The sequence below is a fragment of the Dipteris shenzhenensis genome, chromosome 15 (assembly GCF_047967505.1).
Source record: "Dipteris shenzhenensis isolate YYH24624 ecotype China chromosome 15, Dip_SZ_1.0, whole genome shotgun sequence".
NCBI lineage: Eukaryota > Viridiplantae > Streptophyta > Polypodiopsida > Gleicheniales > Dipteridaceae > Dipteris > Dipteris shenzhenensis.
In genome coordinates, this window is record NC_141610.1 from 12,603,360 (window position 1) to 12,747,538 (window position 144,179).

At 43.5% G+C, this 144,179-nt stretch overlaps 2 protein-coding genes across 9 annotated transcripts; both read left to right on the top strand.

The window, feature by feature from the left end:
* Positions 1-7,251: 7,251 nt before the first annotated feature.
* SKOR (STELAR K+ outward rectifier) lies at positions 7,252-96,526 on the top strand. Of its 8 annotated transcripts, none has more exons than XM_087385617.1 (13): positions 7,256-8,247; positions 9,452-9,676; positions 10,000-10,063; positions 10,928-11,267; positions 16,727-17,022; positions 24,871-24,951; positions 25,099-25,197; positions 51,131-51,352; positions 72,221-72,409; positions 87,083-87,158; positions 87,289-87,583; positions 95,584-95,720; positions 95,911-96,526. In XM_087385617.1, exons 1-13 carry the CDS (start codon positions 7,997-7,999, stop codon positions 96,441-96,443), a joined length of 2,808 nt encoding a protein of 935 aa, XP_087241743.1. In that variant the 5' UTR covers positions 7,256-7,996; the 3' UTR covers positions 96,444-96,526. The 8 variants fall into 8 exon arrangements, with proteins under 8 accessions (XP_087241751.1, XP_087241743.1, XP_087241744.1 ...); XM_087385618.1 differs by having other exon boundaries at positions 96,040-96,526; XM_087385619.1 differs by lacking the exon at positions 7,256-8,247 and adding an exon at positions 8,994-9,116.
* Positions 96,527-127,279: 30,753 nt separating this feature from the next.
* Positions 127,280-131,490, top strand: LOC147893380 (pentatricopeptide repeat-containing protein At2g13600-like). Its single transcript, XM_087386561.1, has 2 exons — positions 127,280-127,706; positions 127,877-131,490. The coding sequence occupies exon 2, from the start codon at positions 127,968-127,970 to the stop codon at positions 129,762-129,764; it is 1,797 nt and encodes a 598-aa protein (XP_087242687.1). The 5' UTR covers positions 127,280-127,706; positions 127,877-127,967; the 3' UTR covers positions 129,765-131,490.
* Positions 131,491-144,179: the final 12,689 nt, after the last annotated feature.

Here is a 144,179-nt window from a genome sequence, read left to right on the forward strand (position 1 = left end):
ACTCTGAATAGCAGTTCCAAACGGATACAATTTGAGGGAGGAGATTGGTGAAGACGAACGCTTCCTATTTCCACCATCCCGGAATACTGAATCCATTAGCCACCGTTCCGAGATTTTGAACTTTCTTTCTTTGCTCGAGGAGCTCCCACTTAACACTACAAAAATGAAGAGAATAAGCACTTTCGGGACCTCGAGTTGCCATTGTCGGAAATTATTTTTTATCGCATAGAATTTGTTAGCACTCCCCCGTTAGGGACAACTCGAGTTGCCATTGTCGGAAATTATTTTTTATCGCATAGAATTTGTTAGCACTCCCCCGTTAGGGACAAGGCTCTAGCCACTAGGAACTTCCTACTTTTGTTGCCGTTGGAAATCCAAAGAAGAGGCAATATACAAAACAAGTAGTTATATTGTGCCTCTTATTGCGTGACCTTCATGCACTCGACTCCCTCTTATTGCGTACTCGTCGACTCTTTAGGCCGCAGCTCTTGTATTCCAGAGCCTTCAGGTCGCATTTGCATTATGAAGTGAAGCTTTGGATGCTGCACGAACCAAAGAAATTCAACTAGTAAACACTATGTTTCTTATATGGTTTGAAAATGATGACAATAATCTTTTCAAAAAAATATGCGTCCATTTTTATTTGTCGTGCTAGTAGCTTCAGCTTGTTAAAATTTTCTCATTGAGATATTTCCTCTCGTCATTCTTTGTGGCTCTATTGGGCATAGCCCTACAAACACTCTCAAAGCGATCTCCCTTTCTCTTCATGCTACTCTACCCCCTTCTCAAGCTCTCCCCACTCCTCTCTCGACTATTCTACCTCCCTTGTACTACTTGCCCAAAATCATCTTTTAGCATGGTGATTCTATCCATGACTAAAGTGCTAACGAAGCTATGCACTGGTAGTAGCTTGTTTTTTAATTGGTGGTAGACAAAGGGGCAGTGCTATCGGGCACGGACTGTGCCCTCTTGTTTTGTTCAAGAAATTTTGAAATTTGCTTTGTTCTCACACAGCTTCCAATTATGCACACTAATAAATCTAGGACCTTGAGCTGGGCATTACACAAATGTGCTCTTATTTCTACAAACTTATGATTTTAGTGGAGCTCATTTTGAGCATGGTACACTTTTGTGGAGAACAAGGTGGGAACAACCCTCCTCACGGTGTTTATAGAATATGTTTGCCTAGGCCCACCCATGGTGCATTGAATGCATTTAGTCCGTGGCTAGATAATCTTCAACCATTATCCATGGGCCTGCCCACGGTGGGCTCTAAGTCTATAAAAACTCTCAATAATAACATGTAACTTTTGAGTGTGCAAAGGAGAGTGTCTCAAGAATGGTAGCAAATAGAGAGATGTGAATGGCTCAATTTTCCACAACCTGTAGAAAGCAATGCAGAGAGGATGTATACACAAGAACCAGTTGGAGGCCTTGTAAAATCATGCTCGCCGACTAGAATTTACAAATATTCAAAAGATCGATGTTTTGCTAAGCAAAAATTCTAGAACGGATGATTTCAAAACATGGAAATGCACTTCTAATGGCTACTTGTGTACATGCGATGAGCATCTTAAACTTATAGGGAGCCTTCTGTTTTTTGGCATTCTCTAGGTTTTGATTGTAGAATTAATGTTTGTGGAATGCACCCTTAGAAACAGATGCAAGATGTTCACTCGCATGTGGATCTTTGCTTCTATGTGATGCTACAAGGTTGCCTAGAGAAATCTCACATGTAATAGATGATTTTCCAATTGTATTGAAGGCCTTGAACTGCCATAGGGCTTGTTACTACTGTGGAACCACAAGATACTAGAGATTATTGGTTTGTTGATTGTGGCTATGCACATTATTCAATGCTACAAAGTTGGGCCTAGCCCTCACATCTCATGCCCCCATGCATGCCCATTCACACCCTTCCCATTCACCACTAAACAAGGATGAGTTGCCTTCCAAGTTTCACAACACTCCCATAAAAGGGTTAAGGTCAACGTATAGGAATCCTCCTACTTTCAAACCCTCTAAAATTGCATGCATGGGCAAGTAACAACTTGAGTTACTCAAAAAAAGTGAAAATGGCAACACATTAAAAATAAATAAGGCAATGCTTTTTGAGTCAAAATGATTTATCTTAGTTTAGGTGATTTGAAGCGCACTTCCAATGTCAAAAGTTATAAACAATGTACCTCTTTTCCAAACAACATACCTCTTTTCCAAGCAACCAAATTTGTGTTCAAAGCATCCGATCAATTTTTTTTCCCCTAGACCTTTCAACAAACATAAACTATGAGCTACATCACTCCTTAAGCCAATTGGTTGGATCAGTTGTCTAAATTCCTTGTTGGACTAGACATTACAAGTCACTACATATATTCCACAATAAAAACAAGCATGCAGTGGAGCATGCATATGCAAGCAAGCATAGTAACAAGAATGTAGTTTCAATGCATGGAAACCCCAAAAGAAAAAGGCAATGTAAGGAAACCTACAACACGAGTATTCACTTCAACAACACTAAGGATTATGAAGAAGCAACTAGCACACATGCATATATATTGACGTGCAACTCACCTATTTTGATCACTATGAAAAACATGGCTTGCAAACCCAAAAGATTGGACGGGATTCTAGTAGCTAGTAGAATATATTGAGAAGAGTATCATGGCAATCAATTGGTGGGAAAGCATAAGCTCAGCTATCCCAAATGACCAAGTATACATAAGTGTGATAGGTTCCTAGGAGCATCCCCAAGGGTGGCAAGAGAAGCTACTAATTAACTAACTAATACACACTTGCGCGCGCACACACACATATATATAGAGAGAGAGGTGTATGCATGCCCATGTCCATACACACTCAGACATGCAGCTCTGCATGCACAATTCTCATTTTCTATGCTAATACACAAATACATGTACTTGTTTTATGAATGCAAACCAAGGAACTATGTATTTCCAATCTTACAAGAGAAGCCCCTAAATCCAATGGAGAAGAAGTTGAATCCTAACCAAAAGCAATTACAACCTTGGCATGTCCTTCCCCACAATTTTTTCTTACCAAACTTATGCTCACCTCTCTCATCAATCCCGTACTGTTGCTCAAATCTAGCTCTATAAAGCTGCCTATGAGATGATTCATCCATAGCATGCATTATATCACCCACCATCCAAATAGCCTACCTCTTCCAATCATTAAACACTATATCACCCACCATCCAAACAATCGACTCTTCCCAATAATAAACAGAACTTCAAAACCATGTGGAGCAAACTCAACAATAGAATCATGTCTTAAAGGACCTCTAGTTACACTGAAAACAACCTTAATAACAACCTCAACAACATCACCTAAACCTATAATATCATCCCAAGAACTTGTTTCCATGTACCTTTTACAAAGCATCGAACCTTAACTAAATGATAGAACCTATCATATTCATGAACATTAGACTCCATGGCGAGACAAATGATAGTAGAATCAAGACCACATTGAGCAACTCATATACATGGACCGACTTGTTGTGGAAGAAATGCACATAAAATAGAACACCTTGACAAAGATATAAGGCATGCATACAACACAAACTCAAACACACCTACAAACACATGAAAACAAGACAATCAACACACCACACTCCACAACAAAGAAAATTGACAATCCACACCTGCACTAAGCTAACAAAACCACAAATGAGAAAACTTGATTGGACATGCACTCCTAATTAGGATTTTAACAAAGTTTAGCATGTTGGGAGCATGCCATTTTAGCTTTAAATAATATATATATAAAATATGAGTGATGAATGTTGCGGTGCATAAAGTGATATTACATGGCATTTGACTAGAATGAAGTTGAAACAAAAGGAGATGTTCACATCATAAGCCACAATAGGCCATGAAAGCCATAAAGAAGGAGGTTATAGTGGGATTGTCATATTACATGGCATTTGTACTCATAACAGAAGGAGATCTATTCAACAGATAAGCCAAGACAAGTCACAAAACACATAAAGAGGGAGGAGGCTACAATGGGATTGTAATGCTCAACTTATTCTATTATGCTGCAATTGGCCTCAACCATATACAAGAATAGAGAAATCCTCATGTATCCAAGATGCTATTACCTACTAACTAGAGTGTTCTAGAGACTTGTAGAATCCTTAAAGGGTCACGACCGTTAACCTTGGATCCACACCCATGTCCTAGTTTGCCAACTTGTGCCAAGTGTTGGGTGCCATACTTGTGCCAAGTGTTGGCCAAGCTAGTATCTAATCCTCATGTAACTCACACCAAAGGGCTCACAATGTACAACGATTAACCATCAAGTTAGTCGAGAGTCAGCCCATACAACTCAATCAAATCACACAAGCTCATACATCAGAACCCATACACAATTAGATTTATGTACAGTCTTGAGTCTATGTCAAGCCACACTATGGATTCTCTAAAGATTCATTGTCAACAATCAATCCATCTGAGGTCATATTACACCACAAAATATGATCCATATTCTACATGAACTAAACCAACAATGTGCTGCAAGTAGTATCCAAAGCACTCATAACTAGTCCATTACATATCTTGAGGCCATATTACACCCTAATTGGCATGCAACATTCTTGCACACTTCAAGAATGTCCTTGATAATGAAAGGTAAGAATGCTCACCATATTGTAATTGTATGTCTCCGTCCAAATTTCTTACTACTCTATGCTATGCATTACCCCCTATCTTCTATTACATAACAATGATTGCATGTATAAGAGGTTTGAAACTTGCAATGATCACATCTTAAAACACATGCAATGATAATGAGTGCAATCAAGTTTTTTTTTTTCTAAAATCATACACTCGCAATGATCACATCTTAAGCTCATGCAATGACAATGAGTGGAGTTGAGTTTATTTTTGGTTTCCAAAAACACATTCATCCATTCATGATTTTTGAGGATGTGGTACATTGTTATATTTTATAATGACATATCACACTATGAAATTAGTATTACTTATTGTGTTTGCAATTGAATCCACGACACTTGGGGGAGGGGGAGTTGGAAAAAGAGAGAAAGGGACGGAAAGGGATGGGGTCTTCACATTTTCATGAGCATAACTATGTCTGTAAATTGATTATGTGCCTAGTGAGTGGAAATCCATCAAGGTGCCTCAAGTGGAAATACATCAAGTGTGTCACTACCACTTAATTTTCCTTTTAAAAATGAAAAACAAGCATTGAATATGTGGGAGGCCTACCCAAAAGCTTGTAAGTGAGGGCCACTTTGCACTAAGTTTGCATGCTACAACAAATGATCTGAACATTGATAGCTCAACATCTATATTAAATGTTGTCATGACATGCTTATGCTTTTTTATTATACCTCATAATGGGGAATTCACGTTATGTTCTTTTTGAAGGGTTGTGGTGCTAAGACAATCGGCTTATGTTTTAGACAATAGCTTTACAATGCATCCTGACAATCGCACCATTCTAGATGGGACTTGGATTCCAACACAGTTTCAAGAAAGCACTTGCAAAGTACCCATTCTAGTAAAGGGAAAACAAATGACTTAATATTGAAAATTTTGTCTCAAATGAATTGATAAGTTGGGGCAGAAGACTATAAGTTTGGGAAGGAATCCACAAATGATTTAGGGGGAGGGGAGAGAGGGGGGTTTGGGGGAGGGGAGGGGGGGGGGGAGATGGCTAAAGGAGTGTCCTACTCTCTCACAATAATAATGTCTGTCAATTAAGTGTGATCAAGGTGCTCAAAGCCCTTGCACACAATTTGGATTTTACCCAATTCCTTTGAACTCAAACAAAAAATAAGAGCCTCCCCTTAGAATAAATGAAAGAAATGCATTGCTTTGGTAAAATTAGGGGTTTCTAGAGGTTAATAATACGCCGTTAGCTAAGCTCTAGGGATCAAACCAATCATGAGATTAGGTGAGCTAGTAGGAGCCCACGTTAAGATAAGGTAGGAAAGAGCTTGCATAGAATGACTAAATGATCAAAGATATCAACCTCGACTTGTTCACTCTACTTGTATTCTTCTCCTCCCCCTTTTAATATCTTGAAAGGTAGTAGGAGCCCATCTAGGTAAGGTAGTAAAGAACTTGCACGGAATGACTAAATGATCAAAGAGATCAACCTCGTTCACTCTGCTTGTATTCTTCTCCTCCCCCATTCAACTATCTTCAAAACATATCCTCCATAAGCTCATATGTGTACTCATAGGTGGGGGGAGCATGAGTCACAACAGGTAAACTAAATGCAAGCTCTACAAAGTGGAACTTCGAAGGAAAAAAGGCACAAGGCAATGTAATGAATGATGATGTGATATACAAATATTAGAAAGACACACTCATACGGTAAGAGTAAGAGAGGGTGATAGGTTCATGCATGTGGTGTGAAGCTAGCTAGGTACGCATGTGACTGAAAGGTGGATAGAAAAGTTGGTTAAAAGAGCATGTAGGGACCCATTGACACATCACCCCCAATCCCTCCAACGCGTTTGCTCCTAGTATGAGGAAAGAGACCATACTTCAATGTTTTAAGTATTGATTATATTTACAAGTAGGATCTCCATTCAAGACCATTTTTGTGGTGAGTGTGATGGTATGTTTTCTTTCTTACAAAAGGGAAATTTGGATTAAAAAAGAAGTGTACAAAGCTTCTCAAGGTCAAACTAGAGGATAGTGCAAAATCCTCTGATTGCTACTAAATGCCCTAAGAGGGCTTTCCCGCGATGGCTTGATAAGGCATTTTGTAGCATATATGCCAAATTCTACAAGCCACAACGGAAATGCCTGAAAATGTCTGCCAAAGGTTGAAAATGCCTGCAAATTGAGTGCTTTGATAAGCTCTCATTGGTCCAGCCCCATAATGCCCGCTCGAAGACAGGAATTTCCCATCTCCAACGTGGAGCATATACCCGTGTGAAAATATATGTTGTGTGTGTGATGGTGAGATTGATTCCCTTCAAGTTTGACACAATGCCACCTCATACGCATGGGAGGCAAGACACGTGGCATAAGGAGGAAAACGGCAGGAAAAAAGTTAAGTACGTGGGGAGCCAAAAAGGTGGGAGGACAAGTGTGAGGGGGGAGTAGAGGAGAATTAGGGTCATCGCCCTAAAATAAGCAAGAAACGCCAGACCTGGGGGGTTTTGAGCAAAAGCCGTGGCTACGGCTTCTGCTCCGCTACTTTTATCTTGCCTTTGTCATTGCTTTTATTCCTCTCTTCCGTCGCATTTCATGCAGCACGGGCGACGCCTCGCATGCATTGCTCCAACAAGCAATCCAAAACATCAGAAAATTCTATTCAGAACTCTTGCTCAATGCCTCACTGAGCTTTTCAATATGTTCACGCAAACTTCTGTCGCCTCCTCTCCTGCTTGTTAGCCGCCGATCCCGTCTTCTTTTCCCTCTTCGTCATCCAGCTTCCCGTCGCTCTACGCGATTCCTGCCTTTCACCGTTTCTTCTCGCACATCATATCCCTACAGCGCAAACTGAATCCATGCTTCGTCAATTCGCGCCACAACAACCCCATCACACGTCGACTATTTTGATTACGGCCTGTTGAGTTTGCAGTCGACTCTTAACACTGCGATTCCTGGCCAGGTGCCTCTACGCAATCACTGATTTTCATTCTCTGCAAATGAGAATCAATCCTCGTTTAGCTTCTAAGATATCAGCTCCTCAACTCCTTCCGTGCTTGAAATTCTCTGCATTCACGCAATTCAAGTCCCGGAAAAAGTGTTGATTGCGGAGCATATCAAACGGAAGCATGTCTCGTACAGACGTTACCGCTATGCCCCTGGTTGTTGTAGAACTTGTTTCCATAAGTAACACCACAACAGCTCTTGCTTACTTGCATAACAATCTGGCTGGACAATTTGAACACAAAGGCAGACTTGACGTCCATATCTTGTACTATCGACTTTGAAGCCTTGCAAAGGGATCGTGCCAGTTGTTCTCGGCGCCCTGGATCGTGCATCTTATGACGGCTGCCGTCAACTCGACCAGTCGATCAAGAAACTCGCGTTCTTCTGTTAACACCGTAATGGCAAACGGAAAAAATGAGTATGAACTCCCGGAGCTGGCCGATAATTTGGAATCGTCTGTAGGCAGTCGATTCTCGCTTTTCGCCAGAGAGTTTGGCCTTGATCGGAATCGATTGCTGAGAAGCCAAGAGAATGGCCTCGTCTTTCCTCATTTCTGGAACTCCGTCATTAATCCAGATAAGAGCAGGTCTCTCTCTCTCTCTGTCTCTCTCTCTCTCACTCATTTCCGCCGCGCGTGTTTAGAGCTTGCAGATTTGAGCATCTTAGTTTCAAGAAGCCATCTGGATAGTGCTGTTACGCCTCCGGCTTAGTTTGATATTCGTATACTTGAATTGAGGGAAGAGACAAGGAAAAGGCTGAAGAGACTTCCAAGGTTGAGAGTGTCTTTCATTCGCTCATAAAAACGAGTTTCTTGCTCGTCTTGTTTTACGCCAGAGCTTAGTGTAAATGATTGATAAAAGTTGTTATCGTGAGTGGATAAGCTTTGAAAGTTCTCACATACACGAACATTACTTTTCCGTTTCTTCATTTTCTGTGACGGATGGGGATGAGGCGAGGGATAATTTCAAGGAACGATCAAAAGTCACAGATCCTAGGCCCTCCTGTGGACAAGGGAATAAAGAAGACATTGTTTCCCAAAAGGAGAGAATATTGCCAACGTAGACTGGAGACCTCTAAGACAAATGAAAAAGAGATCAGTGAACAAGGAGAGAGGGGACTGGATCAAAAGAAAAGGTCAATGAGCCCAAAAGATACAAACCAGAAACATGTGCTTTTTTGTCCAACTCTTGTGAGGTAGTGTCGTATAGGATAAAACTCATCGATGATGTGTACGGCTAAGTCCCTCTTTAATGATGTGACAATCTAGGAGTAGTCACTCAAGTTCACTGCAAGGATCACAAAACTCTGGTGGTACGTGTTAGGCGTGTTACCGTTATTGTTCCCATTCAATTGACGGTGCGCTGGGTACCTTTATGCATGATGTCAGTAATTTGGAGTCATCTTGTCAGTCTTGCACAGGCTATCTCTAGAATAGTCAACGCTTTGCTATGAACGGTATCTAAGATATAGGATCTTTGTCTTGTGTTTGAGTAGTTCATTGCTGTTTTGCTTCTGTCAGTTCTCTATATCGTTTTACATATCTCTGTTAGTATTGGCTTGTACATGTACTCTGCGTGCCACTTATATTTGTTAGTGCTTTAGTTATTTCTTGTCATCAGGCTGATCTTGATATGGGTCGAGTTAGTAACAGTAACTCATACAAATGCGTGAAAAAAGTATAGAGTTTTTTTGTCACAAACATGGCATCGGTCAACCCTTGGGGAGGAGGTTTTGTTCTTTGCAGGGAAGGGGGAGCGAATTCTGAGAATTTTTTGGCTTTAATCTTGCAGGAAGTATCAGCTTTGGGTATATTTTATACTGATATGGGCCATCTATTCGTCTTTTTTCACACCATTTGAGTTTGGGTTCTTTAGAGGATTGCCAAAGAATCTATGGTGGGTTGATCAAGTGGGACAGGTCATGTTCATGGCTGACATTGTCATAAATTTTTTTATTGCATATAAAGACCGCGAAACATACAAGTGGGTGCTTGATCATCACAGTATTGCCCTTAGGTGAGTGCTCTGGGATAAATTATTCCTTATTCTCTTGTATCACACACTTGTATCTATATCACAGCAGGTACATAAAGCTAAGAACTTCAAGTAACTATCAAAGAGGCATAAATACTGTCAAAAGATTGGACGTCATTGCCGGATGGATTCCGTCTACTGACAAGGTGCCAATTAGACCATGAAAAAATGGTTTTCGCACCTCAGAATCCTACAAATCTACAGCTTTAGAGCACAGACAGACACAAACCTGCAACACTGTTGTAAGTTAAGGCAGCCAAATGATGACTACTTTACGTATGTGATGTTACATTTTTATTTTGTAGGTATGCAAAGTCCAACTTCATACCAGACATTCTCGGTTGCCTGCCATGGGATGTAATATATAAGGTAAACTCATATAATCTTTCCAGTTCATTAATTCACGAGGGGGGAAGATTTGCAATTCCAAGAGCTTGTTCCTGAAAGGCACTAAGGTTAAAAAAATGCATCTCCTGATAATTGTATTCCTGCTGATTTGGTTATGCACAGCTTTAGGACATTCATTGTGAATGATTTTTCTTCAGAGATCCCAGTAGGCTTATTCGAGTGTCAATGTGGGGCACTGATACTAATCTAATCGTCTATTTTCCATGAGAGTCCTTTGATATTTAACACTGCAACTGTTTGATGTAACTTGGTCACATTCAATACTCAGTGTCTCAGTCCGCATATTGCTACATTTATTACAAGATAAACGTTTGCATGCCTCAATTCTATATGTCAGTCCCCTGCATGATATGAATTTGTGTAGTATTTTGATCTCACTGGTGCTGATTGGAATAGCTTCGTTTGCCTGAATTCCGTCTGTTATTCCTCTGATGAATGATATGAATCTGTGTGGTCTTTTCCATCAGACTGGTGCTGATTGGAAAAGCTTTGCATGCCTGAATTCAATATGATCTGAGTTACATAGTCTTCCCATCACTGGTGTTGATAGGAATAATTTCTGTAGTTTTCTTGTCATAACTTTCATCTGCTTGGTCAGATGCCAATAGCTTGCATTGTTTGTATTGTCTGATGTTGAAGCAAGTCTGTAGTGGATTCATTAGAGCGCTGCTATGACAATCAAAATCAAATCTGAATTCAAGGCATTATGGTTCATGATCAACTTCCCAATTTCGTTTTGAAAGTTTTCGTTTTGTTTCCATCTGTATTCTTTCTCTTTTTGACTTAAATATGTTTGTTGACTGTGCTGTGGCTACAAATTTGCAGGGCACAGGTAGAAGAGAGATTATTAGATATCTTCTTTGGATTCGACTGTATCGTGTTCGTAAGGTTACATCATTCTTCCATAATCGGGAACGAGATATACGCATCAACTACTTGTTCACGAGGATATTGAAACTAATAACTGTGGAAATTTATTGCACCCATACGGCAGCCTGCATCTTTTACTATCTGGCAACTACTTTGCCTCCCTCGAGGGAAAAATTCACATGGATTGGAAGCTTACAACTTGGGGATTATGCATTTGACGATTTTCGACATATTGACCTGGGCAGACGTTATGTTTTGTCCCTCTATTTTGCAATTGTCACAATGGCTACAGTCGGTAAGAACTTTTCATGCAAAACTTTTCATCTTTGTTATTATCCAACAAAAATGCATATGATCCCCTTGTCATCAACAAGATTTGACCTTTGCTTTTATGAACCAAAGCATATGGTACTGATACAAAAACTCTAAAGTGAATGGCCTATTGGAAAACATGATATGCTCCTATACGTTGTACGATATGAGGTAGGCTCCCTCAAACGAAGCACAACGGAAATTCGTTATCTTGCAGGAACAAGTCAGAGCAAGAAAGCTTCTTGTATCACAGTCCTTCTTTGATTGGTTACCGAATACAACAGAAGAAAAATATTTATGCACATGAATTTGCAAATGCAGGTCACACAAAAAATGCTGCTTGATTACAGCCAGTTATCAAGGAGCTTCAATCCTGCTCAACCATTATTGAACTGTTGCAGCCCATTTCAGTTGCGACAGTGAAGAGATGGTGTATATCTTGCTGCTTGCATGCCTAGAATGAGGGCTTCAGTGGGATCCTTGTGCTTGCTCCAACTCACCTGCGACGGCTTCTACACTCGTGGTTTGCGACTCCTTGAGTTTGTTTCTCTACTCACTCCATGAGTGACTTCTCTCTTGACTTCATTATCGTCCGAGTGCTTGAACTCCCAAAGTTCTGACTCGCAGCTTGCAACTCCCTGAGTTCACTATGCAATGCACTGTTTGAGCAACTCCCTGAGTTCACTGTGCGACATTTGTCCTAGACTAAGTTTTTCAATGCTTGAGTGTGCAAATGTCTGTGCAAATCATTGTGTATGGATTGTCAAACGTCCATGACTACACATAGAGAGAGCTCTCTTCCTTGCCATCCTTGAAGCATTGTGGTAGTTTTTACTGGAGCTGCAATTTCTTGTGGAGATCAAGGGGACTCTCAGCCGAAATAGTCAATCTTCAATGGCTCTTGCCTCATCGCCATGAATGCCTACAGATCAGCCTATCTTTTGGACCTAATTCGGGACTATTACCTTCTGGAACAAATCCGCTCAACCTTTGTTCATAGAGGCTCATGGATGCGCCATTGGTTCATAACCTAATTACCGAACATGCCGAATTGATGATGTGGCAACTTTCCCAATTGAAGCTTGATGACATGTCAAAAGTTGTCGATAGAACCCTCTTTCGATGATATGGAAACTTTTCGGCAATCGTGCCATTCGATGATGTGACAATGTTTGACAGCTGAGTTCGATTCAATGACTTGTCCATCACCACTCGATGATTTCGTGATCGAAATCATCTGTGGGGCCTTCACTGCCACAATGTGGGCCTACGCCCAAGTGTCGAGTAAGATGCTCTGTTTATTCTTGAGACAGAGCCGTGGTGAAAATGTCTACAACATTTTCCTTCATTAGACAGTAGATCAACTTGATCAGCCTATTCTCGATCAACTCTCTGATGACGTGCAGTGTGGTTCATCTCGGCATCGACGAACAATAGGTTCTTCCCAATCGCTAGGTAACTCTGGTTGTTGCACTAAATCTCCATTCTTTCATCAGTTTGGAAGACTTTCATGGTTTCCAGAATCCAACTGAGCCATAAAGACTTGCATGATGCCACATATGTTGCTCGGTATTTTGCTTCTGTTCAAAGATAGAGCCACAATACGGTTGCTTCTTGCTCAGCCAAGAGATAATTCCAGCTCCTAGCATGAAGCAGTATATAAATCTCAACCGGTGTGGCCGTCTGTCTTTATCTCTGGTCCAAATTGAATCTCAACACTTTTGAAAGTCGATTCCACTCTTGTCAGTGATTCCATATCCTTATCTCTGGTCCATATTGAATCTTAACACTTGTGAAAGTCGATTCCACTCTTGTCAGTGATTCCATATCCCATGGTACCCTTCAAGTACCGGAGCACATGAAGGCACGCCTTGCAGTGTTTGGTGCAGATGCAAATTGATAAAGCAACTTGACGACTGAGAAGGTGATGTTGGACCAAGTGTTGTTGGGTGTTGGCCAAATACAATAGACTTCCGACCAAATTGTTGATCATAGGTGCTCAACTTCACCCCGATAACGGGTCAAGTCTATCAGCTCAGTAACATCTTCAATGCTCAACTTCGCCCCAATTTTCATGAGTGATTGCTACCTTGGATTCCTCCATTTAGTATCTCTTTAAGATGAACGTCCGATTCTTCTCCCTTTCAAATGTTGATGCCGGGAAAATAGTGAAGCAGACCGAGGTCAATCATGCCAAACTCCATCTTCAACCATGTCTGCACCTCTTTGCTTTTCTCCTCATGAGATCCCTTGTTATGGTCAAGTCTACTATCAATTTCTTGTCCCTCTTTAAGTAGGAATCAGCCATATTCTTCCGAAGCAATCGTTGATTTGTTGGTACCACACTCCAGGGGCCTGTCTCAGCATGTACAATGCCTTTCGGAGTTTGCACACTTTATCATCCTGGATCGAGAATCCGAAGCTGGCTAATGAATAGCAGGTTCTTACATAGATTCGGGACATAAAGTACCTCCTTAGACTTTCCCTTCTCCGATGGTCATCTTGAATGGTAGTATTCTGATGCCTTTGTGGGACACCTTTGGTTGTCACCCATATTGACATTGATTGCATACAAATCTTCACCACATGAGGTTACCACGAGCATGAACACCTTCACATTTAGTGTTTTATCTTCGCATTGGCCAGCTTTCTCCGATTTGGATTTAATCTCTCGGAAACCGTCTTGGTTTGCCACAATTGAAAGCGTTTTGTGCTTCTTTGTTGGTTCCATCCTTTTCCATTCCCTTATAACCAGAAAGGCCTTGTCTCTTGGTCTGCCAAAATTCTTCTCCCGAGCCTTCTCGTGCGAGAGCAATGGGACCAATCTTTTGAACGATACTAGAGCTGATTGCGGTCCTATGATCATGGTCATCACAAGCTGTTTGTAGATTTGGGAAAGCATGCCCAATACCAATCGAGAAATCCGAGATGATTCCATTTTTTGACTAACTCCCTCCAGTTGATCTCTAACTACTTCAACTTTCATGATCTAGTCCTGCACTGAATCTATCTTCCTATTGTAAAGATCGGTCTCGAGGTCAAGTATTCAGGCTTAGGCTTTGATGCCATGTTTGGAAAACATGATATGCTCCAATTATATGTTGTAGGATACGCAGTTTGTTCCGGAACCCGCAACCAACTCAGCGGAAACTCATTATCACTTTAAGACGACCCACAGGACGAAAGATTTTCTCCTAGTTTGATCAGCTACCTAATAGAAGAACGACACGATGCATGCCAAGTCGCAAATGCAGATCACACCATATATGCTTCTTGATTAGACACAGCTATCAAGGAGCTTCAATCCTGTTCAACCATTGTTGAACTGTTATAGCAGCACTTCGGCTACGACAATGAAGAAATGGTGTGGATCCTGCGTGCCTCGAATGAGGGCTTCAATGAGATCCTTGTACTCGCTCGTCTTGTAGCTCATGGCTGCTCCAACTTGCCTGGCAACTTGCAATTGCTTTGACTCACTTTTAGCTTGTGATTCCATGAGTTCGCTTCGCCACTCACTCCTTGAGTGACTTTGCTTAACAAAATTCCAGACTTCGTTGTGTAATGGAGTGCTTTAACCCCCAGAGTTTCGACTTGCAGCTTGCGACCATTGAATTCACGATGTAACACACTGTGTGAGTGACTCTCTGAGTTCACTCCACGCATTATTCCCAGATTACGTCCTTCAGTGCTTGAATGTGTCCAAGTGTCTATAGGTAGGTGCAGAACACGCAGCAGGTGTCGGACGAGTAGGAGGTGCCAAAGGAACACTCTATTGGGGACGAGAAGGGGCCACAACAAAAGTTTTCTTGGGCCTTTTCTTCTTCTTTGGGAAATCTCTAGCAAAACACCTACATATCCGACATTAATCGTACCTGCCCGTAATCTTGACTCTCTACCGAAAAAGAGAGCCATCAGGTTTTGTTTTGTTTAAAGTGCCGGTTTTTGTTGTGTGAGGCACTGACACCCACCAGACAACTCATGGATAATTCTTTCCCCATCAGGATGCTAGAGCATATTAGGGTCCGACACAATGACTCTAGCTCTAAGCACCCCATCCGGTCTAGTTGCCTCTACTGCAAAGGAGGGTAACAGGGAGGCGGGAGATCTCAGTGACCAGCGCAAAGGTAGCTCCAACCGTGGTTCAGAGTCAATGGTACATCTGAGGCAAACCTGGATATCTCATGGAAATTGAGTTCATCTACTTTTCCTTCTCTATAGGATTCAATCCTAATGAGAAGGGCTTGAAGATGATCTTACTGAACCAAGCGCCAAGGGGCCAGCCTTGAGCATTGTGCTCGCAGCTTCAAGAGAGTCAAAGGCCAATTGAAAGAAACCTCGTCCCAACAATCAAACATCGGAAAGGCGTGGCTCGAGGTCCGAAGGTAAAGCTGCAAGCATGTAGTACCTAGGTTGTGATTTGGAAGGGTGGACCCATAAATGCGTGCGAAGAGGGTGGTGGAGCTCTCAAACTCCACATCCTTTTGCAGCTTGAACAACTTGTCTTTTGAAAAAATACATGCCGATGAAAGTGGACGAGGATTGACTGAATGGGTCGCCGTTCGTTAATCGAGTGAATTAACAGTTGAGAAATACGTCCGTCACTTGGAAAAGTTGAAGGAAGTGGCTAGAGCAGGAGAACCTAAGGGAAGGCTAAGGAGGAGGGGAAGGGAAGGGAGAGACTAGAGCTGTATCTTCTAAAGGAAGGCTAAGGAAGAGGGGAGGGGAAGGGCTGATAGGGGCTGAGAAGGGGACAGGGGCTGAGGAGGGAAGAGGAGGGGCTGAGAAGGAGAGCGCTGAGAGGGAGGGAGGGGGATGAGGGCTAGTTGCAAGGTGAAGGGAGGGGGCTGGAGTAGCTGCAGGAGAGGAGAGGCAGCTGTGGGTGGTGAAACTGCAGCTACCAAGGGAGGAATGGGTGGCATAATGGCTGCAGGAGGTGAAGGACAGCTGCAGGTGAAGCAAGGCAGCCGCGGGAGAGGAGAGCAGCTGCGGATAGTAGAGCAGCAGCCACAGTAGGGGAGGCTGTACAAAAGCAGGATGGGAGTAGGGGAAGCTGTGCAAGGCAGCGAGGACGATGGGGAAGGCAGCAAGGAGGAGCTGAGCACGATGGGCAGTCGCTGCACCATGTCTGTATCTATTTTGTTTTGGCTGCCAATGTGAGTTCTCTTTCAGATCTGAGTTGCCCCACAGCCCAAGCGTTGGTAAACATCCCTTAACATAATTCAAAGTCTTTACCATAGTCCTTCCCAAAAGCTTTAAGAATTTTTTTGGCAAGTCTTTTAAGTTGTAAGAGTTCTCTGACAAGTCCTCTTTTAAGTTTTTAAGTACAATAAATACCAATTTGTTTTTGGCCTTTGACATGTCACATAGAATTTCTTCTTTTAATTCTTGACTTGATAGTCATTGATCATGAAACGATTTTAATCTAATGAATTTGTGTTTCAGGCTATGGTGACATCCATGCTGTGAATACAAGGGAGATGGTTTTTGTCATGATCTTCGTATCATTCGATATGATCTTGGGTGCTTATCTAATCGGTAATATGACAGCATTGATAGTAAAAGGGTCAAACACAGAGAGGTTTCGGGACAGAACTGCAGCTGTAATCAAATATATGAACAGAAATAGACTGGGAAGGGATCTTAGACAACAAATGAAGAGCCATTTACAGCTGCAATATGAATGTCAATTTATAGAAGATGGCGTTGTGGAGGATTTTCCATTATCTATTCGTGCCAAGGTCGGTCAGAAAATATTATTCTTGAATTTTCCTCTTTTCTAAGACCCATTGTATATTGTAGAAATAATCTATTTTTGCGCCAATATTTTTTTCCAAAGAGGAACAGGTCATGAAGGTCACCCAATTTGAACAATGTATGAAGTGAGTCTTTTATGAACAGGGTCGTATCATCTGCAAACTTATTAGAGTCCAACTTATCGAATCAAAAGGTGTTTACCCACCAGGGCAGACACTAGAGAGCAAAGGAAATACCCTAGCACCTCTGCTGCAAAAAGGAAGAGTAGCCTTTTCACACTAAGTGGGAGAGGGAGAAGGCCTCCCTTGTGCACCCTCGTATGAGAATCTAGCTGAAGCTCCTTGCATAAAGGGTGGAGATCCCCTACTTCCATTGGTATGAGAAGCCCAACCTCTGCTTGGTGTCCTCGAGGAAAGCGCAGTCCACCCTGTTGTATGCCTTCTTGAATCTAGTAGGAGGTGTTGTGGATGATGTCGGGAAGGTGCGGACAAGCCCTCAAGCTCAAGGACTTGGCTAAGATCTTATAGGCTATGTGCAAGTGTGATTGGGTCAAACTAGCTGATGTTGGCTCGTTTCCCCACTTTCAAGATCAAGCAAATCTAGCCTCTGCTAGCTACAAGGGGAGCATCCCCAAAGAGACTCCTTTTGATAACAAGCAAATCCAACCTCCGGCTAGTGACTTGGGGAGAAACCTTGAACCACAGATCCCTGGAAAAGCTGGACATAGGGGAGTGCTTCCCATAAGTAGTAGCGAAAGAACATTCCTCGGTCATTTCTATGACAGGACCACCTTGAGGGCTTCCGAGGGCTCCTCATCCATGAAGGGAGCCTCTAATTATGCCATGATGCTCGAGGTGACCATAGAGGCATTGTGGGCCTAGACCTCCTCTTGGGATGCCTACACCTTTGGGTTCTCCTCCTCTGCTTGAAATAGCTATCAGTACCAGGAGGTAGTCATCTCCAAGGTATCCTAGTGCATCTGGCCTCCCTCATCTCTCAACTGTTGGAGCTGGGACCCTTCTGATCTAGGACCTATGGTCTAGAGATGGACTGCCATGTCTCTCGTCTCCGTGTTGCATCCGCCTTGCCCTAGAGGAGTGATACGAGTACTCCACGTGTCGGATGTCCATTACCTGCAAGTTTAGTTTGGCATTCTCGTAACTATTCGCTAGCCACCGAGAAGGCCAGCTCGTTCTCCTTGAGTCGCTCAATGGAGGCTAGGTCTCTGGTGAGTGAATGTCCTCTCTCTCTCTCTCTCGTGAAGGGTCTACCTGTTGAGATATGGTGCCATGTGCACATGAATTAGAGGCCAAGGTATGTGATAAGGAATGTATTAAAGTAGTCACCCTAGGATGTGGACTACATGATGTGAGGATGTTAATCAAGGATATCCACAAGGAGAGATGTGGATCAAAGGATACCACAAATGTTGACTATTCAAAGGGCACTCTTTATATAAGAGGCCTATCATGTATTGTCGAGTACAAGAGGAGAAATGCACATTCACTCAAGATTCTGTTTATGAGTCCAAGCTAATCTATCTTGAAACCTAATTAACCTGAGGTACATGTCATGAGCATTCTCTTCATCATGTCTCCACATAGGTTTCATCCACCTTTTTCTCATGGTATCAGAGCTTAGGTCTAGTCTTCTAGATTAGTTGTAGGCATGACTTAGGAGATCATGTTTTTTCCAATTTAGCTTTATATTGAGAGTTCTCTTCTACTTAGAGAAATTTTCTTTAGTCTCATTTCCATCTACTCTTCTTTATTTTGTGTGAGAAAGAGAGAATCAAGTTGCGAGAGAGTAGTGCTTCTCTTAGCTAGGAGAGAGGATGAACATTGTGAATTGAAGGAGACAATAGTGACTCTCTTGAGCAGTAGAGATACTCAGCTAAATCCCTAGTGCCTACTTCCTAGCCTCGACTACAAAATTCAGCAACCAAGAGAGCTACCTGAATAGCTCACAATTGATGTAGAAGAAAGCTAAAGTAGATGCACAAATAGTAGGACTCATTGAAAGTTGGAGCGACTGACCACTTGTGAAAACAGCCCGAACTGGCTGTAGTAGAAGTCTCCAACAAGTAGAAGCTTGAAGAGAAGATCATGAAAGGGAGCCAGAAGTCAAGCAAGCTTCGACGCTCTTCAGTATAGCTAATACCAGTGACTACCAAGCAGCAACATACATAGTAGTAGCGAGCTCCTCGAGGAGTGGCTCAGTGGCCTCTACAACAGAAGTGACGCAACCTCTCCCACATCAAGCAAAGGCTCCAACAGCGCTGGACCAGAGTCACCAGGACCTCCAACACCAACAACGTGCTCAGCCTCAACTCCAACAATGTACAATCAGGTGAGACGCTACAACAACCTCATGCTCGCACCGCCTTAGCCATCGACAGCTTCAACAAGCTCAACTCCAAAGCTACGCCGACACAGTCAGTTGACCAACAACGAGTAGAAGCCTTAAAGCATACAAAGCAACCACAAAGCCTTCAACCACCTACAGCCTGCTCCAACGACAAGTAGAACAGCACGGGATTGCCAACGTCTTGCCATCGAACAACAACTTTTTCACGACGCCCGCTCACAGACGCCAGACGGCTCCTTCAACGTCAACGACCTTCAACTTTGCGATCTCAGCTACAACGCAGTCCAAGCTTCACCCGGGTAGTCGAGCTTCCAAGCCTTGCCAATAACAGCCCTGTATCACCAGCAAGCTCCTACGAGGCTACATCTCCAGCTGCCTGCAGTCATTGGCCAACCTCACATAAGCCTTCGCCGACACGCCTCACAGAAGCCTCCATCGACTCCCAAGGCGCGATCTCAGAACTCCGCCATCCTCACGCTATTGCCGCATCATCGTCAGATCTTCTCTGCTTCTCCAAGGTCTCAGACCTTAGGAAAAGCCACGTGGCAGACCGTGGTTAATTCTAGGTTAGGTTTAATTATCTTTGGGCAAAGTTTTGCCACGTGGCACAGATAAGGCTCAATCTTGGTCTGGTTAAGTTAACCCACCATGGTTAGAGTTAGGGTTAGTTATGCCACATCAACATGCATAGTCAGCAGTGCCACCCAAGCACAGCCCCTTAAACAGCCTCTGCCACATCATCATCAAAAGCCTCTTCTCGATCAAAACTTCGACAAGCCGTAACTTGCAATCCAAGAGGAATTTGCACACGCTCCAAAAAGGAAAAGTCATCGTTTTCAAGCTCTATGCGCCTGTCAGATCAAAATCATTGTTAGCAATTAGACACTGCCATTGAAGCAAAACGAAGCTCATGGTAAGACCTTTGCAACAAGTGCTAAAGCAACCCATGAATGCAAAAAGCATGCCAGAAGCACAAGTACATGAGATGACCATAGCACAGAACATGGCATCCACACATAAAGCGTTAAGGCACATGGAAGAACAAAGCATTATGCCTCATCAAGCAAAGAAGAGAATGCCATCGGCTTCATGCCACCTTCAGCCCATATGTTTTGTAAATTAAACCTAACCACCTCAGAGTAGCCATGTAAGCACCGAAGGGAGGTATTGACATGTAAAAACCACACTTGACCACCTTAAGTATTATGGAAGAACAAAGCATTATGCATCATCAAGCAAAGAAGAGAATGCCATCGACTTCAAGCATTGAGAAGCAACAACCTTGCCACCTTCAGCCATATGTTTTGTAAATTAAACCGGACCATCTCAAAGTAGCCATGTAAGCACCCAAGGGACGTATTGACATGTAAAAACAACACTTGACCACCTTAAGTAGCAATGTATGCACTAAGGGGAGGTGATGGAATGTAAACTCTCATCTGACCACCTTGCAGTAGCCAAAGGATCGTGGCACCAAGAGGAGGTGTTAAGATATGGTGCCATGTGCACATGATTAGAGGCCAAGGTATGTGATAAGGAATGTAAATAAGTAGACACCCTAGGACGTGGACTACATGATGTGAGGATGTTAATTGTTGAGTAGTGAGAAATGCACATTTACTCAAGATTCTGTTTATGTGTCCAAGCTAATCTATCTTGGAACCTAATTGACTTGAGGTACATGTCATGAGCATTCTCTTCATCATGTCTCCACATAGGTTCCATCCACCTTAGAGCGCTCCACGGATCCTAAGGCACACATGTTTTCTCACTACCTATAGAGGTGACCTCCATCTGCCATACTATAAATGGCACAACATCTCAAACACCATGGTCAGAGAAGATCAACACAAGGAAATCATCATCCATAAGCCATTGATGCTCTGAGAGAAAAAATTTGCTCCATCCTCCTACTGCATCGGAAAGCACTAGAGGGGCCTTCAAAAATCATACATGCTCCTAACATAGGAACATACACCCTAAAACATTGAGCGTGACATTGACAAGTTTGCGGTGCTGTGTAGCATCATGACTGGGTAAATCCAATAACTCCTCGTGGGTCTTTCAGCTCTCACTGGTTTTCTCATGAACTCTCAACCTCCATCATATCTATCCCAACCATAATAGTGATCATGGTCACCATATTAAGAATTGGAAGCCCTTTCTCGGGTACATTTTGCATCATGTTGGAGAAAGTCTGACTCATGGTATCTGAAGGGCTCGGGATGTTGGTACTTAGAGCAGACTTTGTCAAAGAAAAACCGTGCATTTTTTGCACACCATTGGATTTACAAGCATCTCCATACCGTTGCAAGGACCCTTAACATGCGATGGCGAGTGGAACCTCCTCCTTGTGGAGATGCACATCCACAATCCTCACCCTTTTCTGAGAATTTTCTACCAGAGCGGTTCTAGATGTAATACATAGGGAGAGTGGTCCAACGTGTCAGGAAGAATACTAACAAAACCTCCCTATGCATGGCCCAATTGCCGAAGTAAATTCCATCCAATCTCTCTACCAAGGGATAAAGAAAACAAGGCATGAGTGGTGTCCAAGAACTAGAGTAGAAAAATCCATTCCCATAGATGGTGACGTCCTAGATGTCTCATCTTCTAGGGCTAACATTGCCTAGACCCAATCTCGAACCTGTCATCCCATAGGGCTAAGACCAACAATGCAGCCAACCACTCCTCAATATTGAAGGGAGAGAATAGCCTAGACCTGTCATATATCCTTTGGGAAAGTGAGATCCGGATGGCTGAGGGTGTCATGGGGCCTGCCATGTGAGCCCCTCTGGCTAAACCAAAAGGTAACCTTCTGGATCACTACCCTTATGTCAAACAAAACCACCACCTTCTAGCTAGAGAAAAAAGAGGTGGATAATGAAATGGAAGGGGGGGTATATTTATTTGTATAATATAAATAAGTCACCAGCTTGTGGAGACTGTTTGCGCATTCAGTGGGTGTAGGGAAATGATGAAAGGTGACATCAAAGGCCCTAATGTGTGCAAAAAGCAGGCTGGCAGCAGCCCTAAAAACAGCCCTTACCTAGCTGCCGAAAATCCCACAGAGGGGCTGGGGGCAGCAAGACCAGGGGCAGATGGAGCGGAAGGGGGCAAGAGCCCTTTGTGATAAAGAAGGAGCAGTAAGGAGGAGGACCAGCCCATACCAGGTTGGCGCAGACCCAAAAACCAGCTGGGGCAGCAAGAACAGGGCAGATGGAGCGGAAGGGGGCAAGAACCCCTTGTGATAAAGCGGGGCGGTAACACAGGAGCACCAGCCAATAAACAGGCTGGCGCAGGCTCAAACCCGGCTGAGGAACGGCCCCAAGCAGGCTGGAAGAGGAAGGGGGCAAGCACGAAGAGAGGGGAGGAGAAGAGAGGTGGGAAGGGGGGGAACAGAACTAGCAGGGAGGCAGATCAGGCAGCATGAACACGCTGCGGTTAGTTGCTAACGCCAAATATTTCTCCAGGACATGTAAATGTACCAGCTCTTTGTCCTCTTCTTCAAATCTTAAAGATGAATGTTCAATCCAAGAGCATGGTAAATCTATGCTCGAGAGAGGGCTCCTCTTTTTCAGAATTCATAGAGACTATTTGCTTTTGAAATCTCAAGAAGTTTGAACATTCATCAAAAATGATTTTAAGTAAGAATACATAGAGAAATGCGAAGAGAATGTATCATTTGACAATGAGAGGATTCATGATACCGCTTTGGATCCCCATCAGAGGAAATTTATGAGCCCACAGAATTATAGGGTTCCATTTAATTAAAAATACAAAGCTAACCTGGGGTTTTGCATAGATTGTGGGACTTGGCTGCTCAACTGCAACACAGCTTGCGGCACATAGGTCTGAGTTAAGCAAAATGATAATAATAATAGTAATATGTTTAAAATCTCAGCTTATTGCTCAAACTTTTGCATCACTAGTTGTGGCACATAGGTCTGCATTAAATAATATGTAAACAATATCTCAGCCTAATGTTCAAACTTTTGCATGACTAGTTGTGCCTTTTGGGTGGTAAATCCTGCTCTATCATAGTGTGGCAATTAGTCTTTAATTCATACTATACTCCGCCTCAATACCCACGTTACTTAGACAAAAGACTTCTCTTGCATGATAGTCATGGTCCACCAGCATGCTGCTGTTCAGAAGCTTTTAGCTAGAGAAATGAAAATGTCCCTTACACTTGGAACCTCATCTCGACTCTTCCAAGCATATGCGCACTACACTACTCTAGACTGCAGATTGCTGCTGCCACAGTCCCATATGTACAGCCTTATCAGAGCTTATGTGGAATAAGACACTGTGGTAGACTTAGCAAAAGGATATGTCTTGCAACAACCTGTCAAAGGCTGCAATCATGAGAAGTATCATAGATGGATGGAGGTGGACGAAATTTGTGTTGGCCAAGAAACTTATGTACACCTCCAGCAGATGACACACCCTCTTGAAGCTTCCTCATAATATTCCTTTTGAACTTTCCTACGTTTGAAAGTTGAAACTCTTTAGCCTCAAAGAAGTAACTCTCCAAAAAAACGTCCAAAGAGAGGATACAGATATCTCTTTTCTAGTTCATCTCAAAAACTTTGATAAGATTTTTATTTCTCAAATGTATCAAGACTTTACCCTTTCTCACCAAGGTCTAATTATCCTGCTCTCTTGTACATATGAAAAAACTCATTCACTCTTTTTCTTTATCTCATTCAGAAGAATATGACCACAACTCTTTTCGCAACATCAAATTGGATTTTTTTGTCATGATTGCATAAAATAAAAATAAAAAATAACCCAAGGAGTCAATGCTTCCCCGGATCTTTCTAAAGTCTTCTTCAAGTACATTGGCAAAGAGTGTCCCTTGACCTTGGGTTTGACCCCAACTGCACCACTATCTATAATTACCGAGCTCCTCAACCTCACTGATTCACACAGAGGTCACAAGTAATAGCCTACCATGCCTATGGTAAATATTGTAGTGATCAATGAATGCAATCCATTCCTATAAATAGATAGCCTGAAACCACAGGTTAACTAATATCATGAATGCTGTTTACCCCTTAGACTTCTATCCTAGATGGTATCCTGTATCCCCACCCTAGGTGCTTCCATCCTAGGCTGGTAATGCATCCCTCGAGATTCTCCTTTGGCTCTTAGAAAGTCTATGGCTAGCCAAGGATGTATTTTGTAGGACTTTATGAGATCTTTGTAAAGATGGAAGCTAGTGAAGTAGAGTACTGCCAATTATGGTGCCATGCCAGGGAGAGAGTGCTTTTGATTAAATTTGTGTTAAGGCATTTAAGGTAAAATACCTTCATCCTTCCCTGTATAGTAAAAATCTTAATGCCTGCAAAGAAATCAGTAGTAACCCAGTCAGCAGGGCAACTGATTCAAGTATAATAAAGGAATACTCCTTATTTTTATTCTATTTTTTATTACTTATTCGTGGTTTTGTGTGGGAACAGGTCACTCAATCTTTGTACCTGTCCACTGTCGAGCGAGTTCTCTTATTCAGGAATTGCTCTTCTGAGTTCATTAATCAAATTGTGAGTCTTATTACTTGTGATTTTATTCATAATAATAGTCCTACTTTATTCTATTGGAATTTCATGGTTTCTCTTTACATTAACTTCTAGAGTATTCGAGAAAGCCACATTCTACTCACGTTTAATTTTTTAATACCCAACTTGCAGGCCACAAGGGTTCACGAAGAATATTTTCTTCCCGGAGAGGTTATCATGGAACAGGGAAGTGCAATTGATCAGATCTATCTAGTGGCACATGGAATTTTGGTGAGTTTATGGATTGTTCAATTTTGAAGTTTTCTTTGACATGGCACATGATTATAAATGATCACAAGATTTTATTTACAGCTGTTTCATTATACTTTATTGCTATGGCATTTGTAAGAACAAACAAAGGCCTCTGATCAGAAATAAGAGAAGTACTAAAAAAAAGAGGAATATAAGACTATGCATTTACTAGTCCCTTCATCAGCTGTCTATATAGGTTGAAAAGGCTCTTGATCAAAGTCATTGAATGGTCTTCAAGTATAACCTCATTTAGTTCTAATGAAAACGAGGAGTTAATGTATTCATTCTTGTACACGAAAACCTAATATACCGTGTCTCATGTAAAGAAACAAGATCTGCATGTCTGCACTTAGTTCAACTAGATTTAAGTGCCCATAGTATCCCAAATGCTTCCCTACATTCCTCTTCGCCATAGAGGGAGTTGCTGCCACCACCTGGTCGGGGAGGCTGCTCCAAGCTTTTTACCGTCAATAAGGATTGTTGGCTGGAGCATTTAGAGCCTTGGTGGTGTTCCTAATCGCCATTGAAGGTAGTTGATATAATCAGCTTCATCCAATTGTTACTAGAGGTCCTATTGACATTCTCTCTATCCAGGAACACAACTTGGATGATGGAGACTGTAGAAAGTCAACTAATTTCCTTCAGGTCACACCTTTTGGTCTCCTGATTTTGGCACTAGGTGAGGAACTTGTATTTCAGTTTCACTCTTTTCTCCGATTAGTGGCTGTGCACGGTATCACACTCCCTATAGAGCCCAATGGATTTTACTTTTGATTGGTGGACATAAGGTTGGTCACCTTAATCTAAGGGCCATCTCCTGCAGCCACTGAATGTGGCCATAAGTAACCCTAGTATAACTGCGGTGGGATGGAGAAATGGAATAATCTATCACCAAAGAAGTGTTGGAAAAAGGGATGAACTAAGCAAGAGAAGTTTTCCAACTCAATAACGTGAAGCCTAATTCATTGTTCATCATGGGGGTGTGTTGGATAATGTGATGAACAAACGACTTGTCACGATCTGTGACGTATTCCTTTCTCTATATCTTAGACTTATGAATGGTTTGATGAATGGACACTTGTGGAAGGGTATGCCCTTTCGACGGGACACTTCCTATGAGGCACAACCCTTCACAAGAGACATTCTATTGAAGAGACACTCCCATTATAATGTACCCTCTCATCAAGGGTCACACCCTTCACAAGGGGTACACACCTTTTCATGCACATACACTTTGGAGTACACACCTTTTCATGTGTGACTCTTCACTCTCTATATAAAAGAGGCCCAACTGTATGGATGACACACTACAAACACTCAAGCAATACAAATATTCCTTGTTCTCTGCTATTTCAGTCTCCTTTCTGTTCCTTAGCACATTTCTAAATATAGTAAATCTAGGATTTCTTACAGTGGTATCAGAGCAAATTTCGCTTCTGCCTAGCATGACCAAACATTCATAGTGTCCATACTTTGTTCGAAAAGCTGTCTTGTACTCATCGCCTTCTCGTATGCGAATTTGATGATAACCTGAACGAAGATCAATCTTTGAGAATTGTGTTGCGTGTAGAAGTTGATCGAAGAGATCATCGATGCGAGGCAATGGATACTTGTTTTTTATAGTGAGCTTGTTGAGGGCTCGGTAGTCGCTGCAGAGGTGAATTGACTTATTCTTTTTTCCCACAAGTAGTATAGGAGATCCGAAAGGGCTGCAACTGGGCTGAATATGACCTTTTTCGAGTAGTTCGGTCACTTGTCTTTGGATTTCTTCATTTTGAGTGTAAGAAACCCGATAAGGAGGTTTCGACGGTGGATTACTGCCGGGAATAAGTTCGATTGGGTGATCCACTGGTCGTCGAGGTGGTAACTGCTTTGGCAATTCCTGTGGAAAAATATCTAGGTAGGGCTAGCAAAAAGGTTGGTTGAGGTATTCAGGAGGATCCTTTGTTGGTGTCTCCTCTACTGCCGTAACCAACAAAAGTGAAGTCTTTACTTGACATTTACGAACCCACTCCTTTACTTGTAGGGCAAAGGCAACTGGGGTTGAAGGAGAGTCCCTAGAACTAGTTAGCTCAATAAGTTTTCCCTGGTGGACAAACTGGATAGTATGGCTGTGAAAACTGATTGATGGATCATAGTCGTAGAGCCACTGTTGTCCAAGTATGACATCGTACCGAGAAAGAGGCATGATGTCGAAGTTCAACTTGTCTGTATAATGTTGGATGCGAAAAGACAGGTTTTTGATCTTGGTGTTGCACAAGAAGGTAGTTCCATTTGCGAGTTCAATCTGATAGTCCATGGGACTAGGACTGGTGGTCAACCGAAGTTTGTGACCATAGAACTAGCTAGGAAGTTATGAGAGCAGCCACTGTCGATGAGGATAGTGACTGTTGTTCCACGAATCGATCCTTGGACACAGAGTACTTGAGTGACCAGGGAAGGTTTGGGCTTGCTGGCAAGGCCCATGTGGATGGTATTTGCCATTCGAATAGCTTTGCCTTTCTTGTCTTGTGCTAGGGTAGCATCTTCTGTTTGGGAAGTGCTAGGTTCCATATTGGAATTTTGCTTTGGTCGCTTGGGACAATCGAACCATCTATGGTCGCCTGTACAGATGGTACAAAGTCCTTTTGTACTGGAGTTGTTCTTCTTGTCAATGGCCGCACCTTTATGTTGGGGATGACGGTGATGACTTTATGAAGAAGAAGAGGCGCGATCCTTGGAGGAGTGCTACTGTTGGAATCCAGCATACGATTTCTGAGACTTGTGGGGATCTTGAGACTATCGCTGACCTTGATTACCGAAGTTTTTTAAAACTTGGGGGTATCTTGAGGGCGAGCACCTTTGGCCATAGTAGAGTTCTGTGTTCTATTAGCACTCTACTTCCCTGTGTTTTGGAAATCGGTAATGCGCTCTGCGTAAGCAATAGCGCCAGCTGTGGTGGTAATGTTTGCTTTGAGGACATCAATGCGTAACGAGGGATTTAGGCCTGAGATGAAAGCATGAAGGCAATCATCATCAGTTAAACCATCAATCTCCAGCACCAATGTGATGAACTGAGAGATGTAGGAAGACAGGGAGCCTGTTTACTCCAACTGTCTGAGTTTTGAACATGCTTGGAAGTCCGCATTGGCAGGTATGAACTGTTTACAGAGCACGTGTTCAAAACGTTCCCAAGTTAACACACTTTTGCCTTCCTTTAAGCGTCGTTGCCACCATAGGAAAGCTATATCCTTGAGGAGGGAGGCCGCCAAGGCAATCTTTTTGCCTTCAGTGAGGTCAACAGTATCAAAGTACATGCGCAGTTTTGCGATCCATTGGTCAACTGTTCGGTGATTTCGTTAACCAGTATAGGCTTCCAAAAGTTTAATGTCAAGTCTTTTAGGTTTGGAAGCTTGGAGTAAGCGGTAGAGGGCATGGAGTTCAGTGTTTTCTACCTCAGGTGGAAACGAGTCCACATAGTCATGCGGTGGTGTCACGTCATCCTCTGTATGTGTGGTACTGCGAGAATCTTGGAGTTGTTGGACTTTCTGGACCAAGTTGGAGATGCTGTCCTGAAGCTGGGAAATTTGAAGTTGAAGTAGTGCTTCGCCTTGTAAGTTGACTTCAGGGGTCTTTTTTGTACTTGAGTCGCTGATCTCCGGAGAGGTTGCACACGAGCGTTGCGACATATCTGAGGTCCTTGTGAGAAGAGCACGAAGTTGCGCTCTAGTTTGTACCATTCCTGGAAGAAGATCCGGGCTGCTCCCTGAGGTTGCTCATGTTGGAGGGGGCAGGCGAGGCAGGATGGAACCACCCGTGGAAATCTGGTAAAGGAGGTCTTGTCTGAGGTAACACTAGTGATGCCGAAATGGGTGTTACTGCTCGTGAGAGTACAGGGGTAGGTTGCAGAGTCCACGGATCTGAGAAGGGATAAGGAGCTGCTGTCGAGAGTGGAGGATATCCAGGAGAAGGAGTATCTTCAGAGTGTAAATACTGTCTTGGGGAAGGTAAAACCTGTGCAGGAGGATATCTGGGAGCTGAAAGAGGTGGAGAGTACCCTGGAGATCCTGAAGCTGAGGGGTAAAAGTCTCTCCAAAGATGGACAGCAAACTCGTGAGGAATATCGGGTTCTGGGTATCTACGTGTCTCATGGAACACAACCTGGACTGTGCTGAGGAAGTAATGTAATTGAGGTGCCTCACGCAAAAGGTATAGGATGTGGTCCAAGTCACTAGAAGGGCACGTGACACAAAAGACCCACGATGCAAAAGCTCCGAAATGGGCTGGTTGTGCAATCTGAACACGATATTGTGTGGTAGATGATGCCTGAGGTGTCCTTGAAGGGACTGGGGAATTACCAGGGGTTTCCATGCTTTAAGGAGGAGGCTTTCATTTGCTGTAATTTGATAATGAGTGTCAAATAACAATATGAAAGAGAATGGAAAGAATCCACCTGGCATAGATTAGATCTACCAATTAGTTGCATAGCAAGGCTTGACAATCTCTTGTCTGGAGGTCTATCGATTAAGAGGCGCCTGGCGAGACTTTCAAGGCTGATTTAGGCGATTAACAGAAGAGGGCAGATTGCATGGAACCTGGCGCTGTCTTCTACGTCGAAGCTGTGCTATTTGCTGCGTACCATGGGAGAGCAGGGCTTGGCCTGTTTGAGTGTGATTGGAAAGGCAGCAAAAAGGCCGCAGTTCAATGGCGAGGGTGGCGAGATGAGCAGCAAGAGGCAGGCTGGTATGAATCATGATCAAAAGGGCAGCAAGGGCTGCTGGTCACAGATAATCATGGTGATGAACCAACAAGAACTGGCTGCTGCAAAACGATCTAGCATATGCCAGATGGAAGCCTGAACGAAAGTGCAGCCTGCTTGAAAAGGAGAAGGCAGAAATCACGTACGGCTGTTTTGGAGCGGAATAGGCAGACGTGAAATCGCGATTGAATTTCACCCTTTTTCCTTGCTGGTTGGTAGTTGCCAAAAAATTAAAACGTGGGTTTAATGAACCCTTGGGTAGTCTAGGGTTAGGCCTTGGGTGTAGGGCTGGTTGCCCTTTTTAGGCCCTCTAGGTACCCTTTTGTAAGTTGGTGCTTGGTGCCAAAGGGTGTGCCTATTCTAAGGGGTGTGACCCTTGGAATAGGTGTACCTTTTTATGAAGAAGTGTGACCTTATTTTAAAAAGGGGTGTCCCCACACGAAAAGGTGTGTACTCCAAAGTGTATGTGCATGAAGAGGTGTGTACCCCTTGTGAAGGGTGTGACCCTTGATGAGAGGGTACATTACAATGGGAGTGTCTCTTTAATAGAATGTCTCTTGTGAAGGGTTGTGCCTCATAGGAAGTGTCCTGTCGAAAGGGCATACCCTTCCACAAGTGTCCATTCATCAAACCATCCATAAGTCTAAGATATAGAGAAAGGAATATGTCATAGATCGTGACATCCCCTCCCACTCAAAATAAGACCCTGGTGGAGATAATGAACTAATGTAGAAAATATCACGGAATTACTTGTTCTTTGGCAAGATCTGGACGACTCCGACGCCACTTGGCAATCTGATAAAGACTTACAGTAGTACCCTGACATTTTACAGCAGTATTTTCAGAATTTACCATGATATTTTCTACATCAGTTCATTATCTCCACCAGGGTCTTATTTTGAGTGGGAGGGGATGTCACGATCTGTGACGTATTCCTTTCTCTATATCTTAGACTTATGGATGGTTTGATGAATGGACACTTGTGGAAGGGTATGCCCTTTTGACGGGACACTTCCTATGAGGCACAACCCTTCACAAGAGACATTCTAATGAAGAGACACTCTCATTGTAATGTACCCTCTCATCAAGGGTCACACCCTTCACAAGGGGTACACACCTCTTCATGCACATACACTTTGGAGTACACACCTTTTCATATATGACTCTTCACTCTCTATATAAGAGAGGCCCAACTGTATGGATGACACACTACATACATACATTCAAGCAATACAAATATTCCTTGTTCTCTGCTATTTCAATCTCCTTTCTGTTCCTTAGCACATTTCTAAATATAGTAAATCTAGGATTTCTTACACGACTTAATTCACTAAGTTCAACTCGGGGTAATTTTGGGTCTGGATTAATAAAAGGTAAAAAAAAGTGGTAGGTAGACCTTAGCTCCTAGGGTAGGACATCCATAACATTATGTCATGGACAAGGGTTAGAGAGTTTTAAGGGCCACATGATGTGGCAAGCCCCCACATACAACGATCATGGATGAAGTGGCTGGTTGCCACATGGTACCATTCTATAGGTTTAACTCAATTGGCCTTGCCACGTGTCACACAAACGTTCACTCACCATCTCACTCATTGTAGGGCAGCCAATCATATGCAAGTATTGCATCTAGTGCATGTGTTTGATTCATTCTGATTGGGTATACTATGTCAGTGTGCCACATAGGTTGGGGCTGAAGCTTCTGTGAGAAGCCACCGAGAGCTTCTCAGGATGGTTCCCTCCCCCTCCCTCTTCACCTCCACACTTTCATTCTAGCCAGTGTTGGCATTTCAATTCGTAGCAATTCCATTGTGTGTGCGTGTATCTATTCCTACCTGTGTGTGGAGGACATTGCAGTCTTCTAGGCCTCCCATTTTGTATTTTCTTTCAAGTTCTCCCTCTCCATCTGACCTGCCATCATCCTCACGTCGTGGAAGCTAGGAGTCTGATCTAAGTCCCTCTTGCCTTCTGGCCTCTCATCACATCACTCCTCATCATCACACCCCTTCTTACGAGCATGCTGATAAGAGGGGTCCCCATAAAAAAATTCTAGCTGAGCCGAGGAAGAAACCTCGTCTTGAATCTGTACCTCACTCCCTGAAGTGCCCTGGGGCTCACTCCTAAGTCTGAGCCTCTCTCCTGTTGGTCTAGCTGCCCAACCACATCTTGCACGTGTGCCTCAGAGTCTGCTAGATGAGGCGCCACTTCATCCGAACACTCATGACTCTCTCTATGACCTCCTGTGTGAGTTTTTCCAATCCCCTTCTTCATCACCAGGCCTCTACTGCTGTCTCTCTAGTCCCTAGCCTGTCGCTGCTGCTGGATCCTCTACTGTTGTTGTTCTCCTCCTTGTCTCTCCTGCTATAAGATTAAATCTGTCTACTCTTGGCTCAAACTATTGCAAAATGCCCCACTTGTCTACAAGAAAAACATTGGCCTAGAAGACCAAGATACTCTACACACTTCATCGAAACTCTCATTGACCTGAACCATGGATGTTCAGAAGCAAAATACTCTGGTAAGTTGTAACATGTGTGGCTACTTGGATGGAAGGAACAAAGGGATGATCCACTCTAACCACATGTGCAAAAGATCCATCTCTCTTGACCACATAACCGAATCTCTGCCCTATCTCATGGGTGCCGTAAATACTCTGCATGAAGCCCAAAAAAGGATATGTTGGCCACCAGGTGAATCTCGTCTCTGTACCCACTTGGCGAAAAAGCCAATCATTGTGCGTAGGTCAATAGGGCTCCATGTAAGAATCTCCTCTAAATGCTCTAGTATGTCAAATTGAATGCAATAGCATCCTCTCCCAGGGGGAAAACTCTACATAATGTGGGAAGTGGAGCTTGCCAAAGCTACCTCTTCAAAAGTCTCGGAACCGACCTTCGATTACCAATACACCGATCCATGGCAAATAACATGTCCCAAATTGATATAATGGTTGAGGAACAAGTTGAACGATATATCTATCATCCATTAGGCCTTCCTGTGCGTGAGTGAAATGCCCAGAGAGAGCTTGCTCCAGGGTGAAAAGGAAGGAGATTAAGAGTGTGCAAAGAGGAGTAAATGCGAATGGCCCAAAAGTCATAAAGGGGACCCCAAATCATCACAATACTCTACAAGTGCACCAATCACAAATTAACAAGTAACAAACCATAAATTATAACAATTATTTTATTTTTCCCATCTCAAAACCACAACCTTCACTAAGGCCTTAGGCCTACCCATGGCAGGCCAAAAAAGAAGAATATCAAGAACCGAACCCCTTGGGTGGGGTTGAGCCACTACGACGGAGTCCTCGTGCTAGTGCAGACCTAGGTCAGTCTGGTTCTCTCTCCCGCTGGGCTGTAGTGAAGAAGAGAAAAAAGATGACATGACGATGTAAAAAAATCCTTCCAAAGACACCTGGAAGGAGTCCTCTAACAACCAACTTTACCAAGGTAGGAGCAAAGCATTGTCTCTCTTGGTGAGCTAGAGTACGAATGGCCAAGCGTACCTCCTTGATCGGTGTTCGTACATGGCTTAATGTGGTCGAAGCAAAAGGCCAATCTGTTGGAAAGGTCACCTCCCCATCTGTAAGCCCCCATATGAGGAGAGCATGCGGGAGGGAGACCTAGGGCAGTACCCAACAGAAAAAGAGAGAAAGGGGCTGCCACATAGACAGCATCATGGCTGGCATGTGGGCAGCACATCTAGAACTGTTATGGGCAGGACAGAGGGCCAGGAAAGTGTGGAAGGATGGCATATCTGTACGGATTACAGATGCCTGCTGTACAGCTGGTTTCAGGGTCACGTACGGAGCTCAGGCAGGAGCCCTAGAGCTGGAACAAGCCCGGGGCAGAGGCAAGACAGTCTGGGACAGATTGCGATGGATCTAGACAGGAGGCGCACTGGCTGCAGTAGGTTTTGGGGGGGGCTGGACCCTGTATTTATAGGGCATCTACCCTTGAAAGGTGGGCCAAGGGCCCTTGTAATGAGTGCCCCAAAAGGGCAGCCCACAGTCCCATAAATAGGGAGCTGTGGGTCGGTTTTGGTCGGCCAGGGGCAGGTGGTTGAACCGACCAGCAGTCGGCTCTTTCTAGGGCTGCTGGGTCGGTTGGCTGGCCAGGCCCTTGAGGGCTATATAAGGGGGCCATTCAGGCCTCATTTCATATCACTTGCAGCAGCAGATCCAGAGCAAAAAGGAGCAGCAGGTAGCCACCCTCTGGACCTACATTCAGGAGGATAGAGAGGTGCTAGCAGGGCTGCAGACTTAGCCAGGAAGCTGCCCACCTAGACTGGTTTCCAGACAGCAAGGTGGAGAGGATCATCCTAGACGGAAAGTCTCCTCACGCTCGAGGTGGAGCACGCGGACTCTAGTCTAGAGATAGCCAACAGATAGGAGAAGGACTTTGTGGTAAGATCAGAGGACCACACCATTGGTGGGACTCTGGATCCGTCTCTCTTGTATTGTGTCCATAGTTGTGGACGGAAATATATTATTTGGTGGTTTCTCTATCTAGTTTGGTTCATTGTCTATTGATGAGTTTGTACACCTATTGAATGCACATAAGTAAAGAAGTTTGTGATTCCACACCCACACCGCACACTGTGTGAGCTCCTGGGCATTATTTCCGCTGCGTGTACCCTCTGTTGGGTCTTTTCTAACATGGTATCAGAGCCCAAGTAGGAGGCTCACAGGTGTGGGAGCCTGAAGGCAGGGACCTTGCTGAAGGACGACCCTGATTCAGAAGCTCTTGGGAATCGACTTCCACGACTGGAGGATTGTGCCCTTGCGAGAAGGAGGGTGACTCAGGTTCAGTCAGGTGCGTTCAGAGCTCTGGTTTACTGAATTTGAGTTTGGTTGACTTTGTTGTGTGGTATATACAGCAGAGATGTCGCCATCTACAGCCTCTTCAGCCCCTGCTATCCCTTCCTCCTCCTCCAGTTTTCTCTCTTTCACTATCCCTAACTGTAGAGAGTCTGGGAACCTGGACGGGACTAATTACCCGATCTAGAAAGTGAAGATCCGGAGTCATTTAGTGTCTCGGAAGTTGTGAAAGCTGACCACGGGAGAGGAGTCGAAGCCGGAAGACATGGTGGACAGTAAAGGGAGAAGGTACTCATGGCATTGCCTCAGAGTTTCAAGAGCTTTGTTACGGCTGTGACAGCAGGACAGAGGACCAAACCTCTGACATTTGAGGAGTTGTGTCCCTTACTGCTACAGGAGGAAGCTCGGGAGAAGCTCTACAACGAGGACAAAGACGACAAGGCGATGCTGGTGAAGGATTCCGCAGGTAAGGGAAAGGGCAAGCCTAACAGTGGCAAGTCCAATAAAGATGACTCTGACGACGAGGGGACTTCGAAGAGGAAGCACAAAAAGAAGTGTTTCTATTGTGATACGCTCGGACATTTTGCAAAGGACTGCAAAAAGAAAAAGGCGGATCTGAACAACAAACAGGAGTCTGACCCCGATTCAGAGGGAAAGGCCAAAGCTAATGTGGTAATCGAAGAATTGTTCCTGGTGACATCACCGAGTGTTACCGAGGTCCGATATGTTGATCCAGAAGTCACAGTAAGGATGTTTGACATAAAGATGTGGGTCGACGAGGAGTCAGATGCCTTTGTGAAGGTGAAGGACAGTATGGAGCACTTGGTACCTTCCAGGTGTGTAGCTGTTGACACTGACACGAGGGTGGATTCCATGGAAAGCCCTGGGGTCTCATGGTCAGATGGATGATGGACTTCAGAAGGGGACAGTACAGGATTACACAGGATCTTGGCAAGTGCCTCATTGAGGTACAGGGTTTGCTTTCAAAGCGAACATTCAGGCAGTACAACAGTCTGGTATGTATTTGATATTCTGCATTTGAGCCTTTATAGCATGCTGTGGAGAGATTCTGCTCTTCATTTGTCTCAGGTGATAAGAGATTGGAAGGAATTGGCCTTCTTCGAAGGCAGAAGGGGAAGTATTGGTGCTTCTTCAAATCTCAGATGCAGATTGCTAGAAGGTGGTGGACAAAGAGTACTGAAGCCAGAAGAGTACCTGCTTGAGAACTCAGCGAGAGTTCATGGTCCAGGTTATCTGGAAATATTCATTGGTTGCAGACCTTGCCAACGGAAGGACGGGTTGAAACAGACCCTCAGAGCATGGTGCCTGGAAGACTCCAGGTTGTTCACTCATTATGAGGGGGACGACTGGAAGATCGTGACGGCTGGGTTGCTCAAGTTCAGAGGTGGGAATGCGATTGAAGGAGGTGGTACTAGGAGGTGCTACCAGAGATGGACCTGTATACCAGGATGGTGTGCAGAAGCGGAACCGGACCTGGTGGAGCAGGAGCCATTGGATGCAAAGCCAGGAAAAGATTTCGACACCGAAAGGTTCAAGAGGACTACGACCAGGGAGTTACTGGAGCATCTTCATCGACGTGTTGGCATTGGGCTGAGATGTGTCGGTGAGAGGGGGTGTTGGAAAGGTCACCTCCCCATCTGTAAGCCCCCATATGAGGAGAGCATGCAGGAGGGAGACCTAGGGCAGTACCCAACAAAAAAAGAGAGAAAGGGGCTGCCACATAGACAGCATCATGGCTGGCATGTGGGCAGCACATCTAGAACTGTTATGGGCAGGACAGAGGGCCAGGAAAGTGTGGAAGGATGGCAGATCTGTACGGATTACAGATGCCTGCTGTACGGCTGGTTTCAGGGTCACGTATGGAGCTCAGGCAGGAGCCCTAGAGCTGGAACAAGCCCGGGGCAGAGGCAAGACAGTCCGGGACAGATTGCGATGGATCTAGACAGGAGGCGCACTGGCTGCAGTAGGTTTTGGGGGGGGCTGGACCCTGTATTTATAGGGCATCTACCCTTGAAAGGTGGGCCAAGGGCCCTTGTAATGAGTGCCCCAAAAGGGCAGCCCACAGTCCCATAAATAGGGAGCTGTGGGTCGGTTTTGGTCGGCCAGGGGAAGGTGGCTGAACCGACCAGCAGTCGGCTCTTTCTAGGGCTGCTGGGTCGGTTGGCTGGCCAGGCCCTTGAGGGCTATATAAGGGGGCCATTCAGGCCTCATTTCATATCACTTGCAGCAGCAGATCCAGAGCAGAAAGGAGCAGCAGGTAGCCACCCTCTGGACCTACATTCAGGAGGATAGAGAGGTGCTAGCAGGGCTGCAGACTTAGCCAAGAAGCTGCCCACCTAGACTGGTTTCCAGACAGCAAAGTGGAGAGGATCATCCTAGACGGAAAGTCTACTCACGCTCGAGGTGGAGCACGTGGACTCTAGTCTAGAGATAGCCAATAGATAGGAGAAGGACTTTGTGGTAAGATCAGAGGACCACACCATTGGTGGGACTCTGGATCTGTCTCTCTTGTATTGTGTCCATAGTTGTGGACGGAAATATATTATTTGGTGGTTTCTCTATCTAGTTTGGTTCATTGTCTATTGATGAGTTTGTACACCTATTGAATGCACATAAGTAAAGAAGTTTGTGATTCCACACCCACACCGCACACTGTGTGAGCTCCTGGGCATTATTTCCGCTGCGTGTACCCTCTGTTGGGTCTTTTCTAACACAGTCATGTTGGCTATAGGCATCGTAGCAGAGGGCAGGGCATTAGCAAAAGGCCCCCCGCAAAAGTAGGTCGTTGAGGCTTGCTCGCCAACTGTATGACCCATGAAAACGAGTGCTTATGCACAGCTGCACATTTGTGTATGATCGACTCTACGACACTTGGCAATTCATAAGACATCATACTAGCCCACAAGTGTGGGTTTAGTTTGACGCTTGAGGTTCTAGCTTGGCGCAAGTCCTCGTCAAGCAAGTCCTCTGCCAGCCATCGTAATATATCCCCCTTTGTTGAAATCCCCCATCGCTCAGAGTCTGTGCACAAGAGCAGCTAATGCGGAATTGGTGCCTGTATGATGATTTTGTTCACATGCTACAATAGGTGAAAGAGCTTAAAGCATTTACTACATCCCTGAATATTTGCAGGGAGCTCTATAGGTGAGAGCTAATTTGAATTGGTTTACCCATAAGCTCTGTGCTTCTCTGGGTGCATTGAAGGCTCTTGAAACCACCCTAAGTGCCATTGGCTTGAGCGGAATTACAGGCTAATGGCCAATGCACACGAGAAGAAAATGCACAATCCAGAAGGAGAGATGATGGGATCAATTAATCAACCTCTGACTTGATTGGAATGGACGTCTGAGTACTTGCATGGTGAAGAGCTAGGCCTTGTTGATTGGCCTACACATCTTCATCTGTACCAAAACCAGAGCCTTGAAGGGACTAGAACCCAATACAACTCCAGATGGCAGAATACGATTGGCTGGAGAAGTAATGGCGCTTTGGTGCACAAATCCGCACCCTCAAAATCCGAGTTGCAAAAACTAGCACCAAGGGCGCTTCACCTTGTCTCGAAATTCGAGCTATTCGACACCAGCTTGGAGCGTGTGCACTGGCTCTAAAAAATGCAACCTCCAAAAGTGAAGTGCCAATTTTGCAAGTAGAGGCGCTTCATTTTGCCTCATTTTTCGTACAACTTGTCACCAGTGCCGCTCTATCATGTGCGTGTGCACTAAGCCAGTTGCGCATCAACTACTACTGCTCCATTGACGCTACAAGTTATGGACCGGGCTGAGATAGATGGAAAGATGGCAAACCTACAACGGCCTATGATGGACGGGCAGATAGATGACATGCCTAGAATGGACGGGTACAGACGATGAATGATCTATGATGGGTACAGTGGACGGACATACAAAGGAACTATGATGGGCTATCCATAGTTCCAATGTGGCTGAGGGAAGCGCGATTAAAGAATGGAGTTGGATGGAAGATGGTGGATTTTCTTGTAAACTGCTGAAATCTCAGGAGGACCTTGCCCCATGAAGGTTTGAAGGTCTTCTTCAATGCTGCTTAGACGGTCACAACCAATCCCATAGCCATCAGACTATTTGGGCCAATGAGGAGCTTTGGGCATTGCAAGGGTGAGCGAGAGTCTTGAAATTTCAGGATGTTGGGCTAGAGCTGCAATGCCAGACCAGCATTCTCAGCCAGCCCTAGCCCTCCATGGGGCTGTGAGACTTGCTTGCTATGGTCATTTGTAATGCTACTCTTTTTTCTTTTTCTTTTTAAAAAATCACGCACACCCACACACGCACCTGTTTTTGAGCCTCTCGAGAGACACCCTGTCCTAGCTCTACCCTAGAAACAGGAATCAATCGCGGCGTGCTGCTCAGGTAGGCAAGCAGCCCTACCACTGGGGTCAGGACTTCGGCAAGGACTACTATTTCTCTCATTGCTAGGAGGACTATTTTTCTCAAGGAATGGAGAGACTCTTCTTCTTCTCAAAGGTTGCTACAGGTTTGAGGTGGTACTTTCAACATCAGCCTTGGATATTTGCAGGGTTTTTTTTGTTGAGTAGGGCTTGACCCTCCTAGGTTTTCTCATGCTACTCATGGTGTACTCTTGCCTCCAATACTTTGCTCTTGTGGGTGTTTTCATACTTATAGAAATCGCCTTCATGACAAGAAAAAAGCTTCCCTTTAAATGTACCGAACATAGTAAAATGTCGAGCATACCCACACATAAGGAAGAACCATGACAACAATAGTTGTAATCTGAAGAATCTATTGGAACAGCCAGCCCACAAGTTTGGAAGCTACTTAAAAGAAATCTTGGAACCATGGCAACAATAGTTGTAATCCGAAGAATCTATTGGAACAGCCAGCCCTTAAGTTTGGAAGCTACTTCAAAGAAATCTTGGAACATCGCAGCAAAATTCTCAGACTAGCACAGAAAATAGTCCAGCAAATACTCACAGTGTAGAAAGATTTGGGAGATTTTTACTTCAATGGTTGTAATGGACCACTATGTAATTTAATAGTGGTCACTAGTCCCATAGATCCTCAGGGTCTCAAAAGAACTTTAATACAATCATATCATCTCATCTCTCTCTCTCTCTCTCTCTCTTCTTCTTGTTCTTCTTCTCTCTCAGCTTTCATTTCGCCCCCTTTTTCGAGCACCATCTCACATGAATGAGATTCATCTTGTTTGGCTATTCTCACGTCTTGATTCCGTCAACTTCAAGCTCTTCCTCTATCTTGGTCATCACTGCCAAAATCTGCCCGCCATTTTTTTGGCTATTGGATGTCTCAGATCTAGAGATTCACTCATCAATTTGTGCCTTGGCCAAATTTGCATAGGCATAAGCTGGCTAATACAGTTGCAATCATCATCATTTTGGGGAGTTGTAGTTGCTTTCATGGACGCTGACATGAATCAGTTTTTTGTGTTTGGTGACATCTAGCTGGCTCGAAATCTATTAATTAATTTGTTCACGCTCCCTTCCGCTGTGTCGATTGCCTTTCAATAGCCCTTACCTAAAAAATTTTATGGATAGTCAAGGGCTTGCTTCTCAGTCGATAAGTATTGGGTTTTGATTTTTCGTGTTTGATTTTGACGTTCCGTGTTGTTCTGCATAAAGCACACTAACTCTAATCTATTCATCGATTATTTGTTCGCCCTCCCCTCCGCTGTGTGGATTAACCTATCACTATTCCTGCTCCTCTAACTCCCTCTCTGCCCCCTCCCTGTTGCTCTCCCCACTTCCTGCCCCTCTCCTCTCCCTGCACTCAGCCATGCACTCTACCGTCCCCCTCCTTCCTCCTTTTATATGTGGAAGCTTCTGGAAGAAGTAGCGACAGCGCTCCTCTGACCCTCCCTAGACTAGCTATAGAACCGTCGACATAGAGCCCAGCCCCCAGTTGGTGAAAACTCCTATTAATTAATTAGTTGGTGAGGGGGGAGTGCTATATGATGCAAAATATTTAGGGACAAAGAGGGGGTAATAGTTAGTCTCACGTGGGGGGAGGGGAGCGCTTGAATTAAAAAAAGAGGGGAGGGGAGGGGCATCAGAGAGATAGGGACGTGTGAGATTGGGGAGAGGGGGGACCACTTATGAAGGCATTAAAGAGAAAAGGACATTCTAAAGGGGGAGGGGGGTGAGGGAGGATATTACTATTATAAGGAAAACTAGGAATTGGCCACCATTGAAGAATATTCATGAAGTACACAGCTTTCTGGGTTTATGCTCGTACTACAGGCATTTCATCCACTAATTTGCAGAGATAGCTTCACCCCTCCATGTTTTACAGAAGAAAGAAGTGCCTTTCAGGTGGGGTACCAAGGAAATTGCAGCCTTTGAAGAGCTTAAGGAAAAGCTATGCTCCGATCCCGTCATTATCTTGCCAGATCTATGCAATTCGTTTGCTGTCCTATGTGATGCCTGAGGAAACAGCATAGGAGGAGTGCTTATGCGGGATGCAAGAGTGGTTGCATATCAGAGTAGGGTGCTTACAGATTTATGAGAAAGAGATGTTGGCTCTTTCCACTTGGAAACACCATCTTTTAGGTGCTGATTTTCACGTCCAAACAGATCATCAACCCCTAAGGTACTTTCTCACTTAGAGAAAGCTGTCAGAAAAGCACATGCGGTGGGCAAACTGTGAGAAGTGCAGCGAAAATGAATGGAAGAGAGAGAGAGAGCACGCCTCACGCACACACACTGAGAAAGGAGAGAAAAAGGCGCAAGATAACTTCAAGAGATATATGGAGAAAACCCCGCTATATCTGGGGGAAAACCTCGGAAACTACAGGCTTCTCAAGAGCTCGGAACACACAGCTCAACAACCAAGTGAAGGGAGCACTAGGGAGTGGATGAACTGCTCCACTACCCTGCTCCTCTGGTGCACAACAGGGCTGGATCTGCTCCTCTGCTAGGCCCTCCAAAAGATGTGATCTGCTGCTCCAGAAGAGGGAAACAAATGAGGGGAGGTGGCCCTATAAATAGGGTCAGCCCCTGCCTCATACAACTGACCAGCAAGGGGGTTCATGGCCGACCCCATGCCCTAGGCCACCTACCAAAGGTGCCTCCCAAGCTAGCCACCATGGCATACATACGGGCCGTACTAGGCTGCATCTGAGCTGCCCTGGTCTGCTCCTACTCTATCCTGATGGAGGGCGGGTACACCCACAACAAGGCCCTGTCTCTGAACTAGCCTAGCCTCACAGGGGGTGGGCACACCTACAAGCATTGGCCCTCTCTCACTAAGGTGACATAAGGAGATGTTGACCTCCAACACACCCTCTCAGCTTCTGGATGGAATAGAGATGTGAGGGAGTTGGGTGTGCCGCTAGAACAACTAGAGGAATTCGTCGTGTGATACTCCACTGCTGAAAACCGCCACAAGTACTATCGAAGAAGCCCCCTCATGGCACGAACCGCCTCAACACGATCATTGAAAACCTGGAACTATTGCTCCTAGGCCACTGGTGCTAGGTACACTCCTCTGGTCTTGTAATGGTACAATGGGTCATATGGTACAACAATCCAACTGTTGGTACTGGTACACGACTCCAATAGAGGATCCTGGAACAAAACAAAATCCAACTGGTACTGCCTCCAGTGCAAGGTCTGCTTCCTTGCATTGGCACATGTATCTAAGAGCTAGATAGCCCCGTCTAAAGTCCCTTTGAAGTCCAAACTGGTACATTGTTGCCAAATCGATGAACTGCAGTTCTCCAATGGCAACGGGCATATAACAAATCACAAGGATTAATCAACTATGTCTGGGCTCCCGCCCTCGCAATCTACTGACCCATCCGGATCTCCAACAACATCAGACAATAGCTGCAGCAAAATACTAGGAGACCCCCTCTGGATCTGCCAGGTCATAACGTCCAAACAAAATAGAAATAGGTAACATACTGCCACCTGAGTCAACGGGAACAACTCTTCATGGCTCGAGGTCTTGCTTGAATGCCTTGCTCGATAAATGACTCCCTACTCGGTGCACCTGATCGGCAAGTCCTGCTGCAACAAACAAGCAAGCAATCCTCCATTTGGATCTGAAAAGGCTGCTGACAGCGCCTGCCCCGTGCTACTAGAAGGCTGGAGTATACGTGGTCGCAGCAGTTACACTATTGGCCACCTCGTTATTGGACCCCTCTCCGTTCCATTGGGGACACTGACGCCAATAATGACCTTTCTGGCCACATCAGTTACACGTACGGGACGCCTCGAGAGCTTCTCGTTCCTCAGCTGTCAAGTTCTTTCTGCCTTTTTGATCAGCTATCAAAGCCTCAAGCTGACTATCGTAGGTACAATTGACGAAGCGCTTCTCCTGGTCAAGTACCATGGGGACCAATTCCTCCCCAGGTCAGCTCATTCACCCTACCACTGGTGATCAGGGATGAATAGAAGGCCCCGTACTAAGAGGATAACTGGGATAGAAGAGTAATGGCCATGTCCTCAAATGATAACTAGCATCCATTGTCGTGTCATCTACTAGCTCATTGTCTAGCAGTTCCTCATCCTATCTCAGCTCAAAGATCTAAGTCTAGAATCCCACAAACAAATATATAGGAGCGAGTGGACATTCTTGATGACAAACAAATTTGGAAATCTAATATGGGTCTCCCGTGGCACCTCAAATAAGAACTATGGGATGACCTGTAAAGTGATAAAACTTCTCTAATCCAAAAAACCCCAACCCCAATCTACTCAGTCATAATCTTTCTTGAAATCCAAAAGCGTGATAGCAATTTCTTGACTAGAATGCGTGCCTTACTTAGAGGCCTCCCACATGCAAAAGATATTTTAAAACATACTACATATGCATGCGAAATCAACTCTCAAAGTAAGGGCTGCAATCTAAGGCTGATTGCCTTGTCCAAGATTTTATATGCTATGCCCAATAATGTAATCGCCCTCCATTGTGCAATGAAAGTTTTATTCCCTCATTTAGGGATAAGATGAATAAGACCCTCAAAAAGTGAAGAAGGCTTAAATCCAAATGCCCTAAAGGGCTGATGTGACATGATCAATAATATCATTCTAAAAGAAATGAAGAAAGAGGGAGTAAATCTATCCAAACCAAGGCACTTTCCCTTGTGCAATTCAAGTTGGTGAAAGGTGCATCAAGTGAAATCCTCATCTCATGAGTCGCCCAAAAAGGACTATCTCCCAAACCCTCAGTATGGGTCTATGCCGATCAGGGATAGATTCCTCTATTGTTGAGAAGGGAGACATAAAAGTCAGTAGCTATCTCCATCATTAGGGGAGATTTGGGTCATAAAGGGCCTTTTAAGGTTTTGATTAAGGATTGAGGATTTTCCTAATCTTCGGGCAAAATGGGAGTGCAGGGGCTGAATTTCCTATTTATTTGCCTTCTTTTCTATGGATAATGGACAGCTTGGATGTTAATAGAATAGTTCAATTACTTTCTATTTGGATCTATTGGATCCTATAACCTCTAATGGTCAGGCGAAATGGGATTTTCCTAATCTTCGGGCAAAATGGGAGTGCAGGGGCTGAATTTCCTATTTATTTGCCTTCTTTTTTATGGATAATGGACAGCTTGGATGTTAATAGAATAGTTCAATTACTTTCTATTTGGATCTTGCTGATCCTATAACCTCTAATGGTCCATGAGGCATGCCTAATACTCATCCTTGGATCTCTCTGCGAGTGACGCCTCATCTATGCCTTTGGTTTGACATCCAATCCAATGGACCGAAATTGATGCTTTATCTCTATCTTTGGATTGAGTTCCAATCTAATGATTCAAATAAAGCTCATTATGAGCTTTTTCACAATTGGTGGGCACATTGAATAGTGTGGGCATGCTCAATGGCCAGTGCAACACATGGTCTTGTCATAGGACTATCTATTTGATAGCCTTTTATGGCCATTAGATCTATCAATGATACAATGGCCCTTGCTCATCAAACCTAAGGGGAATCGATGAGGCACCCCTCTTTATGACTCCATCGACACAATCCAATGGCCTCAAACTTATGAGACTCACATGCCATTCATCAAGTGTGTAGATGTTGGCAAGACCCATGGTTTTTTCTTCAACATAGGGGTAGAAGGGGGGATTTTCTCCACCAATGAGAAGGGATGATGTGCTAACATGGATTCATACGCTTAAATTCCTAATCCTAGAGGCCATTTTTGATCCCAAATCTTTCGTAATGCGACTCTCCATGGATCTAACTGCAAAGTGCCATCAGATTCAAAAAGCAATCTAACACTTTCTCTGCCATGTTCAGGACCAAAGGGAAGAAAAAGTGTTTATTATCTCTTCCCCCTGTCTAATTCTGGAAAGATTCTCCTGCATGGTAAGTGAACTCATCCATTTGCTCCAAAAGTACCTTCTGATGAACCATTACTATGGCATAAAAAATCCATAGCAAACAAGTTCAGATGCAAGCCATGGCCATCCTAGCAGATTATAATGATGCACTACTGCATAAATGGGTCAAAATTCATGAGAATCCAATATTGATGGCTCTTCTAGAGATAGACAATACAAACTTTCGTTGCGCTATGAGATAGGTTGGATTGGTGCAAATGGGAAGTGGAGAATTTTCGGCGGTTCCCAAAGAGAACAAGGGAGCCTTACATTAAACAAAGGCCAAGCATCCTTTGCATAGTGTCCAGCTGACTAGAATCTGGGAGTGTCTCAATTTCTAACGATTATCTTTAGGTTATAAAAGTGGGTTCAACACTTCAGCCAATGGACCTGGCATGAAGCATGTGTTGAAAGTAAGCTTTTTGAGAAGTACGTTGTGCTCTTGCTTGCAACGTTACATGCTATATTATTTGACTAGGTTACTTGGAATTGCTCTCTGTAAGACAATGGATTTTATAAAATCAGGTAGAAATCGGAGCACCATTTCATCAATTGGTTTTGCATAAAGATGATCTCTTAGCATAACCCTTTTGTTTTGATACTTTTGTGTGTAGGCCAATAGGCACTTCTATACTTGAAAGTCTGATGGTCTCTTTTGTTCTTTCCTTTGCAAGGTTGCCAAATGCTAATGAATGGCAGCCGACCGTCTGACCTCTTGGCCCTAGTAACAAAAGGACAAAAAATCACTAGTGTGCGAGGTTCCTACTTGTAGAGTAAAGAGAGATCAAGGACCATCCTACTAATAAGAGTCCAAATCTAGACAACCACCTCGATAAGGTCCTCCTCAGCATGAAAGGTCTCTAGAATTTTGACACCAGTCAAGTAATAAGAAATATGAGGCTCAAACAAAGTGATAATAACAAAATATGGTCGGAAGTGGAGAACCCTAGGGTATTAGAAATTGTGCTATCTCTATCGAAGACCCAATCATCAAGAGAAAATCTGTCAATATGAGCATGAATGGGCCTCTTACGTCTTGTATTCGACCAGAATAGGATCAAGGAGTGTAGGACATAAAGGAATTATCAAGCTAGCTATCTCGCCCTCTAGCATGAAAACGAAATACATCCTAGGAAGCTCTCTCCAGAGGTTCAATACTCTTCCCCTCTAGGCATCTCTACCATGTTGAAGTCACCTTCACTGATCTATGAGTCCAACATTGGAATCCGAGAGAGTAATTCTTTACAAAATCGAATCTTCTATTGCTAGCTGAGTATAAAATAAGAAATCCAATCTTGCGCCCATCAAGCAAATGAATAATCTAATGAGCTTTATAGGGGATAATAACACCATGTATAGCAACTATAGGGAGAATAGGAGCCAAAACAGAAATGCATGTCCCTCTTTAGTGTCAACCGCACAAAAGCAAAGCATGCAATGAGAAAGAAGTTTGCTTGATTTCTTGCAAATGATATCATCCAATTTATGCTTTTTATATAAAAGTCTGGCAAAAGTAATTAGCTTACGATTGCAGCCCTATCTTTTGGACCTCATCCATGACATGCGACGAGCTTTGTGCATGGCACGAGCATATTTGATAATATTCTTTCTTTTTTAGAAGCTTCGGATTGGGCTATGCAAAGTGGACAGAATTTAGCCATTCTACTCTTGGATTCCGAGAAATGACATAGTATAGTGGGATTTCCTAAAGGGCACCCTTCATGGTTTTGGATTCTCAGATGCATGGATTAGGGTCTCCTTGTTACGCTCTAGCCGAGGTAGCATGACCTCGGAAGAATCAGTCGACATTTCCCTTAAAGGATCTATCTCTGTAATATATGTGTTTGCGCTTCATGTAAATGATCAAGAGGGATTTAATGTCAAGGTCCTAGGTGAGGGCTGATAGCACCAGACTAGATAGATCTAAGACCAAGGGCCTAGTGCTAAGATTGTGCCTAGGGGCAAGGAATTAAATGCATCCCAAGAGAGGGGTGAAATGTTGCATTAGGAAGGCCCTATATGGATGACATGTGGCATCTAGATCTATCTAGGGAATCGGGGCTTGCTAAGGCTAGAGAGAGAAGAGAAGAAATTGATTCATGTGATTTCAACGTAGATCTCTGTTTCACTCGTTAGCCTTAGCAAGAATTGGCTGGGAGGTGAATCATGGTGCTGCTCCCGTGATCTGCAGTAGAGGCTAGAATAGGAGAGAGCGTTACAATTGGTATCAGAGCAGTTAACGAAATTGAAAGGACGTAGAGAGTGGAGCTGTCGTGACGACAGACGATAGGTGGGAGCGTACGTGACGGGTCGACAGCCGACGATCTGCGAGGTGTTCCACAAACGAAAAAGAGGACTGTTGACGAACCATAGTTGGAACTCGGAATTAGGAGGTCTTTCGACGTGGGCAGTCCGTGATTGACCGCGGATCAACGGAAAGCCTGACACGGAAATGTGACGTGCGTGGAACGGGACACGCAGGTGTATGTGCTGTTGCTGGAGCGGAGGGGTCTCGGAAGGTGACTCGACGAAACGAGGGATGAAGAGCGCAGGAGGGTCCTGCTACTTATGACCTCCATGCGATGGACGTAGTGGACTACGACGACGTGATGACGACGTGTCTGAGCGTAGCCCTCCCGCACTGATCATAGTAAATGATCGGGCCTGACAGAGGTTCGTGTGACGAAGGTCTTCGACAGCTGTTTGTTGTTCGTTGGTCGTTGGTAGAAGGTGTCGTTGCTGTGTCGAGGTGACCTTGGTGAAGGCTATTCGGTGCATAGAGAAGCCCGTGGAGAGCTGTTGGTAACAGCTGTCGACTGCTTCCCTGGCGCATGTACAGTCAGAGATTATGGATGACTTGTGAGACTATGAGGCTAGGCGACAGGTTGACGATCAAGATCTGAGTGCAGGGCTGCAAGCTGCGGGGACTCGAATTGCGGGGAGTTTCCAGGGAGCACTTTATCTATTTTCCCTTTTGGTTTTCGTTATTCCTGTTTTGTCAGAAGCAGTTAGACTTTTGTGGTTTTAGCAGCATCAGAATCACCAAAGAGGAAATCATTCCAACCAAGGAAGATTTCAAGTGCGAGGGAATGCATCGACAAATAAAAGTGGACGAATTTGTCCAGAGCTTATGGCCTAAGGCTCATGTGTTAAAACCCGGGGAAAATGAAAAGGATGACCTGGCATCCAGAAAAGGCCAAACTTATGCAAGATATACCATAAGGGATGGTATGCTAGTTAGAAATGGCAAGGTTGTAGTACCTGGTCAGAATGATCTCAGGCAGAGAGTCATTCGACAATGCCATGATAGCCCGTGTGCGGGACATCCAGGAGTCGAGAAGACACATGATCTCGTGAAGCGAGATTTCTTTTGGCCAAGGATGAAAAAGCATATTCATGAGTATGTGACACGGTGTTTCTCGTGTCAGCAGGTAAGTAAGGCCGAGCGGGTGAAGCCACCCGGACTTTTACAGCCCTTGGAAATACCACTAAGTAAGTGGGAGAGCATTTCCATGGACTTTATTGTAGGGCTACCTACAACACAAGGAGGATATAATTCTATCCTTGTGGTGGTTGATCGTCTAACCAAGATGGCTCACTTCATTCCGACTAGAGAGTCTGTTAGTGCCCCGCAAGTGGCGGATTTGTTCATTAGACATATATTTCGTCTGCATGGATTACCTAGATCCATAGTGTCAGACCGAGATGTCAGATTTACCGGTCATTTCTGGACAGCGGTATTTGAGACACTGAGGACTGAGTTAGGAATGAGTAGTGGGGATCATCCTGAGACGGATGGTCAGACGGAGAGAGTCAACCAAACTTTAGAAGATATGCTGAGGGCATATGTGTCATTGAGGCAACATACATGGGACAAGTGGTTGCCATTGTTGGAGTTTGCCTACAATGATAGGAAGCATTCATCTACTGGGTTCAGTCTGTTTGAGCTGAACTATGGTTATAGACCAGCCAATCCGACTATAGTTGGAGTACCTCAGAAAGTGCCTAGTGCCGCAAACTTTGTAGTTCAGATGCGGGAGATGCTAGCACTTGCGAGAGCTAATATCCGCCAGGCTATGGATAGAGCCAAGGTGTATGCGGATGAAAATCGGTCTATAAGAGTATTTGAAGAAGGAGAAAAAGTTTTTCTCAGAATTTCTTCGCACTCGAAGTCGTTGACTTCAGGAGAGTGTGCTAAGTTATCACCTCGATACTGTGGGCCGTGGTTAATTCTAAAGAGAATAGGCAGTGTAGCCTATAAATTAGAATTGCCACAGGGGTGTAAGGTGCACCCGGTTTTTCATGTTTCACGCTTAAAGAAATTTTTACATACAGGTGACTCACTAATCGAAGGTGTGGTTTTGTTTCAGGAGATAGAGGATATTACAAGGCGAAAACCAACAAGAATTTTGGACCGAGGAACAATGCAAATACGAAATCGAAAGATACCCACGGTGTTGGTTGCATGGCATGGTCAGCCTCTATCCGAAGCTACCTGGGAATCCGTATATCAGTTGCGGAGAGTGTTCCCAGACTTTATCATCGAGGACGCTGATGTCTGAAGAGGGAAGGAATGTTACGCTCTAGCTGAGGTAGCATGACCTCGGAAGAATCAGTCGACATTTCCCTTACAGGATCTATCTCTGTAATATATGTGTTTGCGCTTCATGTAAATGATCGAGAGGGATTTAATGTCAAGGTCCTAGGTGAGGGCTGATAGCACCAGACTAGATAGATCTAAGACCAAGGGCCTAGTGCTAAGATTGTGCCTAGGGGCAAGGAATTAAATGCATCCCAAGAGAGGGGTGAAATGTTGCATTAGGAAGGCCCTATATGGATGACATGTGGCATCTAGATCTATCTAGGGAATTGGGGCTTGCTAAGGCTAGAGAGAGAAGAGAAGAAATTGATTCATGTGATTTCAACGTAGATCTCTGTTTCACTCGTTAGCCTTAGCAAGAATTGGCTGGGAGGTGAATCATGGTGCTGCTCCCGTGATCTGCAGTAGAGGCTAGAATAGGAGAGAGCGTTACACTCCTCTTTCTACAGATAAGCCCACAGCCAGGTACACTTATTAGAGGAATCAGGGGGGAGAGATTTCAGATTTCCAGATCAGTCCATCAGGATGCCCTCTTGCCCCTTTTCTTTTTCTCTTTGTGGCTGAAGCTATGAGCGTTTTTCTCATATCACAAGCTGATATTTTTGGGCTGAAGCAAAGTCTATCCTTTCTAGAATGCTGACTATTTGTTTAGATATTACTTTTAAGCTAAAGAGATGACCCTTTCAAGTATAGGCCACAGAACTCCAGCTTTCATCAAAAGAAGAATTGGAAATTTGACATTGGATTGATAATTATTTTAACGATTTAATTTTGTGGTTTTCTTTTCCCTTCTCTAAAAGCTTTAATGAATACTAGTGATATTTTTTTATTGAGTTTGTGTTGAGTTTCACATACAAAAGGTGATGATTCCTTGTCATCCCTCTTAAATCTCATTTGAATTCAATGCAGCTTCTACAGTTTTACAGTTGAAGATAGGGATTTTCCCTCACTCATATGTAATCTAGGGTTTGGGACTAGCTTTTGTTGTCGCATTCCTTTTTCATTTTTGAGTTCTAATACATTACATTTCAGCAGAAGTGGTGGTGTTAAATTTGAACTCCATCGTCATTGCTAGAGTGGTAATAGAATGACGAAAAAAAGACTAGCATTACTTTGAAGAGAAAAGTTTTTTTTGCAAAGTAGCTTCTTCAAGAAGAACTTGTAAGCAAACTACTAGTCATTCATATTGAGATAGGATAACATTTTCGGTTTGAAAATTTGTAATTTTCTTAGCGTGATACGTAATTAAGATGTGAATTTTTTTGCTCTGTATGTGTTCAAGAATACCTTCAAAATATGTGTGTGCTGTTCTAATTATATAAAGCACATCGGCATCATAGCCTTGTCGTTTTATTCATGTATCTCCAAATGGTGAAACTCTTTCTATTGTTCAGGAGGAAGTCGCAATAAACTTGGATGGCTCTGAAGAAATTATTGCACAGCTTGATCCAGAAAGCATCTTTGGAGAAGTTTCGGTTTTATGCAACATTCCTCAGCCTTGCACTGTTCGAGTGTGTGAGTTCTGCAAAGTTCTGCGGATAGATAAGCAGACATTTATCAATATCATGCAAATTTATTTTTTGGATGGACGGCAAGTGCTGAATAATCTCTTGAAGGTGCAGTCCTATGTTTTAAACACTTGTACTATTCCTTGCAATAAGAAACTCGTTGTTTTCTTTCCTCCCCATATAAAAGACTTCTATGAACGAACTGATACATGAATATAAGGACTCAAGGTGTCAATATACTATGCGAAGCATGAAAAATGCAAGAAGGTGGCTGAAAATGTCAAACAAACTTGAGGGGACCCAGAGAAGAAAAGGTTGTATCTCTGAGGGAATTCCTCCTGTTGCCATTGCTGATCTAGAAGAGCCCTGGATCCTCAAGCATGTAGCCATCCGTGTATGCCCAATATCCATCCATATGCAATTAAAGCTCTGAAAAGGATAACCTGTATGCTGTCTAATGCCTCTGTGCATATAGCTCTCCAGGTGTGCTTAATGGGATATCTCAAGGTGTATGCCTCAGGCACACCTTGGGTTCTATGTGTGTGTGCTAGAGGCACAGTTAGGTGCCCATAAGCATTGTTAGGTGGTGGTAGATGCCACATAGTATGATTGAGAGATTCTAGGAGCTGATTGAGGAGATGATTGTGGAGCTTGGTGGCTCATGTAGAGGTGCCTACATATGGACCTCACCTTTCTTCATTCCATAAGCAAGCATTCTCTTGTTTCATGTTCAGCTTCATGCTTTCCTTTCACTTCTTCAACATGGTATCAGAGCACTATGATCCTCCTTGAGCCCATTTATGCCATGTCATCTTCTTCTTCTTCTTCTTCTTCACCTTCCTCTCCATTTTGCCCCTTTCTGCCCAACCACTTGGAGGGCTGAGTTCTCTACCTACAAGCAACCATTCCCAGAGTCCTTCTGGCTGGAGAGACCCTTCATATGGGCGACCTTCCACGTCAGAGCAATTAGGCAATGGTGCCCACAGACCGCGCAACAGCCGCCTTCTTCCTGACGCCATTTCGTGCAATACGACTTGCTGGAGCAACCATTTCGAAATTCCTCTGAGCCACGCTTGCACAACATCATGAGCTAGCCCCTGTCTAGAATTGAAGTGAAATGGTCCACCAGAGAGGGAGAAACAGACGAAAAACCAGTCGACAATCAAGCTCATGGCTATGGCGACGTGACGCGGCATTTCGCCTTTCCTCTTCAATGGCTCTTCTCTGGTATACCAGCTTTATTTCTACCTAGAAAGCCCTCTTTTCTTTGCTTTGAAGAGTGAGATACAAGCCCTCCAAGATCAGGCCTCTGTTTTGGGCAGTTTTGACAATGTTGTGAGTTTGGTGCTACATTAGATGCTACTTTGGCATTTTTGATGTTTTAAAGTGTTGAATAGCATCAATACAATTGTGGCTACAACTTTCCTTTAGGTTGCTATACCTGAATTTTCTTGGAATACTCTCATTTAGCCACCTCTATGAAACATGCAAGTTGAAGTATCATTTTCATTATGATTTTTATGGAATTTGGTTACAAGTCTTTGCTACACCAAATGCTTGTACTTTGAAGCTTTTCAACTTTTTCTAGCCTTGTAAGAGAGTACACACTGCCCATTTTGGGTTAGACCCTCTCATGGCTACCTTCTTGAATATTAATAAGTTCAATGGTAACGGCTTTCACACATGGCAGATGAAAGTTAAGTTTGCATTGATGAGGGAAAACCTCTGGGGACTTGTCAAACCTGCTTCAACTTCTTCTTCAACAGCCTCTAATGCTGGAGAATCCTCAGCTCCTACACGCCCGGCACGAGATCCTGCTAGAGAGGAGAAAGCCTATGGCATTATTGCTCTTGGCTTAGGAGATGACTATATTCATCTCATTTCTGATTTGGAGTCTCCTTCTGAAGCTTGGCAGAAGCTTGATATTATTTTTGGTACTAGCTCTCACATCTCAAAATTGTCACTTAGGATTGCTTTCTTTGAATTGAAGATGGCTAGTGGCACTCCCTTGGCTGCCCATGTCAATCACATGCGGAGTCTCATGACTCAACTTGCTTCTATCAACTCTCCAATCACTACAGATGATGCAATGGCAGTATTGCTCAAAAGTATGCCTGAAGATTATGATCATGTTGTTACCACATTGAAAAATCTTCCTAATCCTACTCTTGAAGGTCTTATTACTGCTCTTCAAGAAGAAGAAAGGCACAAGGAACTCCGGAGAGGCAATGACACAGCCTCTGCCATAAAAACTCAAATGGGCAAGTTTCAACCTTGCAAACATTGTGGGAAGACTAATCACCTCTCAAAAGATTGCTTCAAGATCAATCCTTGCAAATATTGTGGCAAAAACAATCACCATTTTGTAAGGCAAAAAAGGAAGCAACTACAAAACCAAAAACTGCCAATTTACTTTCAATTGATGTGCCTCCACAAGATGAGGCCTCCTATGATGATTATGCTTTTTGAACCAGCTCCACATATGCTCCAGATCTCTCTTTTATGTTGAGTCAAGGTACTCTGCCTGGATAGTCCTCCAAAATGAATGAAATAAACTATTGTGTTCTTTGTAAACACCTCTGGTCACCATATGATGTAGGCCATGTGTATGTGTTTTGCTCCATGGTACCTGCTGCAGACATTGTGTGCATGTACATGCAGGGGAGATAACCATTGGAGGGTCTTATGTATCCCTTTGTTTGACTTCATACCCTTGGGAACCCTTGCTAGCATCAGATCCTAGCCATAGATTTATCCTTGACCACCATGAGATGGCTTGAGACACTATGTGACTAGATGTATCCTTGACATAGCCTGAGGCATTCCCTTGAGGGGAGGTTTAATGGGATATCTCAAGGTGTATGCCTCAGGCACACCTTGGGTTCTATGTGTGTGTGCTAGAGGCACAGTTAGGTGCCCATAAGCACTGCTAGGTGGTGGTAGATGCCACATAGGATGATTGAGAGATTCTAGGAGCTGATTGAGGAGATGATTGTGGAGCTTGGCGGCTCATGTAAAGGTGCCTACATATGGACCTCACCTTTCTTCATTCTATAAGCAAGCATTCTCTTGTTTCATGTTCAGCTTCATGCTTTCCTTTCACTTCTTCAACAGTGCTAGGCAGTGATACTGGCAATGATGTCCTAGATAGTACAAGTAGTGCTCAGGAATCTAAATTGAGAAACTGGAACAGTATCCATAAGACAGAAATGAATAATATGATGGTGATAAGCCTCTGATAAGTCCAGATTCTCACAAATTAAAACTTGTATGTTTGAGTTTCACATTTAATTGAAATAAAGATTTGGTGAAAAACACATGGGTGTCATGGACTTTTCTGTATCATTCGCATAAAAGCACAAGTCACTAGATTCACATTCTTCTTCTTGCATCTCATCTATGCTTTTTTTAAATATGTGAGTAAAACAATAAATGTTTTCTAAAATAAAGACAAGACTTTTTACCCGGAACACGTCACCAAAAAGGAGACTCCTTCCTTGTTCTCATTGCCAGCCCTCTCGCTTTTCCTCTTTTGTCTGCTCCTCACCTTCCCTTCCAATTCATTCTCGCCTCGTCTGCTTAAATCATGAGCTAATAATAGCTCATAGTTTTCGGAGCTGTTGCTCCCCCATTCCAGCTCGTCCTTTACCAATGCACTGTCCTTTCCCACAGCTTATTCACAAGCCTTGAATCTGTCTTTCCAGCCTGTTTTGGACTTATTTCTCTTGCTGGTGCCCTCGTAACCTGTATGCTCCCTAGCTAGTGCTGGTTATTTCACCCAAGCCTGACAGCCTGTTCTTGGGAGACCTTCCTATCTCCTCTTTCTCCCTTCCCTTAGTGCTTCTTTGCCCTGTTCCCTCTTCTCTTGACTCAACCTTCTCTCTCTTCCTTCCCCCCTTCCTTTATATAGCCAGCAGTGTGCACCTAAGAGGATTCAGATTTGACAGGTGGAGGGAGCTCGAATGGAAGCATCCTCAATCCCCTCTACCTATTGCATCTTGCTTTCCCTTGAGCACAACCAGCAAGTTCAGTCAGCAGTGCAAGAACTTAATGACAAAGCCATCGTTGGGCATCTTGTGAGTCGTATTCACACTCAACAATAGTTTCAAGATTAGGTACAAGCAAGGCTTGCATTAGATAGAAAGCACATTGTAGACATGACAATTATGGACGGGGAGTCTTCATGATTCAACTATCCACCATCAAGATGGCCCAGACATTGCTACATAGATGCCCTAATCATTTGGGGCCACACTTTATCTTATTAATTCCATGGTACCCTGATTTTACTGTTGCAGATGTGGAGATGGATCCTACATGTTGGGTGGGGTCTAAAGCAGGGCATAAGTCTTAAGTAGAGAGATCCGCCTCTCATAGGGAAGAACCATAGGTGATTGGCCTTGTACCGCTGTAGGCAGCTCCCCAACCTCTTGATGTACTGAAGCAGCCGTAGGCTAGTCACTTTTGATTGGTATTCACAGTTGGAGCAGAGGGGGTGAGGTCTTTACTTCTCTTGGAGACTCCTTCGACCTACCAGCTGGCCCAACACCATTACCCCCCCCCCCCCCACTCACCCTGCCCCCAAAAGAAAAAAACACACACCGAGTCTTCCTGCTCCACCCCATCCGGTTAACCCTTCTCTTTAGAGGGAGGGTCTACTAGGCATGTATTTTGGGCCTCCCTAGTCCCTTGTCTTCGGCTACCACACTTATTTACCTCTTAGTGAAACCACTTAATTATGTATGAAAAACATACATGAAGTGATGATAAAACCCTACGAGAACCTCATACAAAATTATGGAGAAAAGAAATAAGTTGTCGTTGTTGAGAAAGTGAAAGGAAAGCATGAAGCTGAACACGAAACAAGAGAATGAATATAGAATGAAGAAGGATGAGGTCCATATGTAGGCACCTCTACATGAGCCACCAAGCTCCTCAATCATCTCCTCAATCAGCTCCTAGAATCTCTCAATCATCCTATGTGGCATCTACCACCACCTAACAGTGCTTATGGGCACCTAACTGTGCCTCTAGCACACACACATAGAAACCAAGGTGTGCCTGGGGCATACACCTTAAGATATCCCATCAAACCCCCCCTCAAGGGAATGCCTCAGGCTATGTCAAGGATACATCTAGTCACATAGTGTCTCAAGCCATCTCATGGTGGTCAAGGATAAATCTATGGCTAGGATCTCATGCTAGCAAGGGTTCCCAAGGGTGTGAAGTCAAACAAAGGGATGCATAAGACCCTCCAATGGTTATCTCCCCTGCATGTACATGCACACAATGTCTGCAGGAGGTACCATGGAGCTAAACACATACACATGGCCTACATCATATGGTGACCAGAGGTGTTTACAAAGAACACAATAGTATATTCCATTCATTTTGGAGGACTATCCAGGCAGAGTACCTTGACTCAACATAAAAGAGAGATCTGGAGCATATGTGGAGCTGGTTCAAAAAGCATAATCATCGTAGGAGGCCTCATCTTGTGGAGGCAGATCAATTGAAAGTAAATTAGCAGTTTCTGATTTTGTAGTTGCTTCCTTTTTGGCCTTACAAAACTTTTCATGGTGATTGTTTTTGCCACAATATTTGCAAGGATTAATCTTGAAGCAATCTTTTGAGAGGTGATTAGTCTTCCCACAATGTTTGCAAGATGAAAACTTGCCCATTTGAGTTTTTATGGCATAGGCTGTGTCATTGCCTCTCCGGAGTTCCTTGTGCCTTTCTTCTTCTTAAAGAGCAGTAATAAGACCTTCAAGATTAGGATTAGGAAGATTTTTCAATGTGGTGACAATATGATCATAATCTTCAGGCATACTTTTGAGCAATACTGCCATTGCATCATCTGTAGTGATTGGAGAGTTGATAGAAGCAAGTTGAGTCATGAGACTCCGCATGTGATTGACATGGGCAGCCAAGGGAGTGCCACTAGCCATCTTCAATTCAAAGAAAGCAATCTTAAGTGACAATTTTGAGATGTGAGAGCTAGCACCAAAAAGAATATCAAGCTTTTGCCAAGCTTCAGAAGGAGACTCCATATCAGAAATGTGATGAATATAGTCATCTCCTAAGCCAAGAGCAATAATGCCATAGGCTTTCTCCTCTCTAGCAGGATCTCATGCCGGGCGTGTAGGAGCTGAGGATTCTCCAGCATTAAAGGCTGTTGAAGAAGAAGTTGAAGCAGGTTTGACAAGCCCCAAGAGGTTTTCCCTCATCAATGCAAACTTAACTTTCATTTGCCATGTGTGAAAGCCCTCACCATTGAACTTATCAATATTCAAGAAGGTAGCCATGAGAGGGTCTAACCCAAAATGGGCAGTGTCTACTCTCTTACAAGGCTAGAAAAAGCTGAAAAGCTTCAGAGTACAAGCATTTGGTGTAGCAAAGACTTCCATAATAAAAATCATAATGGAAATGATACTTTAACTTGCATGCTTCATAGAGGTGGCTAAATGAAAGTATTCCAAGCAAATCCAGGTATAGCAACCTAAAGGAAAGTTGTAGCCACAATTGTACTAATGCTATTCAACACCTTAAAGTATCAGAAATGCCAAAGTAGCATCTAATGTAGCACCAAATTCACAACACGATCAAAACTGTCCAAAACAGAGGCTTGATCTTGGAGGGCTTGTATCTCACTCTTCAAGGCAAAGAAAAGAGGGCTTTCTAGGCAGAAATAAAGATGGTATACGAGAGAAGAGCCACTGAGGAGGAAAGGCGAAATGCCGCGTCACATTGCCATAGCCAGGAGCTTGATTGTCGACGACTGGTTTTTCGTCTGTTTCTCCTCAAATGCATAACTAAATGAGCTCAAACTTCATCAGCAGCTTGCTTGTAGTGTCGCCCAACTTGTGCTCAGAGGAATTTGGAAATGAGTGACCACAGAGGCGGCATTACACGATACATCGGCGGACTGTTTTCTTGTTGGCACAGGCGATGGAGGCACAATTTCGCGACAAGCTTCGAGCTGAAGGTGCACCCTACAGAGATTGTTCTACAGCACAAAGGGCTTGGAGAATGGTGAAACGACGAGGGAGAACAAGCTCTCACAAATTTGGGGAAGAAATGGTGAAGATGAAGAAGAAGAAGATGATGATGAAGAAGAAGAAGATGATGACATGGCATAAATGGGCTCAAGGAGGATCATAGTGCTCTGATACTATGTTGAAGAAGTGAAAGGAAAGCATGAAGCTAAACACGAAACAAGAGAATGAATATAGAATAAAGAAGGATGAGGTCCATATGTAGGCACCTCTACATGAGCCACCAAGCTCCACAATCATCTCCTCAATCAGCTCCCAGAATCTCTCAATCATCCTATGTGGCATCTACCACCACCTAATAGTGCTTATGGACACCTAACTGTGCCTCTAGCACACACACATAGAACCCAAGGTGTGCCTGGGACATACACCTTGAGATATCCCATCAGTCGTAACCAATATGGAGAGTGGAAGTGACATGAGCGCCTTGTAGGTGTGTACGTGAAGAATAAACCATGATCCCACTCTCCCCTTCAAGTAGCTCTCCTAGCCACTACGCATCCTGCGTCTCCAAGAACACAAGCTCATTGACAAATAGTATCTCATGGATATTACCCAAACTCAATAATTTTCTCTAATCTCGAAAAACATCTGAAGGAAGATACTCTATCGGAGCTCTGTCACTTTAGATTTGCACTCCAGATCCCTGTTGATAAACTAGGTTTTATTACCTTTTGCTTCATACATCATAATTGCTATGGGACTCTCTCTTAGGAATTTCTCTCCCTCCCTCCCCCCCCCCCCCCCCCCCCTCCCCCCCTCCCTCCCTCCCCCACCCCGCATACCTTCTTGTAAGTTTCATTATTCCACCCTCTTCTTCCATTTCATTGACAGGAAAGCCATCTCCTTAGGTTATCATCATCAAGATTCTCCCTTTGGCATGTTTTCAGGGCATGGACAACAGCATACAACTCTAATTCATGAGTTGGCCAATTTCGTTGAGAGGGAGAAAGCTTCTTGCTTTCAAAGCCTACTGGCCTTCCCTCTTGGAGGAGAACTGCTCCTATCGCAATGCCACTTGCATCGGTTTCAAGGAAAAACGGTTTCTGGGGATCAACTATTTTTAACACCGATCCTAAGACCACAGCTTGTTTTATGGTGTTAAAACTCTCTTGTTGATTCTGTCCCCATTTAAAAGGTACTTTATTTGAGGTCAGATCAGTTAATGGCGATACTATTTCGGAATATCCTTTGATATGCCTTCGATAAAATTGGACAAATCCCAAGAATGATCGCAAAAGCAGTCAAACTCTGAGGGATTGGCCAAGTCAGTATCGCAGCCACTTTCTTTGGATCCATTTCTACTCCCTCAGGAGTAATAATGAATCCTAAATATTCAAGTCTTACATAAAGACTGGCTTTTCTCAAAGTACTGAACACTATTCTTAAGTGTTCGTAATGCTCAGTAATACTTTTACTGAATACCAAAATATCGTTAATAAAATGTACTACAAACTTCCCGATATACGGATGTAGTAAATCGTTCATAACTATGACGAATGTAGCTGGAGCATTGGTAAGTCCAAACAGCATTACTAAAAACTCATAATGTCCAAACCTGCTTCTAAAAGCGGTTTTATGCACATCCTCGGCTCTAATACGGATCTGATGGTAGCCACATTTAAGATCTATCTTACTGAAAATTACGGCCCCATGTAACGCATCTAGCAAATCATCGATCCGAGCCATCGGATACCTGTGCTTAATAGTGATATTATTCAATGCTCTGTAATCTATACAGAGACGAAAAGTATCATCTTTCTTCTTTTTTAATATCACTGGCGAAGCAAAAGGTGAGAAACTGGGTTGAATCTGCCCCAGCTTCAGGTATTCTTCCAGTTGTCTTCGTACCTCCGCTTCTTCGGTAAAACTTAACCTATAGGGAGGTCTATTTATAGATTCTGCCCTTGGGATTAGTTCAATCTTATGCTGAACATTCCGCTTTGGAGATAACCCATAAGGTAACTCATCCCTAAAACAATCAGAGAACTCCTCTGCTATTTGATCAACCAGCTTGGCCATCTCTCCATTTTGGATAACATCAGTGCTAGCCGAAGAACCATCAATCGGCTCTACCGATGCTGTACAAAGAAACAAAAACTCTTCTTGAGCTTTTCGAATTTCCATTACGGAAACCAACGGTCCTTGAGGTATATATTTTTCACCTCGTAAGACATACAACACATCATTCATCTTGAATTGATAAATGTGCTTTTTCAATCTATGGCTGGATTCTTCCTAGAATGCCAAGCCTTATCCAGGGCTATGTCTGCATGAGCAAGCTTTGTCATTTCAAAATCAAGCTTCTTTGCATAGTCCTGAATTCGAAGCTCCAATTGGGTAACCCTTTCGTCCCATACTTCAGTTAAACTTCCATCTGCCATTCTGACTGTATATGCATAGTCAGATGGGCTAGTCTTTAATTTCAGCCTCTTTACAAGCTTGGAGTTAATCACATTGTGCGTTGACGCTGAGTCAAACAACACAATGACATCATGATTGGCTACTTGTCCTTTCATCTTAATTAACTCCGTATCGTTAAAGACTGTATACCTAGTTGCTGCGGGCTTTGATAGGACATTATCAGTGCACTAGTTACTAGCTTAGCAACAGACACACATAACAAAACAGGTACTGACCTTTGAGAAGATCCCACTAGCTGAATCTACAGCTGAATCTACATCTGTTCTGCTCTGGGACTTCCCTTCATTTCCACGTCGCATTCTGAGATTACCATCTCAGCCATCCGACGATCCTTATTTCGTGGACAATCTTTCCACTGATGAGGCTGAAGGAATCCAAAACACAAGCCTTCTCTTCTCACTTTTTCTCTTTGCTCTGGGTTCAAAGAAGACTTCGACCAAGCCCGGGCTGCCATTGGTGTTACTTTTCTTTTCATTCCAATGGTGGTACTTGATTTAGGAGTCTCAACTGGCTTCGCCTGCTTGGGTTGACCACTAAGCTGTGAGGCACTCCCTTTGCTAATCCACTTCTTCTTAAACCCAGTTTTCTTTGGGTACTCATACTGAGTCCCAACCTGCACAAACCCACTTAGTCTGTTTCCTTTGGCATCCTCATAGTTCAGGGCTATGGCAATTGCTTCATCTAGCGTTTTCGCATACTTAGCTCGAACTTCCATCTTGATCCGATCATTCAATCCAAAGATAAAATCTTTTACCTGGATTGACTGAGGTAGAGGTTCATAAACTTTCATTACACTTTCTCTGAACTTATCAGTGTATTCCGCTACTGATAAATTTCTCTGACGAAGGTTTCGATATTCCCAAGCTCGGGATGCTTCATCAGGAGGTAAGAAGTGTTTTCTAAATTCTTTTTTAAACCCCTCCCAAGTAGTGGATGCCACTCCATCTTTCTGCTGTTTTATCCACCACCGATCCGCTACCTCATTAAACATATGGGTGGCCTCGCGAATTTTCTTCATATCATTCTTGATTTCACAAATGGCAAAAGCCTCTTCCCATTTGTGTAACCAGGTCTCTATGATATCAGAACTACGGTCAGACATCCGACCAAGAATACTTTTCTGGCCTATAATTGGCAATATTAGGCACCTTAGCCCTCCTAGGCTCGGTTGTATGAACATTGGTTTCAGGCTCCATTGGAGATTTACCTTTCTCTTCTCGAGATGGTCTAGTAGACATACTATGAACCATTTTCTTAAGCTCGGATTGCCCTACATTTGCTTGTAATTGTTGCGCTAAAATTTGTTGCAAGGCATCCTCCAATAATGCAATTCTGTTAGATAGTGTATGGCCTGCTTGCGGGGTCGGCCGGACTCCCGACTCTACGGGATCCACCCTAGAAGCTTCTTCTTCTACTTCCATTTAGGCCGATGGGTGTGTTTTTTTTTTAATTAAATAAAATAAATCAAACACCGCCTAAAACTGTATTTACAGACTGCTTTCCAATCTCATAACCACAAAAGGTGTCTAAACAGGCATAACCATCAAGTGAAAATAACTGAGAACCAAGATGAATATCTTTTCCCTATACTAGGGACATATCTGCAATCTCAAATAACTCAAACACCGAGGGCAAATAAACTAGCATATACTCCAACAAAACTTAAAAGGCATAGAGAGCTCCCTAGTCATATTTCTGCTGCATGAAGAGACCAACTTGTCCCTACAAACCACTCCAAATCTGCAATTATAATCTGTCCTGGATGGATGATGTGGCTCCCTTTTTTTTTTTTCTTCTTCAACCTTAAATGACGTGTCCTCTGTCAATACAACCGTTCAAATGATTACCTTGCTCCCGGGATCTTCTTCACCAAATCTCTGTGAGTGTCTGATTTGGACGCTACATCATTGCAAAGTAACCACTTCGTAAACAGTAAACATCACACCCAACTCTACGCACTCAAACGACCCATCACTTCTTAAAATCCACCGGATACTATTGTGACCTTAGCCCCAAGCCGTAACTGTTTCACGCTCCAAAATTGCTCCGCGATAAACGTAATTAAAAGCAATACCAGAGTAGTCAATCCGATGACAAAGAAGACTAATCTATGTGACTATTATAACTCACGGACTTCGCACAGCAAATCAACCCACGATTCGAACGCCCCCAACTATATAATGTTCCTCACATGCGATGCCAAAGAGCCCTGAAGGTACCAAATTATGAACCTGCGACTGTACGCGATCCTAATATCTTTCAATTGCGATGACGTCCGTGAACTAATACCAAAATACGATATGTGCTCCGTATTATTCATCGTCAAATTTGGGCGTCACACAGCCCTTTGATTAACAAATTGCCCGCAATATACTACATACTCACAAATAACGTGTAACATGACATCATCTTATCTCCTCAACTCATTAGCTTAGTCGTACGCCCAGCCAGTCTATCGACCCCTTAGCCTTAGATCCACCAAATAAATACAAGAAGGGGGCAAGAGGGCATCCTTCCCGAACTGATTTAAAAATCTGAAATATCTCCCCTTTCTCCTCTGATAAGCACCTAGCTGTGGGCTGATCTATATAAGGAAGAAACACCACTAATCCATGCATTAGAAAATCCAAATCGTGCAAGGGTACCTTCTTTAAAAATCCAGTCTCATGTGCCTTTTCAAAATCCAAGAGTAGAATGGCAAGGCATTGTTCACTATCCCAATTTGAAGCTTCCCAAAATGAGAAAATATTATTAAAAATGCTTTTGCCATGCATGAAGCCCGTCTACATTTTGTGAATAAGATATGGAAGAATGGGATGTAAACACAGACTGGTTGCTTTGGCAAAAAAAAGATTCCCAACAAAGTGATGGGTCTCCATTGGGAGATGAAATTTTTGGAAACTTTACTTGGGATAAGATGAATGAGACCCTCTGTAAGTGAATCGGGCATAGTTCCAAAGTTCCAATCACCTTGCAGGGCTGAGGTAACATGGTCCCCAATCATGTCTAAAATAGCAACAAAAAAGGAAAGTGTGAGCCCGGGCATTTGCCCTTGTGAAGGGCTAGAAGTGCAGCCCTAGTTTTTGGATTGGTGAAAGGGATATCAAGGAAATCAGTCGTATGTGGTTTCACCAATCTTGGAATACTCTGCCAAACCCTACGTCTAGCATCATCTCTAGTAGATGAGTCAGGATCTGCTCAAAGAACAGAGGCATAAAAGTCCATAGCAATCTGCATGCTGGCATCAAGAACTATCAGCGAAACCCCATCAGAGTCAATAAGGTGAGATATACTCTCTCTTGCATGTCTCGGGCCACAAGAGTAGAGAAAATGTATTTATGGACCCCCTCCCATCTGAATCCAAAAGGATTCCTGTGCATGAAAGGCATATTTTGCTCTCTGATCTAGCAAAATCTACATACGAGCCCTTGCTGGCAGCAATGCGCTCCTGAATCCAAGCATCTTTAGGCCTTTTTAACTCTTCCCTCTGTAGGGTTGCTAACTATCAATGGAGGCCCCTCTGCTGCATGAGAATCTCCTGTCTCTTGGTGTTAGCAATAGTATGGTAAAAATCACTAACACTAGAGAAAGATGCTGCAACATGTGAGGAAGATGACACTCCACCCTACAGATGAGAAACCCATATTTGCAAAACATCCTCTGTGAGGCCCTCCTCTGCATACAATGAACCTAGAGTCTAGATACTAGTAGAGCAAAGCCTCTCATGATGTTTAGAAATCATAAGAACCATCGGAAAATGATTCAAGGTGGTAAACCCTGGTGCAATGCATAGTGAGCCTTGCCAAGTGCCCAATCAGCAACATAGAATCTATCTCTCCGTGTATGAATGGGCATCTACAACATCCTATTTGTCAACAGAACTAGAATGAATGCGGCAAAAGTGTAAAAGGCATCATCTGTCCATAGCAACTTTGCCACTTCATTCAAAATTTTAGGGTCTAACTAATTCTAGGTACCTCATCCGATCTGATCGCCTCTACCACTGAAGAGGGAAAATTTGGGAAGGGGGATCTCAGTGACCACTCCAAATGCCGCTCCGATCGTGGCAAGGAGTCATGGTGCACCTGAAGGAGACCTAGAAATTTGATGAAAAGAGATGAAGGGCTTAAGGAAAATCTTCTTGGAATCGAGTGCTAAGAGATTAGCCCTGAGAACTGTGCCCGTAGTTGCAGGGGTATCAAATGCCATGTGAAAGAAACCTCAACTCAAAAGTCGAATATCAGTGAGGTGTTGAGAGAGGTCCGAAGGCTGAGGGGAGAAGCAGGGAGACGGATAGGGGCTGAGAAGTTGCAGCAGATAAACAGAGAAATGAGCCTTGCTGCGAATTAAAAATCTGAGCAAAAAATGAATTGAGGGCAGCTTGAAGTTGCAGCAAAAGCTGAGGCGTGAATCTTGAGCAAGAGCATTTTGAAAATGGAACTGTTAAGCTGGAACTTGCTGCAAGTAATCAAACCGTTTTTGGAGCTGTGGAGGGTGTTTTTATTCGAGCAGAAAACGCCCTTATTCTCACACCATCCGCACTCGGAAACAGTTACAATTGGATGCCTAGTGTTGAAGACCTTTTGAAGAGCATTACTTCCTAGAGCAATAGGTGTTACAGCAGGTCACAACTAAAGTTGTCCCGCCTTTGGACTAGCCTTCACCCTGGAAAGATATTGTAGTTCTCCCAGCTGGGAGCCTGCAGAAGCCTATCCATTGTTCCATGGTGGGTGCCGATGAGGAGAGATGGGACATTGTAGTAGAGGACCTAGAGATGAGTGCCCGTGGAGTTGTCCTATGGCCTAGGGAATCTAGCAGTGCTCCTTGATTCCGTGTTTATGTTGGTGTCATTCACGAGGTTGCATTGCACAGCTAACAAAAAAATTTATTTGGAGTCGGCTGGATCACCAGATACCAGAGGCAAAGTTGCTTGGGAGATGTTGATTGTCCCAACGCATGATGGTGGATTAAATATCATTGATCAATATTTTCAGTGCAAAGCTTTGCTTTGCAAATTGATTGTCAGGAGATTTATGCTTGGGCAAGAACCATGGAAGGATTTCTTTTTAGAAGCGTTATTTCTTGTACTCCTTTGTTGAGTGGGGATTGGCACAACAACATTAGTGGATATTCTCTTTGGCAAATATTAGGACATTGATAGCAGTGATCGTTAGGGCAGCGTAGTTTCAGAGGTTCATTGATACAACCCCATCCAGCCACACAGGATGAGATTCTTAGGCAGCCCATTATATTGAATACTTTTATTTGGGATGATCAAGGCATGGCTTTGGGAGCTTCAGACTATATGTTGTGGGTCTAGGTGGGAGAGAGGTCCCACTTCCCTAGTGGGTTCTTCTAAGGCTTTCAAGAACCTTCTTGATGGCCAGAGAGCCGAGAGAGTACTTCACCTCATGGGAAGTGAAAGAAAAATTACTGATTGTATCAACAATCCCCTTGGAGTGTTCCACAGGGACATTGGTATTCCCCTCCGATTGGTTGAATTTTTGGGAGATCCAGAGGGAACTATTGTCTTAGTGCTGTCTGGTAGGAGATTGGTGAGGTCAAATGATGCTATTCTCCAGGATGCACAGCTTCTTCCAGTGAGTGGTGTGCGGCTTGGTTTTTATTTTTGGCTGGTATGTTGACCCCAGTCCATAGATGGCGTCTGTGTGGAACTTGATGTTATAACTTTACAGGGGTGTCCCAATAAATTTCCTGACCTAGAATCCTGCCGAGTAGAGCTGGTTGATAGCCTTTTTTAAGATCGCAGTTAGTGCATAAAATTTCAGATTCAGGCTAGTGGCGAAAGGCCATCTACAGCACCCATTGGGAGAGTTTCCAGATGAGTTTGGATTTATGGAGATGTTTTTGGAGGAGGCTTTCGAAAGCTCTCAGAAATAGGAAGGTCACTCTTTTCTATTAGCTTTCTTTACATGGAGGGATTGCAGTAAACAAATAGAGGGAGAAACTTGGAACTGATCCTTCTTGCATACAGTGTGTGCATGCTATTGAGTCTATTCAGCATTGCCTTTGGGAGTGGAATCAGGCGAGGTTTATATGGGCAGGAATGGATGAAATAATTTTCTCCTCCTTTTCTGTTTATTACTTGGGATTCAATTGCTTAGCTTGCTTTGACTAGACCTCATGTTTTCTGTGAAAAGCCTGTTTTCATTTTGGGCTTTTAGGGAGCAGCCTCACCTTCTCTAGGTATGCATTGTGGATGTTGTTCCTCTCTCTCAATTCAGGCCGGCACATGCTTCAATTGACACAAGTTGGGGGACCATTGCTAGTATTACAGCCTGACACATTTAGAGTGCCAAATGTAGAAGGCAATTGACAAGAAGCAGTTCATCGAGTTCAAACTATGGCCAGCATATGCGTGCATACCTTAATGGCTATATGATCTAGGTTGCAAGGGTCTTCTAGAATGTTCTCAATGAGGAGGAGGTTGTTTATTAGGAGATTTGGCATTGCCAGTATTATAGTCTAGCACATTTGGAGGTCCAGCCTCCAAATGTAGGGAGGCAATTGACAGGAAGCACGTTCATCTAGCCAAAAGTCTGGCCAGCATAATGTTTTCATACCATGATCTAGTTTGTAGGGGCCTTCTAAAATGGTCTCAATGAGGAGGAGGTTCTTTTTAAGGGAGCATCCCTTTCTTTTTGGAGTCTCCCTCTAGTATGATTTGGCATTTCTGGCCACAATCTTGGCTCTTTCTGACTTTGTATGGGTTTTAGTGCCGTATGTTTTTCATGCTTTGCGTAATGTATTTCAACCTAGGGTTTTCAGTCTGGGTGGTTTCTTTCATACTTGGATGAAATTTATTTCTCGTTGGGGTGGGGGGGGTTTCCATGTCTAGTTCTGAGGTTTCAGTTTTAAAGGCACATGATGCCCTCACGTTCTCATCAACAACAGGATTCTTTGGCCCTCGGATCTTGCAAACAGGTTGCTCTAGAGGTTCCTGCAGCCCCTAGATCCCAGAGATAGGTTGCTCCAAAATTTCTTGCTGCCCTTTGTTATAAGTGGGTCTTTGTAAACAATGGTTTGCCACTACAATCCGGGTCTTGAAAATCAGGAGGCTCCCCTTCGGTTCTTGCCCTTTCATGCACGGAGCAGGCCCTCTTTCCATTAGCTCAAGAAGTCCCCCTCTAGATCTTCCCCCCCTTCATGCATGGAGTAGCCCCTCTCCCTTCAACTCACCAGGTTCTCTCTCTTGGTTAGCAAGATTGGTGGAGGACCTTGGGTCACCCCTCGTAGTAGCCTCTCCGAGTCCCTTTTTGTAGATAGTGATTTTGCTGATTTCACAGATCTAATATAGATACTCGTAGCTTCAGCCACAAACAAAAAAAGAAAGGGGGCGAAAGGGCATCCATGACGGACTGATTTAGAGATCCGGAACCTATCTCCCCTGACTCCTCCAATAAGTACCTGGCTATGGGCTGATCTATAGAGAGCGGAGACCCCTCTAATCCAAGCATTTGTGAATCCGAAACGAAGGAGGGTTTTCTCTCGAAAGCCCCAATCTACCCTGTCGTAGGCTTTCTCAAAGTCCAGGAGTAGAATGGCCATCCTTTTGCCACTTTGCAAGGCCCACTCAGAAGCCTCCCAAAATGAGAAGATGTTATCAAATATGCTTCTGCCATGTACAAAGCCCGTCTATGAATCGTGAATGAGATCTGGAAGTATGGGCTGCAAACGTAGGCTGATTTCTTTCACCAAAATCTTGTACAGAGTGCCCAACAGAGTGATACGTCTCCATTGAGACACTAGGTTCGTGCAACCCCCTTTTGGAATAAGATGAATGAGACTCTTTGTAAGTGAGTGAGGCATCTCACCGGAGTTCCAAATGCCCTGTAGGGATGAGGCAATGTGATCCCCAATCTGATCCCAAAAAGCAATGAAAAAAGAGGGAGTAAGTCCATCTGAACTTGGACATTTTTCCTTGTGGAGGGTAGTAAGAGCAATCCTGAATTCTATGTTGATGAAAGGTGCATCATGTGAGACTCTCATCTCAAGTTTCACCAACACAGGTATACACTGCCAAATAGCGTCCCTAGCATCATCTCTGGCCTGCGTGTCTAGATCTGCTGTAAGAAGGGAGGTATAAAAATCTGTAGTAATATGCATGACAGCATCATGATCTGTCTCTAGAATGCCGTCTGAGTCAATAAGCTATGAAAGACTTTATCTACTATGTCTGGGGCCAAGAGTAGAAAAGAAATGTTTATTGACGCTACCTCCGATCCGAGTCCAGAATGACTCTCTGGCATGAAGGCATACTCCTCTCTAATCTAACAATATCTAGTGATGAGCCCTTGCTACAGCAAGCGTTCCTGAATCCAAGTATCTGTAGGCCGTTTTGGCTATTCCCTCAAAAGGGCTACCAACTATTGGCGAATACTAACCTCTCGCCTGAGAATCTCACATCTCCTCTATAGAGTTATAACCCAAGGTGTAAGATAAATCCTCCTAAAACCAAGCGCCAAAGAGCTAGCCTTGAGCACTGTGCTCGTGGCTCTAGGAGAATCGAAAGCCACAGGAAAGAAACCTTGTCTCAATAATCGAACATCAAAAAGGTGGGAGGTGAGGTTTGAAGGTAAGGTAGTAAGCATCCAGTCCCTAGGCTATGATCTGAAATGGTGGGACCCATGGATACAAGCAAAGAGGGTGGTGAAGCTATCGAACTCCACATCCTTTTTGAGTTGTGGCAATGGTTTTCTAAAATGTGGAGGTTCTCATAGTATCAAGGATTTGTTTGAATGGGTGTCCATTCATCAATCAAATATGGGAGGCTGAACACAATGAAGTTCCATCCGTCAAAGCGGAAGAGGTTGAGAGGGGGAGAGGAAGTAGAAGAGAGGCTAAAAGGCTAAAAAGGCTAAGGGGAGGGACTGAGAGGGAAAAGGATGAGAAGGAAGGGGACGAGAAAAGTTCAAGGGTGAGAGGAGGGGCTGAGGAAGGTTGAGGGAAGGAGGATGAGAAGGGAGGAGGAGGGAAGGCAGGGGTTTGGGAAGTGGGAACAGGGTAGTGAGAGAAGGGAGGGGGGCAGACAAGGGGCAGAAGGGCTGTGTAAGAAGTGGCAGGAGGTAGGGAAGGACAACTGGGATAGAGAGGGGGCAGTGGGGCAGGGGAAGGAGGTGAGAAAACAAGATGAGGATACGGGGCAGGGGGAGGGAAGTGAAGCGGCAAGGGGAGGCAGGCGGGGGGGTGTGGGAGAGAGGCGGAGCAGCAAGGGGAGGGATGCGAGGCAGGATGGAGAGAGGGAAGGAGCAGCAAGAGGTGACGGGGAGGAGCTCACCCAAGCTCAGGAACCCAAGTGATATCTAGTCTTTTTCTTTTCATTAAGTTTTGGGACATGATTGGTGGCCATATTACGTCAGCTTTGCAGAGCATTTGGGACTTTGGGATTATGCCCGATTCAGTTATAGAGGGTCTCATTCATCTTATCCCAAAGATTATTTTTTTTCCGGGGGGGGGGGGCAAAAATTTGGTATCCCAATGGAGAACCATTGCCCTATTGGACAATCAGCTTGCAGTTGCAGTTGCAGTTAAAGCCTCTTGTGCCAAATTTTATTCACGATATGCCGACTGGATTTGTGTATGTTGGAGCATTTTTTTATAACATGTTTGGGAAATAGAAGAGTGGGCTGCACATAGCAATTAGGGTTTGGCTGTTCTACTTTGAATTTCATGAAAAGCTATGACCGAGTGGATTTGGATTTCTTGGAGGGTATTCTACTACAGTTTGGTTTCTCATATTCTTGGATTAGGGGGGTTTCTTCTTTATATAGATCAGCCCACAGCCAAGTGCTTATCAAATGGGTTAGAGGAGAGGGATCTCAAATATCTAGATCAGGCAGGCAGGCAGGGATGCCCTCTAGGCCCTTGTTTGTATTTATTCATGGCTGAAGCCATGAGCGTTTTCTTGAGATTTGAGTCAGAGTATTGGCCTAAGAATTCCCCTCGGGCAGGGGAATTCTTTTGTGGATGCCACTCCACAGACTGTTACCTTGTTCAGCTGGAATAAATGGGAAGGCTTCTGAATCAAGAATGATGGCACCCAAGATTGGGAGACTATGGCTCCCAATCTTTTGGCTTTCTATTCATGGAGGAAGTGTAGTAAACCATTGGTGGTCCAGGTTTGGGACTCCCTCCTCGTGCCCGTGATGCTCCTCAGATGTGGAATCGATTTAGCATTGCTGTTGGGATTGCAGAAAGGCCAGGGTTGTTTGGAAGGGAATCACGGGTCTTGTGGGTAGTTTTGTTCCCTCCCCTTTTCATCACTTGGGGGCTCTAGTGGCTTGTCTCTCTCTAATTAGACCTTAAGTATTTCACAAGAGGCATATCTCCTCATAGGCTCTCTCAGTTTGTTGTCATTTGGTTGGAGGTATGCTCTTTGAATGATGTTCCATTATCTCACCCTGGGAGATCATATTGAACATATCAGCTTCGCATATGTAGAGATCCAGATGCATGAAGGCACTTGATGGATCCTAGATCCACCTGTCTCATACCTTGCCAGTATATGGACGGACATTGTACATACCTTGATGGCCAGCTGGCTGAGTATGCAAGGATCTTTTAGGGCTGCTACTGCTAGGAAGAATATTTTCATTGGGCCATCCTTTCTTCTTTAAGGTCCCCGTTCAGGTTTGAGATTGCATTTTCAGCCTCAATTCCGCCTTTTTCATTTGAGCAGGGCTTGATTATCTCAGGCTTTCTGATGCGATGCATGGTTTTTTGATGCATTGAGTACTTTTCTCTTTGGGGGTTTTTTCATACTTAAAAGACTCATGTGGAAAAGAAAAATACTATTTGGGGAGCTTTTTCATACATAATAGAAGCCTTTGTCATGTGGAAAAGAAAAATACAGCATTCAAAAATCATGTAATAGAAGCCTTCAAAATCATGCAAAGCTATACTATGTCCAATACTAAACAAAATCTAGCATTATCTTACTTGGTCTTCTAAATCTTGTGTTTCACCGTATTTAATTGAAGATCCCTTTGGAGTCCATTTGTTCCCAGTGCCTCAAAAGATGTTCATCTTTTACCTCTCACTGTGTATGTGATCCAAGGCTCCCTGGTTCATCCTATTTCGTATAATATTATAGTTAAAGACTCACTTCCTCCACTCACAGAGGTTTCCTTCAGTATTTCTTCGCCTTACCACTGTGTATGTGATCCAAGGCCCCTGATTCATCCTATTTCGTATAATACTATAGTTAAAGACTCGCTTCCTCCCTCACAGAGGTTTCCTTCAGTAGCTCTTTGCCTTGCCCCATTTTCTCAGCCTGTTGACGGATAGCCAAGCTGAAACAGATGAAAGCACAAACATAGAAGCTAATCTCATCTTTCACTTGGCTCTTGCACAGTATTTAGCACCAATTGATAAATTTCCTATCGTGTTGGTAAATATAAAGGCCTGTAGAATTACTCTCAATTGGCTCGGACAGATCAAGCCTGACTTGTGTGGCTTTGTTTCTTTGCATGGACAGTACAAAGGTTCGGAAAGCAGAATAAGGCAATTAGGGGCAGACATCACTTTCTTAATTGCTGAGCAAGAGGAGGATTTATCACTCAAGGTTAATAATGCTGCTTATCATGGGAAGTTTTCCCACTTGAAGACTCTTGTCAAGGCTGGAGCAGATCCGAAAAGGCCAGATTATGATGGAAGGACACCTCTGGTAAAATGTTTTACTTCTATGTCATGGACTTAACAACATGCTGGATAAAAGTACCCATTGAATTCCACTTGGTCTTGACATATTGGAATGTCACACGGATCCAACATGCATATATGTGTGTGTTTGGTATTGGCATTTTATGAGCTAATGAAGGTAAACGTCTGCCTTTCAGCTGGATCGTTAGGATGCGTATTTTATGCAAGCGAGTTGATACATGAATATTAATTTTTTTCTATGGTTGGGTGTTGCATCGCCAAAGGATGGGTCTATAGATAAATATCAGCTTGAGATCTATGGAAGATGCTCATAGCTTCCGTCACAAACAGAAAAAGAAAAGGGGCAGGAGGGAATCCCTGATGGATTGATCTAGAAACATGAAATATATTTCCCTGGTAAGCACCTAGTTGTCGGTTGATCTGTACAAAGAGGACACCCCTTTAATCCATGCATTTGAGAATCTAAAACGAAGAAGAGTGCCCTCTAGAAATTCCCAATCTATCATGTCCTAAGCTTTTTCAAAAGCAGAGATAGCTTCTAGCCACTATGCATAGCCCAATCTAAAGCCTCCCAAAAGGAGAATATATTATGAAAAATGCTCCTGCCATGCACAAAGCTTTTCTGTATGTCATGAAGAGATCCGGGAGAAAGGGCTGCAAATGTAGACTAATTGCTTTTGCCAAAATTTTATATAAGGTGCCCAAATGAGCGATAGGCCTCCATTGTGACACCGAATTTCTGCAAACCCCCCTTGGAATGAGATGGATGAAAGTGAGTCAAACATAGAACCAGAGTCCCAAGCACCCTGCAAGGCTGTGGTGATATGATCCCCAATCTCATCCTAATGGGAAATTAAAAAGGGTATGAAAGCCCATGCTGCCCTTATGAAGAGCAAGAAGTGCAGTCTTGAATTCCACACTGGTGAAAGGCGCATCTAGCAAGACACTCATATCTGGTTTTACCAAAAGTGAAATGTGTTGCCAAATACGAAACCTAGCATCATCTTTGGCAGGTGTACCTTGATATGTTGCTGTCAAAAGGGAGGCATAAAAATCAGTAGCTATACGCATGATGGCATTATGATTTGTCTGTAATACCCCATCTGAGTCAATAAGCTATGAGACACTTTCTCAACTATGAGTAGAGAAGAAATACTTATTGACTCTACAACCTATCGGAATCCAAAGAACTTTCGTGCATGAAAGGATACTCTGCTCTCTATTCTAACAATGTCTGCCGATAAGCCCTTGCTTTAGCAAGGCACTCTTGTACCCAAGCATCTATAGGCCATTTTTGCTCTTCCCTCTGTAGTGCTGCCAAATGCTAGCGAAGACCTACCTCCTTTTTGAGAATCTCACGCCTTCTGGTACTAAGAAACTGATTGATAGAAATCACTATACCATAAACCGATGCTGCCACTTGTGAAGGGGATGGCACCCCGTCTTGCATGTCAGAGACCCAAATCTATACAACTGACTCAGTGAGGTCCTTCCCTGCATAGAAGGTGTACGGAATCCTAATATTGGCAAAGCGACCTCTCCTATGAGGCTCAAGAATCATAAAAACCAGTGGAAAGTAGGCTAAAGTAGAAACCCCAGGAAAATAAAATCTATCAATGTGTGCATGAATGGACATCTAAGGTCTCGTATTTGACGTGTGAATTGGTGACTGTGATGGAGTCGGAAGGCATCATCCAACCAAACATCTCTGCCACTAAACTGAAACATTAAGGCATCCTAGGCTGCTCTCTCCAAAGAGTGAATACCACCATGTTGAGCCACCATGTGGAAGTCACCTCCAATAACCCATGAATCTGCAATGGGGCCCAAGAGAAAAGAACATGGTCTCCTTGATTATTAGGGGCATAGAGATTGAGAAGACCAACCTTACATCCCCCAAATCAAGAGAATGACCCACTGAGCTTTGGAGGAAAAAAGTGATATTTGTGCAACAACCAAGGGAAGAATAGAATCTGAAACTACAATGCAAGTCCCACCCCTAGTGCCCAAAGTAGGTGACCAAAACATATGACTTGAGAGCAATTTACCTAACTTTGCGTAGTCCTTGGCATCCATCTTCTGTTCTTGAATAAAGAGAATATCAATGGCACCCCCTGTAACACATGGATGAAGATGAATACAAATAATTTGTCTATGGTGGCAATGTCACACACAACCAAGGCCCTATATGTTCCAACTAACAATCCTCATCTACGGAAGGAATTAGCATGGATCACCATACCCAACCTAGTGGCGGAAACAAACCCATCCATGGGGATTGACCTCTTGCTCGAAGAGCGAAGGAGAGAACTATGGAGGAAAACCCACGGGGCAAAGAACTCGTCCACCTGAGGAGGAAGACACCCTATCAAAAGAAATACCAATCAATGCCTCACCGAAGGTGTAGGATACAAACTCTTTCTCAGGATAGTCCACTGGATCTACCAAGGTAGAAAAAGAGTTCATGAAGATCAGACCTAACGTCCGGTACGTAAAATCCCATTGAAGCTGGGGAGATGGTATGCACAATCCCCTTTCCTCGATTCAATAGGGGAGACACGAATAAAGAGTGGGGCTGCTCAGAAGAACCATGACCACAAAGAACCAAGATAGAATCATCAACAAAAACATTTTGGTAAGGTGAGGGGTCCATGGCGGAGCTGCAATCGGATCAATGGGAGGATTTGGAATCGGGGCAACATCTATAGCAATAGTATCCTGAGCTAGGCAGGGGGTATCCTCAGGTACAATTATGGTTGCAACTTGAAGAGGATCAAGAGAGTCTATAATCGCAACTAGAACAGGAATGTCCAAAGCCCCGAGGTCCGAGATGAGTGGGGGCCCTTCTTGATCTGTAGGTGGTGAAGGAACATGAACATTAACGGAGACCTAGCGGGAGATGACGGGTGCAATGGATGGCGGTCGTTGCTTACAATCTTGCTCTTCTTCCTTGGGTGGGAATTGTACCAAGTGTATCTTACTTTGACGCATCTCAAAGTTCTTTCCTCCCTTCTTATGGCTTGCCATCTTGACAGCTTGGGCAGTTTCAGGAATAATATTCTGAAAATCCCTGTCTCTTCTCTAGAACAGATTGATAGGCAGCTTGTCATGTGGAATGACAACATACTTAATAGTCATGGTAGATCTCTTAGTTCAGGTGGTAGAGAGGACCCGCTTCCTCTGTGGGTTCTTAGAAGGATTTCAAAAGCCTTCAAATGATCATAAGCTTCACTTCGTAAGTCATCTCAAAGCAAGTGAAAGAAGAATCGAGTAGATAGATGAAACCCGCCCTTGGATTGGGTTTTCACATATGTCAGGCCTTACCATCACTCTGCATGTCTTGGGGCATCAGGTATTCCCCTTCATGTCATAGGGCTTTGACAAGGTTCAGACAGGATGCCATGGTTTTTTATATTCACTCTGGGGCAGGTAATTCAAGTTCATGGATGATGATATCCTTGTCGATGTTGTTTTCGAGCCTATCAAGGTGTTGGGTCATGGGGAGCAGTGTTTCTTGACTGTAGATTGTTATCTAGACCCTAAATTGTATCACATTCCCTTGGGTTCATGGACATTTTGGCTCTAAGAAGATGAGTCATGCTGTTTGCCACTCTCCTGCACATGCCTCATGATCAATATTTGGGAGCTTTTACCAAGCATTTCAGTGTGGCATATTTGGAGATCTAGATGCACAAAGGTTCTTGATGGCTCCTAGATCCATCCTTCACACACTTTGCTAGTATTTGGATAGATACTGTAAACTGTCTGATGGCCATAATTGTGAGCATGCCGAGGCCTTCCCGGGCAACATCTATCAGGATGATTATGGCTCCTTGTTTTTGTTTGAGTTCACGACAAGTTTGAGGTCTCACAACCTTGATAGGGGTTGTTTGCCCATTCAGGGTTCTTTGTTTCTCATGCACGTACCATCGGACGTACACCTAATATTTTTTAGTTCGTTTAGTACCGCACTAATATCGAACGGCACACATCGAACGTGATCGTACGTGTCAACCACGCCCTCGAAAGACACCTGAGGGCCTGTAAGAGATAACCATGCCACTGATCCCCAAGTCATGAAGGGTGCTCTATGAAATATGCTAAAAATCCTAGCAACACCCTTCCAAATCGTCCTCTCTTGTCTGCACTCCCAGAGGCAATGCTGAACTGACTCAATTGCTGTGTGGTATCAAGGACAAGTAGGGTCAGCCCCGAACCTGGATCTCCACAGCTTCACTGCAATCCCTCCATGCATAGAAAGCCAAAAGAAGAGAGTGATCTTTCTATTCCTGAGGGATTTCCAGAGCCTCCTCCAAAAGTTTTTTTGCACCTCCAAAGAAATCTAAAACTATCCCAACGAGGAGCTTTGGAGGGCCTCTGACCTCTACTGCTAAGCTGAAATCTCCTGGCATTTTGACTATGTAATGAAAGAAGGGGATGCTCTTCTCTTGGTGCCCTTCATCAATCCATTTCCACTCCCCTGGGTTCCATTGCAAGAACCTAATGGGGGAACCACCATATAACTAGAGTCTCCAAGACTCAAGTTCCAGGAGAACAAGATTAGGTTCAAGATACCACTGTGAGTTCTTGCCCCACTCCATGTAACCTGCAATCCTAACAGGCTGGAAGGCAACCTCCAAAAGAATATCATCTGAAGATCTAAGTAGTCTGCCTCCCAACTGAACATCAAAGACAAGGGTCTCCTCAAGTGCATCCCGCAAGGCAATAACATGTAAAGGAATATCCGTCCCCGTGAAAGCTCCCAATCAAGTAGACTCTATTTTCGGCATGTCATCCGTATTTATCCAGTTTGCTGGTATGGCTGTATCTATCTGCTGCATTGTGACTGCACTCCCTCTGAGATGGCGAACTGATAAGAGTCTCTGATCATCTGGAAGCTTCCTAAGAGCCCTCGAGGCACCTACTGTGGAAGCAAGTCCCCTCTCCCATCTAGACGACTGCATATAATGTGATACTCCTAGTGATCTGCCATCCTCATCCAATATAGAGTCATTCCACATGATTGGCTACCTATCTATTTCTTCGCGAGAGGAGGGTGGAACTCTCCGAAGAGTGCCTCGAAATCTACCCCAAGCTTTCAGAATGGCAGCAATGAGAGGGAAAGATGGAGATCTAAGATGGGCCGAAGTAAAGATCCACCTCGAGCTGTTCATCCAATCTCCCCCATGAGATGGTGTACAAGACTTAATGCTGTGTAAGAAAAAATCTTTCTAAGGCTCCTGTCCAGGCATCAATCCTCTCACTACAAACTTGTAGACCAAGGCCATACACTACAAGTTTGGATTAATAATATTGAGACCTCCTTCCCGTGTGGGGAGGATGAGGGTCTCTCAAGCCACCTTGTCTACAACATCTGAGGTGCCATCTAACCGGCTCCATAGGAAGTTTTCGATAGGTCTCATGAGCTGAGAGATACAACCTCTAGACCTGCGCCAACATGAGCAAACGAACCAGGCAGTAGCTAATAATACCTGGTTCTAAACCACTACTCTGGATACAAGGTCAAGTCTGGCAGAACTCCAAAAAATGAGTTTCCTCCTGATACTCTCCAATACGGGAGAAAACTGTTGCGATGGAGAGATGCCCACCCCAACCTAGCATCCTAGGTATCTGATGGAAACACCCCTCCGAATGCAAGTAAATCCTATGTCATTCCCCCAGTCTGGAGTGTCCTCATCACTAATCCAAAAGCCATTGGATTTGTTTACTTTGTCACTAATCCAAAAGTCTACTCTGTCATAAGCTTTCTCAAAGTCCAGAAGTAGAATGGTGAGCCTATGGCCATTATGCATGGCCCAGTCAGAAGCCTCCCAAAATGAGAAGATGTTATCGACGATGCTTTTGCCATGCACAAAGCCCGTCTGCGTATCATGTATAAGATCTGGAAGAAAGGGCTGCAAACATAGGCTGATTGCTTTTACTAAGATTTTGTACAAAGTACCCCACAGAGTGATCGGTCTCCACTGAGACACTAAATTCCTGCAACCCCCTTTTGGGATAAGATAAATGAGGCCCTCCGTAACTAAGTATGGCATCTCACCCAAGTCCCAAACCCCCTACAGGGCTGAGATAATGTGGTTCCCAATCTAATCCCAAATGAAATAAAAAAATAGGGGTAAGCCCATCTAAGCCAGGGCACTTCCCCTTGTGAAGGGCAGATAGACTAGTCTTGAACTCTATGTTGGTGAAGGGTGCATCAAGTGAGACTATCATATCTCCAGTCACAACATAGGTAATAGCTGCCAAATAACAACTCGAGCATCATCTCCTGGGTGTCAAGATCTGCTGTAAAAATGGAGGCATAAAAATCTGTGGTTACTTGCAAGACGGCATCTAGATGTGTCTGTAAAACTCCGTCTAAGTTAACAAGCTGTGAAACACTCTCCTTACTATGTCTAGGGCCAAGAGTAGAGAAGAACTGCTTGTTGACCCTACCTCCTGTCTAAGTCCAAAATGACTCTTTGGCATGGAAGCATACTCTGCTCTCTGATCTAACAGTGACTGCTGCTGAGCACTTGTTGCAGCAAGGCGCTCCTGAACCCAAGCATCTGTAGGCCTCTTTTGCTCTTCCCTTTAAAGAGCAGCGAACTGCTGGCGGATACCTATCTCTCGCCTGAGAATCTCACCTCTTCTAATACGAGCAACTGAATGATAAAAGTCGATAATATCTGAGAGAGCTGTAGCTACATCTGACAAGGAAAGCTGCCCATTGTGCATGTGAGATACCCAAGTCCGCAACACTGCCTCTGTGAGGCGCTCCTCTACGTAGAAGGCATATGGAATCCCGATACTGGTAGAGCGACTCCTCACATGAGGATCTGAAATCATCAAAACAACAGGAAAATGATCTGAAGTGGACACCCCATGTGTAATGCATACTGTCCCACCTCTGTCCAGAGCCCAATCATCCACATAAAATATGTCAATCTGTGCATGGATAGGCATTTGCAATCTCATGTTCGACCAAAATAACAGGAGTGATTGTTGAGTGTGGAAAGCATTATCATGCCAAGCATCTGTGCCACTGTATTGAAAAAGGAAGGCATCCTAAGCTGCTCTCTCTAGGGAAGGGATACCACCTTTCCTACCTCCTCTTTTGTCTGTGTGCATTTCAACCATGTTGAAATCACCCCCAATGATCCAAGGCTCTACAATGTAAGACTACGAAAGCAGCTTCTTCCATAGAAGGACACGATCCCCTCTTGAATTGCGGGCATAGAGGTTTAAGAAACCAACCTTACGCCCACCAATCAAAAGAATGATCCACTAAGCTCTAGTCTAGAGGGAACTATGATCCCATGTCCAATCACCAAGGGGAGCATCGAAGAAGAAACAGAAATGCAAGTACCTCTCCTGGTGCAGGCAGGTGACCAAAAAGTATGGCCTGAGAGAAGCTTACCCGACTTGGCACAATCCGTGACATCATCCAGTTTGTGTTCCTAAATCATGAGATTATCAATAGGGTCCCCAGTAACATCTGGATGAAGTTGGTTACGAATCAGCTCCCTACAACGGCAGTGAGGTACACCTCCGAGGCCCTGAACGTTCCAACTAACAATCCTCATCGGCGAGAGAAAGAGACCAGATGAAAAACCTTACCCGACCTAGTAGCGGAGATATCCTTCTCCTGGGAAAATTTGTTCCTATCAAGAGGAGGGAAGTCGATTGGGGAAAGCACTCCCACACCTGTAGAAGGGGAAGCTCTATCCATGGTGATCTGAAAAACCTGCTCCCCAAAGGTAGAGGGTACAAACTCCTCTAACTCAAACTCTGCCATGTCTGCTGGAATTGCAAAAGAATTCTTGAATGATGCTTTTGGCACAGGTGTGCGGAGGATCCTTGCGGATGGTGGAGTAGAAGCAATATTGCCCTTGCCTCTGTCAAGAGGTGAAGAAAGAGGAGCAAAAGAGAAAGAGGGCTATTGATGGAGCTCGGCCATATAAGTAGCATTCGCCTGGAGTATGGCACAGGTTTCGGCAACAAATTGCTCCATAGATGGAAGCTCCTCCTTCACATGAACATCTAAAGGGACAGGAGCAACCTCATAAGCACAAGGAACTAGGATAGGAATATCTCTTGCATGTAAGGGAGGGTCCGTGGCATCATCAGTAGCCTCTTGAGGTGGAACTGGCTCAACAACTGTGACTGGCACCCAACGGGGGAGGATTGGAACAGGATGTGCTGATGGTCATGTTCGCACTATAGAAGAAGGTCCAGGATCCAGGACGAGAGGCTGTAGCCAATGGTCTTGGGCGAGAGGTGGAAGGTCTAGCAGCGCAAGAAGTGGTAGGATGTGCAGTAGATCGTGAAGTAGGTCCAGTCGAGGTGGTGCTATGAGGCACTACACCCGTGGACCTTTTAGGCCTTTTCTTTTCTCTCTATCTTAGGCAATCTCTGGCAAACTGCCCAGGGGTCTTGCACATCCTACACTGATCCTGTCTCCCAGCGATTTCAACTCTTTGCCTGAAGAATGAGCCATCTGGATGCTGGAGCATGATGTGGTCATCTGTGATGTTAGGATCAGGGACAATGACCCTAACACACAGTACCCCGTCTAACCCGGCTGCCTCTACTACCGAAAAGGGCATCCTAGGGAGGGGGGGATCTCGGTGACCATCTTGAAAGCGGCTCCAATGCAAGATAAGAGTCGATGGTACACTTGAGGGAGGCCGGGGAATCTAAGGAAGAGTGAAATCATACGGCTATCCTCCTCCACAAGGTCAAAACCCAACGAGAAGGGCGCCAAGAAAATCCACCTAGAGCTTAGAGGTAAGGGACTGACCTGAAGCACTGTACTTGCTACATCTAGGGAGTCCAAAACAACGTGGAAGAAACCTTGACCAAGTAGACGAACATCTGTGAGGTGCCCTGCGAGGTCTCCAAGATGTCGAACTCTCTTGCTCTATATGTTTTCTGAGCTGCTGCAACTCGTCTTTTGAGAACGTAACGGTTTTTGTGGCCGATGGAAGCGGACGAGGATTGGCTGAAGGTAGAGCCATCATCAATCGAGGTGGGAAGGTCGACTCGAACACAATAAAATCTGTCTGCTCTAGAAAATGATGCCAGAAGATGAAACCTAGGGGGTACAGGAGGGCAGGGAGAAAGGGAAGGAGGGGAGGCAGATGGAGGGTGAAGGAGCGGGTCGGGAGAGGAGAAGGAAGAGGTAGGAGGGAGGGGGCTGAGAGAGGGGAGTCGAAGGGCAGGGGATGGGACTCGAAGGGCGGCAGAGAGGGCAGGAAGGGAGGGAGGGCCGGAAGGGGGAGGGTGTTACGCTCTAGCCGAGGTAGCATGACCTCGGAGGAATCAGAGTCGACATTTCCCTTAAAGGATCTATCTTTGTAATATCTTTGTTTGCGCTTCATGTAAATGATCGGGAGGGAATTAATGTCAAGGTCCTAGGTGAGGGTTGATAGCACGAGACTAGGTAGATCTAAGGCTAAGGGCCTAATGCAAAGATTGTGCCTAGGGGCAAAGGATTTAATGCATCCCAAGAGAGGGGTGAAATGTTGCATTAGGAAGGCCCTATATGGATGACATGTGGCATCTAGATCTATCTAGGGAGATGGGGCTTGTTGAGGCTAGAGAGAGAAGAGAAGGATTTTCACGTATGGTTTTTTGGATTGGAATTCTCAATCTGCTTGTTTAGCTTCAGCAAGGTTGGCTGGGAGGATATCCATGGTGCTGCTCCCGTGATCTGCAGTAGGAATAGATAGTTAGTCTGTGACATTTGGTATTAGAGCCCAAGGCTAGAAATTAGGAAGAGACGAGCTGGATCGCCGAAGGACCTGAGCGCCAAATCAACGGAGAGTCCATGCGATGGGAAGATTGTGTTGATGCTGCGATGTGACGACGAACAACTAGCCTACGCATCGATCGGCGCTGGCCTACGCAAGCTTGTCGCAGAGCGCAGGAAAGGAAGGGATCGACGAAATTGTTGATGATCATCCTGTAAGGCCCTCCGACGTTGATAGTCTGTGACTGACGCAGATCAACGGAAAGCCCAAGGGAAGGTGCTAGGAGCGTGATTGCGACGGAAAGTTGGTGCTACACGTGATCTGGAGCGGACGATAGGCGTGGAGCGCTAGTCGACGAGCAGGTGGCCCGTAATCAGGATTTGGGCAACGAGCACGTAAGCGGTGATCTGGAGCGGACGACAGGTTAGGAGTGCAGAGGCGACGCAGGACAGTCTGGTGGCCCGTAATAACTGTGACCTGCTTCCCTGGCGCACGTATGCTCAAGATTTCGAACGCCAAGCAGCCAGTACAGGAGCTGTGACTGCAGATTGGTCGCAGGAGAGTGGCTGGATCTGCATGGAACCAAGAAGTGGTGAAATCATTGATGACCAGGGAGCTCTCTTTGACCTCCATTAGTTTCGTGTTGTTTTTTTTTTCTTCTTGATTTAGTCGGGTGATGCTCTACTTTCATAGACAGGATCTCGTGAGTGATCAGCCTGCATGAGGCTTTGATGTTGTAGCAGGGACAGATTATGCTTGTGGTTATGCCTATGCGCTACAGTTTGAGTTTATTTGCAGGAGCTTCCCTAGGATAGGGAAAAGCGCCATTTGGGATATATGCCTGTGTCAAATGCCTAGTCAGTGTGCATGTGGAATTGTAGGAATTCCCTAGTATAGGGAATTGTGTGAGACTGTTAGTACACTGAATTGTGTCAGCTTGTAAATACAACTTTCTAGCGGTGTTTTTAAAAAAATAAATAAATAAATAAAATAAAATCAAAACAAAGCAAAACAAAGAAAAACACCCATTGAACTAAATGGAAGCAGAAGAAGGGGCTTCCAGGAGGGACCCTGGTGAATCAGGAGTCCGGCCGACCCAGTAGGTGTCGTGCCCAGTAGCTCACACTTTATCTGGCAGGATTGCATTGCTAGAGGATGCCTTGCAACAGTTGTTAGCGCAGCAATTACAAGCCAATGCAGGGCAGTGCGAACTTAGGAGAGCGATACATAGTATGTCTGCCAGACCTTCTCGAGAGGAGAAGGGAAAGGCTCCAATGGAACCGGAGTCTAGTGTCCATACGGTCGAGCCTAGGAAGGCTAAAGTGCCAAATATTGCCAATTACAGACCGGAAAAGTATTCTGGTCGGATGAACGACCATAGCTCCGATGTCATTGAGACCTGGTTACACAAATGGGACGAGGCGTTCGCCATTTGTGAAATCAGAAATGACATCAAGAAGATTCGTGAGGCCACCCACATGTTTAGTGAGGCAGCGGATCGGTGGTGGATTAAACAACAAAAAGATGGTATAGAATCCACTACCTGGGAGGGGTTTAAAAGAGAGTTCAGGAAACACTTCTTACCTCCTGACGAAGCATCCCGAGCTTGGGATCAATATAGGAACCTTCGTCAGAGAAATTTATCAGTGGCAGAATACACTGATAAGTTTCGAGAGAGTGTAATGAAGGTTGACGAACCCCTGCCTCAATCAATCCAAGTGAAAGATTTCATATTTGGATTGAATGATCGAATAAAAATGGAAGTTCGGGCTAAGTACGCGAACACGTTAGATGATGCAATAGCTATAGGCCTCGGATTTGTTCATTAGACATATATTTCGTCTGCATGGATTGCCTAGATCCATAGTGTTAGACAGAGATGTCAGATTTACCGGTCATTTTTGGACAGCGGTATTTGAGACACTAAGGATTGAGTTGGGAATGAGTAGTGGGGATCATCCTGAGACGGATGGTCAGACGGAGAGAGTCAACCAGACTTTAGAGGATATGCTGAGAGCATATGTGTCATTGAGGCAACATACGTGGGACAAGTGGTTGCCATTGTTGGAGTTTGCCTACAATGATAGGAAACATTCATCTACCGGGTTCAGTCCGTTTGAGCTGAACTATGGTTATAGACCAGCGAATCCAACTATAGTTGGAGTACCTCAGAAAGTGCCTAGTGCCGCGAACTTTGTAGTTCAGATGCGGGAGATGCTAGCACTTGCGAGAGCTAATATCCGCCAGGCTATGGATAGAGCCAAGGTGTATGCGGATGAAAACCGGTCTATAAGAGTATTTAAGGAAGGAGAAAAAGTTTTTCTCAGAGCTCCTTCGCACTCGAAGTCGTTGACTTCAGGAGAGTGTGCTAAGTTATCACCTCGATATTGTGGGCCGTGGTTAATTCTAAAGAGAATAGGCAAGGTAGCCTATAAATTCGAATTGCCACAGGGGTGTAAGGTGCACCCGGTTTTTCATGTTTCGCGCTTAAATAAATTTTTACATACAGGTGACTCACTAATCGAAGGTGTGGTTTTGTTTCAGGAGATAGAGGATAATGCAAGGCACAAACCAACAAGAATCCTGGACCGAGGAACAATGCAAATACGAAATCGGAAGATACCCACGGTGTTGGTTGCATGGCATGGTCAGCCTCTATCCGAAGCTACCTGGGAATCCGTATACTAGTTGCGGAGAGTGTTCTTAGATTTTATCATTGAGGACGCTGATGTCTGAAGAGGGAAGGAATGTTACGCTCTAGCCGAGGTAGCATGACCTCGGAGGAATCAGTCGACATTTCCCTTAAAGGATCTATCTTTGTAATATATTTGTTTGCACTTCATGTAAATGATCGGGAGGGAATTAATGTCAAGGTCCTAGGTGAGGGTTGATAGCACCAGACTAGGTAGATCTAAGGCTAAGGGCCTAATGCAAAGATTATGCCTAGGGGCAAAGGATTTAATGCATCCCAAGAGAGGGGTGAAATTTTGCATTAGGAAGGCCCTATATGGATGACATGTGGCATCTAGATCTATCTAGGGAGATGGGGCTTGTTGAGGCTAGAGAGAGAAGAGAAGGATTTTCACGTATGGTTTTTTGGATCGGAATTCTCAATCTGCTTGTTTAGCTTCAGCAAGGTTGGCTGGGAGGATATCCATGGTGCTGCTCCTGTGATCTGCAGTAGGAATAGATAGTTAGTCTGTGACAGAGGGAAAGGAGGCGGAATGGGGAGGTGAGAAGGGGCGGCAGGGGGCGGGAAGGGGCGGGGTGGGGGATTTGGGTGTAATGGGGCAGGAAAGAGGGGCGGAAGGCAGGCTGGGAGGGAGGTGGGTTAGGGCGGGGAAGGGGGAGGGAAGGCAAGCCGGGGGGGAGTGGGGTTGGAGGCTGAAGGGAGGGGGCTGATGGCGGGGGGGAGGGGAGTTGGAGGCGGGATGGGAGGGGCTGCGAGGAAGGGGAGGGAAAGAGTGGAGGGGAGAGGGAGGGAGAGGGAGAGGAGGGGCTGCGAGGGAGAACGGAGAGGGAGGGAGAAGGGAGGGAGGGAAGGATGCAAGGGAGGAGAGGCTGAAGGAGAGGGAGGGGCAGCTCAGAGCGGGGAGGAGGAGCAGCAGCTTGCAGAAGGGGGTTGGGGGATTTGGGTGAAATGGGGCGGGAAAGAGGGGCGGAAGGCAGGCTGGGAGGGAGGTGGGTTAGGGTGGGGAAGGGGGAGGGAAGGCAAGCCGGGGGGGAGTGGGGTTGGAGGCTGAAGGGAGGGGGCTGATGGCGGGGGGGAGGGGAGTTGGAGGCGGGATGGGAGGGGCTGCGAGGAAGGGGAGGGAAAGAGTGGAGGGGAGAGGGAGGGAGAGGGAGAGGAGGGGCTGCGAGGGAGAACGGAGAGGGAGGGGGAAGGGAGGGAGGGAAGGATGCAAGGGAGGAGAGGCTGAAGGAGAGGGAGGGGCAGCTCAGAGCGGGGAGGAGGAGCAGCAGCTTGCAGAAGACCTAAAGACTACGTAGGTTCTTGCAGCACGGACTCAATTATTGCAGCATGTTTTCCCCATTGTCTCTCCTACTCAGGCTCTGTAGTAGGAAAGTCCTTTCACTGAAACAGAATTATCGAATGCAGTAAAATCCTGTGGCAGATGGGATCTCCAAGATGGGATAGTCTTACAGTTGAATTCTTTCTTACATATTGGGACATCCTCCTGTGATCCCCAATCTCATTCCCATGGGCAATAAAGAGTGTTTTGGAAAGCCCATCTGAATCCGAGCACTTTTTGAAGAGCAAGTAAATCAGTCTTTGATTTCATATTGGTGAAACGCGCATCTAGCGAGATCCTCGTGGCCTGTTTCACCAATGGTACTAATGGGAAGCTTCAAAATTACAAGGAACACACACAATGTGAAAATTGTTAAACTCAGTCCACAGTGTGAAATGAAAGCATAAAGTGAGACTATGGACAAAAAATATTATTTTCGCTTATGGCCTAATGTAGGCTGAGGTAAGGTAACATGCAAGAGCAAGGAACTCAAACAAGGTAGGGTAAAAATTAAAAAGCTCACTAAACCCTCCAAGAAATGTGATTTTCTAGCCTAAAAAAGGAGAGTCTACGAATTTCACCTGAGCTTGCTCAAAGTTCTACAAGTTTTATGTGTGTAAAATTTCACAAATAGGAATTTTCGCACTTGCTCCATGGGACTAAAATTTTCTCATTTATGAGGATTCAAGCAGATGCAACATTCAACAAACAAACCCAATTTTTTTTTCTAATTTGTTGCCATTCTTTTCTCCACCATTAGGACAATATGAGTTACATTGCAGGATCAATTTTATAGCAGACTTTGCACAATCTGAAAAAGGCTTAATTGTGAGCTCAATACATTTACTTTCCATTTTATTTTGCATATTCTATTTTTCTGAAAGTCTTTCATCTCGCATCCTTTTCCAGCATTTGGCAGCAGCCAAGGGGCATGAAGATATTTTGCTTTTTTTACTACAGGAAGGTGCAGATGCAAATTTCGAGGGTAAGCTCAACTAACATTGTGAAATTGACATGCAAATTTTCTTTTTCAAAATCATGCATGATTGCTTGCTTCTCAGCTAATGAGATTGAAATGGATGGAATGCATAATAATACAAGGGAAAATGTTGCAGATAACTTTGGGAATACTCCTTTGATTGAGGCTGTGAAGGGGTGCCATGATAACATTGCTCGAATTCTACGGGATGCTGGGGCCAAACTGACAGAACAAAATGCTGGAGCTCACTTACATAAAGCAGTTCAAAGTGGAAATTTGGATTTTGTAAAACACCTTTTAACAAACGGTCTAAACCCAAATTCAGTTGATCATAGTGGTCGAACAGCTCTTCATATTGCAGCTTCAGAAGGATCGACATTGATGGCTAAGGTTTTAATCCAACATGGAGCAGATATCCATGCAAAGGACAGGTGTGTCTTTACTATGTATTTGAACAGTTGTTTTCTCTCAGGGACTTGTTATAGATCAATGTGCTACTGTTATAGCCTATTATTATTCCTTTATATGTCTTCCACTATTGTCATCATTCCAACCATGTGAAATAGGGAAGGAACCCTCAATAGGCGAGGAGGTCTATAATGTGTAACTACGGTGCCTTGGAATAGAAGACTAAAGAGAGAGATCCAAAACCCAAATTGTAGGATATGTAAACTTATAAGATATGCCAGAGCAGTAGATGTGCCCATTTGAATTAAAAGACCTCTTTTCAGACATTTTGTAGGATTGATGTACCTTATCGCCCATATTCAAATCTTTTGTGAAATAGGGGGAAGGAGCCCTATATAGGCGAGGAAGTCTATAATGTTGTAACTACGGTGCCTTAGGACAGAAGAACAAGGAGAGAGATTGAAAACCCAAATTGTAGGACATGTAAACTTATAAGATATGCTAGAGCAATAGATGTGCCCATTTGCATTAAAAGAACTCTTTTCAAGCATTTTTAAGCAATTATGTACCTTATTTCCTATATCTAAATCTTTTATTTGACATGTCTTCATTGAAATCTTCACTATAATGACAAAATATTTTATTTGTAAATACCACCTCTCTTAATTCCAATGAGAACCTTTTTAGAGTTTAGTTATTCTAGATTGTCAAGAAGTGTCCATGGATTGCAAAGGCCTTGCATAGTTCAGCCTCTATTCAAACCTCTCTTGATCTCTAGTATTCTAGATTTATTTACCCTCCTCCATAATTTTTGGGAGGATTTGTCTCCTCTCCCCTTGAGGCTTACGTGGTTCTAGAGTCGGGATAGACCAGCTCCCAACTCCTTGTCCTAGGTACCCTCTCACACTAGGCTAATTTGCGATAACAAATGCAAAGGTTCAAGACATGGTCACTGAGAATGCCCCTCGAAACGCAAGGTAAAAAACTTCTTCATTTTGCACATTCTATGAAATTCATAGACATGATGCCTCTGAATGCAAGTATCTCAAGGGGTTGAGAAAGCCTTCACTATAAGAGGCTCCAACAAGAGATCCTTTTGACTACCAACCACTAGCCTTGCTCATCCTTTCTCCATCCCAGCCCCTACCTCTCTGCCTACCATTCTGGTCAACTATCTAAAGAGGTATTAAAACTTTCTGTCTCTCTCTCGACACACAATAGGATTGCACCCCCCCTTTTTCCCCCCTGCCCCCAAACACACACATACTTTCTTACACACACACATTCCCACGTCCTCTCTCACACCCCCACTCTCACACACCCAACCTCTCCACCTCACTTGCTAGCCTGTCCTCTATCAACAAATTGTAGATGTTCATCAATGAATTCTACTAGCAAAATGATGTAGCTTTTTTCAAGTACCTAGATTTTTTTTTTCCCCAAAAAAATTACTTTGTTAAGTATGAATGAACCACGAGAGCAAGCTCAAATGTGGGAGTACATCATGCAATGCATGAGGAAAAAACAGCTCAAAATGAGCTAATAAAGGAACAAGGCGGAGGCTGAAAATGCCATCTCGACCCTAAAGGAGACTTAGAGAAGAAAGGAGATCCTCTCCAAACTCTAAAAAAAGTAACTCTCCTGGTAGTGGCTGCTCTGGAGGATCCCTGCATGCTCGCCCAAATGGCCATCAGAGTGTGTACTGTGTGAGTCCAAATACTGACCATAGTCTGGGAAGGGTGAACCTGGATACCCTCCATCGCCTCTATACACCTGTCTCTCCAAATATGCCACGTTGCAATGCTAGCCAAAATCTCCCAAGACGTGTCTACTAAGGCATGAGCAGCTCTGAAAGGAGTGAAGGAAACATCTTGGAGGGAACAAGACTCCACTGAGTGTCGTTGTACAATGAAAGTTGGATCTACCAAGCCACTGAACCCCAAGTCATATAGAAAGGTGCTGTATGAAAGATGCTGAAAATCCTAGCAACACCTTTCCAAATGGTCCTCACCTGTCTGCACTCCCAAAGGCAATGCTGTTCTGACTCAAATGCCATGTGACAACGAGAACAAGTAGGGTGAGCCCCGAACCTGGATCTTCACTGGTTCACTGTGGTGTGTCGCTTTGGAGGACTTCCAACCTCTACTGCTGAGCTGAAATCTCTGGGCATTTCTAATTGTGTAGCAAAAGAAGGGAAAGCTCTTCTTTCGGTGCCCCTCGTCAATCCATTCCCACTCCCTTGGGTCCCACTGCAAGAACCTAATAGGAGAACCACGATACAGCCAGAGTATCCAAGACCCCAGTGCAAGGAGAATAGGATCAGGGTCAAGATACCACTGTGAGTCCCTGCCCCACTCCATGAATCCTGCAATCCTGACAGGCTGAAATGCAACCTCCAAAGAATATCATCAAAAGATCTGATAAGTCTGAGAACATCAAAGACAAGGGTATCCTCATGTGCATACTACAATGCAATAATATGTAACGGAATGCTCGTCCCTGAAAAAGCTCCCCACACCAAGTGGACTCTGTAAGTGGCATGTCACCTGTGTCAATCCACTTTGGCGGAATGGCTGCCTGTATCTGTTGTATCCTGAGTGCACTCCCTCCGAGGTGGCCAACTGCTAAAAGTCTCTGATCCTTTGGAAGTCTCATAAAGGCTTGCCAAGCGCCTACAGTAGAGGCAGGTCCCCTCTCCCATGTAGACCAGTGCATATAATGTGACACTCCAAGTGGCCTGCCATGATCATCCAAAATCGAGTCATTCCACATGACTAGTTGCCTGTGAATTTCTTCACAAGAGGTGGGTGGAATTCTGCGAAGTATATTTCTGAAGCAGCCCCAAGCTTTCAGAATCGCAGCCATGAGAGGGGAATGCTGTCCAACCAATCTCCCCCATGAGAAGGGACACAAGACTGAATGCTGCGTGAGAAAAAATCCTTCCAGGGCTCCTATCCAGGCATCAATCCACATACTACAAACTTGGAGAGTAAGGCCATACATTGCAAGTTTGGGTCAATAATATTGAGACCTCCTTCTCCTGTGGGAAGAATGAGGGTCTTCGAAGCTACTCTGGCTGCAACATCTGAGGTGCCATCTAAACCACTCCACATGAAGTTCCTGATAGATCTCATGAGCTGAGCGATACAACCTCTAGATCTACACCAACATGAGCAGACAAACCAGGCAGTGGCCAATAAGATCTGGTTCAAAACCACAACTTTGGATGCAAGGTCAAGTCTGGCTGAACTCCAAAAGATGAGTTTCCTCCTGATTCTCTCCAACATGGGAGCGAATTGCTGCGTTGGAGAGATGCCCACCCCAACCTAGCATCCCAGATACCTGACGGAAACTCCCCTCTGAATCCAAGTGAACCCTATGTCAATCCCCCAGACTGGAGTTTTCTCATCACTGATCCAAAAACCATTGGATTTGTTCCAATTTATGTGTGCACCCGCCGCAATGCAAAACAAATCCAATGCCGTCCTGAATGAATTCAATGTCTGTGGAGTGGCATCCCAAAAAACAGCTGTATCATCTGCCAACACAATGTCTAAGAGCTCATCCTCTTGTCTCAGAGGAAGCCCTTGAGCTCTAATGTAATAGCTCATAGCCTCAGCCACAAAAACGAATAAAAGGGGGGCTAAGGAGCATTCCTGACGGACTGATCTAGTAATTTCAAACCTGTCCCCCCTGACTCCACCAATAAGAACTTGACTGTGGGCTGATCTGTAGAGGGCTGACACCCCTCTGATCCATGTGCCTAAGAAGCCAAAACGAGTAAGTGTGCCCTCCAGAAAGCCCCAGTCTACCATGTCATAAGCTTTCTTAAAGTCCAAGAGTAGAATGGCCAGCCTTTGGCCATTATGCATGGCCCAATCCGAAGCCTCCCAAATGTTATCAAAGATGCTCCTGCCATGCACAAAACCTATCTGCATATTATGAATGAGATCTGGTAGAAAGGGCTGCAGACGAAGGCTGATAGCTTTAGATAGGATTTTATATAGGGTACCCAGCAAGGTAATCGGTCTCCATTGAGACACTAAATTCCTGCAACCCCCTTTCAGAATCAAATGAATGAGGCTCTCTGTAAGTGCGTCTGGCATCTCACCCGAGTCCCATACACCCTGCAGGGCTGAGGTAATATGATCCCCAATCTGATATAAAAAATAAGGGGATAAGTCCATTTGAACCAGGACACTTGCCCTTGTGAAGGGCAGAAAGAGTAGTCTCAAACTCTACATTGGTGAAGGGTGCATCAAGTGAAACAGTCATATCTTCTATCACCAACCCCGGTAAGTGCCGCCAAATAACCACTCTAGCATCATTTGTGGCCTAGGTGTTAGAATCTGCTGTAAGAAGGGAGACAGAGAAATTGGTGGCAACCTGTAAGATGGCATCTGGATGTGTCTGAAGAACTCTGCCTGAGTCAACAAGCTGTGAGACGCTCTCCCTACTATGTCTTGGGCCAAGAGTAGAGAAGAACAGCTTGTTGACCCTACCTCCCGTCTGAGTCCAAAATGACTCTCTGGCATGAAAGGTATACTCTGCTCTCTGATGTAATAGTGACTGCTGGTGAGCCCTTGCTGCAGCAAGGCGCTCCTGAATCCAAACATCTGTAGGCCTCTTCTGCTCCTCCCTCTGGAGGGCAGCCAACTGCTGGCGGATACCTATCTCACACCTGAGGACCTCACCCCTCCTGATACGAGCAACTGAAAGATAAAAGTCACTAATATCAGAGAGGGCTGCGGCTAAGTCTGAAGGAGAAAGCTGCCCATTTTGCAAATGAGATACCCAAGTCCTCAACACTGTCTCTATAAGGCCCTCCTCTGCATAAAAAGAATCTGGAATCCTAACACTAGCAGAGCGGCGCCTCACATGGGGATCTGAGACCATCAAAACCACTGGAAAATGATCCGAAGTGGACACCCCATCTGCAATGCAAATAGTACCACCTCTTTCCACATTCCAATCATCCACATAAAATCTGTCAATCCGTGCATGTATAGGCATCTGCAATCTCCTGTTTGACCAAGAAAACAGGAGAGAAAGTGGCTGAGTGTGAAAAGCATCATCGTGCCAAGCATCCCTACCACTGTACTGAAAAAGGAAGGCATCCCACGCTGCTCTCTCTAGGGAGTGAATGCCACCTTCTCTACCACCCCTTTTGTCTGAGGGCATTTCAACCATGTTGAAATTGCCTCCTATAATCCAAGCATCTGCAATATGTGACCAAGAGAGCAGTTCCTTCCACAAAAGAACACGATCCCCTCTAGATTGGGTGCATATAGGTTTAAAAGACCAACCTTATGCCCACCAATCAAATGTAAAATCCACTGAGCTCTGGAAGGGACTATGATCCCGTGTCCAATCACTAAGGGGAGTATACGAGAAGAAACAGAAATGCAGGTACCTCCCCTGGTGCCCAAGGCGGGTGACCAAAAAGTATGGCCTAAAAGAAGCTTACCTGACTTGGCATAATCCCTGACATCCAATTTGTGTTTCTGAATCATCAGAATGTCCATGGGACCCCCAGTAACATCTGGATGAAGTTGGTTACGAATCAGCTGCTTGCGGCAGCGGTGAGGTACACCTCCGAGGCCCTAAACGTTCCAACTGACAATCCTCATCTACAAGAGGAGAAGGCTGGATGGAATATCCTACCCGACTTGGTTGCGGAGAAAGCCCTCTCCTGCAAAAAGTTCTTCCTATCAAGAGGAGAGAAGTCAACTGGGGAAAGCTCACCCACATCTGCTGAGAGAGAAACTTTGTCCACGGCTGTCTGAAAGATGTGCTCCCCGAGCATAGAGGGTACAAAGTCCTCCTGTGCCTCAAACTCAGCCAAGTCTGCTAGAACTGAAAATCAATTCTTGCGAAGTACCTCTGGCGCAGGAGTGCGAAGGAGCCCTGCGGAAGGAGCAGTGGAACCAATAACCCCCTTACCTCTGTCAGGTGTAGACAGACGTGTAAGAGAAGAAGGGGGTTGTCGCTGCATGATCTCTACATGAATCTTCATGACCTCAGTCCCACGACTTTGGACACAGTCACAAACAAAAGGTGACAAATGTAAGGATGACTCAGAGTCAGCACCGGAGACCTCAGCACCAATCAGTTTGACAAGTATTCCCCCACCAGAGGCTAGCGACGAGTGACGTGACCAACTGGAAGATGATCTTCGTTCATTGTTAGCGCAATACCATGGTGTATCCAAGCTCCTTGCTCAATGGCAAATGTATGAGATCTGGTACGGAACCTGGCGATGTTTCTGCGATATAGAAGGGGGATAGGTGTGCTAATATAAGACTGAGCATGAGTCTCTATGGACATGTATGTAAATCAACATGTGGGAGGGTAGGGGGGGAGGAGGCCATACGGCCGTACGGCTGTATGGCAAGGAGGGCAGCGAGGGAGTGGGGTAGAGAGGAGAGGAGAGGAGCGAGGTAGAGAGGAGAGGGCGGCGAGTCTGAGAGGTGCTACGGGAGGGAGAGGAGAGCGAAGAGGGGAGTGGGAGAGAAGGCCGTACAGTTGTAAGGCTGAGGAGAGGGGGAGCAGCAGCAAGGTCGGGGAGGAGCAGCAGCCTGGCTATTTTCCTTCTTCTTCCAGGTACCCAGATTTGCTGTATGTCACTTCAGTATCTCAGAAAGCATTATCCTAGCAGCCATCCTCATAGGATAGATCAGGAGACATTTCCCTCTCAATGGCATCATTAGTAGTTGGCAGCTAGAGCAAGAAATATTTTCTTTGCTTACCCAGGATCACAGCATCGTAGGGGAGATCTCTGATGGGTCAGCACTGTCATTCTACATTCATAGAGTACAAAGGATTCCCTTTGTACTTGCACTCAACTCGGAATATTTGGTTTTGGAAATTCCCTGTTGATTTTAGTTGCCTATCGGTGAAAAATCACTATTACTTAGGATGATGTTTTATGGGCTCACAGGCAGAAATTTCTGCTCTTTGGGGCAGAGCATTTCGATTACACACCCTGACTAGAGGTCACCTAAAACCTATTGTATACCTTCTCTCTTTTTCAGAACCATTATGCATAATCCCATTCCAGCTTTTCTGTGCTTAGTTGCAGATGGTTCTTTATGGAAACTTCTCAAGCATCTCTCTTTGCAAGATTTTGAGTTCCCATTGTAGACAGGTCATTGGAGGGACTTTGATGGAGAAAGTATAGATGTTTTCAAAGATCTGGAAAGAGACTATACATGAATCTAAGGAATGAAAGGGGTGGATGCGTAAATCTAAGAAGTATACATAAATCTAAGGAATGAAAGGGATGGATGCATTAGGGACTCTCAGGCAGCCTAAGGCAGAGCAGAGACATAAGTTCCTTAGGGTGTCAGGTAGTAGCATTTTCTTGTCAGCCACTGAGTGTGGCTTCGTTATTCTCCTCTCAACAGGTGTTTATAATATTGCTCATGAGCGGCATCCACCATTCTCTTAATGATCCGTATTTTGGGTTTTTGAGCAAGCTCTTTGATACTTGCTCATATGTTTATTTTTGTTTTCTAAGGTGTTATATGTTATCACTATAGTGTTACTGTGCTTTTGCTTGATCCATAATGATACGCACAACAGTAAGGACGGTATACTTCAGCATGTAGTTGTTTTAGCAGCACGTAGTTGTTTTAGCTGACACATACATTCATATGCACGCCTGCACACAGCCCTCCTCCTGCACGCACACATAAACATAAATGCAGGCACATGCACATATTACACATCCACACTGACAAGCATACATGTACACTACAAAAAAATGTGTGTGTTCATGTATGAAAGTATACACACCAACCTATTTAAGGCATAAAGATGCAGATACGTGAAGTAAAGGTCTTAAGTATGTTATGACTTGCAAAGCACTAGAGAATTGATGTAGAAATATCCAAGTTTATTGATATCTAGAATTAAGGAGAATGAAGTCTTGTGCCTGAGTCTACTACTTTCAAATGGTTTGAGTGAGGCTTTGATAACTCATGCTGCTGCATTGTGAAAACCACTCTTCTAATGCCACCAGATGGGGAAAGACACCAATAGATGAAAGCACAGAGTTTGGTGCAAGACTATTTATGTATATGTTCCAGGATGCAATGGTGGAAGAGCAAGAGGATGTGGTTGAGGACCAGGTCGCGTTATTTGCAGATAATGACACAGGTTATCTTATTTCTTTTGTCACTTCCTGGAGTAGGTCTATTATAAAGCACACATTGATATCTTTTCTTGAATATTAAGTATTGTAGGCCTGATTTCATGTTTTTCTAGCATGCTCAAATTTTTTTAAATTTCGAGTGAATCCTATTTCCATATTAAAAAATAATGCATAAATATTACACTTGTGTTCCAGGTATGAAAACGAGACAGAAGATTTTCAGTAACAATTTTGTTGGTGGAGAGGAAATGCGAAGTCTCATAAAATTTGATGCTTTGGAAGATAAAAATAGGAAAATGCAATCAAACTTTGAATTTCCTGAAGATATTATCAACTGGGAGCTGAAATCTCCCCATAAAGGAGAAGACGAGATAAATGGCAGAGCAGGGTTAGGCTGCAGTGGAAACAATGCTTGCAGCACTGTGAATAAAGGAACCGTTGAATCAATGTCTAATTTATATGAGAATGAAGGTGTAAGGAGCCAAACTCATGCAGAGTGTAAACTGAGAAGATGCACAGTGTTTTCTTGTACCCCTTGGACACCTATAGAAAAGAGACAGTATGGTTTAGTTATGTGGGTTCCAGAAAATATTGATACTTTGTTACACATGGCTTCCCAAAAGTTTGGTCATACATGCAATCGTCTACTAAATCAAGACGCTGGAGTAATACTAAGCACAGATTTTATAAGGGACTCTGATAAAGTATATGCAATTGACCACTGTTGAAGGTAAGAACTTTGTTTGGAAATTTTAATCTCAGATGCACAATGTTCTAAGTATTCCAGTGTTAATCATTACAGGATGGACTGTGCTTATAGGCTCAAAGATTAAGGTATAAAGATTTTTTTTCAATGAGATTTTGAAGGTAAAAATCTCCGCCTTTTAGATTTAATCCTTTTCGCTTCATCATTTCCATCAGCAAATGTTCTTCAGGATGCAGAACAGCTCACAATATAAATTCTTCTGAATTGTAGCTTTGAGATGCAACGTCCTAAAGTCTTTTATGTCACGTGATATGGTGGGAGATATGTGTATTACACTTTCTTCAGTTATGGTATTGTGAACATGTCTGTGCATATCTGCACATCTGCACGTCTGTGGGCATGCATGGATGCATGTGTGCATCAGCGAAAAATGTGCATGTGCTCATACACTGTGTGTAACGGCCAGTGTCAGTAGCATCCACTGCAATCCAGAATCCAACTCCACAATTATAATGTGCTGTCACATAAACGAGGCAGGTATCTGGCCATGGAAGTTGCATATTTACCTGAACATCCAGAGCAGGCAGTCTCCTCTTGGTTGAACCACCAACATTTCTATTAGAAAACCATGAATGTGTAGCCCCAGCTCTTCTTCTTAACAGTGATCAGGATAGGATAGGTTGCCTTAATTAATATCTTTCCCGAGTATATATGATAGACACCTGTGCCATTTTTTGGAATGTTTTTAATGCTATTCTCATCTCTTCTATTATATGATTAAAAGAAACCGTAGGTTCTTCTTTGCCTTGTAGTCTGTATTAAGTTGTTGCTACAACTGGAGTTCTGATTTTTTTATGCATACAATCAAGTTACTCTCATGAGTATGCATGCATATTTAATCTCTAGATTCTGGATCTTGTGTGGGGCAGAAATTGACCAGTGGCATTGCTGGATTCAAATAGGCCTTCTTGTTTGTAGAATACAGGACAATGTTTGTAACACTGTAGAGCTGCACCATTTATCTCTGCCTAGGAAACGCAAATGTGGGGGGTCCTCAAGCCCATATTGTATATAAGACAGATTAAGTTTCTATTGGCACAACTAAGTACACCTCCATAGTCTGTATGCTCAAGGTTCCTCCATAGTCTGTATGCTCAAGGTTGGTGGTCCATCTGCCCTGCCCAAGCCTTGGTACGATGTCCAGAGGGGGCCTCTACTCCGTATTATATTGAAGGACTACCAAAATGACAACTCCAGGCCATAGTCCATTATGCCTTCCCTCCACCAAGGCCTACACACAAACAAACAATGCCAGTGCCATCTCTCAAGAGTTAACTACCCCCTAGAGGAGCTCACAAAGCCATCTCCATCCACAACTTCAGCTAGCTGGATAGATCACTCTAGGAACAAAAAACACATGTAAAGCTCGAGAAATGTGCAACTTACCCTCTTTTATTGCTTCTAATAGGCTGCGCTGGTTTTAGGGATTTCGACCAGCTTAAAGGAATTTTCAGACTTGATACCTGCTCAAAAGTTTGTTGTTGGTTGAAAGGCTAACCCATCTATATAACTTCTGTCAAGTTTGGAGCAATTGACCCAGCCACCACGTCATGAGGCCACATCAGCAATGCACATTTTTCAGCACGTTTGCAGTAATTACAGCCTTTGGAGCTGTTTTGGATGCATTTTAATGCCATTGTGGGGTCATATTCATAAAAAACTAGTATTTGGAGAGCTAGATTGTGACATTTCTTGGCAAGTATGCTTCATGGAGAAGCATTTGGCTTAAAGATTTCAGCACGTTGTGTGTGCATTGTAGATATATTACTGAGTTTGAACATTAAAGACTGTTTTTCATGCACTTTGGGTACTTTGATACTTTGGCATACGTCCCAATGCAAAGTGATTTCTGAGATTTAGACCATTTTAGCATTATTACTGTGCATATGCCGTAGATACACAGTCCAAAGCAGTTTATAGCCTAGAAAAGGCTATTTTTGAAGAGGGCACACATCCCAAGACACTTTTTCTTGCATTACTGAATTTCAGATAATTACAACAAATATTTTTATTTTGCTACCATTTTTCAGTTCAGTGCTTGGCAAAGTACTATCTAAAATTAGTGATTTTTATCACACCACTACCAGCACCAGGAGACATGAGATTTTGAGATGGGAGATTGGTGTACATCAGGGAAGAGTGGAAGCGTTCTGTAGATGATTGAATTCAGGTAGAAAAGGCTCAGCAGAGCAAACAGAGAGCTAAGTATACCTTTAATTTATGGGAATCCTTTTGGATCCAGTCTAGAGGGACAGTCAATAAACACTTTTTCTCCACTCTTGTCCCTAGATGGTGTAGAGAGAGCGTTTCTCGGTTGATTGACTTTAACAGGGTGTTATAGTCAGATCTGGATACCATCTTGCGTATTGCTACAGATTTTGATACCTCCCTTTGTGTGAATAAAAATGTAAATAGTCTCTTCACTTGTTGCATGCTTGTTTGCGGGTAGGCACTTAGCCTTGCACATAGTCTAATAGTTATGATCTTGGGATCTGTGAGCACCCTTTTATCAAAAGGATTTACTCTGATGTAAAAAAACTCTTTGAGCTTATAAATGGGTTTTTGCAGGGTTTCGGTGGGAAATGATGAGCCCAAGGTGTGGGTACACCAGGCATTCCAGAGCATGGTATCCAGTGTGTGTTGTGTTGATGACGGGATGACATGTGCTCTTCATGGTTATCCCGAGTCATATGTGTATGATGGCATGAGTATTTTCTGTATTGTGGGTGTCATGTAAATCTTCGGTGTGTCGGGATTGGGTTCATCATGTGTGATAGTCTGTGGGTAAATAAGCATTAAATGCTTGTTTAAAGGTGGTGTGTCAAAGGTTGGAAGTGGGGCTTAATGGCCTTGGTCTATGGCTTTGGGAGGAGAGTGGGAGAGTGGTAAAAATGCAAGTGATGATGCGGCTGATTTTTGGAGAAGGCTAGCACATGCATGGAACGTGGCTACATGAAGAAGAAGAGCAAGCTTCTGGAGGATGAGTTGGCAGGTACGTGGGATGGCAGCCATGAGGGCAGCTTGGGGATCCTGCTCGAAGGGTCGGCCGTGGTCCTTGCTGGGAGTTTCTGGATGTGGCGTTGTTACTATGCAGGGGGGGAGATCTTTGGATGATGGGAGTGGTGCAGCATGAGCGCAGGCTGGTCATCTCGTGAGCTGATAGATGGGCCAACGAGCAGTAATGGGCTGATGGCAAGCTGCTGCGTGGAGAGGCACATGGTATGAAGCTCACGGGCTGGAGAGTCTGGGGAGAAGGATGCTTGGATGATCTTGTGAAGGCACAGACGGGCGATGGGGGAGATGGTAGTGAGTGGACAGACGGAGGGATAGCAGTGAGAGGAGAGGAGCTGCAAGGCAGCTATCATCACGTGATCGTGAGTTGCGCCATCAGTTCTACAAGGTGGCCGAGTTGATAAGGGAAGCTTAACCATCTTGAATGTCATTACCCATACTCGGCTAGCAGATTTGCCTCTCAGGCCAGTAGAAGAAGTGCTCCAAGCCCTCTTGGAGAAATGATGCGATGAGCTAGAAGTATACAGCTCTGAGAGCTCGCGCCCGGACTTGGCTTCTCCCGCTGCCCGCCATCGCCATCGCCGCTCTATCTCCCATCCGCCTCCTCGTCACCTCACCCCCGCCTCTGCCCTCGACTGCCGCTCCGCCTCGCCTCCCCTCCGCCTAGGCCACCGCTCGGCCCTGCTGCCTCTCCGCCCTCCTCCGGTCACCTTTCCTTCCGCCTACACCTCCCCTTCTGCCCTCCATTCCACCTCCTCCTGCTCGCCTCCTCCTTCCCTCCCCCGCCTTCTCCTCACCACCCTCTCCCCCCTTCACTCCATCGTCCCCGCCTCCCCCTCCTCCCCCCCAGGGCTTTTCACCCCCCTCCCGCCTTCTCTCCGCCCCCCCTCCGGGCTTCCTTCCCCCTCCACCTCCCTTCTGCCCTCTTCTTGACCCCCCCCCCCCCCCCCCCGCTACTTCTTCATCCCCCCCCACTGGACTTGGGCCTACTGACTCTGTCTACTCTGCGGGGAAGGAGGGGGAGATGCATGCGGGAGGCCACGGGGGCAAATCTCTGGCGAGGTGACTCATCGGTCTGCACCAAAGACACTGACCTGGTAACCCGGAAATCTCCACCCTCTGGCGAAGTGTGCCTCCTTCAAGGGTCTCAAGGAGGATCAACTCTGGAAGGAACTCTGAGCTCTCAACCACCAGTTTGATCTTGGGGACTCCATCATCTACTAAAACTGAGGTGGTCGACTCTAGCGGGGACTCAAGTACTGAGCCAAATGCCTGACCAATGGAAGGGAGGATGGCTCGATACTCCTTGGGGAGCCCTAGGAAGCAGAGTGTAACCGAAAAACGTGAAACATGGTGTGTCGTATCCATGTCCTCCACTGTGAACCCATGATATCAAGGAAAGAGGTAAACAAGATGTGGGCCAAGGAGGATGGGGCTCTGCTCCACAAGTGTCGAGGCAGCGTCGGGGGAGCTCAGCTGGATGAGGAAAACGCATCTTCCATAGATGGTGACCTCCTGAATGTGGTCTCTCTCTAATGCCAAACTCGCCTGGATCCACTCTCGCACCTGTCTCCATGTAGGCGTGAGGCTCACAATTCTGTCCACAAGCGCCTTGTCCTGGAGGGACTGAACTGCCTGCTGTACCTGTTGCTTGTCAACTCGGGAAAGAAGAACCTTGATGAATGTGGGATTCGAGGGTGCTGCCATAGAGCTTGTCGCCACCAAGATCCTCTTCTTTTTGACAAACACGAATGCTCCTACTGCTGTGAGGAAAGGAGGAGAAAGGGGGGGGGGGTGGCGAGTAGTTTGGATGGGAGTTCGGACCGGAGAGTCCAGGATTGGGATCCTGAACGTGTGTCCCAGCGTGTAGACAGCATCACCCGGCCTTTTGGAGGAGGCTGTCAGAGTGTCTTCCGGATGTAGACTCCTGGATTGTTGGAGGTGACTTCAACAACCTGGATTTTGGGGAACACAAGTAGGGTGGTGCCTCATTCTTAGAGATGCTAGCAGCAGAGTGTAGCACTTGGGAGCAGTTCATTTTCATGATCAGTGGAAGAGACCCGTGGAGGGAGCCAAATTTCACCAGGATACCTGACAACCTTCTCTTCTCCTTTGGACAGAGGAGACACGATGGATTGCTAGAGAGACTAGAATGTTTCTATGTTGGGGACTGGGCACTACACAGAGACGGATCTATCGGGATTTTGACAAGTACCACGATGTCCGACCACTCTCTAGTGGTACTTCACTTGGATCAGCCCCGCTGAGGTCTCCCTCAGAAGGGGGTCCACATTCTAGAAGACCTCCTGCAGGACAAGGAGCTCTAGCAGGTCATGGCAGGGATTTGGGAGCAGTCAGAGTTGACACCGTGCGAGGGTTGGGCTGCGTGGGTGGCCGATGCGATTCAGAGGAGCAGTGAGGAGCTGCAGGCTCACGCCCTTAGGCGGAGGAGGACCCTTCAAGAGCGTGAGCGGGCTTTGAGGAGAGACCTCGCCTCCATCGAGAGGCTTAGGGAGCAGGACCCAGGTTCTCAATGGCTTAGTGATAGATTTGAGAGCGCTCGTCTCGAGCTCCAAGACACGTAGTTGCGGCGGGCTGAGTTCTCTTATCACTCCTCCCAGGCCCGATGGGTGCAACAGGGGGACAGGATGACGAAGCAGTTCTTTCAGACCACTGGGCCTCGATCGGTAGGCACACAACTACAGCATCTCCAGGACTCACAAGACATCATGCACACTGACCCGCAGGAGATTCTGGACATGACCACTGGTTTTTATAGCCAGCTCTTTCAGACGGAGAGAATGACCCCAGCTGGTCTTGTGGCCCAAGAGCTAGTTTGGGATCACGTTCCGATAGTAGTCTCGTAGGATTTATGCAGCAGACTTGAGGAGCCTTTCACAGATGATGAGCTCTGGGAAGCCCTCAAGGCTCTCTAGACCCAGAAGTGCCTGGGTGAGGATGGCTTGACTTCGGCCTTCTTCCGGAACTTCTGGGAGATTATCTCCACCCCTTTCCGTCTAGCTTGCTAGGAGATTTTTGACATAGGCTTTCTCCCTTAGTTCTTGAGCAGGGGGTGGATTTGTTTGATCCCGAAAGGGGGAGATAGGTCAAACATTCGACAGTGGAGGCCGATCACTTTGCTTGATACTACATACAAGATCCTCGCCCAGGTCTTGAGTTTGCGGTTATAGCCCCATCTTACCGACATCATCCACGACACACAGACTGGGTTTGTCCAAGAGCGCAGCATCCTGGACAACATCTTCACGTTCAAGGAGGCAGCGGATTGGTCCAGGGAGGAGTCATAGCCATTGGCCGTCCTTCTCTTGGACTTTGAGAAGGCCTACGACAGGGTGGAGTGGCCATTCTTGGAGGGCACTATGAGGAGGGCACTATGAGGAGATTGGGTTTCTCAGACAGATGGGTCAGAGGAGTTTCAACGCTATATGCAGGGAGCTCTAGTTAGATGCTTATCAAAGGACACACAGGCGAGGCCTTTCCTCTCTCTCGCTCGGTCCGTCAGGGCTGCCCACTCGCTCCCTTCCTCTTCTTGTTTGTGGCGGAGGCTTTGGGCTACTATTTGAGATCACAGGTGGCAAGTCTCACAAGGTTGAGGCTCCCAATTAGACAAGAGGAGGAGCTACTTGACTCCGAGTTTTCAGATGACACGGCCTTGTATGTTGAGGGCACCACAACGAGTCTGGAGAGAGTCAAGGGCGCCCTGGCTATTTACTGTGAGCCCTCGGGGGCACGGATCAACTGGACAAAATCCATAGGTTTCTTCATAGGCTTTTGAGGAGACACGAGATCCGTGAGTGGGGGAGTGACTTTGGCTTTAGATGGATAGCGCGGGGCCAGACAGCGAGATACCTCGGATGCCAGGTGGGTATTGACATTACAGCAGAGCAACAAATTGCCCCGGTCCTTGAAGTGTTCGGTGCAACCTTCTCTATTGGAGCTCGGCCAAACTCTCCCTAGCAAGTCGCGCTTTAGTGGCAAACCAGGTCCTTCTTGCCACGGCCTGCTATATCGCGGCACGAGGAACACTAGGCCTCAAGTAGCTTGGCAGACGGTGATCATGCCGCAAGCACTAGGAGGCTTGGGTATCATTGATCCGGAGATGCAGAGCAGAGCCCTTCTGGCAAGTTGGTGGTTCGTGGCCACACCCCACCCCAGGTGCAAAGCCTTGGAAGCTCCTCTTACAGCAGCGAGGGCTTCTAAGGAACACCCCACGCACCAGGGGACAGTGGGCCATGGCAGCCCTCACATAGATGGATCTTCTCGGAGGCCTCCCTTACGGAGAAGGGCTCCCCCCCGATGAGGAGCCTTCACAGGTTCTGGCAGAGACTGGCAGGGGGTCTCATCCATGCTCCGCCCAGATGCAGAGAGGAGTTTGAGCGCCAGTTCCTTATGTGGCACCCAGAGATCAGAGATCAGGAGGGACGTATGCTCAGACAGCGGACTCACATTGGCTGGGCGCAGTGGGACAGTGGTCCAACAAGGTCCTTTAGCCGTTGGAGCAGATTACCTATGGAGACAGAGGCGAGACTTGACACCCTAGCGCATCTACGAGAGGCAGGGCAGCGGATGGGCGAGATTGACTTAGCCATTCCTGAGTCCTAGTGGGAAGGACTTCACGTTTGGAGAGACAGCAGATGGTTGGGATAGTTTTCCCGTAGTGAGGATGTTGATGCAGCGAGGCAGCACGCACCCCGACTTCTTCTATGTAGGACCTGGAGGCCTACTTCAGCCACTCATTGAGAGAGACCCCGAGATGGATGGGAGTCTTGATGGGATTCACTGGCAGATGATCAGAGTGGTAGTATCTCAGAGCAGGACGCCTCTAGATGGCGCCTTTGGCTGTGGGAGGGTAGACCCCTGAGGGAGGTCCAGTGGGATCCGGGAGAGTGATTCTGGCCCTCCAGGGGCGGCCTAGCTAGGCCAGTGGATGAGGTGCCCTTCTTTTCCTACACCACACGGATTGGCAGGAGGCTCCAGATGGGCTCGTCGAGGTGGACCCCCTCGAGGGAGAGGCATTGGGTGACCCAAAGAGTGCCCCGGGATGTTTGCTCCAGGTTTTGGACGTGGTTGTAGTCCAGCTTGCGGTGGAGAAAGAGTTCATACTTCTTCTAGCTGGCTGTCCACAAAGGCTTGCCCATCGGACCATGGTTGGAGTAGATGCGAGTGGAGGGGCAGTGCCATTGTTGCTCCGATGGTGCCATGGAGACTATTCCGCACTGCTTGTGGAGCTGTCGTAGCGCAGCGAGGATATGGATGGGAGCCCTCAAGATCATGACACGTATGCAGAGCCTTCATAGAGACTACACCTAGGGGATGGTGGCTTGGTTGATAGAGGGAGGACACACGTTTCAGATTGATGAGATCTCCCCAGCATACCGGATACAGGGTCAGAGCATCTAGAGGATTGCACTCCACGAGGTAGTCCCTCCTGATAGCCTAGCTCCTTCTCTTAGGGAGGACAGTGTTTGGGAGGTGGTAGCCAGCATCACGGCTTGGAACATTTGGGTGGCTTGCTGCTGCAATCTTGTGATGGGTGAGCACCCAGTTCCACCCTCGGTTACCCTAGTTGCCATCTGGCAGGATATCATTTACACTCTAGGGTCCACCTGGGAGCGTGGGACTCCAGGCTCCAGGGCGACTATCGAGAGGCGTGCTCATTTATGCATGGCTTGGCCTACTGGAGTTTTCTACATCTTCACCTTGCGAGGGATTTGCTGGCTGTATAGTCCCCCCACTTGGCTGTTAGCCCCAGTTCCAGAGATCCCCTAGGCAGTGAGCTGGGTTCTGTGGAACAGGCCGGTTTCTTTCTTTCAGCCTTTTTCGGTTTTCTTCCATACTCAGCACCTTCGAGGCTGCTGTCTTGTATGAAATCTTTCAAGCATTAATAGAAGGTTCCTTTCTTTGAAAAAATAAGAAAACAAAAAGATAAGGGAAGTTTAGGATACTCCAATAGTTCGTGGGTGATCTTAAGAGAAGCTTGATGTTGCTTTGCTAGACAGTGGGAGCTCGTGGGCGGTAGACAGAGTTACAAATGGCTTGCTATTGTCTGTGATCGAAGCTAAAGCAAGGTGAAGAGGCGGCTTACCAGCAGACTGGTCGTGTAAAGAAAAGAAGCTTATTGTGTATATATGGTATTGCAGTGATAGTAGTCGGGCTGCTTGCGTCTCTTCGATGTTCCAAAGGAGTATCTCTACATATATTTCATTTGTAGCTCAAGGGGATACAGTTGGGTAATTGTACGTCAGATTCATGATGGATAGTTGCACGGAGAGCAGGTGTTGTGTGGGTGTAATCGAGTTATCTTGCTTCTGTCACTTCAAAGAGATGACATCATAGGAGCTGTGGGTCACAAGCAATTAGGTGCATAGGCAGCTGGTATTGGCCGTGTGTGAGTCAAAGAACTCTTTGTAAGTGTTTGATAGCAGCTTTGAGCATTCAAGGCAGTTGGTTCACTTGATGACGAAGAGGTCTGGGCTGTTCATGATTGATCTTGTCATTGGAGATATGAGCATGGGATTCATAGAGAGTCAATGGCAGTTATGCATATTTGAAATGATCAATGTGTTGTGCATTTTGAGTCATGGTTCTTGTGTATTTCAATGTCTTCTCTCAGTCAGTTTGTGGAAGTTTGTTTGAAGTTATATATGGACTCTGGTGTTTATGCTTTATCTATACGAGCGGCCCACACCCTGCTGATCCCACTGAAATCCTAATTTCAGTTTGCTTCTACAGTTGCAGAATTAAAATGAGGGATGTTGAGGTTATGCTTTCTCTAGTTCATGGAAATTATTGATCTGTGATAGTGCATGTGAATGATGAGGAGTGGGCTGTAGTAGAATGGCTTCTTGAAGACATGTGGCCTGAAGATGTACTGAGTGTTCCCCACCTTCCCCTCTCATGGCTGCTATTCTGAAATTTTGGGGCTGCTTCAGAAACACACTTCGAAGAGTTCCACCCACTTCTCGTGAAGAGATTCAAAGGCAGCCAGTCATGTGGAATGACTCAATCATCATGGTAGGCCACCAAGAGTGTCACATTATATGCAGTGGTCTAGATGGGAGAGGGGTCCTGCCTCTACTGTAGGCGCTTGGCAGGCCTTTATGAGACTTCCAGAGGATCAGAGATTTTTATCAATTGGCCACCTCATAGGGAGTGCACTCAGGATACAACAGATACAGGCAGCCATTCTACCAGAGTGGATTGACACAGATGACATGCCGCTTACAAAGTCCACTTGGTGGGGAGCGTTCTCAGGGACGGGCATTCCGTTACAGGTCATTGCATTACAGGATGCACATGAGGATACCCTTGTCTTTGATGCTCAGTTGGGAGGCAGACTTATCAGATCTTCTGATGATATTCTTTTGGAGGTTGCTTTTCAGCTTGTTAGTATTGCAGGATTCATGGAGTGCGGCAGGGACTCACAGTGGTATCTTGACCCTGATCCTATTCTCCTTGCGCTGGGGTATTGGAGACTCTGGTTGTATGGTGGTTCTCCTATTAGGTTCTTACAGTGGGACCCAGGGGAGTGGGAATGGATTGATGAGGGGCACCGAGAGAAGAGCTTTCCCTTCTTTCAATATACAGTTACAAATGCCCGGAGATTTCAGCTTAGCAATAGAGGTTGGAGGCCCTCCAAAGTGCCACACTAGGATAGTGTTCAGATTTCCGCAACTGTGCGGAAGAACTTTTGGCGTAGGCTCTGGAAATCCCTCAAGAATAGAAAGGTCACTCTTTTCTTTTGGCTTTCTATTCATGGAGGGATTGCAGTGAACCTGTGGAGATCCAGGTTCGGGGCTGATCCTACTTGTCCTCGTTGTCACATGGCAGTTGAGTCAGTACAACATTGCCTTTGGGAGTGCAGATAGGCGAGGACGATATGGAAAGGTGTTGTTAGGATTTTCAGCATCTTTCATACAGCACCTTTTTATATGACCTAGGTTCAGTGGCTTGGTTATCTCTTACTGGCCCACAGGTGTTCTTCGAGGGACATGATCCAGATCCATCTTTCATTGTACTACGACAATTAGTGGAGTCTTGTTTCCTCCAGGATGTTCTCCACACTCCTTTCATAGCTGCTCATGCCTCAGTAGACACGTCTTGGGAGATTTTGGCTAGCATTGCAGCTTGGCATATTTGGAGAGCCAGGTGTACAGAGGCGATGGAGGTTATCCAGGTTCACCCTTCCCAGACTATGGCCAGTATTTGGACTGAAACAGTACACTCTCTGATGGCCATTTGGGGGAGCATGCAGGGATTCTCCAGAGTAGCCACTGCCAAGAGAGTTACTTTTTTCAGGGTTTGGAGGGGATCTCCTTTCTTGTCCGACTTGCCTTCAGGGTTGAGATGGCATTTTCAGCCTCCGCCTTGGTTCTTTATTAGCTCACTTTGAGCTGGTTTTTTCATGCATTGCATGATGTACTCTCGCATTTGAGCTTGCTTTCGCGGTTTTCATTCATACTTAATGAAGTAATTTTCTTGAAAAAAAGAAGATGTACTGAGTGTTGATGTGTGCAGAGATGAAGACTTTGTATGCGAGTTACTTTGCTCTGTGTTTTGTTTTCTAGCATATTTAGTGGATGAGAGTGGCTATAAAGGTGGGATTGGCTCTATCACTTTTTTGCATCCACCTTCTTACTGCGGATTTAGGAAATTGCCAGGTGGAGGGTTTGGCAATTTATTCCTAGATTGATGAAGCTGGATATGAGGTGTTTACTTGATGCACCATTCAACAATATGGAATTCCGGCCCTTCAGAAGGAAAATGTCCTAGTCTAGATGGGCTAGCCCCCTCTTTTTTCATTACATTTCGAAACATGATTGGTGAGCATATCACCTCAGCTCTACAGAGCATTTAGGACTCTGGTACTATGCATGACTCACTTACAGAGGGTCCCATTCATCTTATTCCAACGAGAAGATGCGAAATTCGGGATTGCATTGGGGGTCCGTCACCCTCTTAGACAATAGAAAATTAGCATGTAGTTATGTTGCGATCAAAATTCATAGCTTATGCAAAAGACAATAGGTGTTCAAGATAGGTTTCTCTTTCGAGCCTTTACATCCACTCACCAAATGTGGTGGTGGTTAAAATCAACGAGTTGGCCTAGAATGGACAAAGAAGTGAATCTTCACAAACCAACAAATTTTATGAAATTTTGAATATGCTTTAAATATTTAGCTCTAAATATTTAGTTGATTGATGGAAATAAGAGCCCAATAGCTCATTGCATGTGGGAAAGATAATACGAGTGATAGGGAGATAATTCCAACCATCAAGCTAGTATTAAAAACATGAGAAAATAATGCGAAACGAGTCAATTTGAATAGTGGAGATAATAAGAACTAGCTATATGAATTTTGATCGGCACACAAAATATGATATACGAGGTAGCTACTTGAGAAAACGTAGTGAAAAATATGATAGATGGCTAATCTTGGTATATTTGAGTAGGCCATAATAATCCTCATATTTAGCTAGTAGATTAATGGAAAATACTCACTCGCTTATCACATGAAGTATTATGAACTAATTGAAATGAGCTACTCGGTGTTGTAGTAGACAATGAGAAAAATGTGATAGACTAGCTAGCTTGTATACCAACTAGCTTGATTTAGGAATAGTTGAAGAAAATAAAATGTGGTGTAGAAAGGAGGTAGTGGTTGAGAACATTTAGACCTATAGACATCCCTTGTTGCTTATCTTCAACAAGTATGGAACATATATGATTCAAAATGTTTCCTACCCCATGTCATTAAAAGTCAACCTTTTTTATAGATAAGGCTTTGGTTCTATAACCTTGTACATAGCTGATGTCATCTATCTAGGATTTGTGATAATGTTAAATATAGGAGATTGCATCATAATCTCTAATTAATACAAATGCACCCAATGATAGAGGCACCTCTAATTTCAATTTAGCCTTCAACCTTGTGGGAATTGGTGCTTATTTTTATGGAAAGTTAGCTAAATCTTTGCATGGAAAATCCAAGCTACATCGGAATTATTAACTACATAAAATGATCACAATGTGAATAGAGTACAATTCAAAGAGAGCTTAAGACAAAGTAATATTGATAAGAAATCTTATATATGTAGACTGTAGATACTCAACAAGATGCTCAACCTTCTGTGTACCCCTGTCGGGTTTGTAGTAGAGCTTTTACAAAGACAAAGAGGATTCATTACTCTCTATGGGACCCTACAATACCCGACACAAACTCATGACTCGCAGCGAGTTGGATGTACAAGAAGACTAACTTTTCCCTGCACGTTCTTTGTAGAGGAGACTAGAATTGCCAGCTATTCCATGGTGATTGGTCCATGGCCATGCGTAGTTTGATTGGTTAATTTGTAATAGCTGCCATGCAACCACATGCACAAGGAGAAGCCACTTTATGAGTTACCCAAAACTTCTCACAAGGTCATAGCCATAGCTCCAAAAAATCTCCAAGTAAAATGACAATACCAAGGTGATATCCGTGGATCACGTCTCCAATAATCACCCTCGTAAGCTGAGGAGGGAACATAGAAAAACCCAAAACCAAAACACACAAGAAGAAGGTCAGCTCCCACATATGGCATGATGACAAAACACCACCTAAACAAGGCATGGTGTGCCAATTTGGTTACCCACACAGGGCACAACCTATGAATAAGATTGTTCTCATGAAGCTAAAATGCCGAGTCGTCTTCTTCTATTGGTTCCTCATAAGCTACAGTCAATCCTGCAAAGTCTTCACTTGGGGTAGTGTCTTCGATTGCAAAAACTTTTTCCTTTTGGGTCTGCTAGTCGTAGGCTTTCTTGTAGCAGTGACTGTCATCATGTCCTTCTTTCCTACAATATGAACATTCCAAGACCTCCTTGTCTTTACTGCCAACCTTGCTTCCTCCATATTTCTTATCTTTTCCATTGACAGCACATGCTAACTTTTCCACAGATCCTTGAGCATTCATGTGCCGTTCCTTGCTTAGAAGAAGTGACACTAAATCATCAAACCCAAGATAGTCTGAGTTGACCAAGAGAGTTTGCACTAATCTAGACACCTCTCATCTACTTTGGATCCTAATTGTTTTAAAAAACCGTGAAACGGATTCAACCATGTACCTAGACTTTCACCTTCACCCATATGAAAGTAAATAACTGAGGCTTAAGAAGAGATTTAGAGTGTATCATTTGTGTGCCAAACAAAGTCTCTCTACTTTGGAGCCTAACCCATTTACTTTGAAGAATTTTCTTTTGCATCATCATCATCTACTTTGGAGCCTAACGCATTTATTTGTTTTAATAAACCATGGAATGTATTCAAACATGTACCTAGATTTTCACATGAAAGTTGAATAACGCTTGCTTAAGAAAAGACCTAGGGTGTCTCATTTTTGTGCCAAACAAAGTCTCTATAATTGTTGAATTGTCTAAGGTGTTCTTCAACGCATCTAGATGATGAAAATTATCCAAGCCCAAGACTTTACCCAAGATTCCAATAGCTTTCTCATTCCTTTGCTTCCATATGGCAACTTTATCTGGCTCATTATCCTTGTCTTTTTCTCTAAACCTGATACTATGTTTCAAAGTCCTGTTTGCATGAGGTGGATGTGGGTTGACAGCTACTAAGTGTGAAGTTACGTCCATCAAACCTTAACAAAGATCTCTCCACAATCTTTTTTTCTTGAAAAATTCCATCTCATCAACATAGATTGCTCTCTTACTACTTCTATTGAGCCACTTGCAACATGCCCTCATACCAATTTTTGGAAATGGTGCTTGTTTTCTGGAAAGTAACCCGAATTTTTACATGGAAAATCAAGCTAAATAGGAACTATTAAACATCATAAAATCATCATGATATCACATGTGAATAGAGTGCAACTTAAAGTGAGCTTAAGACAAAGTAATATTGATAAGAAATCTTATATATCTTGACTGTAGACACTAACAAGACACTCAACCTTCTACGCACCTGTACCGGGTTCATAGCAGAGCTTTTACAAAGACAAAGAGGACTTACAACTCTCTATGGGACTCTACAATACTCGTTACAGGCTCACAACTCACATCGAGTCAGATGGACAAGAAGACTGACTTTGCCTTGCTCATTGTTTTTCGTAGAGGAGTCTAGAACTACCAAGTGTTCCACCATGTCATGCATCGTTGCTGAAACTAGGAGAAGCCACGTTATGAGTTACCCAAAACTTACCACAAGGTCATAGACATAGCTCCCAAAATTTTCCACATAAAATGACCATACCAAGGTGACCTCCGTGGATCACGTCTCCAACAAACCCATCCATGAGGTAGTGAGTCGAGCTATTCCATGTAGAGCCACTATTTTTTTTTAGAGGGCACTATCTCCAAATATAAAGAGATCTATAAGAACCTTATAGGCAATTGGCCACTTTAGTCGTTGTGTAATCATTAAGTTGGGAAATTCATCCAAGCAAATAGATGAGCTGATCATTGGATATAGGAGGAGTTAGCAGATGATTGCTAATAGTAATTTGACACTAATCCACATATTTATGTCACACTAAATTAAGTTGTGATTTATTACAGATATCTAGCATTTTGTTTATTATGTGTCTAGCTTATTGTATCTTATTCTCTTTCATATATGAAATTATATAACTTCTACTTTTTGTGCTGAGTAAAAGTATTTTCTTTAATTCAAAAGCTTCTTTTGCTCATAAACTGTGTTTATTAAATTCTTCTACTTTTGGTGCTCAAGGAAAGTATTTCTTCAATGCAAAATATTTCTTTTTTTTGTAAATTACATTTATAAAATAACATTTTGTGCTTTTATAAAATTAAGGGGAATTACAAAGTGTTGATTTTTTTTTTGATGTGGATCATTCTCTTCTTGAGAAATTTCCAATTGACAAATGTGTGTTTACGTGTTTGTTATATATGCTGAGTTACATATAACAATAGATCCTTCTAGAAATGCTATTGTTGGTAAGAATAGATATGATATTTAGACAAATGTTGTAGAAACTATCAAAACCAATGAGGAATGGATAAAAAACAATTTCATTTATACATTACATGAGTCCATGCTAACCTCATGTGTGCTGCAAAACGATTATTCTCATGTGGAACTTCCTATTCTCTAACTTTTTGGTAGGTAATTGTATCAAGCATACGTGGATGCCTCGGTTTGCCAAAGAAGAGTGGTGGGTAGTGTAATTCTTCATATTGCATATCTTTATATATGCCCATTCATTTCTACTTTCACTCTAAGAAATTTCTATGATGCTTGCATTCTCATTTGTAGCAATAAAGCCATTCACCAATGTGTATGTCAATAGATCCATGTTCTCATTGCGTTGTGCTTCATCTTCAATGTGTTATGGTGTGCAATTTTGTGGTAAATAATAAATGCATTGTTGCACTCTAATATTGAGTTCAAAATGGTAGCCATAGGCATGACATAGAGACATGTTCTTGTTTGTACAACGTTGTCTCCATGAAGCTTGGTCAAACATTGCTGCTTATGTATAGAGTTTGATATTCTGATTTCCTTTTCATTGCAACTCAAATTGTCATCATGTCATTTAGCTATCACTAAAGTATTTTTTGGACAATATCCAAGATGGAAGCAACGTTTATGATGTTTCCTTTGAGAAAGTATTGGCCAAAGTGCAATTGTTGTCAAATATGCAAAATGTAGCTCGAGATGGAATTAACCTCTCTTTGGTCTCTAATATTAGTTGGCCAAATGTAGCATGAGGTGTCCATTCACCTCTAATAGCATTTTTCCTTGATGGATCAGGTTTTTTGATGGATTGGCTTTCCTTGATGGATTAGGTTATTTAATTCCATATATTTGGGGATTCTAAGGTAGGGATGTCTCCTTGCTTGATTCGATGCTTGCAATATGAGCATACAATATTGTCACTTGCTCTTATGCTATTTTTATGAATTGAATCAAGAATTTCTTGAATTCTTCTATTATTTTTTCAATTTGATATTTAAATAGTAACTTCTCATAGTACCAATAAGTGTAAATATGTGTATCTGTGATCATGGATTGGAACCTTTGCATGGATTCACTTTCTTTTATGGGGATTTTGTTACATTATTAAACTTTGAATTAAAATGTCATTCATGACCTAATATTAGTTTTGGTCCAAAACTTTTGAAAATAACATTACAATGTTGGCAGTGTGGGAAAATTAGCTGGGGAACTGAATAAAGGACCAAGTGGCAATGGCCATAAAACTAATAGGCCATTGAGTATTATCGGTGGTAATTGTCCATATAGTGCCGATATTATGAAAAATACTAGCAGTATTATGGCATTTAATGATGGTAATATTTACTAGGTTTCCCACTCACTTATTTCTTATACACATGAGAATCTTCATTCATCAATATTGTAGTCCATATCTCTTTGTTAGCGTAGGGTGGACCACATTGAGTCATGAGAGGAAGAGGGTGAAGCAGAGAGTGTTCATTGTAGTTGTAGAAGTGGTCAACTACTCTAATATAAAGTATCTTGGGGTAAGGCTTTACCACAGCTATGAGTAAATGAATGTGATAGAGATTATGGGAGTAGGATGCAATAATGAGATTTCAAAGAGGTCTTTTTTCCCCTTTGTTTTAAATCTAAATCTGGGACAAATTTGCATTCACCACACTTGATATTCGTATGAGGTGAAATTAGGGGTTGATGTAACCCACTGTGTGAGCCTCCCCATGCCCTTGGTATTTCCTTAATCTTATCTTGTAGAGACTAGGATTGGTAGAATATGGTCCATCTTGCAAGCATAAAACTTCTAATGTGGACTAGAAAACGTATTGTAGACTTGATTCTTTGGACAATAGCATGCTCATCTGCTGCTCAAAATATTCCTTTGAGTAGCTCCCGCTTCTAGGACACCCAGACTAGAGGAACTATGATACTTAATTTGGGATTCTATAGACTCCTAAAAACAATTAGACATGGTTGTTTGCTCAAAAACTTGAGTGACTACTCCCACCCACTATGCTCCAAAAATGTGAAAACCCTCATACTTAAAGATATTATAATTGATCATAAATTCATCTCTACTATATTATCAAATATCGGAAGGAAAGGGACGGATTTTTAAAATATTCCCAATTCTTTAAACCTAAGTACTTTTAAGGAAATGTGGTTCCTATTGAACTCCTTCCCACCATAAGATGAATTACGGAGAAGTTGTAACTCTCATATACATCTTCAAATTCCCAATTCATCTCTATTATACCTCTCAAAACTATACTATTAATCCTACCATTGCATAGATTATGAAATTTTAAACATTTTTCTTTGTAGGCCCTCCAAGGGTATTCCACTGGGACAGAATAAGGTTGGGGCAAGCTCTTTAAACAATATTCCTTTTGCAAAATACACTTGGAGAGTTTATTAAAAAGGGATTATATCTTTTTCTTAGCTCATCCTGAGGAATTATAAAGAGGAGAGTTGCTCAAAATTTCATGATCGATCCAATGGTGAAAAGAAGATATTTGAAAGTCATGAAATAAGTCACCACTTGAACAGTATATATGGACATTAGATAAAGATATATTTATATATCTCTCTATTCATGAATATTTCAAATTTACTTACATTGTCCTTGAAAATTTTTGGAACTTTGTGCTCTCTAAAAATGACTTGAGACTGTATGTTTTGACCGCTCCCACCTTTTGTCTGCTCGTTGGTCGGGAGTTTTCACTTAGAAAATGGAAACACCCCTTTAATCACTGTGTGCTACACCCTTCACACATGTTTGGTATTGGAGCATAAGTCATACCATTTTCAAATGATTCTTATAACATTATGGTGATGAAACAATCTCGCAAATAAGCCACATGTACTACACCACTTCCTTGGAAGAAATATTTGATAGATTTATCTAGAATTTGTGGTACTCCCAAAAGTCACAAGCAAGTATGAGGGTTGCATGTTTACTTGATGCATGACAATGTGATGATGCAACATAATATGATGCATGGTGCTGCAACATGACATGAATAAAATGATGCATGGTAATGCTACCCGATAGGCTTCAACTACATGGCATTTGCAAATTTAAGAAAGTTGACCCAAGAGGCTTAAAAATGAGACTCAAAATGTGATCTTATAACACCATCATGACAAATGTATGTACAAAGAATTTGTCTTCTATTACTAGTCCACAAGGTTTAAAGCAAGTTTCATCTCTTAAATGGATTGCATAGCTAACTTCCCTTTGCAACCAACACCTAGAGGTTGCCTCATCAAGTATGAGTCTCTCTAGTGGGATTTTGGCTATCATCATATGACCAATATGTGTTGAAATGGATTGCAAAAGTGCTTGTCTAGGCACGTGAACACCCAAATTGAAATATTTAAGAGCTCAAATAAAAATTACACCATTGTGGTTTTTAGGGGAGACACATCAAATTGGGGACTTTATATCCCTTATAATGTTATAACCTATAATTCTGGTGCAAAGATAGTGCTTTCAAGGGGTCTTAACCACGTTGGAGGATCCTTTGTGCCCAATACTCATCGCTTATGACACACACATCTTGTCACCTACACAATTTTGCCTCAACACACAAGAGAATAAGAGTGACACATGCTAGAGATAGTAAGACTATTTCATGAGTGATTTCTCTAGGCATACATAGAGTAGAATTGCTAGTAGTGTGAGCACTATGAGTCAATTGTCTTTGACCTCCAATTCCTGAGGAGAAGCCAAAGAGTAGATAACCTTTCATAATTATAGGAGCCGACTCTCATGAAGAGACCCGAATCATTTGATCAACAAGACGGTGAAGAGAAGTGCATACAAGAATCTACCATGACCTAGACTGCATGAAATCATGGCACTTAGCAAAGCCATGCACCCACGAGGTTTACTACATGAGCCCAAAGCTAACAGCCCCCCCCATAAACCAAGATGGGGGAAACTTTGAATCAAAAGCAAAACTATTAAAACGGTCGCCATCCAAGCCACCATCCTCATGTGTCAAAAGGCATAACCTTCATCGGGGTAACAGTGGTCTTCTAAGTTGATTATAGGAATAGCAACTTCACGTACCAGTCCAACCATCTCATTTGTATCATTGTCTTCAAGTAGACATGCCTTTGAACTACTGCCATGCGTTTCATCATATGCATTCTTGTAATAATGATTCTCTTCATGACCTTCTTTTTCACAATACTTGCAAGTGACGATTGGTTTTCTTCCATTTCTCCTTTTCTCCTTGGCTGCAAAAGCTTGCTCACCATTGCTAGCTATATTCATCTCTACTCATCTCTCCTCACTCAAGAGTATTGAGAAAACTTCTTGAAAGGTTAATGCATCCAAATTTAAACTAAGTATTATACTTGGAGGGAATACTGGTAAGCAAAATTTCTTTTGCATCATCATCAATTTGAACTGAGAGATCCTACAATTGCTTCATGATAGATTGCATTCGATTGAGATGAGCTGCTCTAGTAAATCCCCCTCTCCCATCATCTGTAAGCCAAATAGTTCTTGTTTGAGCATGATCTTAGAGTTTTTAACTCTAGATCCAAAGAGAGTTTCTAACATATTCCAATTCTGATGTGCTATCTTTGTGATGTCCATGTGGTGAAAGTATTAAGCCCAAGAGCTCCTCCCATCAGACCAAGAACTTTCTCATTCTTGGCATCCTACACATGCATCTTTTCGAGGCCCTGATTGTTAGTTGGCCTCTTTTTAGAGACAGATACAACTCCCCATAGACCTTTCTCCATGAATAGGAGTCGCACAAATAACTACCAGGATGGAAAATTGCAAACAGTAAACTTGGCAACCAAAGTGTCAAGGAGACCCGACTTTGGTGTCTTAGCCAGTAGACCATGTTTTCTTCTACTGGAGAAGTAGCTGCCCACACAAATCAGCAAGCATGTCAAGTGCAAGAGTTCAATGTCTACGTATACTATGAGGTCTTCTAAGAGAGCTAGGAATTCTAATCACCTCAAATCTTGGTGACATTCTTTGAGCTGATTTTTTAATGCATTGTAGCCTTGTGCTCTCAAGTGCATGAGGCTTCTAGCAACTTGGATACTCTAATACCATAAAGAGAAATTGCACATGATTGATGAAGATGGAGACTATATTGTCAATCCAAAAACTTCTCAGGGGAAACAGAGATACAAATGACAAATTGTTTGCTCAGCACTAGGCTTGTTGCAGCGCACAACTATAAGGCTAAGAAAAGATCAACTCATAGTCGAGGAGGCCACATAAGCCTAGAACCTCCGACTCACAAATGGATGAGAAAATAAAGTACAAGATTATGACACACACAGCTTGTCACCTCCCAATTCTACCTCAACACACAACAAAATAAGAGTAGCAAAAAATAGAGATAGTAAGACCATTTTCATCTCTGATTTCTCCATATATAAATAGAATAGAACTACTAGGAGCTCATGAGCACCGTGAGCCAATTGTCTTCAATCTCTAATGCTTGAGGAGAAGACAAAGGGAAAATAACCTTGCATAATTGTAGGAGCCGACTCTTATAAAGAGACCCAAATCATCTGATCAACGAGGCGGTGAAGAGAAGTACATACAAGAATCTACCATGACCTAGACTGCATGACATCATGCCACTTGGCACAAGCCATGCACCCACGAGGTTTACTACACGAGACCAAAGCTAACAATACAATGGTCATTCTTTGTCTTGAAGAAGGTGACAATTCTTATTCTATGTTACTAGGCATACCATGATTCTAAAATGCTAAAATTGAGCAAGATTAGGGTTGAGAAAGAGTCACCATCAAAAAATATAAAAAGAAGGTAAAATTGGATATTGTTTCTAGGGAGCTACCTAATTCTCTCATACCTCTAAATGCAGATGGCATTAATATGGTGGTTGTAATTAAAGAAGATGAAGAATAAATATTTATTAATAGTAATCTTTCTTTGGTTTTGGTCTTCCAAATTATGTAGACCAAAAGAATATTACAAAATTAATAGTGTTGATGCAGAGATAGCAGCAAGAGATAAAACCATAACAAAAGCATTGAAGTCAAAGACAAAATAGATAATAGATAGAGATGAAGGAATATTTGGTCACAAATCCAAAATTCAAACGATCATTCAAGTAAATAAAGCTTATGTGAGTATATGAAAAAGAGTTTTAGAGAAACTAAAATCTCCAAAATTTTGTTTCCATATTCAAGGTGAGTCTAAGGAGCATTTGAAGGCTTTATTAGTAGAATACAAATATATTTTGGCATGTCATTACACCAATATGAAAGGCGTTGATTTGATGTTTTGTCAACATAAGATTAAGCTGAAAGAAGATATAGTTCCATTGTTCAAAAGAGATATCAAATGAATCCAAATTATGCCAAACAAATGAACGAAGAACTTGACAAGCTTGTGAGAATTGCCATTATTTACCCATTAGATGAGGTAACATGGTTATCACCTATTGTGATGTTTGAAAAAAGACGTGTCTCAAAAATCTCTATCAAATTTGGGTGTACTAGTATTCATACTTTGGGTAAGCAACATGGCATTGTAGAAAATCTAATTAGATTGAATTAAGAGAACCACAAAGCATTTTTTGTCAATGAATTAAATTAGATTGTAGATGATATAATTAGATTGAATTAAGAGAATTGCAAAGCATTTTTTATCAATGACTTGATGCATCACTTTTTTACATTCAAAAACTCAATGTTGATAATTGGTATGGTCATGTGTCTCCAAAATCTCTATCAAAGGATTAAAGGAAGAAGCTTGCTCTAAGGAGTAAGTCATTTGTACTAGTTGCTTATGTTTTGTATAAGAGAGATATGGATCAAGTAATCAAAAGTTGTGTTCTTGGCTTTGAGAAAGATGCAATTCTATCAGAAGCCCATCCTTGAATTTTTGCAATCATTTTGTAGGACAAATAAATGGTAGGGAAATTATGCAAGTAGTCTTATGATTTCTTAAAGACTCTTTCAATTATGATATATAGTGCCTGCAGTGTGAGAAAGAAGGCAGACAATTTCAATCATATAGAATGCACCATTAGGTAGTAATTCTTGTAGAACCATTTCAAATATGGGGACTAGACTTTGTCAGTAAAATCAAACCGCCTAAAAAATATACATAGAATTGTTATGTTTTGGTAGCTATACATTGTAGCACCATGTGGGTTGAAGCACTGAGTGCTCCAAGACAACAAAGCCACTATATGGTTGCAATTTTTCTCTATCAAAATATTAAAACTGGCTTCTTAATCCTTGAGAGGTTCAAAAGAGTTTTTATTTATTGTTTCTGTGATCCTTGTCTTTAGTGATATTCTAAACATTGATCTGGTTTTTAATAATAGTCTATTTAGCAGCAGGGGATTCTATTTCTTTGAGTTTGTATCTCTTTAAAGGCAGTTTTTTACCATATGGGAAGAGTGTGGAAGATTTTTATAAGTCACAAGGTCAGCTAGGATGATAACATGGTTATAGATGCTAGATGGTCCAAAGAGTTTGAGGAAAATGTCAATAGAGAGGATGCCATGGAAGAGGTAGAAGGTAGTGAGGAAGAATCAGAGGAAGAGAAAGGGAAGGGTACTCCAACCATTGCACCATCTAAGAGGACGCTAGTCAAGGTAAGGCATTCACCATTGTGCAACACAAGAGGAGACAATCCAAGGGTGCTACAATACACGTGAACAGTCCCAACCCCAGGGCTAAAAAGGGGCAAAAGAAGAATGTTAGATAAAGTGCTGACCTTCTTGACTCCCAATGTTAGAGGGCTTATGGACCCTGGCAGAAGTGAAGAGCTAGATTTCTGGTTGAGAGCTAACTCTTTATCACCTCTTTTCCTAGCATTGCAAGAAGTCAAGGCTTGTAGGAATACTCTAGAGGATAGACTTAAACTGATAGATAAAATAAGATTTTGGTACTACACTTCACATGAGGAGGCCAAAGGGGGCACAGCTATTGGAATTTTATCTCATTACAAGGATAGCATCTCACAAGTCATCATAGATGACCACAATAGCTGGTTAATGCTGCAATGTTGTGTGAAGGAGATTAAGTTCTCAGTTATTTTTCTTTATCCCCCTAACTCAGCTATGGAGAGGAGGGCATTATGGGAATCTCTGTAGTGTCTAAATGGTAACTGCATTCTAATGGGGGATTCTAACATGGTAGAGAGTAAGGCAGACGGATGGATGGGAAAGGGCACATGCATAAGAGGTTCTGAATTGCTTTCTTGGGAAGAGTGCAACGATCACTGGAAGTTGGTACAAGTAGGGATTTTACTTGGTGCAACAGTCATCTTAGTGATAATAGAAGGGAGGCTAGATTGGGCATGTTCTATGTCTCCCAATGTTTACTAAATAGTCATCTTTCTTTGAGAATAGAAACATACTCCTCTTTAAGCTTATCAGATCACAAACCTGTCTCATTTAGGTGTGATTCTGGCTGTGGTGAGAGAAGCCGCTCTTGGTTTAAAGCTGACCTTAAACTCTTCCACCTAAAGAGTGTGCAAACTCTAATTAGCAAGGCTTGGCATAGTGCTTTCTCTAACCACACCACAGCTTCAGATGCTTGGGCACTTGCTGTCAAGGATACCCAAAACATCTTAAGAACAAACAGAAAGAAAAGAGCATATATTAGAGCTCAAATAATGGATTGTATTCAGAATAGCATCAGGACATTAGAGCAAAAAGCCAAATCTGGAGATGTGGAGGCTCATGCAGAACTGAATAGTGCTAAAAAAGATATCAAAAAACAAGAACAGATCAAAGGTTAAAGGATTCCAAAGTATATTTTAGAGATTGGTGGGCAGGCAAGATTGATAGACCCACTAAAGAAACATTCAGAATAATCTAAAGAAAAAGGTTGCAAGAGGAGATCCCCCTTCTTAAAAGAGCAAATGGCTCCCACTCAACTAATACAAGGAGAATATTGAATACATCCAACATCATTTTCGGAAATTGCTGTCCAACACAAGTCCCCTTAATGAAGACACTCAAAAAGCAAGACAGTTATGTCAAATCACAAGGGAGAAGGCTGTCAAACTTTTGATCTACCCTACTTGGAGAGACCTTTTAGTTTGGAAGAGTTGAAAGAAGATGCGGCAGTCATGGCAGATGGTAAGACACTTAGGGAAGATGGGTTACCTATTGAGTTTTATAAGTTTTTCTGGGATCTACTTGGCCCATATTTATTACTGTTATGGCAAGAAAGTTCAATGAAAGGTCTCCTTCCCCTTCACATTAATGGGGGCATTATCAAACTGATCCCTAAAGAGGGCCCCAAAGATGAGATTAAGAACTAGAGGCCTTTAACAATGTTAAACTATGGCTACAAAATTTTTGCAAAAGCTTTAGCTCTTAGGATTCAGGGTGGCAAAATGAAAATGTGGATCCTTTTAGAGCAAAAGGGGTTTATCAAGGGATGTCACCTTCTTGAAGTCATTATTAATATATGGGAAGGATGTGAATATGCTAAAGAAACTAAACAAGACATTTGTTTTCTTAAAGTTGACTTTGATAAGGCTTATGATGACAGGTTGGAATAAGATTTTATAATTTAGTCTCTACAAGACATGGGTATGGGACCTTCTTTTGTCTCAAGTGCCAAACTTCTGCTTATTAATGCTACAACTAAGTTCAATGTCAATGGGAAGATGAGTAACCCATTTTTTCTTAAGAGATCAATCATACAAGGCTACCCATTAGCTCCTTTGTTGTTTGCTATAGCCTGTAGATTCCTTGGGATGGCTTCTTAGAATTCAAATCCAAGAGGGAAGTCTGAAAGGCATAGATCTGGTTAATGGTAAATAATTGGTATGCTAGTAGTTTGCAGATGACACCACTTTGACCCCTAGAAACACTGATTAGGATGTTAAATGTGTAATGGATTATCTTGAAGTTTTTTATCAAGCCTCAGGATCTTCTATCAACCACTCCAAAATAGGATATGACACACTCAGTGGCAAGGAGCAAGGGGTTCTCCAATAGCTAGGATGCCTCAAAATACAAAAAGAGACAATTTTCAGACTTTTGGGCATTCCAATGGGCTTTGAGGTTACAATGAAGTAGAGGTGGGACTAGGTAATGGATAGATTTCAGAAGAAACTAGAAAAATGGAGAAGTTTCCAAGCAAACCTGGCTAGAAGAAAACTGGTTCTTAACCATTTCCTCTACCCCATTGGTATTTTTTATCTTTCTTGTTGGTCTCCTTCTAAAATAGGTCTAGACAGATTCATTAGAATGTGCACATCATTCTTGTGGGGAGGAAGCAATAAAATATCAAAAGTAAGGTGGGATTACTGTATCAAGCCCAAAGAAGAAGGGGGACTAGGGATGATAGATATCTCTTCTGTTGCCAAAAAGCTTTCTGCTACTTGGATTATCAGAGCATCACTTCATCTAGAGGAGGATTGGGCTTAGCTGCTATTGAGAAAAATTTGCTTCAACTAATCATTGCTAACTGCTTTCACACAATTGGTAGTAGTTTGTATTTTCGTAACGAGGCTTAATTTGTGTTTTTAAATTTTGAGCCTCAAAGATGGTTCAATGAATTCGACGTTTTTACCAATTTAATGTGTTGTAAAAATGATCCCCTATATGGTTTGGTAGTTGTTCACTCCCTCACCTTAGGGGGGGAAGAAGAGCTCTTGAAGGGAAGCAAAGTCCCTTTGAAGAGGACTTTGAATACTAATAGAATAGACTCCAAGAATGAGAATTTAAATCTACATATTATCATAAAGAAGATACAACACTATGATGTTACCCCACAAGAGTTATAGAAGGTGCATACATATAGTTTTTAGCTATGTCATTTCTTGAAGAGTTCCTTAAAAACCAACTGTGGACTTCCTATCCTAAGACTATTTACTTCCAATCCTAAGATTATTTACATTCCAAATAATTCAAAATTTGATTGTTCACATTCTAATTATTCCTATTTAGTAAACACATGAATAAGGCACAAGCCTAAGCCCATGGCACACCTAGTCAGCAAGGTTTAGAAAATCCTAGACCTAAACCCACTTATTGTAAAAAGAAACAAGAGTCACAAAGATGAAGTTTTGTGCCAAACAAAAAACTATCATTATCAATTTCTCAACAATGGAAGAAAATGTTTCCATATAATAGTGAAACCCAGGTAGCTTTATATACAAAGAATAGTCCATAGAAAGGAAACATGCAATTACAAATCCAAAAATATCATTGTAAGATAAATATACCGGATAATCTATCTAATGAGCACACAAGCAATCACAAAATGATTGCCAAAGTGACATCCGGGAAAAAGGAAACTTGGAAAAAGTGGGATGACCAAGAATCTATGATTTGTGTCTTTCCACAAAGTCTAGAGTCCCCAATAACAAAACCAGGTGAAAAAAAAAAAGATCAAACCCTTGCCTTTTTGGGTGGATCCCAAATAACCTGAATTGCTCGCCAAAACAATAACTAGGAAACCGAGCCCTAAGATGTTGCTATAAAAAGTGGGAAAAGTCACGAGCGTTAGAGTAGTGCCAAAAGAGATGAGACAAAGATTCCCTTGGAGCCAAAACATCTATGGCAAACTATAGGAGCAATGTGTCTATGTGCCAAGAGTTGGCCAAATGGAATAACTACAAGCATCACCCACCACAAGAAAACCTGTTCACAAAGAGGGAGGTTGAAACTCCAAATATGCTTCAATTGTTTCTACCACCACTTTGCATTATGATTCCACCTATCCCACCTTTGAAGGCGTGAGCCAAAGCTTTTTGGATCATCTTCTGCCCATCATAGAGCATATCTGGTTTGCTCGATTTAAAATCCAAGGTAGAGGCATCAAAACCGTATATAACTTAGCAACCATAATGTCAACCAATATTAAGGGACGACAAGTTGAACCCTGGCAGTGAAGAATCCAATCCTTAAGGCGGTCCATAAGCTCAAGTTTGGGCACCAAAAATAAAGATTGAAGAATCTAAGAAATAGATTGCCATGGAGGTCTATAATGTAACCCCAAACCATATTGCCCAACTACTCAAGGAAAAGATAGCATAGTACCATCAACATGTAGCACATCTACTACTAATTGAATCCCTTTAAGACCAACAAAAAGTGAGCCTTTGAACCCTTGCAAAGCCATAGGATAAGCAAACGCCTTTAACTAATGCAAACTCTCAGCGCACAAAGAATTCCTAGCAAGAGAATAATGACCATGCCACATTAGATGAGAGAGTATTTCCTTTTGGTATGAAGATATTCAAGAAAAAAAGGGGCAACCCTTAAGTCTTCCATTAATATTTCCCACAAGAAAACAATATTGAGTGGGCTACTACTGGCAAAAAGCATGAGTAGTCATATGTGAAAGCAAGTGATACATCATAGTAGCCCAAGGCTGATCACATTTGCAAAAGTTGTAGTATCATTTTTCCCTTGTGTACCAAACTGTGTATGTGAATATTGGGGATATTTAAACCATCATGCATTTTCTACAAATTGAAGTGTTGCATGGAGAGTAACCTAAGGCATGCTTGGACCGCTAGAAGTGAGGATACCTTGCCAAACCTCATAAAAGGTAAATAGAATTGTATGTATGCAACTAGAATTGATTGAGTGATATGAGTTGGAACTACAATGGCCAGGTAGCTAAATTCCAATATTCCACTTCTTTTTTAGTTTTATGAGCACCCAATCAATTTATTGGCGATGAGTGACCATGCACCCCAAAGGATAACCCAGATGGTGAACAAGTTAATTGGGCAAAACAATTTCACCAGGCCACAAAGTATGATGCTAGTCTTTGCATGTAATCAGGCCAACAACCAACCCATACAACGATAAGGTGGGCATGAGTTGCAAAAGATCCTTCCATTAATCTTATGAGTGAAGAAGGAATCATCAGCATAAGCTTACGCAACCATGGGCAACCATGCAAAGTATCTATGGCTATGAGGTGGTCCATGTATTAAAGTATGGGATGAGTACCTATTGCTTATAGTAATACATTAAGAGGGCATCCTTGTTATACTACACGAGAGACCGCTGCTTAGAAATATCCCTAGACAACATGCACGCAGCTTTACTGTTAGAATATAGCCAAAAATAACATGCTACATTTTTTCACCATAACCTAAACAACTCATGGTCTGCAAGATGCAGTCCCATTGAATGGTATCAAAAGCTTTAGCAATGTCTACTTGTAGCAAAAGTACATCTTGTTGAGTGTACTTTGCATATTCTATCTATCCCAACATAGGCATTTGCAACATTGTCTGTGATATGTTTGCAAGGAATAAACCAATATTGGGCAAGATGTAGACCATCATGCAAAAAGACTTTGATTCGATTAACCACCATTTTAGTAGCCATCTTATAGATGACATGCATAAGAGCGATAGGTCTCCAATCAACAAATGATTCATACAAGGGTTTCTTTGAGAGCAACTTAACTAGCCCTTTTTTCCAAGCATCTAGCATTTGCTGATGTTGCCAAGCATCATTAATCATCTTGCTCCACGATCTTTCTCTAAGTGCAAATGACGATTTGAGCCAAAACGCCCGATGAAACAAGAAAGCCAAGGCAGAGAATGCACAGAGCCATGCAAACTCCGGCTCACTCGACTAGAGCCACTATTGGACCGGAGTTTTTGCAGTTAGGAAAATCCCCAAAAATACGTGGAAATTCACACTAGGTTAAAAATCGACCTCGAAATCGATCCTAAAGCACTATCTTTAATGAGCCTATGCAAGAAATTTTTTGTGTTGTGCCATGCATTGGGGGTGGTTGTGTGTTTGGGGGCGGGTGTGTGGGTGTGGGTGCATATGTGTGTGTGATTTCCCATAAAAAAAAAAGGTGGTGTGCATATATGTCTCTCTCTCCTTGTGTGCGTGATGTGTGTGTGAGAGGACCTTTACAGCTTACGTCTTGTTCTCTTTCATGGGCTCATCATTTTGTCAAAGTTGGCTTTTTGAGTTCTCTAGTAGCTTAGGGCCTTAGCACATGGATGGGTTTAGGATGGGAATTTATTTCTCCCATCCTTGACCAAGTGGTCTAGGATGGATGGGAATAGCCACTTGTTCTCCCATCCTGGACTATGGCCTCTAGACCCTGGCAACCAGAATGGGTTCCCCTTTTTTTGGGATTTAAAGATGACATGTGTCCTTGTCCCCACGTGGTCCCAACCTCCTAAACACATGATATGATGCTATGTGTCCTCTTCCACCTAAACACATCCCTAGTTGTTTTTGGCCTGCCCTCTGGGTAGCCTTAGCAACGTTTCAAATTGGGCAAAGCAAAAATTAGGCATTTTTAGAATTTTTGGAAGTGCATTTTTCCTATTGGACAATATGTTGATACGTGGCTTCTCTTCATTACCTGTAGTATGGACTTGAGTGCAGACTTTAAAGTGGTTAATACGAGTGGATCTGTTTGGTTGGTACATATGCCATTTGTTTCCCTCCTCACAGATTTATTTGTGGCTTTTAGGCATTTTAGGGGGAGTTTGAGTAAATGCTCACGTGAACTTCTAGAAAGAATTTATTCTCTACTCTCTCTCTCTCTCTCTCTCTCTCTCTCCCCCTCTCTCTCTCCCCTCCCCTTCTCTCTCTCTCTCTCCCCCCCCCCCCCTCTCTCTCTCTCTCCTTTATCTCGCGCAATCTTCCTCCACACCGTCTCTAGTGGATTCTTTTTTTCTTTTTTTATCTTGGGGAGGCCTTCTCAATGATTATCTTGTTTTCTTAGCACGTGGTGCGATAGAATAGGATTAAAATATCGTATTTCTTCCCATGTGCTTGTGTGATGTCTCGAGATAGATGTCCTCATGTTGAGGACTGATCACAAGTGATAGCGAAAGTTGTGATACACTATGGATGCAATGCTTCAAGGAGGGTTGGACTGCCGGCCATTTGAGACGTTTCTAGAGTCGGAAAGCTCATCCATTCTACAAAGCTTTTTTATGACCTGCTCTAGTGTCTTGGATGTACTATTTGCCTCAGGTCTGAAGCTTCACAAAAGTCCATTGTATGTGGCTGGACTCTACATGGTTCACCAGACGGTGGGATACTCCTACAGATGCCCACTCTCCTCAATCTCCAAAAAGGCTCTCTAATCAGCTTTGGTAGAGCTCTACGCTGTTCTGGACGGACGTGGAAATTTTGGCACTCAGTACTAGCAATCAGTGCCCATAGTTTAAGCGTGAAGCTCTACTGACGAGTGGACTAATGAGAAAGCTTAAATGCACCTATCAAAAGGTACTCTTCTGACGTAGACAAGGCGACTAACGCTGTATAGATGTTTAGTAAACCGATGAACCTTGCAAACGATTTTGGAATCACTTTGGCTCCCTGGTATGGCTCATGGTTCATAGCAGGCTTACTTGCTTCAGGTCCATGGCTGTAACTTCGCTCTCTGATAAACGTAGGTTGGCAGACAAAGATTCTGGCTTATTTGGAGGTTTGAGAAGATTATGCGAGCAGGGACGGCTTGAGGATGCGCTTCAGGTTGTGAAGTTTATGCGCTGGCAAGGGATTCGTGTTTCAAACATCTTGTATTGTCTTATACAGGGTTGCATCAACAAGAAAGATTTGACTGTAGGCAGGGAAGTGACTCGTCTCATCATTAGGAGTGGACTTGAGGCAGATAACTTTTTAGGGAGCCATCTGATTCGCATGTTTGCTTCATGTGGGAGTTTGTTGGAAGCAAACCAAGTGTTCAAGAAACTACCTCATCCAAACATTTATACATGGAGTGCAACCCTATCTGCGAATGCCAAACATGACCAAGGTGAGCAGTGTGTAAATTTGTATCAAGAAATGAAGCAGTCAGGATTAAAACCAGATGAACACATATTTGTTGCTGTCCTTCAAGGATGTGCCAGTGCAGCAGCCGTAATACAAGGCAAGCTGATTCATGCGGAAATTGTAGAAACTGGTTTGGAATCAAATGCTTTTGTTGGGAGCACTCTCATTGACATGTACTTCAAATGCGGGAACCTTGAAGATGCACGCAGGTTGTTTGACATCGTACCAAACAAAGATGTTGTAATGTGGAGCTCTATTATAGCAGGATATGCGCACCATGGGCATCCAGAAGAGGCCTTTCAACTTTTCCAGCAAATGCAAGAGGACGGCTCAGGCCCTAACAGAGTTACTTTTGTCAGCATCCTGAAAGCATCTTCTACACTAGCTGCTCTTCATCAGGGCAAGCTGATTCATGCCCTTGTCATTGCACATGGTTGTGAGAATGACATATGTGTTGGTAATGCCCTTGTTGACATGTATTGCAAATTTGGTAGTCTTGACGATGCACATAGTATGTTTTACAATATGCCAAAGCGAGATGTGGTGACATTGAGTACAATGATTTCTGGATATGCCAGACATGGGCCTGCTCAAGAGGCCCTTCTTCTCTTTTATCACATGCAACAGGAGGGCTTAATGCCAAACAATATCACATTTGCTATCATCCTAAAGGTGTGCTCCAGCATAGAAGCCCTAGATAAGGGAAAATGGGTTCATGGATATGCAATTGAAAGAGGTTTTGAGATGGATGAATTTATAGGGAATGCCCTCATTGACTTATATGCTAAGTGTGGGAGTCTTGTCGATGCACACATGATGCTTGAGAACCTGCCGAAGCAAAGTGTGGTGGCATGGAATGCAATGATTGCAGGGTATGCCCTTGGTCATAACTATGATGGGGCCTTGCAGTTCTTTGAGAAATTGCAGGAGGCCGGTTTGAAGCCAGATAATGTGACCTTTGTCTCTCTCCTGTCTGGATGCAGTCATATGGGTCTTGTTGATGAAGGATGTCGTCATTTTAAGTCGATGAAAGAAATCTATTGCCTGATGGCAACACGTGAGCATCACAACTGCTTGGTTGACCTTCTTGGTCGTGCAGGATTGTTGGATGAGGCTGAAGATTTGCTCCAAACGGTGCCTCTCCGACCAATCATGTTGGGGTGGTTATCTTTGCTTACAAATTGCAAAATTTATGGGAACGTTGATTTAGGAAGGCGCTGCTTTGATCAAGTTGTGGCAATGGATTACAGGTATGCTTCTGGGTATGCACTTATGTCAAATATCTACGCTGATGCTCAAATGCAGGAGGATGCTGCCAAAGTCCAAGACTTGAGAAAATGTGCAGATGCCTGGAAGGAGCCAGGGAAGGCCTTTATTGAAGTTGACGGCAAAGTACTTGAGTTTATTGTGAGGGACGAAGTGCACACTCAAGTTGATGTACTCTATATAAAGCTGGATAGGTTGAGTCTTCAAATAAAGGAGGAAGGACATGTGCCACAAGTGGAATGAGTCCTCCTACCATATGTGAGGGAGGGCCTCCAGATAACACATGGAAGTTCCTTCTATCAAAATTTTAAAACACTGGCCGAATTCTTTGCTTCTCGAGCGTCTGCGATATGGATGCTTGTTGGAATCATAGGTCTATCTCCCCACTTGTGAGCCCCCACACGAGGATGACATGGGCGAGATTGACATTCAGCATGGGATTGCAAAGAGAAGGTGGGAATGGAGCTGCCATGTGGGCACCAAAGTGGCTGCCAAATGGGCAGCAGAGAACAGTCGTGGGATTATTTTATGGACAGCCACGTGGGCCACCCAGGGCTGACTGTATGCCCAATGGCTGTGGCACTGGAAATAGCCTAGCCATTAGCCCATATGAAGTGCAAAGGGCTGGGAAAGGTTGGCACAAGAGAGCAGCGAGGAATGGGGAGGCTAGGCCATTTATAACCGTGGTCCCAGGTCAGCCAGTAGGAGACTGGTCGGACAGCAGATGAGGTCGGTGGGGCTACATGCTGTTGGCCTGCCACGCGGCAGGTCACAGTGCACAGGGGCTGGTCGGGGCATAAACAGGACCAGTCCCTGTTCTGGACAGATCTATAGACTTGCCAGTTGGCCAGTTCTAGGGGGTTAAGCCTATAAAAGGAGGCCATTTGGGCCTCACAATGCAGTTGAGCCTTCAAAAATTTTCTGGGTCTTCCAAGGACACATCTCAGGAGCAGATCTACTCCAGCTCCTTGTAGCTACTGCAAGCCAACTGAACCACGTGGCAGAGGGGAGTTGTCGACAGCAGATTGTGCAGCATACAATTCCATTTTGAATGCCAAATCTCAGCCAGCGTATGCTGCAGGTTTTGGTGCAATTGCACGTGGGATTACGCGGCCTTAACTAGGCATCGTTGTCTGGTTAGGGTCAAGGTTGTAGACTTCCCTCAATGCTTGGTGAAACTCTTGCCCAAAATTACATCGTCTCTAGGCAAGGTGTTGTGTCCCCCCCAGGACAAATGGGAATTCTACAGTTTTTGCGTCTTATGAGACATGGACGTCCCCACCCTAGAGACTTATTCTATCACAGTTACTAATGTTGCTATGGGGAGTGCTTTTTATAAGATGAAATGGGGTCTTTTTGCTGGAGCTTGCTATGAATGCAGAAATTTTGGGCACATGGCCTCACAATGCCCTTTTGTCTTGCATGAAATGTCTCCGGATGCAATGCGTGCCCTAGTACAAAACAAGGATGCTCCAAGTACTTCTAGGCCTAAAAATAAAAGTAATAAACCAGCTATTGCAGTACAAGATAAAGGAAAGGCCAAGGTCCTTCCTAACTACCAATGGTATTGTCTCAATACCTTCTGCAACTCCCCCTAAGGCAAAAGAAAAGAATTCAAGTGACGGTTGGCAAACTCCAAGGAAAATACTCTCAGCTAGGAGAGCTCCTCCACCTCGGACATGGTCTAGTGCATCCTCCGATGGACATACCCTTGCAGAAAATTCAGGAATGGTCTTACTTGGGCTGCAGTTACTGCAAGTCGACTCTTTTTTCAGAAGATGAGCTGCCTTTGTAATGGTCAGGCCTGATTCTTGCTTTTTTGTGCGATATAACTTGTACATAGTTGTAAATATGTTGGCACCAATAAAATACTTGACTTTCAATGTGCAAGGTTTATATGATGCATGGAAATGGAAACTTGAGTACATATATTGGCTCTACAAGAGCACAATCAGCATGTGTATGCAGGCCGGAAAGGACACTTTGCTGGTTATGATATTTTTTATGCAGGAAAGCATTCCTTTTTTGGTGTGGTGTTTTTTGTAAAGCATGCTCTTCAGCCATTTGTGGCATTAAATGATAAGACAGATGGATCATTATGTAGTGTCTTATTTAGGGAGAAATACTTGAATTTGCCTCGGTGTATGCACCTCAATGCTCTCGTTGTAGAGCATTCATTCGAGAGACTATGCAACGGTATCCTTGGAGGCAACATGCTTTCATTTGTGGGAATTTAATAATACTTCCCATCAAGGGGACAACAAATCTAGTAATACTCATATGTTGGCCTTTGAACGTCAACATTGGTCTTAATTTATATCGCTTGCTGACCTTTTGAAGGAATCTAAGCTGAACCTCCAAGGAAGGGGGAGACCCAACTCCCATGGAAACTCCCATGAAGGCGGCTCCAACTGGGAGTAGCACGGGTTGACCGCTCTCATTCCTTCTCTCCCTCCCTTTCCTCCCCGTCTGCCGAATGCGACTTGATCATAAACTTCATTTCATTGAGGATTGTTACCTGGAATATCCAGGGCCCATATGCTTCCTAGCACAATGTGCACTCCTCTTATCGAGCGCGGTTAGATAGCAGGTATATGGTCAATGCACAGCAATATGATGCTCTCACTTGCTAGTTGTGGCTAGATTACACTTTCCGACACTTATCTTTTCATGAAATACCGTATGACACGTTGCTTGGCAAAAGATAAAAAATAGTCACTTGGAGCATGATGCATGCAAGGAAATGGTGCATGCCGCCATTACCTCTTTGGGAATAGTGCTTAATTGATGTTGATTATGCATGGAATGCCTTTACTACTCGAATGCAGACAAGGATTTGTGATTATGGAAAGAATTAAAGCATAACCTGAGGGAAAAAGTTACTGAGGCCAAAATTGCTTGTCAATATTTGACATAGGTCAGTCACTTGCGAGGCTTAACTCCAACTGAAGTGCATCTTTAAGGTGCTTCCACATTTAGATGCTTTTTTTTTTGCAGTGTGTGTAGGAGAGGGTGAGAGACTTCCGGTCTATAATGGAAATCCCACTAGAGGGTATCCCAAGCAACGGAAGATTGATAGAGGAGCGTAGGAATTACACAGGAAGTCTTTCACTACAGAATCAAACTTCTTAACTTGTGGGTACTTCACAATCATAGGTGTGTGTACAGACCAGTAAATAGACAATGCATCTAAGACAAAAATAGAAGCAACAATGATATATTTACATCCGTCCAAAACCAGACACAATACAAAAGGATGGAGTCCCGCTAATCCGTGGTCCTCCGATCCTACCAAAACTTAAACGTCCTCCTACTATGTGCCTGACACCTCTAGATCTTTGAGCCCGCGTGCTCCTCTCTGAGCTTATGTAGACTCTCTGCCCATGATCCCCACACCTTATTGCCCTCAGGTACAACCACTCTTGAGCTAAGTCTGCAACTCTTCTATCCCTCCACCTCCTCTTGGATGTAGGCCCAAGATAGGGACTTTTGTTGCTCCTTTTTGTGAAGACTTCTAGATGTTAAAATGAGGCCCATGTAGCCTCCTTTTATAGGGGTTGGATGCCCCCAAAATCAATCGATTGGCTGATGTCTATGGGCCAACCCATAGCCCTACATTTTGGGCCTTTGGGGACCCTCCATGGATCTGTGTGTTGGTCGACCTGGTTGGCCAGCCAAACAGCCAGCCCTGGTCCCATATAAGGGCAAGGCCAACGCCCTTTGGACACCTTTTCCCTACCTCTCCTAGTCCCATGCTGCTGTGCCTACTTCGCCTCCTGCATGGCCCCATTTAGCCTTCAGATCTCTTGCAAAACCTTTCATACTTGTCGATGCAGACCCTAACATCATCGCTGCATCATAGTCTTGTATTCTTGCTAATGCAGACCCCTAGACAGTTGCTGACATCATTGTTGCATCATAGCCTTGTATTCTTATTGGTATTCTTGCACAGACCCGTACTCCCCATCTGTGGATAACCTCTACTAGATCCTCGCTCCATTGTGGCTTTCCTCTGCTAGGGATCTCTCTGCCCACATGGCAGCTCATGTGCTGTGCATGTGACAACCCCATGCTCTTTCTCTTATCCTATGGTCCACCCGCCCCCCCCCCTAATGCACTCCTCATTTGGGGGACTCACAGGTGGAGAGGTGACTAACCCTAATGCAACACACCCTGTCACCGACCCACATTGGCCCAATCCCAATCCATCAATGAAGATGCTCCAGTAGCTCTCGTGTCGTAGCCCTCTGAAAAACTTTGGTGTCGTTATAGTCATTTCTTGCTTCGCTAGGTTCCTGTTCCACATCAACACAAAGGTTCAGCACCTGATGGCACCACCACCTTCAGTCATGAACGCGCCTTTGAACTCTAGCACTTCAGGTACCAACATCCTCCAACTATCCCGATGGGTGAGCAGCCTAAAGTCTCCCAACACCAAGTTCTTAGGGTCTGTTTCAACGCGTCCTCCTTCTGGCTAGCTCTACAACCAAAAAGCATACCCAAGACATTATATCCTAGGCATAAGTTCAAAATACCTGGACCATGAAGCTCCATGTGGTTCTGTGGTGTCCCCCTTTAAGTTGCAGCCTCCGTCAGACTCTTGAGTCCTCAGGTCCTGTTGACCCTCTGTGTTAGCAACACCAAACAAGTACCAAATCTCTTGCAAAACCTTTCATACTTGCTGATGTAGATCGCCAGCCAAATGCTGACATCATCACTGTACCATGGCCTTGTATTCCTACTAGTTTTCTTTTGCAGACTCGTCCTCTCCATCTATGGTTACTGGATCTACCTCCATGGTGGCTTTCCTCCGCTAGAGATCCTTGTGTTGCCCACATGGCAGCCCATGTGTTGCCCATTTGGCAGCCACATGGCCCTTTCTATTATCCTATGGTCCACCCCCCCATGCACTCCTCATTTGGGGGCTCACAAGTGGGAAGGCGACCAACCATAATCCAATACGGTCATCCACACCGTTCCATGGCGTTTGACTCAATCATTCTGAATTTTGGTGAGGCTAAAGGTGATGGAAGGAATAGAGCTTAAACCTATCGATGTGATGGATGCTGCAAGGATCGTAGTTTTGGCAGATCCAGTGTGAAAGATTGGAAACTGATGGATGTAGTCACACTCTCCATGGTTATCTAAATACATACAGGTGTAGTGATACCCCATATCAAGTCGACAAAGATAACACGCAAGGCATAGAGACCTTGAAGAATATTTATGAGAGAGGGGGAGAATCATCACAATCTAGAATTAGTTGTTCTTCATTATCATGGGGGAAGGAAAGTGTGTCCATGACTTGAGAAGGTGAAGATTCTTAGGGATCTACTTGTAGCCTCAAGTTGTCTACCATGAGGATGGAGGAGGGGAAATAGATTCATGACCATTCACGAAAGTGAGGCTTGTGAGAGATCAAATGGTAGCATTTGGTTACAAGGTGGACTTCATTCCGTTAGCTATGCTAAATATAGGTATTCTTTCTAGGAGCTTCAAAGGTGTGTCACAGCTGTGATAGCTAGAGAATGAACCAAATTGCTTACATTTGAAGAGCTTGGATCCTTATTGTTGCAAGAGGAAGCCCCCGTGAAGGTACATGGCAACAATGGTGACAAGGCCTTTTTGGCAAAAGAAAAGTGCAAGGGCGATCCCGCTAAGGGTAAGCCTAAATAAGATTCCAAGCCTTAAAAGTCTAATGGCATTGGAGATGAGAAGAAAAAGAAGTGTTTCAACTATGAGAAACTTGGTCACTTTGCAAAAGATTGTGGAAAAAGAAGGTAGACTAGAAGAAAAATAGTGAAAGTAAACCCCAAGAGTCAAAATTTGAGTAAGTCAATGTAGTGACAGGAGAACTCATTCTAGTCATTAAGTATTGCTCTGCACATTCATTGACTGAACACGATATGTTGACCATGGAGTCTTATGGCATATGGCAAGCAAAAAGAGCTGGTTTAAGGCAATGGTACCATCACATCTAGACTTGAGAGTTACAGTGAGACAAAATCGGACATGTCCTATCAAGGTACGAAAATACCCCTTTTACCACCAATTGAGAAGACAAAAAAAAACTTTCTACACATTCAAAGACAAAGGCCCTGCTTGAGTCCACTCTAATATTTGCAAGAAAATGTCAACTCAATCATTTGCAGAGTCACTATATTCTTTACTTTTAATGATGACTTTAGCTACATGATGGTGTGTATTATTTGGCAAAGAAGCCCTTAGCCTTTGAGAAATTCAAGGAGTGGAAAGCCAAACTTGAAAAGAAGTCAACAAAGGATTGGAGATACTCCACAAGGACATGAGGGGGAGGGGGACTCACTTTAGAAGCATTCGATTTGTAAGGAAAAAGGGATAAAAAAATAGCCCACACATCCTAGCAGAATGGGGTGGCAAAAATAATAGGGTGATTATAGAGATGGGGCTTACACAACATGGAGGGGGAAGAATCTTCCCAAGGTCTACTGGGGTTCATGTAGCTAGTTGTACACATCTTGAATAGGATGAAGGAAAAAGTAGGCAAGGAGAAAGTCACGTACAAAGCCTACTTTGGTAAGAAGCTTGTCATTTCTCATATGAAGGTTTTTGGGTGTAAAGCTTCTGTGCATGTGCATTGACAAGAAGAAGTTAGATCCTAGGAGCATAAATTTTGTTTGCAGAGAAGAGTCATAAGCTCATCAAATCTTTTGACCCAAACAAGATGTAGATACTGATAAGGTAAGGTGCTATATTTGAGGATGACCAATTACAAGGTTTATAACACCAAAAGCTCAAGTTGAATCCCCACAACCATCCAAGATGGCTCTCATGCATAAAGGGTAAGAGAATGCTTCAAAGTTTTAGAGTGTGATCCAAAGGAACCCGAATCACCCAATAAGACTCCAACCAAGGAAAGGGGGCTTCAATGTTGGTATTGGAGGCCATGCCACACTCAAGAGTTAAGGATGTTCTAGAATCACGTTTTGAAGGTGAGGAGATCCCATTAATCAAAGAAGTGAACTATGTATACACAGAACGTTGGTATTGGAGTCCATGCCACACTCAAGAGTTAAGGATGATCACGTTTTGGAGGTGAGGAGATCCCATAAATCAAAGAAGAACCCCACAGTGAACTATGTATAAGCAGCTTAGATTGAGGAGCCTAGGACCTTAAGGATGTATCGGAAAGGCAAGTTGCCATGGAAAGCATTAAGTGCAACACCTAGAACTTGATGAAGAGACCTAGTAAATGAAAAATACCTCATACCAAGTGGGTGTATAAGGGTAAGTAAACACATGATGGTAGTTTGGATAAGTACAATGCAAGGCTTGCTGTCATTGAAGGGCTATGCTCAGGTAGAGTGTCTTTATTTTGATGAGATCTTTTTCCCAACAACAAGGATGACAACTATACTAAACGTCATAGCATTGGCTACTCATCATGGATCGCCCATTTTTCAAATGGATGTAAAGTTGTGTTCTTCAAAGGAAATCTACAAGAGGAAGTCTACATGGAGCAGCCACATGGATTTCATGCTGTAGGATAATATAAAAGCTTATGTAGGATGAGGAGAGCATTGTACAAGTTGAAATAGTGCCCAAGGGTGTGGTACTGACAAATTCGACTTCTTCAATGAGGTTGCATTATCTTGAAGTCTATTAGTTGGAAACTTTCAAAGGAGGGGTATCTTTATGTTGATGGTTTAATTTTGTCATAAGAAGAAGATTTTATAGGTCAAGAAGTTTGAGATGATAGATTTAGGGCTTTTTTACAACTTTATTTGCATAAAAGGTAGGCAAAGATAAGAAAATCAAAGGAGAAGTATTGCTTTAAATGTTGAAGTGGTGCCAAATGGAGGATTGCAAGAAAGTGGTATCACTGAATGGAGGCTAGCAGCTCAAAGTGAGTAAAGAAGATACTTCACAGTTAGTGGATGTTGGATTTTATGTGCAATTGGTTGGAAGTTTGCTCTATCTAACTTTTGTTGTTGGGTTATTTCGTCAATTCTCTTTAAAACCAAGGGAAAATCATTGGAAAGTAAGTCTTATGAGACTCAAGGTACTTGAAAGGTACACACATCTACAAAGTCATGCATAGCATAGGTGTGGAGTTGGGTGGATTCTGTGATTCAAATTGGGTTGGTGATTGGGACACTCAACAATAGGGTATTTTTTCATATTGTTGTCAAGTGTCATTTCAATGGCTCAGCGAAAAATAGCCAACGATATTTATATCTTTAACGATGGAAGAGTACAAGGAAACTTGCTAAATATCTTGTCCATCATTGTGGCTCAAATAGATATTAGAAGATACTGGATGTTCTTTCCGAAGGTGCAATAGTGATATGTAAATCTCCACATCATCGAGGGTGCTCTAGGTTGCCATTGCCCCCTATTGTCTTTGAGGTGTTTTGAAGAAGACCTATTGCAAGAGGAGTTTCCATGCTTATGAATTTTGCACTCCATAAGCCTTGCCAAAAGGGCTCTACTTTGCATCTTTGGATTGATGTCGTTGAATCCTCCCTTGGAATGAGGAAAAATCATTGTCTACCAAGCTAATCCAACCGTGTTGTTGTGTGGGCCATCCAATCTTATCAAAAGAAAGTCGTGCACTAGTCATCTAAGTTCACTCCCCCTCCACCCTCCATCCCTCCTACCCCCACCCGGTCAACAGCGGCAGTTGCTGCCATGCTCCCCCTCTCCCAAAAAAAAGCCCTCGACCTAACCTAATCATAGCTAGGTTAAATATGATAGTTTTAGGTTAGGTTAGGTTAGTCTAACCTAGGTTGGTTAGACTAAGGCTAGTTAGACTAACTGAACTAAAATAGTTAGGTTAATTGAACTGAATTAATTGGACTAACTGAGCTAATTAACTAATAGTTACTTTAACTAAGAGTTAGCTCAACTAAGTTAGGATTGGTTCCCTTAAGACTAAGATCTATTCACACTTTAAATTAAAGACTAAAGCCCTTCACATCTAACCTTAAAACCAAGGACACCTCAAAAGTCCAATTTTCACCTAACTTTGACACTCCATAACTTGCCCAAATTGGACCCTATCAAAGCCATATTTCACACACTGAAAGAGATTTGTAGACATTTTCCAATTAAATTAACATAATTTGAGCATCATTTACAAGGTGAATCATTGCACCAATTACAGACACAATTTGAAGGAAGAATTATCATAACTTTCACTATACATATCAAAATTGTGTGTAGTCTTCACCAACAAGTTTGGCTATTCAAAAGAAACATTTGTACAACAATCCTGAATACTTTGGGCAATTTTTTCAAGGTATCACCCAAAGGGAAACACTTCACAACAAATTTTCATGGCTTAACAACTTCATCATCAATTGATGAATTTCAATAGCAAGACCCATCATGACAAAACATTATTGAAATGCTCAATTTGACAAATTTGGTGGCACCAAACAATAGTTCAAGGATCTTATGTAGATAAACAAGCATTTGAAGCATTTTGATGATACAGTGAATGATCTAGTCAATGGAATAAAGGTTCAACTAGATGTGAAGTACAATCCTTGTACTTCATTAATCTTCGACACATAACATAGCCTCAACAAGTGCAAAAGCTCGCAATGGAACCCATATGGGAACAAATTCCAAAAGACCACACTGAATACATAGAGAGGTGTACTAATAACACAATGGACCAATCCCATAAGAACTTAGCATGCAACATGATCCACTTGTATATCTACCTTTGTTCTCAGGAAGAGGCAATCCTGAAGAATTCATTGCTTTGTTTGAGTGCAAATGGTAAGGAGATACCTCATGGTAGGAGAAATATTATTTGAGCATATTATCACACAAGCTCTCATAGGAGAATGATTTGATTGGTACTACAAAATGGACATGGAAATACAAAGCTCATGGCCCATGCTATGATAATATTTTATACAACAATTTGCATTCACTCATGGAGCGATGATGGATCTCCATCAGGCTATGTCATTAGCACATTTTGGCAATCATGAAAGATCAAACAAATGGATTTAGAAATTGACATTGCCAAGGGTAGTTCAAAAGAATCGAGAGACTTTGATAGATTATTTCTACAAGATAAAAAATACTATCATAGAGAGAAATCTGTCACTGATAGAGCATTAACAAAGCACCAGTTTTGTCAAGGGCTTGCATGAAGAAATTAAAGAACAATTGGATTACTATAATTGCCAAACTATAATAGAGATATATGATGCTGCAATGATGATTGAAGAATTAATTGAGAAGGATCAGGAAAGGATTGAAGAAATATTAGAAAGATAGGTTTCTAAATTGAATAATGACACAAATGAAGTTGCCTCTAACTCTGCTGATGCACATAGTGCAAAGTTTATAGAATCATCAAACACAGTGGACAATAATGAGGGCAATTTGGCAATGGTTTCAAGAGAAATGCCTATCATTAACGTGTGCACAATGGACAGTCAACCAATAAGCAAAAAGAAAAAGAAGAAGAAAGGAGCTAAGAAAGGTAATGCCAATGTGCAATCAATTGATGACCCATAACCAACCCTCACAAAAGTAGATTGCACACAAAGGGAAGAAATCCAAAGCATTACACCAGAAGGTTGCAATTAATGTCTCTTGGGTGATGCAAACCCAAAGTGTGGCATTCAAGAACATCTCAGTCACTAGGGCTCTTCAAGTGCAACACTTCTGCATGACAAGAATGTGCATATCATCCACTGTGATAAGTCTCAAATATGGGTGCCGACCGTGGAAGAAGAATTACATGTTGGCCGTGCACCAGACGATCCCCCAAAGTCAACTAAAAAGGTATAGTAATTGGATCCACTGTCTTATCAAAACCCTCAAAGACCTATTTTTAACACATTCAAGAGGGAAGAATAAGAGAAAATAGGCCCACCACAAGATCTACAACTAATCAAGGTTGTTTTCCAAAAGCATGTATGCATGAATTTCAAAATGCTTGGCAGCAACAGTTGACATAGCTCATGCAACAACTACAAGAGAAACATGATCAAAAGCATAAAATTGCTTCACGTCGTGCAAAGAAAAACAATGAGATACAAGAGTTAAAAGAGGAGGCCATTAAACTCAATTAATATTGGTAAAAACTCAATTAAATCAAGACAAACTAGAATAACATCTATTTTGATACAAAAGAAAGATGTGCATTGCTTTGTACCCAATTAATATCAACACTTGGATAGAAGGTTAAAGTGGGCATGGATCCCCAAGAGATGCATCATAAAAGCTAAAAATTCCCCTACCCCAGGAAAACTTATAACTTTTGATACACCAAGCAATGTGATAAATGGAATATGGTTACCTTGAGTGCAGTGTACAGAGCCTGCAAGGAGTGACTCTATTACAACAAAAATAGGACACACATTAAGCATGAAATCATTAGTTACAGAAGTTTCTCAACATACAGAGCTACATCCCATCCTATCCAAAAATGGAATACTTTCAACACATGAAAAGAATCAAACCCAAGAGATCAAAGGCAGAGCGGATACATATCTACATGCATCACCAAATACAGGCAAATCCACAGAGGCATGCATCATCGAAGGATGGCACACAATCCAACCATCCATCATATAAAATCAAGAGGTTGCACTTTTTCCAAAAGCATATCTAGGTATGAACTCAAGTGTCACCTCTCTACACTAGTCCAACTTGCCAACATGCCTATCAACTCAATCAAGTACAAGCTTTAACAAAATCCAAAGGCCAACATGATAAGCCATTTCTCCATGAAACATGTTCCCAATGATGATCTTGGTCTTTGAAAGAAAGAAGGATAAAAACAAATAAAGAAGTGGCATTCGGTAAAACTCCATTTGGGGATCAAACCACAACTAATAACATAGTTCCTCATCCATGGTGTCAATGAATAAAATTTGTAGATATGATTTTCTCAAATCCTAGAACTTTGTAAATTTGCACCTAGACACATAGGTTAGGTCCACATACACATGCACAAGTTTTTCCACTTTAGACATGCTAGATACATAAATAAAACCCCATTGAAGAGGAAAGGAACCAACATGTCAAGCACACAAATTCAAAAATAGGCACAATCCACATATGTCCTAGGTGAATAGATGTTCATATTGGATATCTGCTTTAATAAGCACTAGACACCCAATAAGCTCCAAGCATGCACTTCCACAATCCTTAGGTGACAATACGAAGTTGATATGAGCACCACATATGATATAAATGAAAATCAGTACAAAACCAAGTAAACTCAACTCAAAGACATGATCAATACCAAAAATTTACCAGTGGGCTCCAAAGCCATACATTCAAATCCAAAGTGTCATCATTGGCAACCTCATCGTTTTCTCTCTTATCAACATTCCTCCTAATAAACAATGACTCAAATGAGAAGATCCAAGAAGACACACATTTTATACAAATAGAATACATCCAACAAATGAGTATATGTAATAAACAAAATATATTAAATACTAGCTAACTCTTTGACTAAATTCCTAACTAATATTTTAATGAACTCCCTAACTAACGTCTTATTTAAATTAACTAATATGACTAATTAGCCTAAAGTTTAAACCTTAATTATCCTAAACCTAATCTAAAATTATTAATTTTAATGAACTCCCTAACAAACATTTTATTTAAATTCCCTAAGTAACGTTTTATTTAAATTTCCTAACTCAATTCCTAGCTAATGTTTTATTTATCCTAACTAATGTTTTATTTAAATTCCCTAAATAACATTTTAAATTCCCTATTTAATGTTTTATTTAAATTCCCTAACTAGCTCCCTAACTAACGTTTAAACCTTAATTATCCTAAACCTAAACTAATATGGCTAATTAGCCTACGACCTAAACCTAAAGGCCAATAACTAGAGGCTAGAATAGACTTACCTTCATCGCCACCATATGCCACACCCTCGCGTTTGCCTTGCAGTCCTACATCGACCTATCGTCCATCGCCATTGCCATCAAGCTCTCCCCATCATTATTGCCATCGCTATTGTCCTTGGTTTACCCAAGTGCAGGTTCTGAGGGTGTTGGTCACCTACAGTCGTGTTGTTGCTCGTTGTAGCATAGGTGTTCACAAGTGTAGCATAGGTCCTCAGGTCGTGTTTTGTTGAGAGGTGTAGGATAAAGTGTGGAAAGCAGATCTCATGCGTACGTGAATGAGAAAGAGGGCTTGATTATAATGATTGATGGAGGCTCTCGCCTCCACGGGAGTTCAAGGGTTTAGAAGGGGATTTTAGGGTTAGAAGTGGGGATAGGGTTGAGATAGTTAAATAGGAGTTCCAGGGTTCAAAGGAAGGTTGAGGAGCGGAGAGCTAGTCTCCTTCGCGGATTTGAGAGGTAAGGGTTGAGGAGAAGGGAGGGAGGGAGGAGGAGGAGATGGAGGAGAAGGGAGGAGGAGGAGATGGAGGAGAAGGGAGGAGGAGGAGGAGAGAGTTTAAGAGAGGGAGGAAGGAGGAGAAGGGAGGAGGAGGAGGAGGGAGTTCAAGGGAGGGAGGAAGGAGGAGATGGGAGGATAAGGGAGGGAGGAAGAGGAGATGGAGGAGAAGGGAGGAGGAGGAGGAGGAGGGAGTTCAAGGGAGGGAGGAAGGAGGAGAAGGGAAGAGGAGGAGGAGGGAGTTCAAGGGAGGGAGGAAAGAGGAGATGGGAGGAGAAGGGAGGGAGGAAGAGGAGATGGAGGAGAAGGGAGGAGGAGGAGGAGGGAGTTTAAGGGAGTGAGGAAGGAGGGGAAGGGAGGAGGATGAGGAGGAGGAAGGAATAGGGAGGAAGGAGGAGGAGGAGGGAGTTCAAGGGTAGAGAGTGCAAGGGTAAGGGCATGCTAGAACACGATAGTGTAAGAGAGCATGGACGCAATGGAAATCAATCGCATGAACACAATAGTGAGCTTGAACACTGAATCCCAAAGAGTGGGAGCTTCATTCCATTTGAGAGAGATTTATACATGTTGGTCTCTCCACTTTTGGGGGGGACCTTTTGGGTCTCTACACAAAGGGGGGGGACCTTTTGGGTTTCTACACAAAGTGGAGGGACCTCTAAAAGTGTAGGCTTTTAGTCTTTCTCTCTCTAGATCCTGATTTTGCAAGTATGATTGGATCTTTTCTAAAGAGGATTTTGGCTATCCTCATCCTTTAAGATTTATCATACTATCTTTCAGGATTAAGATATTACAAGCGGAGCTTCGCCGCTACTCTACACACACAATGCTCTCATAGTTGTTGTCCTAGACTGCACTTCTGACCCTTGTTGCCACAGGGTTAACAACTCCTCTGGACCGATTTGATTACCCATCCTCGGGTTATGGTTGGGTCTTCAGACGATGTTGTGATGCGATTGTCTTTATCCAATGAGTGGCAGTGATAGATGGAGCGAGCTTCTTATCGAATTTTTTCCTTGTAATCCATGAACACCATAGATTGCTTGCTCAGTTTTTAAGAAGCTAGTGTCAACCATTTCTTTAAACAAACACACATAATGCCCTTGAAGAGATATGACCCTTTGAAAGAGGCGACTTTTTGTTTGAGCATCTATCTATTGATTTGGATTGAAGCTGAGGTTGAGCAAATGGTCGTCAATGGTGAGGGACACCTCCAGGATGACTGCTAAGGCTTCCATGTATCTTGCACTTTCCTTAAGTGTTTTGTCATAACTGCTTTGCATAATT

What these genes read in the sequence shown, in the direction of transcription:
- SKOR (XM_087385617.1), top strand. Translation starts at nt 7,997, where the DNA reads ATGACGGCTGCCGTCAACTCGACCAGTCGATCAAGAAACTCGCGTTCT. An exon ending in ATTAATCCAGATAAGAGCAG is followed by an intron (nt 8,248 to 9,451) that starts GTCTCTCTCTCT and finishes TTAATCTTGCAG; the next exon opens with GAAGTATCAGCTTTGGGTAT. An exon ending in CATTATCTATTCGTGCCAAG is followed by an intron (nt 17,023 to 24,870) that starts GTCGGTCAGAAA and finishes GTGTGGGAACAG; the next exon opens with GTCACTCAATCTTTGTACCT.
- LOC147893380 (XM_087386561.1), top strand. Translation starts at nt 127,968, where the DNA reads ATGCGCTGGCAAGGGATTCGTGTTTCAAACATCTTGTATTGTCTTATA.